The 142,738-nt window shown below is 40.1% G+C and overlaps 8 protein-coding genes across 20 annotated transcripts in view; 4 read left to right on the top strand and 4 right to left on the bottom strand.

The window, feature by feature from the left end:
- The first annotated feature begins 41,031 nt into the window (after nt 1-41,031).
- dll4 (delta-like 4 (Drosophila)) lies at nt 41,032-51,948 on the top strand. 2 transcript variants are annotated; one of them, XM_044105877.1, is made up of 11 exons: nt 41,032-41,515; nt 41,658-41,918; nt 42,432-42,489; nt 43,116-43,379; nt 46,245-46,305; nt 47,453-47,583; nt 47,781-47,950; nt 48,040-48,259; nt 48,728-49,457; nt 50,171-50,279; nt 50,713-51,948. In XM_044105877.1, exons 1-11 carry the CDS (start codon nt 41,462-41,464, stop codon nt 50,716-50,718), a joined length of 2,064 nt encoding a protein of 687 aa, XP_043961812.1. In that variant the 5' UTR covers nt 41,032-41,461; the 3' UTR covers nt 50,719-51,948. The 2 variants fall into 2 exon arrangements, with proteins under 2 accessions (XP_043961812.1, XP_043961813.1); XM_044105878.1 differs by having other exon boundaries at nt 41,033-41,562.
- Nucleotides 51,949-56,747: 4,799 nt separating this feature from the next.
- On the top strand, nt 56,748-58,557 carry chac1 (ChaC, cation transport regulator homolog 1 (E. coli)). The gene is made up of 3 exons (XM_044105876.1): nt 56,748-57,426; nt 57,663-57,698; nt 57,786-58,557. The coding sequence occupies exons 1-3, from the start codon at nt 57,256-57,258 to the stop codon at nt 58,167-58,169; spliced, it is 591 nt and encodes a 196-aa protein (XP_043961811.1). The 5' UTR covers nt 56,748-57,255; the 3' UTR covers nt 58,170-58,557.
- Nucleotides 58,558-59,924: 1,367 nt separating this feature from the next.
- ino80 (INO80 complex ATPase subunit) lies at nt 59,925-99,984 on the bottom strand. 5 transcript variants are annotated; one of them, XM_044105871.1, is made up of 37 exons: nt 99,837-99,984; nt 97,642-97,706; nt 97,357-97,545; nt 97,126-97,280; nt 96,955-97,025; nt 96,558-96,704; nt 96,357-96,474; nt 96,072-96,274; nt 95,900-95,953; nt 95,596-95,799; nt 95,190-95,394; nt 94,941-95,008; nt 94,629-94,850; nt 93,410-93,490; nt 92,870-92,965; nt 91,721-91,780; nt 90,645-90,787; nt 90,153-90,237; nt 89,955-90,072; nt 89,779-89,864; nt 87,833-88,000; nt 87,515-87,648; nt 86,892-86,959; nt 86,703-86,796; nt 86,364-86,565; nt 82,504-82,644; nt 81,768-81,993; nt 71,749-71,876; nt 68,426-68,520; nt 67,429-67,501; nt 67,179-67,337; nt 66,982-67,084; nt 66,806-66,894; nt 65,840-65,998; nt 65,247-65,418; nt 62,695-62,910; nt 59,925-61,368 (listed from the first exon to the last, which is right to left on the bottom strand). In XM_044105871.1, exons 3-37 carry the CDS (start codon nt 97,503-97,505, stop codon nt 61,154-61,156), a joined length of 4,707 nt encoding a protein of 1,568 aa, XP_043961806.1. In that variant the 5' UTR covers nt 97,506-97,545; nt 97,642-97,706; nt 99,837-99,984; the 3' UTR covers nt 59,925-61,153. The 5 variants fall into 5 exon arrangements, with proteins under 5 accessions (XP_043961806.1, XP_043961808.1, XP_043961809.1 ...); XM_044105873.1 differs by having other exon boundaries at nt 65,840-65,995; XM_044105874.1 differs by having other exon boundaries at nt 96,955-97,022.
- Nucleotides 99,985-100,977: 993 nt separating this feature from the next.
- vps18 (VPS18 core subunit of CORVET and HOPS complexes) lies at nt 100,978-107,276 on the bottom strand. Its single transcript, XM_044105869.1, has 9 exons — nt 106,884-107,276; nt 106,620-106,761; nt 106,369-106,460; nt 105,584-105,834; nt 105,125-105,478; nt 103,128-104,390; nt 102,372-102,581; nt 101,864-102,100; nt 100,978-101,739 (listed from the first exon to the last, which is right to left on the bottom strand). Exons 1-9 carry the CDS (start codon nt 106,984-106,986, stop codon nt 101,443-101,445), a joined length of 2,949 nt encoding a protein of 982 aa, XP_043961804.1. The 5' UTR covers nt 106,987-107,276; the 3' UTR covers nt 100,978-101,442.
- A 1,840-nt stretch (nt 107,277-109,116) lies between these two features.
- Nucleotides 109,117-112,406, top strand: rhov (ras homolog family member V). Its single transcript, XM_044105868.1, has 3 exons — nt 109,117-109,507; nt 109,624-109,682; nt 110,781-112,406. Exons 1-3 carry the CDS (start codon nt 109,303-109,305, stop codon nt 111,225-111,227), a joined length of 711 nt encoding a protein of 236 aa, XP_043961803.1. The 5' UTR covers nt 109,117-109,302; the 3' UTR covers nt 111,228-112,406.
- A 15,786-nt stretch (nt 112,407-128,192) lies between these two features.
- pigh (phosphatidylinositol glycan anchor biosynthesis, class H) lies at nt 128,193-130,317 on the bottom strand. Its single transcript, XM_044105867.1, has 4 exons — nt 129,844-130,317; nt 129,107-129,316; nt 128,933-129,016; nt 128,193-128,853 (listed from the first exon to the last, which is right to left on the bottom strand). Exons 1-4 carry the CDS (start codon nt 130,018-130,020, stop codon nt 128,779-128,781), a joined length of 546 nt encoding a protein of 181 aa, XP_043961802.1. The 5' UTR covers nt 130,021-130,317; the 3' UTR covers nt 128,193-128,778.
- Nucleotides 130,318-130,464: 147 nt separating this feature from the next.
- zfyve1 (zinc finger, FYVE domain containing 1) lies at nt 130,465-139,785 on the top strand. Of its 5 annotated transcripts, none has more exons than XM_044105860.1 (13): nt 130,465-130,564; nt 132,461-132,964; nt 133,531-133,774; nt 133,867-134,127; nt 134,711-134,925; nt 135,009-135,115; nt 135,390-135,498; nt 135,584-135,681; nt 135,805-135,922; nt 136,088-136,258; nt 136,372-136,552; nt 137,188-137,301; nt 138,303-139,785. In XM_044105860.1, the coding sequence occupies exons 2-13, from the start codon at nt 132,485-132,487 to the stop codon at nt 138,533-138,535; spliced, it is 2,331 nt and encodes a 776-aa protein (XP_043961795.1). In that variant the 5' UTR covers nt 130,465-130,564; nt 132,461-132,484; the 3' UTR covers nt 138,536-139,785. The 5 variants fall into 5 exon arrangements, with proteins under 5 accessions (XP_043961795.1, XP_043961796.1, XP_043961794.1 ...); XM_044105861.1 differs by lacking the exon at nt 130,465-130,564 and adding an exon at nt 131,064-131,362 and having other exon boundaries at nt 132,478-132,964; XM_044105859.1 differs by lacking the exon at nt 130,465-130,564 and adding an exon at nt 131,065-131,362.
- A 946-nt stretch (nt 139,786-140,731) lies between these two features.
- The window catches only part of wdr21 (WD repeat domain 21), a 4,817-nt gene continuing 2,810 nt past the window's right edge, over nt 140,732-142,738 (bottom strand). For all 4 annotated transcript variants that reach the window (XM_044105865.1, XM_044105866.1, XM_044105864.1 and 1 more), the window contains exons 7-13: nt 142,590-142,639; nt 142,356-142,435; nt 142,111-142,203; nt 141,596-141,693; nt 141,339-141,515; nt 141,094-141,208; nt 140,732-141,010 (exon numbers count right to left, since the gene is read on the bottom strand). In XM_044105865.1, coding sequence (XP_043961800.1) covers nt 140,784-141,010; nt 141,094-141,208; nt 141,339-141,515; nt 141,596-141,693; nt 142,111-142,203; nt 142,356-142,435; nt 142,590-142,639 — 840 coding nt within the window. In that variant the 3' untranslated portion in view covers nt 140,732-140,783. The remainder of the gene's footprint in view (nt 141,011-141,093; nt 141,209-141,338; nt 141,516-141,595; nt 141,694-142,110; nt 142,204-142,355; nt 142,436-142,589; nt 142,640-142,738) is intronic.

The raw sequence follows: 142,738 nt of genomic DNA, 5'->3' as shown, positions 1-142,738 counted from the left end.
ACTAAAGGATCTGCCTCCCCTGCTAATTTTAGAAAACTCTAGAAACAACCAGTAAACCTGCAGTGTGGGAGCAAAGTGCTCCACTCTTCACTTAGACAGAAAATCTGTAAAGACTAAAGACTTTTAATTCATGGGTAAATATTGGCAAGTCATAGAAGACAGAATGCCACATTCATGCCGTGGAAATATAATTTTTTTTTTTTACATCCTGAACCCTGTCATTTCGACAAGACCGTCAAAGTTTTGACAAACATTTTGACAGCGACTGAACACAGTCCCTCGTCATCCCCCAAGAAGAGGACACATCTGGCCCATCTGGCTCACTGCATCAGTTCACTGTGTCACAAATAGTTAGTTCCAAATGTTTCAAATATTTCCAGTGTTTGAGCCAGCATCTGCTTTTTATTTACCTTCTATAGAAAATCCCCAACAGTGAGAAACAAGGAACCAGATTATACTGGGCGAGCAGTTCTTAGAAACAGGTGTGTTTGCTAATCACAGCAGTTTTGGAAAATGCTTTTCATTTAACAGGTTTGCCTCAGTCGTGACCTACGGAAAACGCTCGAGAGCACGCTTTCGGTTTGCTGCTTCCATTCACTAATCATTAAACTTTGAAACAGCAATTTTTTTTCAGCATGCTGTTATTTAACCTTTAGATGGATCTCTAGGGAGACTCTTATTGTGTCTAGAAAGACAGATTTAGAGATTTTTTTATTTCTCTGCTTTACACATTAGCTCATAAGTGATTCTCACATAGAAGCCACAGATGGGAGGAGGAGTCGTTATGCAGACGCTTTGTGTGTGGTGGTGAAGATTCTCTCACCTTGGTGTGTTAAAAGCTTGGGTAAGGCAGTCAAACCTGTTTTGTGAATAATTAATCCAATAATCATTTGTAGGCATTCAAAGCATTAAACTTTGAGTCCAAGATGGTGAGATGATCATATAGTATAAAAAGAAACACATGCTGTGGCATTGTCATAAGTAGACGTCAAAATGCAAACATTGAACATGGTATTCACATTGGGATGACCTAAAGCCAACAAAGAGTTTTCTTTCTTTCTTTCTTTCAAAATTGCAACATTGTTGAGCTCCAGAAATCTGGCATCTTGCAGGTTGGATGCAGTAAAACGGTCATTAAAAATTCTTAACAGATCCTGCGAGAAGTTTGGACTCAAAAAGGTCAAATGGTTAGACAGAAAAATGTTATGTGTGTCCTGGCCATCTTTTATAGTTCCTCTGAGCTAGGCTCCTTTGAAAACATTGGGATGGATGTTAAAGTAAGCTTCCAAAATGGACATCAGTTCCAGACCTTGGACCGCATGGACATAATGATCCTACTAGCCCACTGGAAACCCTCACATCAAGCTTATTTAAAGGGATTGCATCTGCGATCTTGCATTTCAGTCACTACCAAAAGCTCATGACGTAGATGAAGGTAGGAATATCAATCAACCTCTAAATACCTTCTGACTCAGCTGTCTCTTCATCAGTACAGCGTTATCACTCCAGGCGCAGCACCAATTAGTCTTTCAATCTCCCGCTCCATATTTTTCCCTCATTCATAAACAAGATCCAGAGATATTTGAACTCCTCCACTTGGGCAGGACCTCTTCCCCGACCCAGAGAAGGCACTTTGCCCTTTTCCGGCTGGAGACCACAGTCTCAGTTTTGGAGGCACTGGTCTTCCTCCAGGCCGCTTCACACTCGGCTGTGAGCTGCTCCAGTGAAAGCTGGAGGTCACGATCAGATGAGGCTAATAGGAGAACATTATCTGCAAAATGCAGAGATTCATAAGGCCACCAAAGCGGAGTTCCTCAACACCGTGGCAGCGTCTTAAAATCGGTGACAAAGGGTTATCTTGGAGGAGACCAACTCTCACCGGAAACGAACCCAACTTACTCCTAGACATGTGGCAAATGTCGTCGGGTCCGGGAATCGAACCCGCGACGGCCGAGTCAAGGACTCAAGGCCTCCAAATGTGGGTCGCGCTACCCCCTATGCCACCGCAGCACACCCCATGATTGGTTTATTTATTCTTTTAGCACTTTGACCTTCAAGCTACCACCTCGTTGATTTCGAATAAAATTCAAATACTTGTAATGTTTTTTCCACTTTTAAGATTTTGTTCTGTAGAGAACCTCATTGAGCTAGCCAGAACTGATGTTTACAAAACATGTTTTGTTTTTTCCACAATTAGGTGTTTTTAAAACATGATTTTTCTAAAGATATGTCACCACAAATGACAATATAAAACAATGGAAACATTTCTGTATGACTGTCTCCTCATTAATGTTCATTTTCCATAATCATAAATGACAAATTATAAGACAAGACAAACAATAAATGCAAAACCAAATGCAGGAAGGAGAAGCATTTTATTCAAGGATGTCAGAAATGAGGAATTGTAAGATTACATTCCGAGCTCAAGCATGTTTAACAAAAATAAATACAACCACTGGTTTATCTCAAGTTTTTCTGCCTTATTCTATGACAGATTGACCTCTGGAGACTTTATACATGCAAAGCATTTCTGCCTTGCTCAGCTTGTTATTTAAGACAGCTTCAGAAGCCAGAATTGCAGCGTCTCTTTTCTGGCCAGGTTGCTCAACAAGCGATAAGAGCTGAACTGCGTGCTACTGCATCGTATTACAGCCGCGCAGGTCACTCAGGTCGGCCACAGGTAACACACTTTAGGCAACAAGAAAAAAAAAACCGGCAAGTCAGTGAACTTTGCTTAAAAGATTTTCAAAAAGAAGAAACATGTGCATGACTACTAAGCACATCAAAATATCCAAGACTTTAGGAAATCTCAGATGATAAGACATTGACCTTACACCTGCATTGTTACAGCATGGATCATTATTTCCACACATCACAGGTAGGCTTTCTAAGATCAAACACCTCTAAACATGTTGATGCATAAGCAAAAAGAGCTCCAGCCTGCTGAGCTTTCCATGTGTGAGTCCTTGTGTAAAGATTTTCAAGGAACCGGAACAGTGCTATATAAATTCCCCCATTACGGTCCGCATATGTCGACCTCTGCAGACATAAATGGCGTCCCTTCTGCCCATGTTTCACTCAACTAGAACAGATCTGCGCTAATGGCTAAAACAGAAAGGGAACTACCTAAATGAGTTAAAGTCGCTCAGACATTCTGCCACAGTGGCTTGTGAGGATATTGGAAGCATTGAACTTTTTCACATTGTAATGTTACAACCGTACAATGTGGGAATGCTTTTCTAATTTTTTGAAGTTTGCTTTAAATACATTGACATATGTGATAAGTTGCTTTAATATATATATATATGAGAAGGGGGAGGGGACACAAAAGCTGACAGTTTTTTGAAAGTAATACCATTTACATTTGGAATTTGCTGAAAAGGATGAAACCCAATCATAAGAGCTCCTACTGTTATTAATTGTCCGAGCAGCGCAGCTCTTTGACGGACCAGAACGTCTTCATGGTTTTAGGCAACCCGCTTGTGTTTTCACGTCCCGCACATGTGCACCGTGTCTTCTTTACGGCCTCGAGCTGTATTTACAATAAAATATTGGAAAAGTAAACTCCACTTTGACCTGTCATAACTGTCAACAGGCTTAGCCGTTCTGCCTCTGCCCGGCAGAGACTGGTGAACGGCTCAGATCTAAACACACACACGCACACACTGGAATGCACGCTCCAAAACAGGCCCACAATGTATGCACACACAGCGGTCTTAAAGGGCTCTCAAAGAGCACATTCTGTTTCCTTTTTTTTCTTCTCATTGTGCCCCAGTGTGTTTGTTCGAGGGGCATGGTGTCATGAAGATAAGAACAACAATTCACGAGGAACCACGAGTGGCTGAGAACAGTTTACGAGAGCGTTTCTGAAATGTGTATGCCATATTTCGATAAGAGGCATTGTATATTATTTTGATTGTTCTTGATAAACATGTGTCCATGCAGCGGTTTCAGCTCATGGCAGCTTACAAAGAGAAATACTGCAAGCCAAATTCTTTTTTTATTTTTTATTTTTTTTTTTGGGCTAATTAGCCACTGGAAGATTACAAGCTACTAAAGCTGCAGGTGTGCTGCAGAATGCAGTTTTGTTTTTCAATGCAGTTTTGTTGTTTAAATACAAAAAAACGTCAGTCCTTAAAGCTATGGATCTGAGCAGATAGGATTGTTGAACATTGGGTGGCAGTTCCCCCAAATTAAGTCCAACAAAAAATTGGACAGGGTTTAGTTGTTTTTTTTTGTTTTTTTTAGACGGACATGTCATGCTTTTAAATCATTCCTTCTCACATCTAAATCATTCAGTTATGGTCCATTTAAAATGGAACTGGAATGTTTTGGTCTGAATTCCTTGTTATTGTAATTCTACGGCCCCTCTTTTTATCCCGTTCCGTGTTGCGTTTGAGAGCAGCTCGTTTTGGTGCCATCTCTTTAAATGCCACAGAAAGTCTTTCTCCAGCCCCTGCTGAGCGCTCCACGCCACCCGGCTCTGTCATTTTTGTAGTTCGATAGTTGAGATACGATTATTTAGCGTAGCTAAAATTTTGTTCACAAATTGATTAAGAGATGCCAGTAGGATTTTAATGTGTGTTCATTCATTTTGCTGCCCTCAATGACACCACAATCAGAACTTCTTTTGGCAAATCCTTCTTGATACTGGCGGAGGTTACTGAAGCATTCATCCTTGAAGTGCTTCGTGAAAACAAAGAGAGTTTTTTCCTTCTGATGTGGGTAGGTTTCTAAGAAAAATTAGGCTAGCCTTGCACTTCAAAGAGATTCTGACCTCTGATCTTTGGGTTAATACACCTAACAACCAAACACTTTGAATTGTAGCTTCAGCATCCTTGAATTTGGACCACAAAATGGCTGTAAGAAATAAAAATGTCGGATTCACAATGTTTGTTAGCTAGAAGTCCATGACCTTGCTTAGTAACATTACAGCAAATACTGTGACGTAATAGTTCAAAAATAGTAATAGGGAATAGAGAAAATTAAACATAGTGAATATATGACACAAACATAAAATAAAAATGTAATGTTTCTGCAATCCTAAAGACTAACCACACAATAAATTGCATTCAAAAGCTAAAGAAGTGGGTTTTGCATGATATGTCCCCATTAAGTGGTAAAATGGGGCATTTTTATAGTTTGAAACTTTTTAATACATTTCAAATTTACATGCATATATTTACATACATGTTTATATCAGAATTATGTTTTGGAGGCTATTCCGAGAGTTTTTCTTCATTCTTTCTTGAGTCTTATAGAGAGAAATATGCACTTTGAGGGCTCCATCATTGTTGCTCTTTAGCCTGCTGTGTTTTTTCTCCCTTCCATTAAAACCCCAGATCCAGACGATCACCAGACGAGCTGTCATATTTCCAACCTCTGGAATGTCTGAAAGCCTCCTCCTGATTTCACACGTTGCAAAGAGCAACAGTGAAAAATAAAAAAATAAAAAAAGTGGCCAAAGCTTATTTATGACAACCTGGCTTCTGCTCAAACAAGCCATAAAAGTCCAGATTGATTAGAATTGTTTTTTTTAAGACATTTACATGAGTCTTAAAACAAACTGCAGGTGACCCCAAGATGCCATTCTTTGTTGCAATTCTCTTAACATTGAGCTTTGGAGATTTATTTTATTTTTTTACCTTTTTTTGCCATCCTCTTCACTGTGCGTGGTGGCAAGATAAATCTTGGTGACCCTCATGCTTCTCTACATCCGCAAAAATCCAAATATTCTGAATGTCATTTGCGATTATCAGAAAAGAATAGATGACGCCATGATTGATTTTAGCTCATTTTTCAGGTTTCTACTAATGCTTTTCTTGGCTGAGACCCGGAACAGAAAGAGATTGTGCTATTTTTATTATGACTCAGCAATATGAATGGTTGTTGACAAGTGATTCAAGACCAGAACTAGCAGTTCCATTCAGAGGCGTGTCACTCCAAGCATCCAGACATTCAAATTGGCCCCTGTCGAATCAGTTCTAAAACTGATTCGACAAGTCCTGGATCAAAACAATGCTTCCCACAATTTCTGTGAATTTTCATTTTCCTCATACAAAAAGCACCCTTCCAAAACCTTCCAAAAGTCCCTCAGGCTTTGTGCAGTTTGTTGGTCTTGGATGACTTTTTAAGATGACCGTGCCTGAAAACAAGATCATACATGCTTCAAGAGATAAGAACTGTAAGCAAGGGAGAAGGAAAGTACCTGACATTGGTCTATGATCAGGTAGATAGAGGGGATGTTGACAGGAGTTCTGCGAGGGACGCAGAGCAAGTCAGCGCAGGACAGAGGCTGTGATCTTGAAACTGTTGCAGACCTGAAGGAGAAAGAAAAATTACGTGTCGGGTTTTAAGCAAGGTAAAATCTGACCGTGTCTGTGCCTGAAAGTTGCAAATCCATATTACTTTTTGTGCATGTTAGATTTGTCACGTTTAAGTGTATGTAATTGGGTCTTTTTTACCATGAAAGAAAGACTGTATGGACTGGTACAGTGCTCTCTTTGACTACTGAGAGTAGCTTCAACACTACTCATCAAATGTTACGATGTGCAAAGCAAGGACCAAAGTTTATGAAGGACCACATCGTTTTTCTGGAAGTATTCTCCACACATGATTAACTGGAACAGCTCTGAAATATGTTACAGATCGATTAATCAAACTGTCATATAAAAACTGGAAGCAAAAATGCCAACATTAGCTCAGCACTTTATCAAGCTGCCAAACATAAGGTCATTGTATATGGTATCTATATTCTTTTGACCTTTAGAAACAAAATTCTGCTTGAACAAAGAATCTGATTGCTTCAGTCTGAATAAATGCCTACTTTAAGTGACCTGGATAAATAACTGAGACAGAAAAAGCGGACATGTGTCATTCCAAAACTTTACTTTTGTTTCTTTTTATATAATTTCTTGTTTTAATCTTTCTAACAAGGTTAAAATTCTCTTAGAACGTCTGAATTGGTTTTGCTTGATTCTGTGTAGAAATGTTATATTAAAAACACAAATCAGTTACTCTTTACCCTTGAATCATTTCAGACCGTTTTATATTATATTGCTGGGTAAATACTTACAAAAAGACTACATACTCCTCCAGCACAAATGGACTAATATTTCTCTATGCAGAAAAACAAACTCTCGCCAAGGCTGAAAAATGGACTCATTTCACTGTTTTGCTTTAACATCAGAGGATGTCATTCTGACACACTGACTAGTGCAATTGCTCTCACTACCAATTCCAATTAGAGGTTGTTAATTTCAGCGTGCACAAATTAGCTACGGGGTGGAGAATATCTGAAAATAGAGTCAGATGTTCATATTTTAAGGCCACTCAAAAGTAACTTCACACAGATAACAGAAAAAAAAAACTCATCCTATGTATTTGATTAAAATGCGTGTGTGTGTGTGTGTGTGTGTTAAGTTCACCGTTTTATAGCTAAAATGTTTAACTCTGCCGATTTGGGGGAAGAATTGCAAACATTATTTACGAACTACAATGCAAGGTGAACAAAATAATACAACATTAGTAAACATTTATAGCCAAAACCTGTTGATAACCCTCTCAAGTTGTTTTCTCAGTTGCCTTTTCTTTGATGTCCTTTGACACAATCCATTTCATTTATGACGGTAATTTGTCCCACAAATAATTCCAGTTCAGGATCCCAACTACTCCAAAAAGCTTCAGTTTCTCAAGATCTACAATTCCCAGAGCACTCAAGGAAACATGTGCATGTATGGTTCTAAGATCATGAAACAAGTGAATTATTTGTTTCTCACAGCTGGAAAATTTCAAGGTAATTGAGCCAATATATCAGCAAAAGAGGAAGGCTACAGCCAAAGACTTTGGGTGCTTAATTTGTTTCGTACGTAGATTTTTACGTTTGTTTATTGGTGTTGTGGGAGGCCTCTTTAAACCTTTAGAAACGTTAGCCGAGAAGAAACTTATTCCACATTTATTCTGACAAAAGTATCCAACATTTTTGTGTTTCTTATTGATCTTATGAAATCAGCTCTGGAGAGACACGAGGTAAATTTGATGTAATTGACGCCTGCTGCTTTCCCCCAGATGACCCATTTGCTGTGTGTGACTTTTTTGTGTAAAAAAATTAAAAAATAAATAAATAAAAAAAATAGGCCATGTGTTTCGCTGCAACAGGCAGGAGCTGCATTTCTCCCACAAAAATCACATTCTGGCTTGTGTCACATTTTTTGCCTTAAGGGGTAAAAACAAAACAAAACCTGGGAACCAAAGCCACTCGTGAGAAAAAAAAAGCAACGTATCTAACTTTTAAATCACTTTACCCAAATAATACAGCAAATAGGGTGATTTTCTTTTTACTAAATATTTGCAACAGACATGATATTTTTTATTTAGTTTTTGCTATTTCAATGATAAAGCATTTAGTTGTAGGGGTCACTAATTTGACTCCCAATCAGCTTGCATTTATGTTTTATTTATTCCTCCTCCTCTCCCCATATAATTAGCATACAGCATCACATTTGTCGAAATCCCACTTGAGTGTCCTGCCTTAAATTAGACCTTTCTCGCATAAGCTCTCTAAGCATCAGAAGACCACTTGAGGCTTGACGGAAAAGAGCGAGAGTTCATTCAAAGAAGGATCGCTGTAAAGTACAGGGCATTAACAAACAAACGCCATCAAACCAATGCCCTATTAAAAAGGAAATTGTGCAAAATTCCCCCTTTAAAGTCATTGGCTCATTAGCTTTTCTTCTGTTTTGGGGGTGGGGTGGGGATGCCTTAAGGAAAACGAGTGAGCTTTGAGGGTTACTTGTTTCAGTCAGCGAGGCGCAGGAGGTCAGAATGGGGATTGAGATGAAGGGGTTGAAACACTTGCTTAACAACATGGATGGATGGATGAATCCTCGTGTCTAAAGGCTCAGCATTTACGGGAAGGAAGCGACTTGCTTTAAAGGGAAACAGAAACACAGCATGTTCTTTGATGGTAATGGGAGATTTCTGTGAGCTTTTGTTGCAGGCCAGATGGTCGCGACAACACGAGCGTCTATCTAGACGCGATAAGGGTCTGCTCTGGGAAAACAAGGCCATATTCTTCTCTTTGTTATCTCCCAACAGAAGTTTTCCAGTCTTAACTGAGCTGTTGCCGTCCCAGAGGAATCAAAAGTGGTTTGGCGTTTTGTTCTACACAGACAACGTCTCTTCAGTGGCAGAATATAAGAACAAATTCAGGATGACATGTAGTTGCTGTCAGACGTTTACTCCGACCTGTTGAATGTCAGTTTTCTCTTCTCTACAATGTAGTGGCGAAAGTCCCAGCCTGTGTCATGTGACTTTCACTGTGGACTGCACTCAGATATCCCACCACAAATGTCCGCATGGAAGAAAGCTCTGCAGAGAGCAGCAGAACCACTAGTTGGTAGAAAATAATTATGTTCATAGAAAGGCTTTAATCTCATGAATTAGGGCAATGCCAGTTTCTGTAAGAGTTTCTCTTTTGACACGTTTTAATAATCCTTTTCTCAAAAGGATTATTTGAAACAACACTGACTTGTGTCTCAAGACTAATTAAGAAACAAGTCATATCAAAACAGAGACTAGGCATTGGAATATTAACCTACAGTCAAGTGAGACAAGTTAAGTTCAGATTGGAGATATGTTTTTCATGTAATCAGATTGAGGAATTTATGTTAGTAAACATCTATTAGTTAATGGGGGCAAAAAAATCTTACCTAGTACATCCCTACTTCAGTTTGAATTAGTTTAGAATTTGTTGAATTAATTTCCTTAATTACTTTATATATATATATATATATATATATATATATATATATATATATATATATATATATATATATATATATATATATATATATATATATATATATACCATGCCATAAGAAAATGTTTTCTTTGAATTCATGTTTGCACACCTTTCAAGACAATTGTTTTTGTAAGAAGTGTTCACCACTCTTAAGAAGAAACCAAGACTCTTATTAAACATTTAAGAAGTGAATTAACAGTCTGGGAAGTCAAGAATGCTAAATATAAACAGGGATGAGCAGATGGAATAAACAATCAAACAAATATTTTAAAAACAAATAACATAAGCAACAGCAGTTTGATTTTTATGTGTGAGACATGTTTTTTTTTTATTTGACTGGAAAAAAATTAAAGCTAATCTTGTAATAATTACTTGTCATTACTGGCATATAAATCCACTGTAAGCCTATAATAGTATATCCACAAAACAATACTCTATGAGCTTCTGGGAAATCCTTCTGGGGAAAAAGAAGACAATAATCAAAACGGCTCCCAGGCTTTGTGGGGAATATTGTGGAGAAAGCACGACTGATTACAGTAATTTTCATAATTGCTCGAATAATTCCCCTTTGAGTCAAAATAGATAAATCAGTATGTCAGGCAGATAAAGATATGTGTTGTTTCAATACCATCATGATTAAACAAATCCTGTGCAGGAAAATGTGTCACTTTCTTTGATAAAGTATATAATATTAAATAAGTGCTATCATATTCGGAAAACTACTGCAGGTTATGTCTTCTCTGCACTAATAAAGTGTTTAATTAATACTGGCTGAATCTTGTGGAATATCTACCACAACTTTTGTTCATAAATTATTGCAGAAGAAATGAGCGTTACACAGCCTTCTTTTCAATAAAAAACCTGGAAAAGCTTCAGATTTTATAAAACAGCCACAGCTGAGTTACTGCATAATGAGGCTAAGATTGTTTGTGTCACGAGAAAGTATGGTATAAATAAAACTAACTGAGTTGAACGTTAAAAGAAAATCATATAAGAACATAAAGGCACTTTGGATTATTTAAAAGGATGCCATGTCTCTCAAGTACAAATCCATCCGCCCCCTTTAGATATAATGGCAAATATTGGACTTACTATATTTTATTTATTACCTCCACAAATTAGTCTGACAGAGTCAAAGAGAAAGCAAGCCCTGCTACTAACTAAAGTAATTAACTCACCACTTTTAAAGCCTGTTTGATTACTACCACACATAAATGCGCTTTCGTTAACGTCCTTTGGGTCCATTCATTAAGCAGGTAGCAGCTGGGATGCCGTTAACTGAGTAATGTCAGACTTTGCACATGTTGGACTTGTCTCAAACTAGAAGGTCTCTCATTGTGGCTGGAGGAGAGAAAGAGGAGAAACCAGACCTTTTAACCATACATTATTGCTTTTTCATACTCCTTTATCTATGGATCTAGCCTTTACAGATTCTAAATGCAACAAAGAGGCACTGAAGACGATGTGGATACATTTTTTATGTACTCCACAATAACTTCTCCAAGATCCCAAGAGAGCTTTAAAATGAACTCACCAGACGGCGCTTTCTGGAAATGGATCCAATTTGAGATCCAGGAAACAATATTTTATAACAGGTCAATACCAAATGAGATCACTGAGAGGAAATACCATCACATCAGCTTCTGATTTTTATTTTAATGGATGTTGTTGGGTGAGAAAGAAAAGAAGGAGTAAGTGATGGTCTTTGCAGTTTTCTGTTTCTTTCCCCTCGCATCAATTGGAGCGCTAACTTCACCAACCCACCTGTTCCCTGCGTGGGATCTGAAATTACAATGAGTCGACTTTGAGGGGATAAAGGAAAAGCTCAAGACAGTTCAAATGCTCAGTGGCCAGAAGGTAGAAAAGAACACAATGCAAGCATGATACATGTTTGCTGTAAGCAGAAACTTATGTGAAGAACAGCGGGGGTTCGTTGACCAATTTGTTTGGGAATGATATGTTACTAGTAAATGCAATACAATCTTACATTGTCTCTGTTTGGTGGTCGACAAAAATATTCCCGACCGCACAAGTCCTGTTTCTGATGCATAGAGATCCATTCAGTAGTTTATTCAAAAGTTAATTTCAAGAACTTTACAACTAAGTGAAACATCTCTTTTTCTATTAAATATGATGAGTTTCTATTTACATTTACTGAAAATGTGATATTTAAATGTAGGATATTACAGCAGCTATTTTTAAAACCGTTTTTAAATGTGGTCTTAAAGAATATGTGTAAATATTGAAGAGACATTGCAAGATATCAGACAGTTAGATAAAGTTTAGGCAAACTTTGTCTTTCAAATGGTCAAGCACCCAAAGTAGACCATCAAATTAGTTACAAAGTGGCTTAAGGACAACAAGGCCAATGTTTTAGAGAATCACAAAGCCCTAATTCTCAATCTCATGCAAAATTTGTGGGCAGATTTGAAAAGGCACACTCATATTGTAACTTTAAATATATGTATTTTATTTTATTTCAAAGAAAAATTGTCTCTCAGTCTTCTACCATTTAGTATTTAAAGAGATAATTCAAGTAATCCCAGCTGTCCAAAACCAGGAAATGTCTAGTTTTATTACAGTCAGACAGTCAATAGAAACAATAAAGATACTTTTTATACGGTGTCTGTAAATATCTGGTTTCAACTGTGTTTACAAATTATCTTTTTTGTCATCAACTTTCATGATATGCATCGGCAGACAATGGTCCCTACTCTGACAAAACCGACAAAAATTTCCGACTCCTTTCAAAAAGTCTGAAGACATTCCTAAGTCAGATGAGATAATCACTCTTGCATGCTCTGGATCTTTCTAGGGATTTCCTTCCCCTCATCCGGAAGTCTGAAAAATTACCAGAAGATGACAAGTCTTCAAAACAGATCTAGATGTATTTAAAATGTTGCATTCATGCAAACAAGATTATTGTTAAAATCGATTGTCAAGTCTCCTGTCAGCCAGCTCATTAACAGTATGCAGCAACAGGGATGCTCTTTTACGCTCCATACAATCAGAATCTCTGTGACATCTCATTAAAAGAACTTTAAACTACAGAAACTGTATGCTGGAACAGGTTAGGGGTTTTGAAATAGTGTCCAATCTTTTCATACCTTGATATCAGTAAGTGACCAATCTAAAGGTTTGATAAAATAGATTACATGCCATATTTATCCATCCACTGTTTTAAACTTCTGAGATTAGGTCACAACGGCTTACATGTCCACCCTGGATGCTCTGACTCCCTCTCCACAGTATATCTCTCCAGCTCCATATAGTAGTTTCCAAAGCATTCCCCAGGCAAGGAAGTATACATTTAGCCTATCCAATGTCTTCTTGTCCAGTGTTAGGGCCTCCTCTGAGCAGAATCTATCAGAAACCCTTCCTGACTTGTTCTGTTCAGGATTGTTGGCAATTCTGTTCAAGTAATCCATAATAAGTCCAGTAATCTGTCCATCTTTGCACACTTCAGTATGATTCATTTTGAGTGTAATGGGTTGGTCGCCTTAAAATTGCAAAAATGAAAATGCTTCAAGAAAACAGTCTATCGACACGGACATCGATGAACAAAATAGAGTTTTATTTCAACCAACCTTCACATTGTTACACTCATCTGGAGGAATCGTACGCCAACTGTCCGCATTAATCTCTAATCTCAGCCTTTTTCATAACCTTGCAGATTGTACCTGTACAGTACCATTTTTAGCATTTCCCAACACATGGCTCTAATGTTGGGCATGGTCTTTTCTACGGGCACACACTTAACATATTTGGCACTCCACAGCCTGTGATGTCCACTATCTTTAGGCACGTTGAGGCAGTCTTTATCTTGCATTTTTGACCCTCTTGGGGTATGGCTTTGACTTAGGAATGCACTCCCAGTTCACCCTAAGGCCTCAAGATCTAAAGTGTTATCAGAAACTACACTCGTTTAATGTGTGCTAACATTTCCAACTGATGAGTGAAAATTGACGAGAAGCACCACTGTGCTGATTGTTTTCCGTATGTATACATAGAAAGTTGAGAATGCTACTTGGCTTCTGCTAAAACCATGCCTAACACGATGCAGACAAAGGCTCATTAACAATACATGTTGCTTATATGTTGCTCATAAATGGAGGGAAAAAATGTAGAAAGAAATGTTCTGTTCTAATCTGTGAACTTAAAATTTCACAAAATCACTTGCCTCATGTCTGTATATTACTAGACTGCAAGTCGGCTAATTCACTTTACATTTAGATGAATTGATTTTAGAGAGAGATTACACTCTACTTTTTTATGCAACAATTTGCTAATTGTAAGACTGAACATGATAAGAAGTGCCTACAAGCTGAGTCAAATGATAGACCTCGGGAGAAGTGTGTGCAAGACAACAAAGATCCAGCCAAGGAACAGGAGGAGTCTGTGCCGGCCAATACCGGCGGACCGCAGGGAGCAGCATCTGACGCAAACCAGGAAGCCACCTGATGTGAGAGGGGTCAGATAAATGCAGCACAACCAACGGTCACACGGGACAGGTGCTTCCTTAATGATACACGCCACACTCGTACACACATGCACATCACAAACAAGCACATGCACCGGCATGCTATAAAAGGCCTTTTGCTCATCTCCTCCCTAGGATGTGTCAGAGGCTTTCCCAGACATCCAGCCCACGCACATGCACACATGGATCCTCAGACAGCAGGGCCAGGGTGTAGGGTCGGGGGGGCGAATGGAGTAAGGTGGACGGAGGACAGGGCACGCACGCAGACAAGCCCGACAGCAGGCAGGAAACTCTAGAGAGCGGCCGCTGCTATTTTCTCCCCCATATCCAGTCTCAGTTTCCACTTTCGTCAGCACAGGTAAGACGTGAAATGTTTGCGGACGAAAACCCCCCAAAAGTAAACAGGAGCACAGTGAAAGAGTCAAATAAACCTTGAATAAAACTAAAAGGAAGCCAAGGACAAACATAAGAATGTCTGTGTTTTACGTACGAGAGGGATTAAGATGGGTCATCCTTCCGATCCCGTTTCCTTCTTCAGCAGTCTACAGGAAAGCATTTATCGAATACACAGTTTGGGAATTCTGCCAGAATGCCTTGTACCACCTCCATACAGTGACTGACATGCGATAAGGTGGTGAGGAAGAGGGGAGGAGGGGAGTTTGTGAAGTGTCCATACGTGCAGATTTAACGCCGAAGGAAAACAATGGGACTATCAAAGCTCTTAAGGGGTCCTGAGAAGGGGACCGCTGGGGTTAGCAGTGGAAATGGAGTGGGAAGGGGATAACCTGGTGCACATTGTGCGAATCTGGATTGCCTTCTAAAGAATCACTCCAAGACACACATTTGGAACTTATTAAAGCCCCAACCTTAGGAGGGCTGCAACCAAAGACGAGAAACTCCTCATTCCGATCTAAAACTGGGCCAGACGTCTTCCTGCCTTCTGCGAAGCTTTGTGAAAACCTGAAAGAAAAAAATTAATAAAATACCTGCAACAATTTACAGAGTCACAGGAAATAAAGGTTTCTGTAAATATGATAACAAAACTGCATCCTTTCTGTCAGTGTGTCATCCTATCCACTTTAATAGTAGCTGTCTGTGTACATAAATAGGACTCTATCATTTAGTACCGAGACGCGGTAATGCCTCAGAGACATGATTAAAGCCACCAACGGTTTTTCTCTTCAGGAACTATTTAAGTGAACTGGAGCAAAATGGGTTTGGTCACATTTGAAATTCCATGCTTAAAAAAGATAAAGGGCCTCACAAAACTACTCTTTTTCTGTTTATATTCGATCCTATTGCAACCACAAACTTTAATTTAGTTTTATGTGACAGACAACAAAAAATAGCGCACAATCAATAAGTGGAAACAAAATGAGAATAGTTTTCAAAAATGTTTACAAATGAATATAACAAATGAAAAAGCATGATTTGTGTCAAGTTCCCTTTAATTCTGTATCTATTAGTCAATTCTGCAACTACAACTACTTTTTAGGTATGTCTCAGTCAACATTTCCTTGACACCGACTCTCAATTTTAGATGAATGAAAATGCTTTCATCAAAACAATTTTATTGTATCCCTCTCTGCTTAAGATTATGTTGTTGTTGTTTTTTTCTTTGTCTTTAGTCTTTTCAAGAATCCAGTAGATTTTTTTTAAATAACTGCCCTGGTCTTAGTTCAATTTCCCTTCCAACTCTGATCAGCTTCCCTGACTCTGATGACAAAAAGCATCCCAACGTCATTATGCTGCCACCAACTTGTTTCACCACAGTGATAGTGTATTCACTATGTGTAGAGTCAGTTTTACTTTTCAGTCTCACATGTGGCAAAGCTTAAACAAGACTTTGTTTTGCTTTCTTTCAACCCTGCTGAACTTGTAGAGTACACAACTAACAATCTCCCACCTCATCTGCGGGTCTCTAAGGGCTAACATGGTCCAGTCGTTTTCTTTCCATTGTACAACTACAGGCTTCTTTGTGTTGGTCAAACACATGAAATCCTAAAATGTTACATAGGCATGACAAATAGTAGAAAGGTGAAAAGTGTCTGAATACTCTCTTTGTATGTTGTTTTATTATATGACCATCATCTATCTGGCCATTTTGCAGAGTCAGGGTGCCTATCGCCACTGGTCATTAGTCGAGAGGTAGGTAGGGTATATCCTGGACAGTTTGCCAGGTCAATACACACTCTCATCTACAAGCAATTTAGTGAAACCAAATAACCTGACAGAACCATGAGAGAACCCACACATGCACAAGGAGAACCTGCAGAAAGTCCATTGTTGGCATATGAACCTGGAACCTTTGCTCTCAAAGGTAACAGGTACTTAAGAGGCAGTGGGTTGCAAAAACGTATAATTACGAAAGAAGTAGCTATCAATTTATATGAGAATATTCTACAACAAAACAGGTTATGCTGCCCGCCAGCAGGCGGGCTCGCAGCTGGAGGGTCAAGCCTACTTGGCGCGATATAATGTCAGTCGGCTGTTTGTTTGAGCCACCGTCGGTGGGGCACAGTGGGATCTTTTTTTCCCCTTATGTTTTCTTTCAATGGCCCATAAACAGTCTGGATAAACCAGAGTAAAAAAATAAATAAATAAAGGCCCCTTCCTCCTCCTCTAATTTCTCTTACTCTCTCTGTGCGCTTACGCTGCTTGCCTGCCTTGCCAAACCCCGTACCCACAAACACCCTGGGATTGTTTTGAGCTGTCTGGTGGAGGAAGGAAAGCAGTGTGAGAAAGTGGCTGTTTTTTTGGAGCGGACAGGAATTGGCCTCATGGCGCACGGTTCCTCTCCGCGCAGCGGGAACAATGCCGTGGCGTCACACCCCTGCGCTGACCCTCGCTGTTTCACATGGAAAAATGTTCCCAGAATTCCGCTCTCAGGCTTGGAGGTATAAGGCCGACACCAGAGAGGGAGAGAGAAAAAGAGAGGGGGGGACGTCAAGGAAGGTAAGTGTGCAGGAAATCTTTGCTACCAGAAGCATTTGTAGCCATGGCGACATAAGCTGACTCCTGAATCTGATTTGTTGGATTGCGAGGAAGAAGGCGGGGCCAGAGATTCACGCATCTCCTCAGCCAGGCCCATCAGCAGCCAGATATTAGAGATGCACTCACTATGTCAGTTGAACAGAGTGAGTTTCACCGTCACGGTACTGACGTGACGATGCAACTTTCACACAAATATTTTCTTCCTTTTTGAAGTCGTCTGAGAGAGCTGCAAAAGGATGATTCAACAGACAACATTTAATTTTATTTTATTTTAACTGCTGATTTGAAGCAAATTAGAAATATTTGTAGGTCTTGCTCCATCTCTAATATTCCATCCACTTTGTGGTGTTTAAGGGTGTCAGGTTTTCAGCAGCGCGTCTTACTTATCACTCTCTTCATGTTAATTAACAGCCCGGTTCAGAGTGTCTGTGGTATTCCAGGGTCTTTCAGTCAATGTTTACACCCTGATGGTTTCTGGGTTGTTCTGTAACATTAGAAAAATTTGCAGAAACAATGGTGACAGTGGTGACAGTTTGGATCAGATGGTTGAAACGTGGACACTGTAGGGTCAATCAACAGGAAGGGGATCCTAAACAACTCCTTTCAATTTTTGATCTTTCTCCAATGTTAATATTGAGCACAAGTTAACTCTTAGCATACACTGTTTCTCAACTACGTTGATGTTTACAAAATCAATCATAGTTCTGTTATTTCTTGCTCACCCCCTTATAAAATGATCATACTCAAGGCCTTCTATGTTTCTGTTGAAAAGCAGAACGGCAGAAGAGGTCCCCGAGTTTTGTAGTTTTGCAAATTAAATTTGCTGCAAATGACAAAAAGCATTCACTGCTAGACAGAGCTGCAAGTTGTATTTATTTGGAAAAGCAAAATCAACAATATTCACTCATTAAAAAGGTGCACTCAAGTGTTCATTTAAAATATTTATTGGCCAATGTTGAGGCAAACCACATTCTTTTCAAAGTAAAATGATCTCTTTCCTTCCTGTACTGCACCTCAGGAGAGTTTAAATATCTGACAACATGTCCAGGGGGTATAGTTAAGGCTCTTTGTTTTAGAAATAATGGAAGCCTTTGCTTGCCTTAAAGGTATTGTTTCCTTATCTTTCTATGAGTCAGTTAAATATTTAATCTAATTGCAGGAAATCTGAGGTGGAGAAAATGTGCCTGAGGTTTCAATTTAATCTTCCAGTGAAAGTATTCAGACAACAATTAATTTAGGGCAGCCACACAACTATGTAATGGTGCAGTTTTATTGGCTTTCGCCTGTGAAAATGCATCCCATGCACAGCTTGGCTCACACACCTACAGTTTTATATGGCCATGTGAACCTGGAGTGTTTTCCATTCTGCATTGTGTATTACATTGTCACGGAAAAATATCAGTTGACAGAGTCAGCGCTTCTCAGGTCAGTTTATAGTGAATCAAAAAATATATCTGTGTGTTTATTTTCCAATAGAGAATGTGACCAAAACATTAGCCTCTACCAGTTTGGCGCCCTTCACCTCAAAGTCACGCTTCAGAGACAGACAACGAAACATGCTGATTGGGACAATATGGGTGATAGTGGTGGAACTGTCAGGTATTTTATGAAGGACTGGGTATTGTGGGTTGTTGATCGTTGAATCTCAACGTTTTAGTTTGACTGGGAGACAATTTAAAAGATCGGTTTTCCCGATCACTTTATGAAAATATAGCTAATGCTACTCACCACCTGAATTAAACTGTGCAATGAACTAATAAATTGAGATGAATGAGGAAGCTATGTTCTATAGAAATGAAGCATGGAATTTTATGGTTAATTAAACTTCATGCATAATGTCTAAAGCAGTCATACCAAAAGGTTGATTACATTAAAAATATAAATCCACAAAACAACCACAAGAAGTTATTCCAAAAATTCAACCTTACCTATATAAGACCTGCTTCTACACTGTAATGCATATTTGTTATCCAGGCAAAACTCACTCTGGAAATTCATTCAAAACTTCATTAAAAGTGTCAACTCAATGTGGAAAAGACCATAAAGGAGCATCATGCATTCTAAAGTCAACAACTCAGCAACAAATAAGCAACAAAAAGGCATATTTTTCTTCATATTTTTAAAATTAAACACATTCTGTAGTTTGGGTGCATGTGAAAACCCCTACTGGTCGACTACACAGCCATATTTAAATGATAGTCAAACAGGAAGTGTCTTGCCCAAGGAAACAACAACAGAGGCAGATGGAAAGGGGATTGAACCAACAACCCACTGATTGTGGGGTTGAGCTTCTACCACCACCTAAAGCAGGGGTCCCCAAGGTCAGTCCTCGGGGGCCGGCATCCTGCATGTTTTAGTTCTCTCTCTGGTGTCACCAACAACCTTTTCAGCATGTCAGTGTTCTTCTTAGGCCTTCTAACGAGCCATCATTTGATCTAGGTGCGTTAAATCAGGGAAAGAACTAAAACATGCAGGAGGCCGGCCCTCCAGGACCGACTTTGGGGACCCCTGACCTAAAGAATCAAATGCAAGAAGACGTCGGTTCCTCTGATTTTATAGATAACCTGAGGGTGGCTACAATGATAGCGTAGGCGATCTAGCAAAAACAAGTAGGAATATATTTTCCTAATAAATCTTTTCCTAAATTTGTCAGTTTGGGACAAAAAAGCCAGAATGTCATTGTAATGCCTTTTTATACATCTTAAACAAAAGTGCTAATAAATAAAGCTTAAATATAAGTATAATTGATATTTATATTTAAGCTTTAAATATAAAAGCTTAAATGGACAAATGATGCTGTCCATTTGTGATTAATATAGGGAATAAAACCTGCATACTTCTGCAGCTAATATACTTTTCCTTTCCTACATAGGAGTCTTTTCTTTAAAAAAATGTCTTACAGTTTACTCGAAAAGGTCAAAGGTTACAAGATGGCTTTACACTCTTCATAAAAATAGCTTACCTTGGACTACATATCCCCCGCGCAGACCTCTACCCCCCCCCCAAAAAAATAGTGATGTCCGTGATGATCTTGGGGCCAGGATGAGGGCGATAAACAGGAAGTGTTCCAGCAGCAAGCTGGATCCCATAATAATCCCGGCAAAAACATACACAAGCAATCACAAAACGCCGCAAGACGTGACAGAAAACAGACAAACCATCCCCAAATGCTACACAAACTTACAGCAGGCCTAAAAGCAAAGCAGAAGAGGAACATAAACACGCCGCGTTTTCATCAAGTGAGCATGAATGCATCGATCTACAAAATCAAAACAAAATCCAAACAACCCTGAAAAACAGAGAAACAGACATGCAGAAAAAACACGAGATTTGCGCAGCACCGGATAAGCAACAGCTAGTGTGGAAAAACAATGATAAAAGCATTGTAAAGCAAAACCACATATTTCATGTTCAACTTGAGGCTGTTGCTGAAATTGATATTTTCTTATCAAAGAAGTTGACGAGAAGTCACTTCATTAGAGTTAGCTAATGTGTCTCATTAGAGTTAGCTAATGTGTCTCATGCAAAGCAAAGCTTCCTCTTTCACCAATTGATCTCTGTCAAAATTCACTTTGCACCAACTGCTTTACCTTTGACCAGAGATGGCTGGTGTTTTAATGCATTAAAAATACAAAGAGAAAGGGGATATATATGCCCTTGAATAGGGCTTCTTATACAGTCAATTTTCACACATTATGTTATATCACAAACACAATCTTCAATCTAGTTTACTGGCTTTATTGTGAAAACTAACACAAAGAAAAACATCCATTTGAAGTGGACATGGACATGGTTATTGATTTTTGTTACAAAAATCTGAAAAGTGTTGGATACATTTGTATAAACACAGAATCAAAGACCAGTGCAACAACAGCCTTTATAAAATCACTAAATATGTAATAACATCTACATTTGTACAATTAAAACAGGGGAGTTCAAAGTGAGTCCTCAAGGGCTGGTGTTCCTGGTTCAACACACCTGAATCAAATGGACACTGGGAGTTGGTTTGTGAAAGTTTTTGAGGTTTGTTAGCAGTGTGCTGCTGTCGGGGTAAACCGTCTTTCTTCATGTTGTTGATTGTAGCCACCTGAGAAAAACCATCTCCAATCAATTTCATTTAAAGTTGATGGAATAATCTTGCAATCCCACAGCCTTAATCTAAAAAACATGGTTGCAGCTCACAGCCGCTGGCTGAGCTGTGCTTATGACACCATTTCACCAGAGCAGGCACTTGTCTGGAGCGCCCTCAGCGTTCCAGTGCAGCTGCTAACTCTGCTCCCTCCCGTCTTCGACTACCAACCACAGCAACAGAAGGAGGGCGAACTTGAAAGGCAACCTCAGAGACTGTACTTCACACCTATTCCTCTACCGCCTGACACACAATGACACTTGCACACACACACACTTGTCTGTCTCGCTGTTTTCACACACAAGCACACAGCTGCCTGGATGCTTAAGATAAGGAGTAGGAGCTGTGAGAAGAGGAGTGGGGAGGTACTGTAGGTGGTGTGGGTGTGCAGTTGCTGAGATGAAGTATGCATGTTTGTGTCGGCGTGTTTTGCTGTTATTTGTTGGAGGAGGGAGCTGCTCCACAGGACGTCCTGAGGATCCGGCTGAACGTCAGCATTTATAAGTCGCTGATCAGACCCGTCATCCATTAGAGCACACATTACATATCAACGACATTGGGTGGAACATGTACGGCGGCAGACGCTCTAAGAATTGTCATTGGGTCAAAAATCAGCCACCGCACTCTTACCAAGTCAAAGGGCCCAAAGATTCTGTGAGCAGCAGGAGTCCATTGATGGGACTGCCTTTTCATTTCCCTAACAACAGATAGATAGGAAAAAAAGCACGGTCTTCTCAGTACTGATTTTCCTCCTGGGTGTGTGCGTGTGTGTGTCGGCGTGTGTGTGAAGGAGGTCTCAGCAGAAGCCTTCCTAATGGGATGTGTTGCGTACAGGAGGGGGGAGCTGGAAAACAACAGTGCTAGGGAAGAACAGAGGGGGAAAACAAGGACTCCTCCCAGTTCGAGTATGGGATAAACATGGTCAACACACACATTAACACACACACGCACACACACATGGCTTGTTGCACCTCTTTCAGGCTGATGCAGTTCCTTTTGGACACCTTTGCCTGAAGGATGTTTTTTTGATGTCAGCTCCAGCCATGTCCTGTAAAGAAGCCAAGCCTCCTGCATGCATGAGTTTTGTATTGAGATTATGTTGATCGTCACATCAATCTTCGTGTATGTTCTCCTTTCATTTTGTTTACTGACCTAGTGTGCCCTGTGGTCTTCAGAGCAGTCAGCCAATGGAAAGACTGGGATAACGGCTGGCACATTGCCTAGCTGGAGCAGGTGCAACCAGAAAAGAAGATAAGGAGAACCTGCCCACAGATCTGGGGTTGAACCAAAAGAAATTATTTAGAGATTAAGGCTCTAGGTTTATTTATTTATTTATTTTTGATTGGGGGGGGGGGGCACAGCTGTTTAACACAAGACCCCTGTGGGTGTGGGTGGCTCTCTTTGTGTGGGATTAGAGTATGCGAGTCAGCACTAGTGCCAGGGCTCCTGTTCGACATCGTGGAAAATCCTCCTCTGTGGTTTCCTGTGGGTCTCCATTATCAGCCCTCGTGGATAAACCAGCTTTTCCCCCCTACTTCCTGGCTCACTTCCTCCCCTTCCACTCCACTTCCCCTCCCACACTCTTCTCAATCACATGAATCACTGCTGCCATGTAGAGGGCGACAGGCAAGGAGGAACTATACCGCTCTCCTAAATCACATTTAGTCACACTGTTCAGTACTTTTCACTCTGCAGTAAGCTCATTCTGTCTCTTTTGTACCGGTGCTGATTGGACACATGCATCAATGGGGACATGATCTTATTAAATCCTGACAGTCTGGGCGTGCTGTGGTGGCATAGGGAATAGCGCAACCCACATTTGGAGGCCTTGAGTCCCGGCCGACATTTGCCGCATGTCTTCCCCTCTCTCCTTCCCCCTTTACTGTCAGCCTACTTTCGAATAATGGACACTAGAGCCCACAAAAAGACCCCCTGGTGGGGAAAAAAAAAATGTCAAATGCAGGAACATCATGACTTTAAAAAAAAAAAAAACCCTGATAAGGCTTTACATAGTGTATGACTTAAGACAAACGTTGAGTCACTTCAAGATGAGGTCATCCATTCCCTTGGATGTAGCTAGTTCCAATTGACCTCTTTGGCAAGCTCATGTACACTACCTTCCAAAAATATTAACACCATGATTTTTTTAATTCTATGTTTTAATAAAAAAATTAATTTTCATGGGATTTTATTTAATAAACCAACACAAAATACTACATGATTGTGAAGCCATATGTAAAGGATATATTGAATTTTTGACTTTTGCTTAACAAATTGAGGAAAACTTCAAGATGTACAGTACAGACCAAAAGTTTGGACACACCTTCTAATTGAATTCAATTAGAAGGTGTGTCCAAACTTTTGGTCTGTGCTGTATCCAGTTCGGGTGCGAAGCTAACATGGCATTTAGCTAGAAAGATGTTTTAAAGATTTTGACTTTTCACATCCTGACTGTCCGACATTCTGGATGAGTGATTATGATGATAACGACAAACGCACACAAAATGTTTGATTAAGATAAGATAAGATAAAATAAGATTTATTTGTCATTGTCATCAACAGATTACAACGAGATTGAGACCGTGCTTGACTCGAGTTAAAGTGCAGGTTATATACACATACACAACACACAATATAAATATACATACATAAACAGATAAAGAAACATATTATAATTTTAAACCTCTTTGCTGTTTGGGATTTTGATATAAAGCAATAACAACAAGTAGATTGGAATTTTCAAATCTACTCATTGTATCTTAAGAGACAATGCTTCAGGGTTTTAATCCTTTTACCAGAGGCCAAATGACTCACGGCAACCTGTGCTGCTACTAAGGCAACATCAACAAACATGAAGACGATGAGGGCTGAAAGGTGACTTCTGGTAAGTGAACACATTTAACTAAATTACATAGTGAGGGAGTTTAGGATATTTTTCATAATTCCAGATGATTCAAGAGTTTCAAAGTTAAAAAAGAGCCAAGCCATTAAGGTGTGTGCTCAAAGATATCACTGTGAAACGAACAGGAAACGAGGAAATATTAAGGTTGGAGGGTTCAAATTTTCCTTAAGGTGCTGTCTTCTAAAACATGCTCATAATAAATATTTCTACAAGCTTCAGATAAATTCAATGCCCACTGAGAGGACTGATCCATGGCATGGATCCTCGCTCCTTCCAGGGAAGATTGGGCTGTTGTTCGCTACAGGACGTGACACAAAGCATGTGTGAGGGCCCTGATAGAGAGTCAGAGGCCGATGAGAAAAGGAAAGAAAATAAAGTGAGAGAGGAAAGGGAAGCACTTAGGTGTGCTCGATATCCCATCAGCACCCAATACCCATCTAGGGCATGGAAAAACACCATCCTTATCATGTATGGGCCTCATAACTCAGTTTGCTCGCGCACGCGAGAGCATTTTGGACCGTAAGCTGGAGAGCGGAGATCAAATGTGGACGGATGAAAGCCGGGAAACAATACCACGTTCCCCGTGTGTCTGAGAGCCAAATCTGTAGCGGCAACGTAAGGTGTTTTTTTGTTCTTGAAAACCATCTTCAGATGTTTGATGCAAGATCAAGAGCAGAGAGAGAGGGGCGGAAAGAGAGGGAGGTGGGGAGGAGAGAGACAAAACAAGCAGCAATTAAGGTAGTTTGTGAATCTGCTTGAAAGGCTGTGTGATCCATCCTTTAGGAAACATCTGCCATACTGATGTATGAGTCCAGGAAAGGACAAATTCCATCCATGTCTGTGAAACAAACGGTAGCAGTGATGAGCTGCACATTCATCCATTTCTAACTTGAAAGAGTTTCTGTGAAACTCTAGAGTCATAGTGTTGGAACCAGATATTTGAAAAACAGTGTACAAAAAAATTCCCGTCCAGGCACTTATTTAAGGTTACCGAATTTATTTCTGTTTGCTGGATTCCAGAATTCAACGTTGCTCTCCTTAAGCCACTTTGTAACCAAATAAGCAGAACATACCGGGTCATTTTCTACTTCGAAGACCCATTTGTGCCCAAACATTCCCGTCCTGACTGATGTCATGGCATGCTGCTTCAACATATCCACATAATGTTCTCTCCTTATGACAACATGACGCTGCCATCTCCATACTTCACAGTTTTTGTGGCAGTCTCAAGCCTTCCTTTTTTTATTATTATCATTGTTTTGGGTTTTTTTTCAAACACTTTAGATTTTGACCTATTGGACCACAGTATCTTCAAAAATTGACATCTTTTCCCACAAGTGCATTTGAAACCAGAAAGCTAACATTTTATGCTTTGTTTGAAAAGTAAAATTGACTCACACAAGGAAGCAGTGTGGCTTGAGGTGTTGTTTTAAAATACAGCCACAGTTGTGGCCATAAGTTAACTAATCAGAAGATTGCAAAGTCATGGCATCCTCATTTGGGTTTTCCTAATTTATTCAAACCAATAGTAGGCTTAGTGCATGTAAATATCATGATGTAGCTATTTAGCAAAAATATTAATTTTTTTCTAAGCGAAGCTGAAACAGAAGTTTAGTCTGTTTCCATATCAGACACTTTGAAAATGATATTCTCTCTTTATCTACCTTCTGTAAATACCAGGTTTCAACTGTATGTCTTTAAATTAAAATGTCATCACCAACACTCTACATGAGTGTGTTGGTGATCTGTGTTTTGCTACACTCCAAAATTTATTCCTGATAAACATGTACAGTCTAAACATCGGCAACGCCACCCCCATCGTTTTGCTTTCAGCTGGAATTTCCAGACAGCTGGCCGATGGAGGAAGAGGATAAGGATAAAAGTTAGGAATCAGAAAGCTATTGCCAGCAGGGAGAAGAAACAGTGTTCTTGTCTCAAAGTGTAACATTTGTCTCCTTTGAAGATGTAACTCGGAGTCCGTCAGGCTGTAGAAGAGCTAAGTGAATGTAAAAGCAAAACTGAGGGAACGCCACTGTGCTGTTTACAGATCACCGGCCTTTAGAAAAACGCTCCTCTTTGGAAGTTTCCATGTAGTTTTAAATCTGATAAATTTGCAAACACCCTACTGATATGACACAGTCAGACACAAAACCAAAGATTTCCCCTAAAATGAAGAAAATCTAAAACACGTCACCGTGTTTATCTTCCGCATTTATGACACATCTTGCAGCTCAAAACTAAAAAACGAGAAAAAACATTGAAATAAAACAACAGCATCTTGGGAAGGTGGTTGCACAACTAAGAGAGGAGCAGGCTACAGTGGGCCTTTGTTTTAATGTCAACACTGTAGCTGTTCATCTAGAGGACACACACACGCACACATCTTTTGTCTTTCTCTCTGACCTTTAACCATCTGCTGTAAATACAGTTAACTCAAACATAAAGCACTGCACATTTTAACCACATTAAACAAAATAAGAAAATAAATGATGGATGTAAAATCTGTAGTGAGACCATAGCCAACAAGGAAGAGCCTCTAAGTGCAGCACCAGGTCATGATGTGGGTCAAATGCAGAGGTGAGGTTATCGTGAGTTACTTCAAATAATGCCAGTGGTGAGAAATGGTTCGGCTGAACAACAAAACTATGCGGTTGCACGTGGCTTGGCTAATACTTGTTAACAAATAATAGGTGGCTTTCAAAATGTTTTACAAATAAAAACCTCCATCCATACATTTTCTTACACCCTTGTCCCTAATGGGGTCGGGAGGGTTGCTGGTGTCCATCATTCCAGACGAGAGGCGGGGTTCACCCTGGACAGGTCGCCAGTCTGTCACAGGAAACAGATCAAAACCTGGAAAAGTGAATTTATATTCACAGATACACTGTGAGATGTGAGATGCTGTGAGATGGATACTGGTTATCAGTTATATGCAGATAATATTCACCTATGATGCTTGTTCAAACATTCTGTGATCTTCAAGCTGTCTGATTACTTGTCCTTCACAAATTACCAGCTTTTTAAGTATTGCTCCAGAGGATCGGGCAACTAATGTGTCATGGGAATTTGCCTTCAAACTAAACTTTAGCAATTTGTGGGGTTTTTTCTACCAATCAATGTCTCTTGAAGGTCATTTAGAGCAACTTCACCATATCTTTTAACATTTGAGATAGTTTTCCAAACCAACATAAGATTAAAATGTACTATTTACATGCCTACATTTAACCATACACCCGAAAATAAGACACAATACAACCATTTCTTCCTGAGGATAAATAATAAGCAAACTAACCCCCCAGTCTGCAAATGTTTCAGTTTGAAGATGTGCTGAATTAAAACAAAAGTTCCTAAAACTAGACGTCATTTTAAGACATTGAAATTGTTGAGTATTCTGAAAAGCACTTCTCGTTTGTCCTGTTAGACTTCAGCTTTATCTCCCTGCAGCTCAAAGATAAATTCTGCTGTACTTTGCCCTCCGTTATGTACAGTGTGAGTCATGCACCACTATGTTTGGGCTGCGCAAAGAAGAAATAAATCACTCTTTGTTTATCTACTGTAAAATGTGGGACATAGAGAGAACAAGCTTGCATCGACGAGATTCAATAATCCCAGTTCGCGTATGGTTTTCGAACTGAATCGCCTGTTCCCTGCAGAATTCCTTCTTCTCTGAGTGTTTACAGGAACGCTCACCGATTAAATTCCAAGTGCACAAGGCAGCAGTCAAAATTCAACTTTGTAAACATTCTCAATGAGAATTTTGGAGTAAAGTACGGGAATTCAGCCCCATTTATCTGACATTTCTAAACTACATGAAGAGGTCAAGAGATAAAATGTCAATCTCCAGCTCCAAATTGTCAAGCAAAATGTTTTTCCATAATAAGCATCGAAGTAATATGATTGATCTCATGTCAATAAAAAGGCTCCATGTCCGCTGTGTTGTTTATGTCTCTCTACCTCTGCAGATGTATTAAATAATATAATTTTTCCGTGCAAACCTGGAATTTTCATGCATTTATCTTCTTCTCCACTGGAGTGGCGTTTCGCTAAATGTGGCTACAATCTTACGGGGAAGGATGCAGAGTAATTTGGCCTGCAGCAGGACATTCAGACAACATCGGCCAAAGGAAAGATCCATCTGTCTCTTTCTTGCTGAGAGGAGCGTGTTGGGTGTAGAGCACACACACACACACACACACCCTCACACCTCCCTTCACCAGCTGGATCTGAGAAAGCAGCACTTGGGGAACAGTTGACACGCTGATCTCTTTTAATGGTTACATCCTCCACACCCTGCACCCAAGACGCTCCGAAACACACGCTTTGATTAGTTCAAAATGTCTGACAGAAAAAGAAGGAAAAAAAAAATACATATTGCAACATGTGTGTTGCAAATCAGCTTCCTGATTTGTAACACACAGTCGCGGATGCGAACACACACGTGCACATACACTAAAACCACCCCCACCATGCAATCAGAGGCTCAGAATAGGAAGGAGGGAGAGGAAGCGGCTCTGCATTCACAGGCTGGGAACAAGGAGAAGGAAAAACAGCCGGAACCTGGAATTTATGGAGGAAAAAACAGCAGCCATCCAAAAATACCCTGCAACCATCTCCTCAGATAAACAGAAATATCATTACTCTCATCCTCCTGCTCAGGAGTTTTCCTCGCATACTTCCTTTATCTCATCCTCTGCTCCTCAGCTCAGCTTCTGGCGACTCAGCCTCACTTAAGGAGACATTTGTTGATGAAGGCTAGCGTCCGCCCACTGTCCAACCAAAAGGTTTACCTCTGGTTGGATAATTTAGTTTTAGACCACTGAGGTTAAATAAAGGAGATGAACAGGATACTCGGATGCCTTCTGCCAGGCTTGTCAGTAACTGGCAATCAAAAAGATCTGTATCTTTAAGGAAATTTAGATGAAGCAAGTTGCCAGATCAGTAGACAACATACTGACAGAGCCCTTCCTGTGGCCAGGAGGTGGGGGGTTCACTGACCCAGAGGTCATTTCCTTTGACCTCTTCTTTCCTAATTGATTCAATTTCCAACCCATTGGCCCTCTATTAGGATGTTCCAACAGAGCATCCTTCAAACATCCTTTGCTTTTGTCGCCACAAGAGACACATTTCACGCTGTCTCCTTTGAAAACCCTTCTTGTCCCCAGACTTTGTGCTGCTATCAACATGTGATACCCGTTAAATGAATTCTTCCCTCCTCGTAATTCTGCTCTCAGATGTGGCCACAACCTTTGGATGACTCAATTAACCTTCAAGGGATATGATGACGTCCGACGCCGAATTCAGGCAGCATGCTGAAGATGCGGGACTGCATCATGGAAAAACAAGGGAAAATGAGTGTAGCATGAGTCACCATCAGTTTACCTGAACTAAATGACAACATACAGAAACGTAAGCTGAAGTGTTTTTAGGAGACTTCTCACAGGTGCCTTTTGTTTGACATTTGACTAGATTACATAAAAAAATAGATTTGAACTTAATCTGAAAAAAACTACACAAGTGGAATATATTGGAATAAATTGGACTGATTTGAACCAAATTTGTGAAACTTTCAAATTTGTTGTGAATTCGATTTGAACTGAACTTAGAAATATTTAATTAAATAGAACTTGGTTAAATTTAGTCGACCTTGTGGTTTTCATGTGATCCAGGATGTTAGAGGATAGTTGCTTTCATAACTTATATCAATATCAGTGCTTTTAATAAGTACCACTCCCATAGTTTTCCAACAGAAATTCAATTTGTTTTCTCAAAAAGACAAAGAAACGAAAACAGCACAGTCCCACCAGTCACTGGCTGGTAGGAGAAAATTAATTATATGGGGGGGGGTTAACTCAGATGCTGAAATTTCCAAATTTAAAGTTGGCCAAAAATGCCTGAAATACAGAATTTTAAGTGCCTAAACCAGCATTTCTTCAACAACCCGAAACTCCAAATTCAATTTGGCTGCATTGCATATACAGTAATCTTATGGTTAAAACATGCTATTTGCTCAGATGATGGAAGAATCCCTTATTGTACATGTTTAAAGTGCAAAGTAGGCAAGTAACAACATTGCTTTTAGTTTGTACTTGTTAGCTTGGTCAATGAGTGTCTCAAATGGCAAATCTCAGGTTTATGTCCTTAGAATTGCAACATGGTCAAATTGAACTTAATCTCTGAGGCACTTTTCTGACTATCAAGGTAATTTTGATAAATAGTAAGCAAGAATATTTGTTTATGTTTATAAAACAAATGCCAAAGTCCCTAAACCAGTAAATGTACCTCTAAGTCTCACTAAAATCAGGTTGAGAACTGGACCGGCTCCTAGCTTTGTCTCCTGGAAATGGCTAATCTGGAACAATAAGTTCAGTCTTTATCAAGAAGCCACAAGAATTATCTGCTGCAGGTTTGTTTGTTTATTAGGATACCCATTAGGTGTTAGTTGTGTTACAAACTTCCAACAAAACATCACTTTCTAACCCCTCTAAGACCACATTTTTCACAATTATTGCCAAAAGTGAATGCGTATAATCAATAAACTACAAAATTTCCTCAACTACGACTCCAGACCCTCTTATGTAACCAAGCGACTGTAGCGTACGCGTGACCAGTATTTCACCAAACCTTGTGCCATGCCTCTGACAGGCTCCATGTGACCACTATTTTGCCTTGAGGTGATACCTCCCTTATTTCATGGCTATTTGTCTAACTGGGAATTTGTGTAAGACTAAGCATTTTATTTTGTCACAAACCATAACTCCTAAAAACATTATCTCTGCAGAGATCTATATTGTGACAACTGTTGATTCATTGAGTCATTATGGAAGTCCATGCTTCCAGTTTCATTTGTTCCAATTATTTTACATAGTTTGATATTTTTTCTAATCGTTCATAAAAAAGTTGCTACTTCAGCAACAGATCGCTTTACAGCCAACAACTGCTATTTGTTTATTCTTCCTTTCTCCTACACTGCTGGCGCTTGGCCTGAGGCGGTGAAATCACTTGCAGGGAATTCTTCATAAATTACCTTAATCTCATGTTTGCTTAGATATGCTAGCCCTACAAACATTGCTAAACGTGTGGATTAATTTTGTTTGGAATTTTGATCACAAAACTCAGTAAAACGAAAAGATCCCTGTAGAAGTTAACCTTCTCCAGTTTGCTGACGCTGCATTTCCTGTGACTCACACCATAGCTCTCTCGCTTTCACCAAGAGGTGTCTTCATCTGCAGAAGTCTCTGTTTATTGGTTCAAGTGTTTGACATTTTCCCAACGCAACGTCTTTCTCAAACAAGTCTGCCCTTAGCATGCTGCTTTAATCACAAACCTAGGTTTTAAGGTAAATACAAGCGTCAGACTGTCAGGCAGGCACTTCTCCTAAGCTGAGTTTGTGTTTACTGGATATGACATGTCGGATGTGTGTGTGCACACGTACAGGTTTGTAAGAATTTGTGTGTGTGCGTCGGCCGCACTCAGTGCGTTATTACAAAGAGCCAATAGGAGCGAAGGACCACACTCTAGCACATCCTGTTTGACTTGACCTCAGAGGATATTCTCCTTTCCCAAGCAAACAAACCACTGGTTTTTTGGATCGTACCAACGGCGGAGGGGAAGGGAGGGGACAGCAGCCAGGAGATGTCTCTGCTGGGGAATCAAAGGGTAGAACTGATGTTTGATGTTTTTGGAAAAATCGAAAGTAAAGCATCGAAAGACTTTAAAAGACACCAACTATAGACGGTCAATTCAGACCATCACAAAACAAAAAGAAGGCATGTTCTTAATGTTAAAATTAATAACGGAACATAAACTTTCTGCCCAGATTTTCAACAGATATGAACAGAAATGCTGAATTATTTTTTGTTCTTTTTTTTTTTTTTTTACTGTGCCCAGATAACAACCAAGATTCAGTTTCAATAAATTCAGCTTACTCAAATAGCGAAGTAAGCTCAGTTAAGTATTGAAACTAGTTTAGAAAATTTCTTTCTAAGGCAATCCAGCAGATTGCATTGAGTCATTGACTTGCCATATTTTGTGTTCACCTCAGGCATAGTACAAGCCATGTTTATAGCACGCAAGCAATTTGATTGACAGCAGACAACATTTGTTGATTTGCTCGTTTTTTACATAACTGTAAACTTCAAATGACATTTTTCTTAAATAGTGTAAGACTGGAGTGGCAGACTCGGCGTCTGCTATCAGGGAGCCGCAGTGTGGAGGAGCATAATTTGAAATTTAATCATGAGAAATGCCAGGAGCACATGTCTTAACTTTTGGAGCGGGATGATTGTAATTTAGTGGCACGTTTCTATGAAAAATTAAAAATAAAGAAGACAAACAGTTCAACTCTGGTCAGCGTTCTGTCGGAACTCCAAGTTTGGGTAGGTGCTGGGAAACCATAATAATAGTTTGGTGTGATGTGCATTTAATTTTTTGTTTGAAATATCTGGATTAATTTGAGTCGATTGAAACCACAATATCAAGGTTCTCCGTTGCTGAATGTCGCTGCAAACATTACCAGAGAGTTGTCCACAACAGCTGCCGCCTGCCCACAGTATTTAGGAAAAGACTGTGATGGAGACGCTCACAACTGGGTTAGATCTGAACTGCACATTAATCCGTTAGAGTGAGACCTGCTGATAGTCCGTCCAGCAGATCCTGGGTCTTCCAGTGGGTCTCCCAGTCAAGGGATGTGCCTTGAACACCTTGCCAGGGAGGCATCCAGATCCCCGAGCCACCTCAACTGGCTCCTCTCGACATTGAGAAGCAGCAACTTTACCCTGAGTCCCTTCTGGAAGACCAAGCCTCTTGCCCCATCTCTAAAGGAGAGCCCAGACATCCTATTGATTTCCTGTTCCATTTTTCTCTCACATGACTTGGGGCCAAATCTCTTCCCCAAGACACTGGGGAAGAGTGTCTTCAAGTGAGTTCAAAACTCACTTTATCCTGAATTTTGAACTGCTCCAGTGAAAACTGTAGATCACTGTCCGATGAAGCCAACAGGCCCGTGTCATCTCCAGCGAACAGAGACACGATCTTGAAGCCACCAAAACAGATTCCTTCAACACCTAAGCTGTGCTTAGGAATTCTGTCCATAAAGGTTATGAACTTTATGGTGTCAAAGGGCAACTCTCACCAGACATGAGCTCAACTCACTGCTGGCAATGCGGACCAGGCTCTGATACCGGTCATACAACGAGTCAGTATTTTTTTAAAACTTTTTTTTACATTGCCCCAGCTTACTTTTTTTTCTATTCAGAACTGAGATGTGAAAACTTATCCGAAACTTTTTAATGTGACAAAAATGTAAAAACAGAAGAAATCTGCCATCCAGAAAGTACGTTTCCGGTGCACTGTGGATGTTTCAATGATGAGCTGCCACAGGTAGCAGCTCCGCACCTCCTCTTCCACCAAACCTGTCAAAAACACCCCAGCCCACACCACCACCCATCCCCTCTGTATCTGATTAATCCACTGTTTGGTTAAGTCCCCCACTCCCCTGCATCTCCCCTGGTGTTTTCCTCAGCCGAAGGTGGGCCAGCCTGATGCCGGGAGCCTACTGGGATTAATGCTGCAGACTGACACTAATCTCACTGTGGTTGAGGCTTTGGAGAGGCAGCACATACACCCACTTCACTCTCCCCACCGAAATGCTCTCGCATTTGTGGCACCAATCCGCTGGGCTTTCAGCACCCGGGGAGGGATTTGCATGGTAGATTTTCCTGCTCATTGCTCATCTCATGGGCGATTTGATTGGATTTTTTAACAGCTGATACGTGATTCCCTGGAAATCTAAATTTAGGATACTCTATATCCAAATAAACACCCGTGAAGCATATTTGTGTCTAAAATTAAACATTTAAATTGAGTAGCTACTCAATTTCGGGTTAGTAGTATTATTAGATTGTGTGTATCTTGCTTGACTTATTAATGAATGCTGTCTATGCTGAATTATATACACTGCTTTTATCAATTTGAGGAGCTTCAGCTGTCACTATATTTAGCCTATACAGCCTGTGTTTCCATGGCTACAACAGTTCAAGAGCGTGAAAGACACCAAACCTATAAAAGTCTATTTTCGTGAGATTATGTTGGCATGTGTCAGAAGAATATCCACCTGCACCCCAGCATAAATTTCCACCTTCAGTGCTACCTGCATCTTGTTGAAATAAGCTTTCCAAAACACTATTTTTTTTCTTGCAAATAAAAAAAAAAAACATGGATTTGTTGTTCATTTTGAGACTTTTTTTTTCCATGACAATGCTGGTTTTGCATCCCTAAATATTGAATATTTAACTGGAAGGAGCCAAAATTTAGGAAGTGACACTTCTGGCTTTCACTCAAAGTGAGTTTTATGAATTCCCATTGGTTTTTACATCATAAAGCTGATGATCCAACATAATGTCCGTTCCCTCATCGTATAAAACTGGAAAAGCTGACCCTGACTCCCCCCTCTTCCCTGACTCCCATTTTCTCAGATCCCGATGTTCTCAGAATAAAGCCGCACTGCAAGGATGAAGACGACACCCCCTCTCTCTGTGTAGTTTGCAACACAGCTGAGCAACCCAGTTGGTTCATGTTGCCACTGTACATCTTCAAAAGGCCAGGTCAGTGCTGGTACTGCGCTGTTTGGAGTAAACATGAAAAACAGAGAAAAGAAAAGAAAGTTCCAAAACACAAGATGAGGGAGAATATTGTTAAAGTGGACAGATTAACTCAAAGGTGCATCATCATTTCTTCATGCTGGTGTGAAGTCATGAAGTATATAGGAAAGTAATGAACTTGAGAAACTTTGCCAGGTCATTTGAATTGAATACTCTTTGTGGAATATTCCACATTAAGTAGCTCAACCTGTATTATTTATGATTTGTATAAACAAAAATGTTTTCACAGACTCAGCAAAAGCATATTCATTATAATCTTTCCATTGTGTTCTGGTTTGCATCTTATGATAGTCAAATGTATTTCCACACCCAAAAGTGATAGATATAGAAAAACACACAGACATGCTGAAAGAAAATAAGAAAAAAGTCTTTAGCATAAAGACGTAGCAAAGATTTCTTTGCCAATTTTGCCAGTTTAAAGGAGGATTGCTGAAAGAGCAGTAGCTCTTGGAAACAACACATTGCATTTTGACAGTCTCACATTAGAACATTTTTCTGTCCATGTTAAGAAGCAATAAGTTTTTCTCTAACCTCTTCTTAGTTCTAGAGTGTGTAATTAAACCTTTTGTGTGTGTTGCTGAAATGTTTGTTACCTTGTGGGTGTGTCTTTTGGAAGCCATCTTGGAACCCTGCCACCTCAAACCCAGCTCTGTGATGAGAGCTGGAGTCTGATTGGTTGAAGCTTAAAGTTGTTAAAAGAACATAACGGCTTCTAAATTGTGTTTACATTGTATCTGTGAAAGTTAACTTTGTTTCCTCTCCCCACCCCCAATGTGGAAGGCTGAGGTGATTGGCCGGTGTAAATTGAGAAGGCGGGGATTATCCAGTATTTATGTGGACTTCTGGATGTAGCATTAGGACCTGTGTGAGGGCTGCCATTTTTTTTTTAATTTACTGTCCTGCACCAGACTTACTAAACCAGCTTTGTTTGCTGTTCATCCACATTTGACTGACCTCCCTTTCCACACCACACCTCTCAGCATAACAGTTTATTTTTTGTGAAGATGATGATTGAGTTAGAGATTTCACTGAGTGGTTCCAGATGACACATCAATGTCCATATGTGATAGTGTCTCTCCCTTTTACAGAGGTGTGAGAATCTTTTTGTCAGGAAAGTGTGCTTAAAGTCGTTTGTCAGGTAAAAGGATGACAGAGAAAAAATAAGCATCTTTTTTAAGATTTCCGATTTTATGGCTATGAAAACATAACATTTTCCCTTCTGTTTTTTTTTTTTCATTATTATTATTTTAAATTTTCAAAATGAAATGAGTTTCTTGAAAGAATGCCATAAAATTGAACTGCCAGACCTCTAGGAGTCAATTTCTTAACCTGTAATGGGGCCAAATGAGAAACCCAGAAAAACTCCACTTTAATATCTGACTTTCTCTGCCTTGTCTTTTTATGCGGGTCACTGGCCACTTCTTTAAAGGAGCTCTTTCAGGTGCAGCCATAGGAGGGATTCTAGCTCGAACTGAACCGGTGGCCTTCGTAGAGCAGGTCGTAAATCTGTCTCCCTCCTCCGGTCTTACTGCCGACGTCATTGTCAATCTGGTACAACATATTGGCCTCCTTTTGCCTCAATCAAGATTTATAACACGTTTTACAATAAAGTCCAGCTGGACTTCAAACATAAGCGACACATTGAGGAGGGCAAATATGGCCTGGGCCTCCTGATCAATATAACAGCTGGCCCTCTGACAGCTTAACAGAATAGATAAAAATATACACATATGGCACATAGGACTAACTCGCTTTGCTGTCATATAACCTGAGTTGTTACCGGTTTTGTTGCTTCTCTCTAACATGCATAGAATCATGTGAAACTGTCAATGCCTTAAATAAATTAATGCGTTATCCTACACCGTTTGAGCCGACTCTGGCCAGGCCTCTTCTCCGCTGACCTCTCAAAAAAGGGAGCGGTGAACATTTTATGACTTCTTTTCATCAAAAAAAAATAACTATTGAATTTGTGTTGCAAATTTGACTTTGCATTACAAAATAGGGAGAAATGCTAAGAAAAACATGGCCCTAAGTAAACACAGAAATGTTTTTGACAGCTGCTGAATTTCAACCAGACAACCAGAGTCCTGACGGGTTGAACAAAAATGTTGAAAATAAATTATATTTAGAACTAAAATATTTCAATTTTTCTCCTCTTGTTGATTCTACACACCCTGCACTGTCAGGCATGTAATTTTTTTCCCCTCATCTTGTTCTTATTACCTTACATTTAGCAGCTGTAGCCCACATTAAACATCAACTACGCTCATGCTGGCCTCAAAGCTTACCACCTGGATTGTTAAAAAAAACTTCACCTGAACTGTTTTTCTTTCATCTTTGGTGGTTCCTGGTGAATAAATATATCCCTTCAGACTGGTTCCCACTATTTTTATGACTGTTCTGTTTGACCCCACCTGTCCTTGTCATAATCCAAGTTCTGGCGATTGAAAGGCAGGTCTGTTTCTGAGTTCCTTATGTGGTTAGCAAAGACCCAGAATATTAAAAATCGGACTTGTGTAAAGCTTTTAGAAAGCTTCACACTAATAAAAAATGCACTTTTTTTTATATCAGTGAGAAAGCATGAGGGTGACATCATAGGGGGAACATTGCTTAATTTTTATTACAACATTCCTTACATTCCTCTCTCAACAATAGATATTCTGAAGTCCGATTTCTGGCAGATCAGCCTGTTTATACTTCATTGTCAGATCTTGGTTTAGTCACAAGAATTAGCAAGAATGGTGAGAACAGGAACTGTGGCTTTCTCTACAGCGGCTACACTAATCCACAAACAACTGGAAAGGAATCTGAGTGGGAACAATCTGAAGCCTGCGGGTGAACCTGCGGGTCCTCTTGTTGAAAGACAAAGAGACCTATTGGGATGGTGACTGCACAAGCTCGACCGCGAAACCCAAATTCAAGCTTTTTAGTCTCAGAAGCACACGCAGACATTGACGTACGAGCATGAACTTACATTTTGCCGGTGAGGAGAATTACTGTGCTGCTGGAAAGCAAGAGACCTTTAACGCAACATCGTAATAAATGCAAGATCCGAGCTTGCCTTTAGGAAAATGAAATAGTTTCAGGGTGAGCAGCTGGTAGCAGCTGGTTTGCTGCAGGCTCAAGTTGCTGCCTTGCATTGCATTAGAGTGTAAGGACACAATGCTTTTCCAACAAGGCGTGTTATAAATAAAACCACAGAAAGCTTTTGTTGACAGCAGTTTAAGCACAACTATTGCAGATGTCTGTACATGTAGACATCAAACAGCATGTGCTTAAATATTTTAAATGGTGCTGCTTTCGCTCTTAACCACTTCACCCTGAAGCTTTGGTTTCCAAACTGTGGTACAAGTACGACTGGTGGTACTTTGGCATCCTTTAGTGCCAACTGCAGCTGGCTAGCTACAGTTAGTTAACTAATAGTGATGGATTTTTCTGAATCAAAACCCAACATGCTCACTAAAGAAGGAGTAACATCTCTGGGTTTGAATTGGTCAGAAAAATACCACATTCATTTTAGAACATTTTTCCACATTAAATTTATTTTCACTTTAAATTTAACAACCCTCCGAAACACTACTAACAATCCCTAGGCCATTTGTCGATACCTCCGTTTGTGAGATGTGTACCCAGAGCAAGCAATATAATAAAACAAAAGCCATCTGACGTAGGCAATACTGCAATAAAGGTCAGTTTTATGAAAAGAAAAGGCCATAACTACCCTCTCCTCTTTATTCAGAGTGTGGAAGGTTTTTTTTTTGTTATCACCTCTGCTCGCCTGTTAAATACATCAACTATGGTTGTCACACTTCTTTATTGCCATTTCATGTTACCTCGACTGAAACAGATGGCTATAAAACGAGATAAGCGAGGCAATATCCACGATTAAAACCCATCACTGGCACCAACTAAAGAGGACCAACCTGGAATAAAACGTCAAAACAAAAAAAAAAAGCACAATGCACAAAAGTTCAAAGTGTGCATGGCAGCAACAGATTCCTCCTTTTGGACAAAAAAAAAACAACAAAAAAAAACAATCAGAAAGAACCATCAAGCATCTTATGTCAACAAGTAGCAGAAGGAGAAGTAGGGCTACATAGATATTAGAATACAGACCGCCAAGCCAATGCTATTGTGTCTCTGTGGACTCGCTGCAGACAACAGGTGTGTCAATATGACATTCATTCAGTCAGTCCATCATGTCTGCCTCCAATGAACACTGAACAAATATAGATGATCTCCATTTTCACTCTCAGTTTTGCACAGTTTATCGGTGGAAAATGACAGATAACAAGCAAATATGCTGAAATCAAGTGGAGCTCAGAGAGAAAATTATAAGAGAGACTATCCAAGTCTTGCGTTATTTTTTTATTTTTTAAATACAGAACGGAATATCATCTAAAATATGACGGGGTAGGATGTAGGGTTTTTTTGGGGATTTATTCTCATTTGTAAGTTCAAACAATGCTGTTTCAACATTGGCAACCATAAGCGTTTTTTATGACTATGTAAGGCTGACTACTTCTTATCACAGAAAAACAGAAGAATTGTTAATTAATTATTATTATTATTTATTATTCCATAAGTCTCATAGACTTAAAATGCACTCTGTTGATGCTTTAATATGAATACAATTTAAAATACTTTATTATTATTATTATTATTATTATTATTATTATTATTATTATTATTATTATTATTATTATTATTATTATTATTATTACTAACTACTCCTAAAAGTTGTTTGTTGTTTTTTTTCCAAAAAGTTAGTGAAGTAAATGTAACTGAGTAAATATGCATTAGCGTAACTTTTGAATTTTGGTTTCTCTGCTCCTTGTACATATGATGCGCTTGGACTCTTACCACCCACCAGATGGTACAAAAGAGAGAAATAGGCGATCGGATAACAAATACTTTAAATCGAAGTATAAAGACCAAGTAATGTGCCGTTGGAATGCTGAGAGAAAACGGAGAGAAAAAAACAAAAAACATTTGTATTTTAGAGAAATATAACAATCTTTTTGCGCTCGCATTTTCCGTAAAGCTTTTAAGCTTAGATTAGAACTAGACGTATCTCTTCTTTTGATAAAGTGGTTTATTCATCTCAATCCTGAGATCCTGGAGCTTGAAATAGTATGATTCTCCTAAAGGCCACAAGTAAGAGAACGAGAGAGAGAGAGAGAGAGAGAGACAGAGAGAGAGAGAGAGAGAAGAGGGGTAGAAAGAAAGGGAGGGACGGAGAGAGGGAGAGTGCTGATTTGCATACAGCTGAATAGTCCCGTCCCGCACAGAACACCCGCATGAGGGCGAGAGAGAGACACGCGCGACAACAATAGGAGGCACGCTGCTATTAACCGTAAAATGTATGGGTGGGCACGAAAGGACACACGCCAGGTACAAGATGAAACACGCCCACAGTAGCAGTAAAAAGCAGTGATTTAACGTAAGCGCCAACAATCGTGCGTAAAATCAAAGGATTGCCCATGTTTTCTTGAGCGCATTGATCACATTCTAAATCCAAACACACATTTCAGATCGCATCGGTTTGGCGTCTAAAAGCACATACAACTAACCAACTATACCACTGCAATTCAGTTGGTTTAACTTTGAAGTTAACTATTGGTTTACCGTTTAATCTTATTTCTGTTGCCATTGTCTGTGATCCATCCCCAGGGAGACTCCCATGTGCGCCCTGTCAGAGTGCTGTCTCCGGACGGACGCATGGTCCCCAAACCTGTAGTGAGGGGCTGATTAGGCGTGCAATTGAGTGGAACCAACTGCGAAAACAGTACACGAAGAAATACCCTAATTGAATTGATCCCTTCTACACTCAAAGTTTTGTCTCCTCTTAGATTGTCCCCTTGCGTAAAGCCTTGCAGTGCGCGCACTCGGTTGTAAAAAATCATTACCAAATGTTCCGGGTTCGTTAATAGTGGTGGGGCATCTCATTGCTATTGAGAATTAAATCTGGATAATTGTTGTTAGGGTGGAAAGGAAGGGGGTTGAATATGTGAACGGGGGCGGTGCCATGATGGGTGAGTGACAGTTTATGTAATGAGCCGCGCAGTGTACATCTATATATCCAGGAGGAGACGCTCTACGGTTCATTCACTACTAATAAGGCTGATGAACGTCCGTGGCGCACTGACGCACCGAGTTCAGCACCAAAACAAGCTTTGAGCCTTTACACGCACTCAGCGGAGGAACACACTGTGGAGTATACACAAGGAGAGGACGCCTGCTGACCGAAAAAGACGCGCGGCTGTGGATATTCTGGTCTTCCCTCGGCTTCTGGATAACTTTGAGATTTGGGAACCGTTCCTCTGGACCCTTTTGAAGCACGGCAACAAGGAGCTTTCGGAGGATTTATGTGTGTTTTTTAGATTGTTGCTTTTGCCAAAAACAACTAATTTTCTTGGGCTTAAATACTTGGGAGTAAGGAGGCTTTGCTGTTTCTGGCGGCTGGTGACACGGCTGCCCTGGAGAAACGAGAAGGATGGCAGCCTGGTTCACCTTTACCATCGCGTTCAGCACCACGTTAATATTACAGGTATGAAGGAGGATGAAGAATGAGGATCGAAAACAAGCGATGAGACGGTTGTTGTCGTTTTGTTTTCACGCTTTCTCAAATAACGTCTCACTTTCCCTCCCCTTATTTATTTATTTATTTTTTTTTTTTTACATTATTTTAGGTATTTGGCTCGGGAGTTTTTGAGGTAGATCTCCATGAATTTAAAAACCACAAAGGCTTGCTGGCGAACGGGAACGCGTGCATGCCCAGCTGCAGGACTTATTTCAAAATTTGCCTGAAGAACTACCAGGCTGTGGTGTCGCCAGGTGACTGCATCTTTGGGAGTAGGGAGACACCGGTGCTGGGGACGAACTCTTTCAGCGCCAAGGACAGCGGCACTTTACCCAGACCCATTCAAATCCCCTTCAAGTTCGGATGGCCGGTAAGGGCGTGGAAGGCGCGCAGCATAAATGCATCCACGTTATTTTGTGTCATAGCAGCGGCCCCTATTGTGCTGTTTTGTTGTTGTTGTTGTTGTTGTTGTTGTTGTTGTTGTTGTTGTTGTTGTTGTTGTTGTTGTTGTTGTTGTTGTTGTTGTTGTTGTTGTTGTTGTTGTTAACGGGGGGAGCAGCTGTGTGTTTTGGGAGCGCACCGGTTATTGGTCCGCTCGTCTAATCCATGTCATTAGGTAATGCTCTGGCGACGACCAGATTGCGCCGCTACGACGTCGCTCACTTTAAAATCTACAGGGGCCATACACCGTGCTGTATATGGTTCACTGTAACTCATAAATGTCTGCATACATCCCAGCTGTAATACATTTGAACGACGACACAGATTTCCCCCCCTGCACCCCCCCCCCCCCCCCTAAAAAAAAACAAAAAAATATTTGAATTGAAAGTTGTGAAATTATAAACTAAACAGTTTCACCGACTGTATGTGTTTTTCTCCTCAGGGGTCCTTTTCATTAATTATTGAGGCCTGGCATTCACCTTACGGAAATCTACCTGTAGGTGAGTGCAACATTTACTACCACAGGAGGGAGCTCTCCTTATAGCTTTTTTTTTCCTGTTTCCTATTCACAGATACAAATTAAAACATGGCTTTATTTGATTCCAAAGGGCTGATTAAACATTTACTTCTTAATCGTAATGTTAAATGTAAGTACTTTGAGACATTTTTCACGCCTCTGCGTCCCTTTATTATGAACTTCAGAGCACCTTTTTCATTCTTATACCCAATACAATTGAACTTCCTCTAGTTTTATTTTTGGCGTGGGAAAGAGCTGTGGGCTCTTGGTGAGAATACACAGCGCCTGCCAAAAGCCCCTGACTACATCTTCCTGTATTTTACACCTTACTCTGTTCTGCCCTTTGGAAGAGGGGACTGGGCCTGGGAATGTTTTTTTTTTCTGCTGACAGGAAAAAAAGAGGAAATTTTGACCTGAGTTTATCTTTCATCTCAGCTATATGGGATTTGATAAGGGATGCATTTCGGGTGCTTGGCAAGTTATTAAGACGAAACTGGATTACTCTTTGACCTAATCATCACAAGACAGCAGCACATTTAAAAAAAAAAATAAACATTTAACTGGTTTAATTTCTTTCTCTCTTTCTAATTGATCTTTCATCTTTTACAGATACCAACAATCCAGACTTTATGATTAGCTTTTTTGCCATCCAAAGACAGTTGGGCGTAGGAACCGACTGGTCCCAGGATACACAAACCGAGAAACAGACGGAGATTAGATATTCATATCGGTTCATCTGCAACGAGAGCTACTATGGGGAAAGTTGTTCCAAAAAGTGCACGCCCAGAGACGACCGGTTCGGTCATTACACCTGCGCCAGGGATGGTCAGCTGTCCTGTCTTCCCGGCTGGAAAGGGAAATACTGTGAAGAACGTAAGCCGAATCTTTTGGTTTCTCACCTGGCTGGCTTTCTTCTGGTTGCGATATAAACTGAAAGTCTTGGTCTGAACTTGACCGCTGGTATTTATTTAGCAATCTAAGATTATGAGCCACTAAACGCTCCCTGTGCAACCACAAGTAAGGAGCTTGACTTTCTTATTGAATTTATGCCAAGAAAAGAAGTCACAGATAAAGATGTCATCCCGACTGAGGTCCAAGGAGATCCTCAGCCAGAGATGTCCTAATAATACCTTTCTCTGTCAGGCGGTTTTGTTGTGTAATGCTCCTTGATGACCCATTTCTATCACATAATTCAGAAATGTAACTGGTTGTGGGATTGTAAACACAACAATGAGCTGGTTGGAACCTACTTGACCACATTGCAGACCCACACTCTGAAACGCTGTAAATGAGCCCACAGGAGAGCCCCTGATGTCATTTTAGTCCCAATATACCAAAGCACCCTTCCCCTGCCCCCTTTCACCAAAAACAAATTAATCAAAGAGTAGATTGGAAGGAGGCACCGTGAGAGTAATAGTTACCATGTGCTGGATATGTGACCACACGGGTGACAGCGGATCTGTCATCCATGTCACACTGGTGGTGAAAGAGAAACTGGCATGCGCTATTTTGACTGTGGCGCCAAATTCTAACCAGATGGGCTCACGTGTTGCAATTACGCACACACATCAATCGTGCGTGACTACAGAAAATATACATGGGAAAAGACAGATTGAGCATCTTTCAGACACCATAATTTCCCCTCCGCTCCCACACTCCCATGCATGGATGTGAGCAAGACTGTTCATTTGGGGTTAGTGTAACTTACACTTAGAGACTGCTGAGCCGGCACGATGCAAAAGCAAACTAAGCAGCTGTTTAGAGGACCCAAACCAACAGGGGGCACCAAAGAGAACTAGAATTGTCACATGTTTTACAATGTACTTTTTCTCTAAGTAGATTAGAAAATTGTTGTTGAACAGGTGAACATTTTGGAAGTAGGCCACATAAACTAGCCTAATTAAGGACAAACTACCTAATGGAGTGTCAATATTTTGACACAAAAGTATATTAATTATTTCTTTAAAAGTCCAAATGAAAATAAAGGCAGTCTGTTAGATAGCTACCATTTTCTACCACCACAGCAACTAAGGCACGATTAAAACTACATTTGTATTGAAATTTAAGTGCCATCAATCCATAAATCACATAAAGCAACACACATTTGATTACTGTGTGGCAGACAGTATTTTTTTTAGTTGTAAGCCATAATAATGCTTATGCAAGATGTGTAATGTATAAACATTCTAACATTGATGATAAAAACAGAGTCAGCCCAAGGCACAAGGGTGCTAAGGACCCTAAACCTAAATGTAGGGTCCTCTGGTCTGCAGGTGCCTCCTATGAGTGCCGGATTTGTAACATTAAGATAGAAATGTCAAAACTTAGAAATGAAGTTGCATTTAAAAGTAATGGACCTACTTTTAATGAGAGGTTAATGAATAGCAATTTTAAGTCATAAAAAAAAGTATAGAATTTGTAATTACTTTGGATTTAAAATACCTTAGAAATCACTAGTTGTAGCATTACAAAGAAATATTTGTGGTTGTAAGTAATTTTTAGTTTATCATTCAATAATTTTTACTCTATGCAACAAAGTTTGTTGTGAAACATAATGTTATGAAAATGAGCTTCCAAAGCAACTGAGTATATTTGAAAATAAGTAAATAACATTTACTACTAACTATGCATTTATTTAAAGAATATGAGTTTAAAAAGAAAAAAGAAACTGTTGATGTAAAATGTATTTTTTTAAATGCACAATACCCAAACAATCAAGCTTGAAAAGTGTAAAAGAAGTATTAGTGGTACTGTAAGAGCTTGTGGGTGTTAAAAAAGGTTTTCCGAAATAAAACATACAACATTGAGTGGCATCAGTGTACAACTATTAATTGAGCAGCGGTACTTGATAGCAATTGGTTCTGGGAGAGTTTTTAATACAAATTGAAACAGAAGCTAAACTTTTAATTTTTCTTACCTACCCTCAATACCCGTCTTATAATGCGATTAAAGAAATCATTCGCGAATTTGCTATTCGTGTAAAAGAAACTTTGAAGTGAACCCTCCATCAGTGAGCACACAATTTCCCCCTTCAGGGAACACTGTATTCGCGCGTGCCCGGTAACATAATCCGCAGGCGGGAAAGAAGGAGGAGGGGGCGCGCGAGCATCGATAGGAGGAGTCCGGGCGACAGCACGCGCCAAGGTTAATCGCGGCATTATTATCCGCCACGCGCCACCGATGTTTAGCCCCTTCCATTGTTGGGCGCGCGGCAGTAGCAGCTGCAAATATGGCTGCGGCGGACCACAAACAACAATAGTGACAGCTGTCTGCTATTGAGAGCAAGCATCTGTTCCGGACTTAAAGCGGGCCGCTTTACTGTCAGCCGCCTGATATGTTGTCCTGCGAATCAGTGTCATGCAAGACCGGTGCACTTAAAACAGGACAAACAAACTATCTGCCCAGCCCACCCGCCACAGACCCCCACACCATCCCATCTCTCTCTTTAAGGGGCAGCTGCAACTAGGGTGTGTCGGACAGGTTTAGATTAATGACCAAAGTTAAAACAGACTAAAGCCTCACGCACTTCAACATGGACACTCGGAGTGTGCTATTTCGAGAAATTGCCATCTCTTTAGCCTTCATGGTTGTTATTGTGAAGTATTAAAGGATTGCCTGACATCTTTTCAACCCAGCCCAGCAGTTATTTTTAAACAAGTGTATTTTTCTACAAAGTCAGTGCCTTAGCACTTATTTTTAAAAAGTGACTTATCTGTGTTTATTTTCTTTATACTGTAGCTATCTGTCTTGAGGGGTGCAGCGAGAGGAACGGGAACTGCTCCAAACCTGGGGAGTGTGTGTAAGTATCAAATATTATGAAGTGTTGAAATATGTGTTGGGACACAGGCTATGAGAACAGTGTTTGTTGCTTTCACATTTGCTTGTGCTTCTCGTCAAGCATCATAGCTTATTAATAAGAGAAACTGCACAGTACTCATCAGTATATTAATAATATCTTTACCAATATACTCATCAATGTCCTTAAAAAAACAAGATCTGAACTAAAGTAATGAAACAAAGATTGGAAAAGAGACCAGAGGATGAAAGGTACTAAAGCAAAAAATACAAAATCTAGAAGAATCTAAAACCAGTAAAAATATGTTGAGTAGAGCATAAAATAAAAATTTAGTCGCAGTCAGCATCATACTAGTTAGAAAGCCAAAGAAACTAAAAGTGTAGTTAACAGAAATTTCAGCAAAACAACCATAACTTCCAAATTTGCAATTTATCTTTAAAACCCTTAAAAGAAGAGTAGTAGAGAAGCTCTTGTAGTGTAATCCAATAAAAGAGGTTCAGATCTACCAAATTGTGTAAATGACACACTCCTCTCAGTAACTTCTCCTCTTCTCACATTCCCTTCCTGTCACTGCCCCATCCCATTCACTTGCTCAGCAGCAAGAATAATTTGCACACTCAACCCCATCCCTGGGAGAAATTCCTCCTCAAGTTTCTGCTGCTCTAGTTTTAGACATAAATTCATCATTTGCTGTGCAAAAACTGTCCCTAGCTGGGAATGAACACTTGAGATATAAAACAATATCTGGTTTGACAGAAGTTGCAGCACAACATACAAAAAAATAATATTGACTATGCATAACAATTGATCTAAAATTACAAGTTGCTTATTCATGATTTTACATCACTTCAGCAAAAGCCTACTGTGTAATTTGTCATTTTGCTGCAGTGAATTCAATCATCATGCAATATTAATGGGATTTAACTGTGATGGAACATCTGCTAATGTTGCAGAACTGCTCTCTGATTTCTTTAGGTTCTTGCCAGTAAATTCCTCACTAAACTACAACACATGGTTGTTTGCTCTTAATCAATCAAAGTCAATAGCTTGCGCGTTTAAAACAGTTGATGTTTTGTAGTTTTGTGTACAAAGAAACTCTGAAGTTACTCAGAAGAGAGTAATCCGGAAACATCTGTTGTCATTTCTTCAGATGCAGAGAAGGCTGGCAGGGCACGTTCTGCGATGAGTGCAGGAAGTACCCGGCCTGTAAGCATGGTACCTGCCAGCTGCCGTGGCAGTGCAACTGCCAGGAGGGCTGGGGAGGCCTATTATGTGACCAAGGTACGTACACACAACTTTTACCACTTGTTTCTTTTGAGAATAGATGCTCTCATATTGCTAACTTGAAAGCATTAGTAAATTAGGTTTCCCCTAAAGCGTATTCAGAGCTTTCCACACACACATCAAGAGTAGGTAGCTCTTTTCCCTCCCTTTGCCTCTCTGTAAACAAAACCTCTTCTCTGCCCTCCCCTCTTCAGATCTGAACTTCTGCACTCATCACCATCCCTGTTTGAACGGTGCCACCTGCATGAACACAGGCCAAGGGAGTTACACGTGCACTTGCTTGCCAGGATTCACAGGGGTTAACTGTGAGCTGGAGATGCAGGAATGCGACAGCAACCCCTGCAGGAATGGAGGCATATGCACCGTAAGTTGCTTGAATAAGGGATCATAATTGTCGATTGTTGCTTTTGTTATTTGAGGCCTACATTTTTTTTTCTTGTTGCATTTCTTAAGAATTTGGAGACCGGCTACAGGTGCACATGTCTCCAAGGTTTTGAGGGTTCCCACTGCGAGCACAACCTGCTGACATGTGCTGACTCCCCGTGCTTCCATGGCGGCAAATGCTGGGAGAAAGACAATGGCCGCAGCTACATGTGCGAGTGTCCTTCCAGCTACACCGGACTCAACTGTGAGAAGAGAGTGGACAAATGCACGTCGCTTCCCTGTGCTAATGGTATGGTCTTCCTCTGCTCTTTGGCCTCCCATACCCCCCTTTTCTGAACTTCCCCTCTCTACCCCTCTGTCTCCCCACCACCAAGCTTTAAAATTCCTGCTGGTGGAAGCAGTGTGGAACAACAGGAATTGTTGGGAACTTGGTGTCTATTGTCTTCCACATAAACATTCGGCAGCTCAGAGCAGCAGCTTGTAAATGTCACCACAGCTTGCTGCGGTTGTTGGTGGAAGGCAATAAATATCCAAACGCAGTTCAGTTTTGTGTCTTCTTGTAAACATGCAGCCCTCTAAGATATTGTTCTCTGTCGAGGACAACAATACACAGTATGGTGGTCACAATGGATTTGACAAAAATGTGTGAACCCAAGAGGGATTAAGTTCTTTGTGATTTTGAAATGCTTGCCACTGAAGTGTTTCTCACTATGAAATGTATGTACTTAGTCATCGTTGTCCATTTCATCCTTTTTAGGTGGTCTGTGTCTGCTCCAAGGTGGCATGCGCATGTGTAGCTGCCGCGCAGGGTTCACTGGACAGCGCTGCGAGATCAACATCAACGAATGTGCTGGAAACCCATGCCTTAATGGAGGAACCTGCCAAGACCGAATAAATGACTACGCCTGCATTTGCCCCGCGGGCTATGGTGGACGAAACTGTGACAGAATCCTGGACGAGTGTTTCGTACGGCCATGTCTCAACGGAGGCATTTGCACCACAGGCATTGGCCCAGGGAAGACTCCGGCAGCCTGCACCTGTCCTCCAGGCTACACCGGGCCTCGGTGTGAATCCTTCGCCACCTTCACCTCTCCAGTGACGGGCGACGATGGCTTCCAGTGGGTGGCAGTCTCTCTGGCAGTGGGTCTGGTTGCGCTGCTGGTTCTACTGTGCATGGTGGGATTTGCTTTGAGGCACATCCACAGGCAAGCGCAAGGTCAAGGAGCAGAAACGGAGACAATGAACAACCTTTCAAAGGTGCAAAGTGATAACTTGATTCCAGCATCGCAGCTGAAAAACACCAACCAAAAACTCAGACTGGAGGTGGACTGTGACTCAGAAAAATCAAACTTTATCCACAAAAACTATCATTTGGACTCTTACAACTCAAAAACAAAGGATTTTAAGGACGAAAAGTCACAAGAAGATAAAAGTCTTATTTATGACAAGAGTTTAGAAGATAAAATGCCTTTGAGCAGAATGTACAGGTAAGGGGAAACACTCTTTCAAAATAACACTTTTGGGATTTTTTAAGGGATGTTCTGTTAAAAGGTTCTAAGCATTTAACACTTTCAGTAGATAAATCTTGTGGCGTCCAGGAAGATAAAGCTAACGGCTAGTCCAGGATGGTCCAACACCAAAGCATGCTTATGTAACTCAAATAAGAAAAACATCTTAGCAATTTATGTAAATACTATTTTATGAATCTTTTAACTGTAAAAGTTCACTGCATTATCTTTTTTTCTTTTATATTACTCAGTTAATGTAAGTGAAAGCAACATATTGGACATTGGATTTGTTTCAATGCGTAGAAGTCTCCTTCAGTCTTGACCTTCTCTGACTAGCCATTAGCTTTAACCTCAGATTTAAAAAAAAAATAGCCAAGAAACACCTACATAGTTATCTACTGCAGAGAATAAACTTACTGTTTATAACCTTTTAATACAACCTCCCTTCAAAAAATCTGAAGAATACATATAAATCACACAAACTGCATCAATGATGTCCTGCTATGGTAGAAATGCTAAGAAGATTTCCCTCTTACTTAAGGCCTGGATTTTGTTTGTGTGAACACATCAGCTTGTTTTTTTTACTAGCTGGGAAGGAAAACTTTGCATTGTTCCGCACCTGCAGTTGCTAACACACAATTGTCCCTTGTGAGTATTTTTACGTTAATACAACTTTCGCTTTGTGTTTGAAGTGAAAAGCCAGAGTGTAGGATATCTACAATATGTTCCTCAAGAGACTCCATGTACCAGTCGGTATTTGTTATAGCGGAGGAGCGGAGGGAGTGCGTCATAGCAACTGAGGTAAGCATTTTCTTGGATTTTAAACGCATTACTTTGTCCTAAGTGCACTATCCCTCAATAATGATCAGGCTATTTATGGAAGAACTGTAGATTTTTGGAGTTAAGATTGGGAAACCCCATGTATATGCATTATTGGTTTCTGTAAATTAGACTGAATGTTCTTTATCTTGGCCACATGATTACCTAAAATCCTTCGCATAATGTTTTCTCACACATGTTTGGCTCTGCTTGGTCTCAAAGGTACTAAATTTTATTTTTGTGGCATTTGGTGAAATTCTTTTTATCTTTCCAAGTTAAATATAAAAGAGAATAACTTATGAACTATTACGACGCTTGGAAAATCTTTTGTTTTAATTGATTCATACAGTTCAGAACAACCAAATAGACATGGTTTTTACTCTAATTTCTTTTCGCCTCTTTGTTTCTCCCACAGGTATAAACTGCGAGGGGTCAGAGAAGTTTTGGACGCATAACTGAGACACAATCGAGACAGAATGTAATGTTCTGGATTGTTTACAAAATGCTGAGTGGAGTCCGGGGATTGTTTTAGATGCTCATTGCTGCTCTGAAACACTGAAGAACTGTTGAGGGCCGAGACGTTAGCCCTGTAAAGAAATCGAAACCCGGCAGAAGGAGGACAGGGCTGACCGACCTAATGTTGACCAAGTGTTTGTATGCAGAGCGTGTACAATGATGGACCTTCCCCAGTGGACGGAGGGCAAATAAGACTGACCAGATGTGGTTTGAAGATGGACAAAGCATCTGGGAAATGCTCGTTTAGAATCTCAGCCAAGGAAGAAAGAAAGGTGGATATTTGCCCCTCGTACATGACCTGGCCTTGTTTGATAATCATGATGACTTTGAAAGCCAACCAATCAGAAATAAAAGGTGCCTAAGATCTGACCCTCCAAATCACCCCAGCCCCTCATCCCCCATTGTTCTCTCCTCAATAATCACTCCTGGCAGCTTTGCCTGCTATGCAAGACTCTGGGTCGAAAGGAGTGAATTCACCCCCTGTCCAGGTCCAACGTCGGCAACGAGAGCTACGATTATGCGAAAATATCCCTCAGCTGTTCATCACGTCGAAAAAGAAAGGACTAGTTGGACTTGATCAGAGCAAGGGTGGAGATTGTATGCAGCCCTAATTCACTACAGAAGCCTTAAAAAGAGGGGGTTTCAATGCTAAATTTGTGCCCTTGTCTGTTCTTTGTTCATTTGCACTACCATAAAAAACCTAGAGTGGAAAACAAGAGAACACTTTTTAATCAACAGGGATTTCACGAGAAAAACCACAGGAGCCCAACAGTCAGCGCAGTGCCAGCAAAATCCCAGAGAAAGTGTGCATAGGAATGTATTTCTTATGCAGGCTAACTGAAAAGACAAAAATAACTGAGTCAAAAGGAGAAGCAAAAGACTGTCACACCACTGCCTGCCTATAATAAATTTCAAAAAAGTAGAAAAACCAATAATGTAATTTTTTAAAATGATTATTTTCAGAGTTTAATTTAAATATGACACTGATCTTTATATGTTTTATAATATTATTTTGTATATAATGCATATTTATAAGGACCAAACTTCTGAAGAATAAAACTGTTTGTCACTAAATGGAAAAAAAGAAAGTTATTTTTTGAGGTGCTTTCTAAATAATGACGTTGACAAGAAACGATGCCATGTGTTGTGTGCTTATTTATATCTGGTTTTAAAGATTTCGAGTTCCCTGCACTCGCATATTTTATAGCACCTTTTAAAGAAGTGAAACTCGGGGCCAAAATTAAAATGAGAGTCGAGATTAAAGGGTTTGTATACGATAAGAACGACATGCAAAAATAATTTAAATAGAGGAACCTACACGTTAAGCTGAAGAGTGTATTTACATTGACACCAAGGTTCCCAAAAGTTGCATCTGGCGCTTTATTTCCCCAGGACATGCTAACATTCAAAACTGATACATGTCACTATATGAGAAACCATGTATATAATAGTTTTTATTGAACAACAGACTCCAGCGACAACTAGACTATGGCGGACATGTTGATGTTGCAGCACCCAACGATTCTTTTAGAGTCAGTTCTCTTCAGAAGTGATGTTTCTGAAAAAACTATCCTTAACTGAAGTCCAGTTATCATATTTGTCTCGGCAGACATTACCAAGACATACTGTATCAAGTGTATTTTGGCTTCATAAATGCTGTTTTTTTTTGTGGTTTTTTAGATATCCTACTGTCTATAAGAAGAGGCTGGAATCAGTGGTGTCAGATGCAGCACTGAGGTCCAGCCCTAAAACAACGACTAGGTCACATAGAGACAAAAAGCTCCCTTGCTTGTAGCATCACCACCTCGAGTAATTCCTGGAAACACTTTTGGCTCCTACTCCACTCACCCACCCTTTCTCTCTCTGTATCTCTCTCTCTCTCTCTCTCTGGCCCCTAAATTGGCTTGAAATTCAAATCCGTTTCCAGGGAAACCACCCCCTCGAGCTGGAAATGGTGAAACAAAGCCAAGGCGTGGGGCAAAGGGGAACCTCAAGCCCCTCACCCCTCTCGTAATGCTCGTATAGCCAGCCAAACAGATGCCGTGTGGGGGGAGCTCGCAGAGTGAGTCTGCGGTGCCATAAAAACAGCAGCATATGCCATGCCTCTCACCTCGTGTGCATGACCCACACTGCGCACATACCTCCTCCCATAAAAAAATAAAATAATAATACTGAGGCTTTTGCAGGCTCCCCAACTGCCTGCTTCCCCCTCAGGGTTAGGAGCAATATTTCAATGCCCGGTACTATACCACCCACTCCAGTAAACAAAGCTGGGGGAGAGGCCCTGGCACGGGTCCCCCACGTCATCAGAGGGGAGGGCCAAACCAGATGGGAGCCAGTGAATCTGGGAGGAATCCACAATAAATAAAAAGGTATCTGCTTTAGAAAAGTTGTCAGAACAAACTCGTTAATCTAGACAGCTCCAACAGATTGTTGCTCAAAATGACCCCGTCTTGTCTTATTCTTCATCGCTCGTCCGGATTTTGAAAATGCCTTCTGCCTCCAATTAACAGAGATCCTTGTAAGAGTCAACACCCACTAATCAAGAGCAATCAACACTCAGCATAGAATTTGTTTTTGTGTTGTTTTTTTGCCCGCCTCGCACGCATCCTGTCAACACTTTGACCTGGGCATCCTCATCTCCCAGATTACAAAATTATGGCAAAAAAATAAAAGAAATAGAAAAAAAAAAGAAAGAAAAGTTTGGAAAAGGGAAATTCCTGCTCCGCTCAGGAAAAATATAGATGCCATCGCAATGATTAATGATCCAGTTAAAGCACCTCATACTTTGGTCTGCTACCTGACCCAACCTGATAGCTCTCAAGAGTTTCTTCCCATGGTCACCATCCTCACACCAATCAGCAGACGCACACACCCCCTGGTTTGCACTTGCTAGGGCTCTGCTCTTTGGCCTCTGGCTGTCCATAACACAGGCCGGCATTTTCATTGTGTTATAATCACAGCATCCTGTTTGTGACCCAGTGACATCAGTTCCTGTTTCCTCCTTGATTAAAAAATGCAGAACATGCCGGCGAGGGCCAGCGGTTTTTCTCACGCATCGCTCCCTTCGTTCTGCTCTGGATCACACAGATGACTCAAAGTCTCAGGAAGCAACCTGAAAATAATACAAAGACTTGCAAGCAAACACCCCCAACCAGTGTTTTTTTTAACACTGAGGAAATTAGTAATTTTTTCAGTCATTGCCACAGGACCTTTTCCCATTTCGAATGCAGTCGAGGAATCTGGAAGTTCCTCTGTGCTCCTTGCTTTGGTTTTCCTTTTCTTTAAAGAACTGTTGCTTCCACGCAGGAGCTACAGTTGCTTGTCACCATCTTTCAATGTCTATTTTAGCATTTGTAGTTCTTTAATATTTTAGAAATTCAATAGGGCAACATAATATATTTATTTGTTTTTCGGCAGCTTTGTGATGGTTACAGCTGCACATTCCAAATTAAGTTGTTTTTTTAAGTGGTTTTATTATTTTGTTTTGTTGTCTCTGATTGGTTTAACTTAAAATTGTGCTTTACTCATTTGCTTTTGCTGTTTTGTTTGCAACTGACTAGCGTTCACTCCTCTCCTCAGCTGCAGTTATCTCTTTAATTAACACTAGGTGTCAGTAAGAACCCCATGCGCAGGAAGGAAGTAGTCAGCAGAAGACCAAAACAAACTCCAACCCCTCTCACGCTCTGTCTATTCAAACAGCATTCCCCATTAAAAATCATTTCAATTACAAGAAAAGAGGCCTTTCTGTATAAGTCAGATAAACCCTGGAGAAGATCTGTTTTTGAAACCAGACATTTGCTTCCCTGTATATAAACACTCATCATTTTCCCCCTTCTGGAACCAAATCAGTCATTTTATTTAATTAAGACGACTATAATTACTTTTGTTAGCTAAATGTCAGAATAATCACCAAAAGGCTATTTAAAATTTGGCTTCAAATTAAGAAGTTTACATTTTACTGGGTGATTTGAAAATAATAGAATAAAAATAAAAACAGCCTTTATTGACCTACAGAGGAGAAATTCAGATGTGGATTTCCTTCCACAAGCTTATCAAATTAACTTGCTAGAATTTTGGCCCATCCTTCCTGGTTGTTACTCAGACAAGTTTGTAGACTGCTTTGCTCTCACATCATTTTAGCTCTGCGCGGAAATTATAATGGACGAAGCATCAGATCCCTCCAAAATAAAATCTTTTTTGTCCTTAACTGCTGTTGATGCCTCCACTGTGCTTTACAGGTGAAATGGTGTTTTCAGACTTGCAACTTTATCCGTTTTTGTCCCTCAAAATACAAAGGTGGACATTTCTGTCCAAACACTGTGATTTATCATACTTTGATATATTACATATACATACAGTAAAGTTCTATTTTTATTTAACGTTGGGTAGTTGAAAAAGGTTACGTGTCTTTTATCCAGTGGAGGTAAATACCTGGTTTGAGCTGCGTCTATCGATCAGTCTGTTTTGTTGATGTCACCCTGCGAGTGAAATTTTGTTTTTGTTCAGATATGACTGACCTGTCCTTGACCGATAAAGAGGTGTAAACAGCAAACTAAAAAAACACCAACTTTCCACAAAGCAGGAGCACTTCCTGGCTCTTTACGCAGCCCATTGCCCTTTCTTACAAGCCAATCTATTTGCCGATTGGCGCTTGTGAATATTTCACAGAGAAAACACCACCACTGTGGTGTCAGTGAAGTCACCTGCGCTGAGATATGGTGCACACGGAGATGAAAGAGCAAGGTGTGAGAGGCTGCAAGCTGGTTGTTCAACCTTTCCTGGACTGGATCCATGAGGAGATGATACCCTTGACTGGCCTCTTATTAAACAGATAATGCCACCTATTTATAGATAATCTATTTATTGAGCAGAGATGAGCTTGTACTGTTCGCTGTATTCAAGGTAGAGGGAGGTATCTTGGTATGTTTTGAACAAACCCTGCAGCTGTTCGGTCATCTCCTCATCCAGTATGTTCTCCATGGTGGCCACTGGTTGAAAAGAAGTCAGTTTTTCTTTTATCTAATTTTATTTTAGAAATATTTCTTATTCCAGATGGCCAAAGTAAATAATTACCCAACATTTTTGGATAAACAGAACCTGCTCATGTGTGTGTATAGAAAACTAAAACAAATTTCCTGTTTACTGCATTCTGACCCAGTGGATCGCCACACATATTCCATTGAGTATGTCATGGTGACCCTCCGCTGGACTGAACAAATACCTGAAATGTCACCAGATATTTATGTGCATAAACACTTCTCTCAACAGTTCTCTCCAAGTTCAAGAGGTGTGGTATGAAAGGAAGGTTGATCTTAATCCAACTCTTGGATACTTGAGCCGAACCGCATTACAGCCCCTATATGTTTCAGCCTAATGTAAACATCCAAATAAGGCTCTGATTAAACTCCCATCAACCTAATCGTAACCATTTGTACTTTCTTTAACTTTACTGAGAAGGAAAGTTTTTTGCATGTTTTAATTGAGAACTGTAACTAAATTAAATTCAGTTTGATCCTTCAAAGGTCAGTTCACTGAATTTACAGAAAAATCCGAGGCCTTAAAATAGTACATTCACACTATTAATAAAGTGAAAATATTTAAATATAAATAAAGATATGATGCAACGTCTTTTTGTGTTAATGGATTGCTTCAATCTGAAATGCTGAGCTAAATTGCATCAGCCAGAGCAAGTAAAAAGACTGACAACAAGACGGACCAATCAAAAACTGGGTACATTAGAGTGAAAGTTCAGTGACAAATCAGAGTGTAAAATGAATTTACGTCATAAATGGAATTTGAACTAATCATATGTCGAGTGTAGCTCTAAGTCCCGCCTTACTTCAGCGCACTGAAAATTGTTTGGCTAAAAAGGGCTGGAAAGAAAGACTGCATGTATATCATTGGTCGAAAGCATTAGTGAGGCTCCGCCTACATTTGACAGTACTCTATAAATTCTCGAACGTCACCTCGCCATCTTATCGAGGAAATGCGTCAGGCTTGATAAATATCTCCGCGGGGGGAAACACGGCAACCAGCGGTGTATTTAGAACGGTAACATCTCTAAAACCTCGATCTATACATTCATTTCTCTTAAGTTAACACCTTCACAGGCCGGCGCTGGCCAAACAATTTTGTCGTTTTTTTTCTCCCTCGCATCGAGCCACAAGGCCCAAGCGGCTGCCATGGATTTTTAAGGCATTATGCGGCAACTCTAATGCAATGGCGATGCACAGTGCAAGGCAAAACCAACCCCGAAACTCCATCTTCGCAACTGCCAAGCAGTTGGGCTCCAATACCGGACGCGGTATCCCTGCGAGCCAACCGGTACCTCTCCTACTGGACCGGAGGAAGCTAACGCTAACCACCAGCTAGTCACCTCACAGCTGATTTCTTTAAAAATCCCACCGATTCCATTTGAACGTCAACACTACCGATCAACATGAAACCTCAAGACATCATCGCAGGGAAGAGCAGCCTGTGGATCTTCGGGTACGGGTCGCTGGTATGGAAGCCGGACTTCAAGTACAAGAGGAGCGAGGTCGGTTACATTGAAGGCTACAAGAGGCGTTTCTGGCATGGAGACAACTTCCATCGCGGGAATGATGAGTCGGTGAGTTTGAAAGACAGATTTAGATGCTTGACATATTTGACGTCGTGACTGTGGTTTGTAAAGACTGGCTCGGGACCCCCATTGTGGTTCGTGAAGCGCTTAGTTGCGGTCATTAGCTATTATTCAGAAATTTTGAGTAAAATAGGCACTATAACTGCTATTGTCTTGAAGAATGATTTCAGTTTTAACATGAATTATTAACAATGATTGTAACCCATTTGTGTTCCTCTCCTCAGCCTGGAAGAGTGGTGACGTTGATCGAAGATGATGATGTAAGTGGAACTTCTTCTGAAGCTGACACCAAAGTTGACTTTCTCTCCATTTTTTAATTTAATTTATTTTTTCTGTTTCCCCCTCAGGCGACCACTTGGGGTGTGGCTTTCGAGGTGTCGGGCTCACAGCTGGAGGAGTCCCTCAAGTACCTCAACGTCCGAGAGACGGTCCGTGGCGGCTATGTCACCAAGATGGTGGATTTCTTCCCGCACGGAGAGGACCGGTCTCCTGTTCATGCGCTGGTGTACATCGCCACCACTGACAACCCCCTCTACCTGGGGCCGGCCAGTCCGGAGGAGATCGGTGCACAGATCGCTGTGTGCAAAGGGAAGACCGGCCACAACCTGGAGTACCTGCTCCGGCTGGCAGAGTTCATGAGGAGCAGCTGCCCTCACGTGGAGGATCACCACCTGTTTGCTATCGAGACGGCCGCTCTGACTGTGGTGTCTTATCTGTTGGCAGCTCAGTAGCTCGTACCCTTTATTTATTTATTTTTTTTCCGCCCCACTAACTTAGGATGCATAACTCTCGAAAGCTGTAATCCGTCATGTCAGTCCAGTTATTTTCTGTAGGTTCAGACATGCTAGTATTTGAATTTGAATGCCGCCAGAGTAACTAAAGGAAAGTCTGTCGGTAAATCACTAAACCATGTGCAATTGCTCAACCGTAAGCATTATGTGGTTTGGCTTAGAAGACCGTTTGTTTTTCCCCAGGTCTGAAGCCGTCCAGTTCATTAAGGTACCAGAAGATGTTTACTGTAAACAAAATTCACTAGATGGCTGTGGTGTCCTTGTGAAGTAACGTCCGTCCAGTTTTATGTCAAAATACCAATAAAAACCTGGAAAAGAAAAAAAAAAAGGCTCTTTATTGTGCAGGGTTGGATAAGCAGCATCTATTATACCAAAATGTTCATTTAACCCCACTGACCTGTGGTGTTCTGCTTTAGAAAGACAAGGTAAAGCCTGGAACACATCCTTTTAAATCACGGTCTAGAGTTGACTGGGTTGTGTATTGTGTGTGTGTGTGACCCCAGAAATACATGTAACAGGGTTGGACACTCCCAAACTGACCGGGGCAGCTTGTACTTTGGACACCATTCAAGTAGTCTCTTTAGGCACTCTGGTTTGTGGAAGTGGCCGGGAGTAAACCCAGACCTGGAAGTCCTGTGAGAGGGTTCTGAAGAGCTTGACTGAGTCTCGACATAAAATTATTGAAACCTGTAAATTGGATTAGGCAATCACATTGAAACTCCCCAAACTTTCCCTAATTTAATACTTTAAGCCTTGCAGATTTGGAGTGGGGGATCCACACCATGGTTTATACAACTTTGATTTGGGAGTCAAACTTGTATTAGATCTATTTTATGCATACAAAATGCACTTGGATATAGCAGTGTTCTCTATAGAAAATAAAATGTGAAAGTATTTGAGCAATAACTGAGTTTATCAAAGCATAAGTGAAAGCTTGGCCAAAATAGATTTGCAATAAATCATGGAACCACTCCTTCTGGAGCCACAAGTGGGTCTTTAGCCCTTCTACATACAATGACTCTCATTAACTGGCTAAAAATGATAAGTAAAGTTTATAAATACAGATATGTCGCTTTTAGCAGTTTTTCCCATTGAATAATTGCTGTAGATTTACCTGTAACGTTCATTCGGATCCATTTCTGTCAGTATTAGGCTGGAAATTATGTGCAAATATCAACACATAAGAAAATGGCTATATATCTTTCTGCAAAAGCTTGTCTTTATTTTGAAACATGGGAATAGAAATAAAATGGTTCTCTAAAAATAACAGAATTCCTGAAATAGATATGTATCAAAAACAAAAAAAAAAGAAAAAGAGAAAGATGTGTCCTAACAGGTCTGCCTTCAAAAATGACTTGGCTATAGTAGTTCTGTTAGGAGGAATGGGCCAAAACTTTGGCAAACTATTGCTATGTATTTGTGGATTGATAGCTGACATGTTTAAATTGTCAGCTTGAAGAAAGCAAGAAATAATTATCTCACATAATTCTGGCATTTAGCAAACAGGAATAATTTTGGCAACTCTTAACTACCGTAAAACAGGAAAAGTTTGATTCACTGTCTGAGGACATTTTATTTGTATATAATACTTAAACATCTGATATCAATAGTATATTTTTTCTTTTCTTTTTTTGTATTTCTTTGGACACAACATTGAGGGTTGAAAGATCAGAAGTGGTCACACAACAGAAAAGGTTCAAATCAAAGCACCTTTATTTTTCACCTCACACCTCCACGGAGTAAAACAGCTGATCCATTTCTTCACATGTACCCAATCTATAAAAATAAAACAGGCGAATGAGAGAAAAGAGCCACAGCGCTGCTCTCATCTCTGTGTACATCAAATATAGAACTTTAAGTTTTCATCACAATATAAACAGAAAAACAAAAACCCCAGAACGAATGTAGTGCTCAGGTCGGGACACTCAACGTGAACCTTTTGTTTTTAATTCTAAAACGCACGAGAAATCCACAAACAGGTCGTCACAGAAATGTCATGAAAAGTAAAAACAGCGACTGAATTTCACATTTTACAGTTGTACATGTGACTTCCATCACAATTAATATAAACTCCCCATTGTAAAAGAAAAAAAAAACAAAAAAAAAAAAACGTAATAACTTACAATAGCAAACAACCAAATAATCTGAATCAGTATTTTAATTTTTAGCAGCACGGCTGAGTCAACCAGCACACTTCCATTTGAAATATATATCTTTTAAATTTCTTTACACTATTCTTCTTTTGGACAAAAATATTATTTTCACGTTGATTTTGGGAATACTGGAAAAGCGTAGCTGAAAAGGTTTTCCGTAGCCATGTTAGTTTGTCTGCTTAAATCCTCTGTTAGAAAAATAACGGCTTTAGTAGAAAAGCTGTAGGTCTGCTTGGGGAGGGACGGCAGGGGGTGGGGGGTGGGGGTCGACGTTAGAAATTCGGATTCCTCCATAGCTTCGAGCTGAGCGTACATATCTACAGAACAATTAAATTACCTAGTGCACATCTATGATACTAGTTAACACCCAAAAAATGGAAGACGTGGCTCAGTGACAGAAGTTCATAAGTAAATTGTCAAAGAGAGAAAAAGAAAATTATTGAAGAACTCCCCCCGTTTTGCGGCTTCTGATTGGTCTCCACAAGCACTTGGAAGCGCTCTCGTTGTAACAGCGATAAAAACCGCCCGAGCCTCGGTTAACTAATATACATTGAAACAAAACTGGAACAAGGAAAAAAGACCAACCATCAGACTGATATGTATGTGTGCGTGTGTGTGTGTGTGTGTGTGTTCGGTTTCTGAGCCAAAAAAGGTAGAGCGTTGTCTTCCACAAAATGGGTTGTAAATACTGTACTCTCTTTATGAGCGTAGGAATAAAGCGTCAGTGGGATTCACAGTGAGCAGCAGGTCAGGAACCAGTCTGTGCCTTCATCATCGAGCCCCGGGGCCGCCAGGGCCCTTGCCCTTCCTGGCTGCGCCGTGGTTGCTATGGTGGTGGCCGTGGGCCAGCTGCGTGTGGGAGCTGTGGCCGGAGGGCGCTACTTTGGCGAGGGGAGAGGAGCTTCTGCTGGGGTTGAAGGCGGGGCCTGTGGCCAGTCGCGCCAGGGAGGGCTGCAGGGGGCTGGCGGCGGCGGCGGAGAGGCCGGCTGAACAGAGGGACAGAAAACACATTGTTACTCTGCTTGTTAAAAAAAAAAAAAAAACTAACTAGTTACAGCCTAGTAACAGTTTTAGGGCACAGTTTCCACTATTAACTCACAAAGCTGTTCTTTCACTATCCAGGGGAATGTTTTCTACGAGGCAAACCGAAAAGGTCACGGGATCTTCAATGTTTGTTTGTTAGCTCAATTAATGTGAAACGGCGAGTTTGCTTGTAAAAAAAAATAAAAAATCACAGCCCAAGAAGGAACCAATGAGATGCTTGGGGCAGCATGGTGGTCCAGTGGCACGGGCGTAAACACAAAAGGAGCGGCGTCGAAAGAAAAACAGTTTTTACAAGTAGCACTAAGACCGCAGGCGGCCAAAGATAACAGTTCCAGCAGCATCGGATTATTTTGCAACAACAGTGAAGATTGCCATAGAGCAGAGGTCTGCAACCTGCGGCTCCAGAGCCACATGTGGCTCTCTGGCCCCTCCAAACTGGCCCTTAGAAAACCAACGACATAATTAGAATTTTAAAGGAAATATAGGGATTTTAGCAGCTCTTCTGTATTTTCTTATGCAATAACGACAAAGAATATCTACAACAGAAAGCGACCAATGGAACAAAGCTTTCAAAATATTTTTTATATTCCAACCATGTGCTTTGTATTATAAAGTGGACGACCTATTTTCATTTTATATGGGAAGGATTCACTCAGCTGGAGTTGTTTTCTTTCTATGTAAAAGTTAAATGATTCATTTTGTTTAAAAATCTGATTTAGAAAAAAAAAAAAAAAGTTGAACTTTCTTAGCTTTCAAAATGAAACATTTTATTAAGTACATAATTGATCAAATCTATCTTGTTTCGCAGCTCTACACAAACGTTACTTCTTAGCAGTCGGGACAAAATTGCTCTATTGAAACCTTTCCACAGTAACAAACTTTACTGTCATTTACTAGTTGCGAAGTGGAAGGAAGATGATTGTTGGTTTTTATAGATGATCTTCATACAAAACTGGGAGAAATGTGGCATAATCAAAGTGCCTATAGATCCCAATTAAAATTATTTTTGTTGTCATGCAACACCACCTGGTCTGCAGAGTTTAGAGACCATTTTGATCCAGAATGCTTCATCATTTAACAAAGGAAAATCAGACAGATCTGGATTTAAAGTTTTAGAGTAAAACTGTGTAAAATACGCTTCAGGAACAGTTAAATTATGGATCAGTTTCAAAAGTTACACAAACAAACAAGCATCTGTTCGGTCAGTGGCACAGTTTTCAAATTAAGAACCGCATTTAATCTCAAAACGTGTTGCCGTACAGACCAACCTTTGGAAACATTGTATCCGTAAGCAGCATAAGCTGCTGCTGAGGCAGCTGCCGCCCCAGCCTTCGCCCCCGCCATGGCCGCCGCGCTCCCAGCTGTTGACTTCCGGCCTCGGCCCTTCCCTCCGGACTTGGGGGCTCCTCCAGATCCTTTGGGCCGCCCACGACTCCGACCGGACCGGCCTCTGCCTGGGCTGATCGAGTCGGAGGCTGAAACACCTAAAGACGCAGGGAGAGAGAGGAAAAAAAAGAGCTTCGTTTATCTTCCAATACTGGGTTCCAGCAAAGTTCTCCATTTCAAAATGCGTTTCCACGCTAGGATTTCCAGATATTGTGACACTGAAGTACGAAATGACCAAACGTGGAAGTGAACTTTTAACTTTGTCACAGGAGAAAGTGTCCTTTACAAAACCTGTAGGAGATCCTCACCTAATATGGATTTAATAAATACAAAAAGTAGGAATACTTTTAATTTCATCATTTTCAACCACAGGGTTAGTTTCAAACTAGAGGCCGAAAAAGCAGGAAAATGTTCCTTATTTATTTTTGAACACACATGCCTTTATCTAAAAGGTCTCTGACAGCAACTCAAATATTAATAGTTAATATTCCATTTGCAATGGGCTAAATATAAAGATGAATGACGCTATTTAGGTATCAATCCTATTTTTCTTTTCAGAAAACTAGATTTTTATCTTTTAGGTAAGAAAATAAAAGAGTAAAGTCTGGAAATTCGATCTTCTTTTCCTAATTTCTTTTTTCTTTTTTTATTCAAATTTTGACGACAGCATATGAAACCTCGGAAGAGTAATAAATTTAGCAACTTCATAGATGTGTAGTTTCTGAGAAAGGCCTGTCTTTACCATTTTACAATCAAATCACAAAGAAATCCCATACATAATGCATGAGAGCTGCTGCTTGACTTGGCTTCGACTCACTTTGCTAAACATACTGCGGTAATTTTATGGCATTAAAGAACTTTAAAACATTAATCATTTTATAATTGCCATAAATACAGACTCAAGCAAAAATATTACTCTCCATTTTCCATACTGCTTGCAAAATCGGATCCAGTGCTTGGCTCAGTGGCAAAGCGTCTACTCCAGGGTCAGCTTCTCCCACTGCCCACATCACACTGGTGGTCTAATTTATTTGAATGATTCGCTCCATTTGATTTGCCATACAGACTGTAATATCACCAGCAGCAAGGCATGCGTGAACATTTTCCTTTCTTTCACTGCATTCTTGCTCGAAAGTCACTCGTCTCTGTCGTTTCCCTTATATGTCCACGTTGGCCGGCGGATCCTCCATTCGTGACAGATCTCCCAGACCCTTCATTAAGCCATCATCGGCTCTCTGAAGGCATCAACTTCCCTCCAATAACATGAGGCCTGATCATCAGTGGGCATCAATTATCTTACAGACGGGAGTCTCTTAGCACGGCTAAAAGAAATCCAGTGTGGGTTTCAGCGACGCCCCGACGATGACAGCAAGTCCAAAGTGTGGATCTAGAGGCAGATCCATCATTTATTTCCCATTTAAATGAAGACAGTAAATCTCTATCAATCTCTATGAAAATAAAGAAGTAATAAAGGGCATAAGTAGAGCGTCAAAATGGAAAGTTTTTTTTTAAATGCCTTCCAAATGTTTTTTTTTTAGACCAACACAAACTACTGCAAACTTGTGACCACGGCCGGATTTACAGGGATCTGGGCCCCTGGGCAAGAGCCAGTTTTGGTGCCCTATCTAGCTTCTGCTAATGTAAATTATAGTACATCAACAGGTAGTCCTAAACATAAGCAGGTATGAGCTGATGCATGGTAGGTTTAATGCTTCCTCTGAGCAGAAGCTTCATGTTGTTACAACCAAAGGTGAACTGTTACTTTATAATTTTCAAACACTTCAGTATTGATTCTATTTATAAAAATACCTAAATATTAATATAATTCACTTGGTATGGAGTCATAAGTTTTATATGTAGAACCACACCTAATGCAATACTTGCATTTATAAATAAAAAAGATGTGTAAAGAACCCCCAGAGGTTCTGGCTTCTGGCCCTTTAAGTCCTTTCTAAATACTGGTGCAGGATGTGAATCAGACTGGAAATTATTTACAGTTAGTTTTCTTTTTTTCTCTCTCTCTTTTTTTTTTTTTTTTTTAAATCAGAAAAGTAAGTTATGACTTTTATATTCAGCCTCCTTTACTCCAATAACCGTTCGTATCCAGGGCAACCGGCAGCCTTCAGAAATCACCCTTTTCATAAGCACTCCACCAGATTGTGATTTAATCTCACGGTGAACGAACAGAATTACAAAGACCAGGAAAGACAGCAGAAGCTCTGTTGGGGGAGCAGTAATTATTACACAGAGGAAAGAAGTTCTCGACAAATGAGCACATGGTGGTGGCAGCATCATGCTGGAGGAATGCTTTTTTATTTTTAAGCCGTGATAAAAAAAAAAAAAAAATTTTTTCACAGATTCTTGTCCGACTAAAATCGGACTATTTCCAAACACTAAATTCGTACGGCAAGCATGCAGTATTTTGATTCCTCACCGTTCATGTTGTCAGAAACCGATCCGGTCACAGAGGCGGGGGAGTTGGTGGCGCGAGACTGCGGCGCCGAAGAGACGGGATCGTCCACGATGACCAGCATGTCGCTGCTGCTTTCGTCGGCGTCGGCGTCCGGCGGCAGAGAGCCGGGCTGCAGCTCGCTGCTCAGAGAGATCTGGCCACGCACAGAAGGACACACAGACACACACACAGGCTGGGGGTCAGAACCACGGCGGGGGGAGGGAGTGGATCAGGAACCGGGTCGGTAGTGCAAAAGGGTGATGAGGAGAAGGAAAGGAAAGAAAAGGAAAGGAAGCAAAGGGCACGCCAGGAGTGTTTAATAAAGAGAGCAAGAGTCGATTAAAACATGAGGGAGATATTGTAACAAATAAACAAATTAAAAAAAAAAGAAAGAAAGAGGTTTCAAAATGCAAATAAAATCTGAGGCATTATGTTGCACAGCAGGAGATAAAGCTAGTAAAAGGCAGCCAAGACTCTAAACTCTAGATGACGCACTTATTTAATCTATTTATCGCCTCGTCGTTGACCAAGAGTTCAACAAACCCTCCAAATCTCTGAGTCCCAAACCGCCTCACCTCGCTGAACGGACTGGGCATGGCCGAGTCCATCTCCACGCTGATGAACGAGTCGTCCCCGTCTGCAGACAGGTTGGAGTTGTCGGCCGAGGGTGCGTGGGAGATCACCAGGTTCATCTCCTTCTTCCTCTTGTTCTCCGACTCCTCGTTCTTCTTCTGCTAGAAAGAGGAGAGCAGAAGATGAATATGGTGGATTTGCCAGGATTCCTTTAGATTTTTGTTTTACTTTTGACTTTTCCAGACTCCTTGTTAAGGACTCTTCTAGACAGATATCAAAGTTTATCATGAATACACAATGGGTATTTGTATAGTCGTCGGGTTTTAAATACTGAAACGGCATAAAAACGCAGTAGAAGGAAGGATGGAGATGGGGAAGCGGCAGGGTTCACACACTTTTCCCACTGTGAAATTCAAGCACTTTTCAAGCATTTTCAAGGCAAGTATTCAAAATTGTACAGCAGGAAACAATGTAAATGAACTAAAGACAACAGTTTCAATTTCCTATTATGTAATATAATCTATCACTGTTAATAATGTCTCGTTATCGTATTCCACAAAGACAATGTACATTTGAAAGGTAAGAAAGCTTTATGTTTTGAAATGTCTCTCTCTCTCACACACCCTGTGCACCTGACTGATTTGAGAACAAAACACTAATTTAACAAAAGAAAATAATTTTAATAACTTTGTTGACAGATAAAATACCATATTACAGTTACGCAGGTCAAAACTGGGCGGTCTGAACATAGAGCACTTTCAAGAACAGAAACCTTTCCAAACCTTGAGAACACCAAATTGAAATTCAAGCATTTTGAAGGGTCACAAAACCTGAAGCAGGCGATTGGATGGCTGCGGCGTAAGGAGCCTGGAGAAATCAGTATTTTCCATTCGTTGTTTTCTTTCCACATAAATTCAGACCTTGAACATCTCCTTCTACGTTGTGTTGTTTTCTCGTTGTGCCGATACCTTCTCTGCGTACTTCTCCCTCTTCCTCTTCCTCTCCTTCACCTTGCTGCTCTCCTCCTGCTGCCTCTTTTCCTCCTGTCTTTGGCGCACTGCCGGAAGAGACACGTTGCGTTCATCTCCCCTCCTTCCCAACATCTCCCCCAGCGATACTTTTGCACTGAAAGGCGTGCGCTCACGTTTCTTCTCCAGCTCGTCGTCGTCCAGAAGCAGACTGACCACCTCTTTGGGCTTCAGCGTGTCCGGTTTGAAGTTGCCTCCGGAGATGACCACCCTTTGAATCTGAAAACATAAATTTCACCTGAGATTAGCTCATCTCCGTAGACACCGTGTGCAGTCAAATCTTATTCTAGCCTTTTGTAGGAACTTTAAGGACCTCGCTCTTCTCCTTGGCGCGTTGCAGGATCCTCTCTTCGATGGTGCCCTGACAGATGAGGCGGTAGACGGTCACCTGCTTGGTCTGACCCAGGCGGTGAGCCCGGTCCATGGCCTGCTGGTCCACCGTGGGGTTCCAGTCGCTGTCGTAGAAGATCACCTAAAGACAAGAACAAGAAAGTTTGCCTTTTGCACAATTACTCTAAATCAAATTGTCGAAGTGCCAGTGATCGCCGAAATGTGGAGCTCACCGTGTCCGCAGCGGTCAGGTTGATGCCAAGTCCTCCAGCCCTCGTACTGAGCAGGAACACAAAGATGTCCGTACTGTGGAGGGCAGAAAGCGAAAAGGTGAGGTTTTATTTACTGCAAAAAAAAAAAAAAAAATATTTTGATATTGCATCTACTTTCCCCACACGTTCGCTTTATTAGTTTCAAAATAAACAAAGAAAAAAGCTAATCAAATATCTTAGAAGTTGACCAGATAATGTTGAACCAGTTGTTGGTCAGCTTTCTGTGACAGCCAGTTGCTTAAAAATGACATCTTACTTTTGCTTGCAAAACTGCATTTGGGGAGTTATGTAACAAATCTGCCACCTCCCCCCCAAAAAAATCAAACAAAAATCAGAAGAGAAAGGTGAAAAATTTAAAGGTTTTTCACTTTTAGATAAGATCAGTTATAATCTGGTGATAATTTATTTGCCAATAAAATTGAGGTATTTTTCCCACTTCTTTCATTTCTTAAAATTATTTCTGACTGTAAAAAAAAAATAATTAAAATGCTTCACAAGAGTGTATTTGAACAATAAATCTACATTAAGAGTTTACATCCGTAAGTTTAGTAAAATAGTAGAAGAAATAAAATGATTAGAAAGAAATTGGAGCAAATAATAATAAAAAAAATCAGTAAAACAGAATCAAAGAAGTCTGTTTTGTTTATTTTCTCCACATAAATCATCGTCTTAATTTTCCTCTGGTCACCCCCACGCTCCCACTCCTTTCCAGTAACTCTCTGCCCTCCCAGTCTGAAAACCACCGTCCTGAATGCAAACAATGGAGTAACACAGGGGCCTGTGAGCCACGCACTAATGCAATCCAGAACACGTGGACGCCAAAACACAAGCTTATAATATCTGAACATTTGACAAAACTGTTTACTGATTGCTATGATATACAAAAAGGTCAAATTACACGGTGTTATTAGCAAGGAGAAACATTTGGTCTCAGCCAGACGAAAACCAAGCGACTCACCGGCTCTGGAAGTCGGCCACCATGTCTCTGCGTTCGGAAATCTTGGAGGACCCGTCAAGGCGAATGTAGGTGTGCTTTCGATAAACCATATACTCCTGGAAGAAAGTCAAACGACCAAAAATGTTAAAATGGAAGGATGGTGTCCAGTTTTCTGCTGATTTCAATATTTAGAACCACCAAACATAAGTGACCTCCGCGGCATGGAGGCCTCGCAGACAGAGGAGTGATTTGAAGGCAACAGTTTGTTAAAACAAAGTCGTCACGAACGATCCAGGAAAAATGACAGAGTACCGCTGATTAGACAAACAGCTGCGCTTGCTTCCACTTTTCAAACAGAATGAATTAAAACGGGTCAAATCCTGCAGCACACTTCTGAAAAAGCACAAAGTTGGGAAGTCGGTGGACCTTCAAGGATCGGATTTTGAAACCTACTGACGTTTCTCCTGCAGACTTGTTGAAATCCAAGTTGTTGTTGTTTTAACCTCCGCTGCAGAAACAATAATATATAAAGAAAAAAAACATCACAGCGACTGCAGATTGACCTTAGCAGGATCTCAAATATGTAATTCTACTTAAGTCTTCCTCTAAGGAACAGATAGACCCGGCAGTGCTATTGATTTCATTTTAAGAGTTGAGAAATATTCCTCTTTATCACAATAATCTGTCTGCGACGGCAACATTTATTGTCCAAAAAATATCTTAATCCCCCTTTCTTTTTGCGTTCATTTGCTAAACCCAGGGAGACACTAAGAAATGCAGACACTGATACACCGACACTATATCCTCCCAGAAGTCTGCTATGCTGTGTGTGAGGGTGTGAGGAGCAGGAGCACTGATGAGGTGACATGCTGATCCCTCTTTAAGTACCGCCATGAACTTGCGACCTCCTGGTTACAATGCCCCCCAAAGCAATGAAGCAGTCACAATCACTAAAACCAATCAGGGTTCACCTCATGCAATCATTAGTGATGATAGCAACGATTTGACACCATGTTTTCTGCGACCCTCTTACCCTTAACACACACACACACACACACACCAACCACCCCCTCCAGACCTCCGTTATGACACCCGGGCTCTCAGTCCCACCAGGGCTTGCCCTCCTTGGTCTGTCTGGCTCTGTTCCCAACAACCCCATCTGCTCTGAATGAACACTACATTAGGAACCATTAGCACATTCTGGTCTCCAAAAATGCTCCCAATCTTTCGGGATAAGGTTCTTATTTCTTCCAAGAACAAAGTCACCCAAGAATAACACGGAAATGATCGGGACGGAGGTTTCAGGACAGCATCTTGGCCGTTATTTCTTAGAGAGAGCAGAGAGACGGAGATCTTGACCTCTAACAGCTGTTAAGTGTCTTTAAACTTTAGGTTATTATTTATTTATTTTTTTTACAAAGCATAGATGACATAATATGTGGATAGTTTAACACAGGTGATATGATTTAAGGAATACATTTAGGTCATGCTCAATTTCTACGGTTTATTTTTTTCATTGAACCATCAAAAGCTCGTTAGGAAGTGAATTTAAATAATAATAATAATAATAATAATAATAATAATAAAAGAATCTTAGTACTGGATACAGAAAACAGGACTTGATGATTAGAATAATCATCACAGTTCCCGTTCTCTGCCTTTTATTTTATTTTGGATGTTTGCAGCCAGTTTAAAGATGATCTGGCAAAGAGAAGACGCTTTATTAGCACTAAATGATCTAAAACAAGAAAATTATAGTCTAAAACGAAGACTCTGAGTCTTTTTGTACAGCATATTTAAATATCTGATTTCAACTGTATATGCCAGATAAACCAAAGGCGAGAAGAGATGAAAGTGAAATTTAATTCCTGAAATTATTAATAAAATCTCCTCCTGATGTTGGCATCACTCAGTCATGTTCTTCTACCCCTGTTGTAAATAATGTTAGAGGTTTTTAACTGGCAACTTGTTTTCTAGGCAGCCAACTCAAAAAGAATATATAAAAAATTGAAGGTATTGTCTTGGCAGGTAATTCTCTCTGTCTTTCTCTCTGATCTTGGTTGTCCATCTCCCAACAAAATGACGCCACTCAATAAACCAGCAGCCAACAAGCCACAAACTCATAAAATCTAACCGAGATTAGCATCAGCCTCTCCTTTGCTGGAAAAAGGAGTTCTTATTTTGTGGAAATCAAAACCACCTGCAGGATTTCTTTTGCTTTTTTTTCTTTTACCAGTAAAACAGAAACACAATGCAGGATTGGGTGAATGAATGATTTCATTCCGGATACCTTTTGCCTCTTAGTGAACTAGATGCCGTCACACCCACCCTAGGCTCCCTTCCATTACATTGTGAGGTCCCTTGTCAACAGTCTTCAGTGATTCACGAGGCGCACAACCTGCGCTGGGAAAGCTGGCGAGAGGGATATTAAAAGAGAATGCATAGCCTGCTTTATCTCAGCCATCTTAAGTGCTTTTATCAGTCCTCCAGTCTTACGGTCTTAAAGGCGAGGTATTCCTGCCGTTTTCCAGACACGCGGGAAGACGGCCCTTAACCACCTGGGTCGAGTCCATCTGCCATCAAGTAATTTGGCTGTGGAAACAGCGCTGCGCTGTGTTCGAAAGGGGAAGGAATTCCCAGTGACATCATGCCAGAGATTTCAGGCTCCATAGTGATGTTTGCAACAAACATGGTGGCAACAATAGAGAACTGCATCGAGTTTGTTGATGTAGTATCACCATTAAGGCTGTGTGAAATTCATTTTGAACATGGATTTAACTATATAAACCTAACAGCTCCCGACCTCTGATCAGGTTAGCGCTGACCTAGAGGCGCTGGATTTGATCTAAAGATATTTTTTCCAGCTCTAGAGTCGAAAATACCAAGATTATAAAGGAACATATCTGTTTATTCATTTATTCAATGCAGATAAGAACAAAGAAAGTTCAGGCGCTCACTGCCATGTTGATAATTTTTCTGGTCCCCCAAGGGGGAGAAAATCAACTATCATTTTTTTCACTTCATCTTTCTCCCATCAAATCGTATTTCTTCCCCCTCCCACCCAAGGGTCTTTGCGTCTTCTAACTCTTCCCTCTTTCTTCACCACTTGTAGTTATCCCTCCCATTTGCCTGGTTCCCCTGCAGATGAGACCCTTATAATTAGCCCTGATCTGATAATTATCCATCTAACGAGGGACAGGCTGGCTTATTAGGGGTGCTGGAGCTCAACAACTAAGTAACAGAAGGCCTGTGATTCAACTCATCATTACATCATTACAATGTATATGTAAACAGATAGGTTGTGGACATGAGGAGTGTCTGCAGGTGTGTGTTTGTGTTCATACCTCCAGCAGGTCTATCATGCGGGTCATCTGGGAGTAGATGAGGACTCTGTGGCCCTGGGCCTTTAGTTGGTTTAAAAGGATGTCCAAAGTGTGGAGTTTGCCACTCTCTGTAATCAGGCTTTCTTTATCTAAAAAAATCAAAAATAGAGAAATAGATTAATTAACCCCAAACCATTCAAGAGATCAAGAAATACGGAAGTTGAATTGTTGGTAGTCTTTTCTTGAAAAACTAGCTGCATTTCTCTTTGTTTAACTACACTAGCAATTTCATGATTGCACCAATGTCTGCTTTTTAAACAGATAATGTTGTTATATATATACATACACTAACTAAGGGCTGCACATTTTCATGCTATCATCATCATTATATCTGTGTGGACAATCTTGATATTACAAATGACGAATATTTGTTCTTGTTACATCTGTCATTAATACAAACTTTGCATGCCCATGACGTATTTAGCCTTCTATGTCAGATGGAGTCTCAGTGGTCATAGACGTCCACACTCGACACAGGCCACTGTGACTAAGACGCTTAAAAAGATGAAGGGACCCCAGGGTTAAACCTTGTGGTACTCCACATGTGATGAAAAGTTCCAAGTGACACAAAGAAGTTCCTGTTCTTTAGGAAAGACTCAAAAGGTGTCTGTTTTGTGGAGAACAGATTGATGGTCTCACTCATTACAACTTACCTGAATTAATTCATCTTTAGCATTTAATATTAAATTAAGTAAACAAAGCAGTGGTGCTGTCAGCTGACAACACACTATTGCATTTTAAGAAAGAGACACAAACAGTGAACAACTAAGCCTCATGACTTGAGCTGACGGCACATCAGGTGTTCGCTTGACTCTGAACAACTGACCGGCGAGAGCAGACTGGGTAGCAATCTGACCCCGGCTCTGCTGCTGAAATGGTTCTCTGATGAGGAATTAACAACATGTGGCACAATGGCAGAATGAGGAAAAGGTCACGCTGCTATCGACCCAAAGACAGGCACACTTCGGTGTTTGACCCAGGGGTCGTGGCACCGGTAGATGACAAACTAAGGCTGACCTGGTTGGCCAGGGGTTACAAGAGGATCCCAATGGGGCAGTCGAGTTTGTCCATCTTGGGTTTAAACTGACAAAAGTCTCCAAAGCAATTATTTGCAGTTTAAACCTAAACTGCAAACAATTCTTAGGTGTTTTTTTCCCCCCCTCAAAGTAATATAATCTACTTTGCAGATCTGTGTTCTTACAAAAAAAAAAAAAAAAAAAGCTTGATATGAAATCATTTTTATTGTATTCTACATCACTTTCTCAATAATTTCTTATACTTTAATAAAAAAATGAACCTCTGGAGAGTTCAGTAACACTCGGATCCTTTTGACATTTACTCAACAGAATTCTATGCTAATCTGTACCCAGACTGAACTCTGCACTGTGACCCCGGTAGGATAATCCCCTAAAAAAAAAAGGTCACATCCTGCAGAAGTGTTAAAGAGGAACAAATGGAAAAGATGAATAGGCAAAATGCTCTGGGGAGGTTCTCAAAAGCTCAATGACATTTAGCAGCAAAGAGGTGTTAGCCTGGTAAATACTTCAAGTCCTGGTTAGATGAATTTAAATATCCTTGAAAACAGGATTAGTTAAAGTCATTCGCTCCCTCTGACAGATGGTTTTCAGATTTTCTACCTTTTTACAAAATGAAAAATGTGGGACAAATAACTTTTAAAAAAGGATAAGTAAGCAATGTTTCTTGTCAGTGATCCTTTCTCAAGAAAGACTTATAGTTTCTGTCACCTGATGAAGTGTAAGCCATTATTATATGAAGACATTAGGTTTTAAACTTGGCCTCCTGTTGTATCTATATTTGAAACTCTTATTCTGAAGTAAGACAGAAAGTAGTTCTTGAGTGGCTCTGTTAGATTGACAGAACATATTTTGTATTTCATCATATTTCATTTAATCTTAAATTTTGGTAAAATAAAGTTTAAATAAAAACTCCAAAAATGAAGACTACCCACAGGAGGGAAGTAACTGATAAGAGGTTATGCAAATGATACAGAAAAACAGGGGAAAATGGAAAAAAGGAGGGTAATAAATGATTTTTTTTTTTTTTTTTGCGCAAATAGAAGAGAGTACAGTAATCAAAATCCAAAGCAGATTTTTACAAAATACATGTTTTACACTTTTGCTGGCATGAATTCTCCACTGTGGCTTCAATTTGGTGCGTACTTGGAGGTCAGCATCAGACAAGGTCTCAGATAACCACCCTAAACCTGCCTTCGCTGCAGTAGGAGTCTGTGCAGCGGGGGAGTATTAGGGCGATTCTGTTTTCACAAAACCCTTCTTGGAATTAAGAGAGACAGTGATCTTAAAAAATGTGAGGCAGAGGAGACGGTGAGACGTGCAGCGGATTACACACGAGGAGAGAAAATGGTCTAGACAAAGTGAAAAGGGGGTATTAGCCCCACTGGTGGTGGTGATGTTGTGGTTTTGGATCAGACCGGGCCTCCTCACCACAGGTGCCAGTTGATCAATCACTGGTGCTGAGTCAAGGGCTCCCTAAAACCCGGTGCACACTAACATGCAAGCAGACAAAGTCGCCACTTGGCACAAATATAAATGCTCATATAAGGCAGTGGTCCTTAGCTCTTGAAACTCATCTGTTTCTGTTTAGCAGATTCAAGTGTCCAGACGCTAAAACTCTCAGTCTCAATCAACCACGGCAATAACATTAAGTTCAGATCTGTGTGTGTCCACCTATTAAATAATACCGGGCGGCATTCAATTTATAAAAGAAGTGGTTGGCAGAAGGGAAACAGATTGAATCCAACTGTGTTGACAGAGAGGGGGGTAGGGAAAACAACCCTAAAACCATTCAAACTTCTCTAAGCATAGAAAGAGGTGGTTGAGTTCAAAAACATTTACTGCTGCGCGCAATCTAAATATTGCTGCCGAACTCTACGCAGGGATGCCAAGAAAATGAATAATTACAATTTGGGAGGGCTTGAGTGGTCTGGGCGATTCTGCCATAACACTTATGGTTCACGTTATGAGCTACATGTGGTTGCAGAGAAATGCCTGACCGCTGCAAACTGCATGCAGTAATAATGCTTTTAAAATGAATTACTAGGGGCTCAGGGAAGCTTAAACTGAAAAGATCAATCCATGTGAAATGCATAACATTCGGTTTCTTTCACTTTTCAACCACAAGCTTTGATGTGTTTTATTGGGGTTTTATGATATTGGGCGATGTTAAGCAGAGCATAATTAGGAAGTGAAAGGAAAGGCGCGTGATGAATGGAACATGATGGCTCCTTGAAATGTTCTGAGTTTTGGTTTTACCCTCTAAACTTGGTCAGGAATACTTTGCAGCGTTACATCTGACTTTTCTTTTATGCTCCTTGAGTTTCACGATGGTGTGTATTCCCTAATGTTCGCACAACAGCTTGGTTTATACCGAGATTAACTAACACAAGGAGGTCTGAAATGATTCATCGGATTAATTGTGATTAATCGCGATTAATCAATTACTGAAATAATCGCCAACCAATTTGGTAATTGATTAATCGTTAATTGTAGTATAAAGATTCAAAAAAGACCTATTGCTGAAAGAACACAGTGAGAGGACATATTATAGCAAAACTTTACAAAAATGCACACATTTTGCATATAAGATATATAAAAAAAATATTTTATCCCTCAAGTGCCGCTTTTAGCTTCATCTGGTTCAAATTCAGCAAAACCTTTTGATAACCAGTTTTTCATCAGTTAATCCAAAACTTAAACACTGAGAGCTTTTCACGTTAATGTCATAAGTATTTTTTAGCTGCAGATATATCTTTTGCTACAAATATTCAAGTGTAAACTAATTTGAAATGCTATGTTGTTGCATGTCTTTCTTTTCTCATTTAAAAAGGTAATTAAATTATTTATTTATTTGCATTTTTTAATGTATTAATAATGTTGTATAGCAAAGGGCATAAATGGCAAATCTACAGAATGCAAAAATTTTTCAACCAAATAATCAATCATCACATTCATCGTCAGAATAACATATATATTAATTGATTAATCATCAGAATAATGTATAACTAAGCTAATTGTTTGCTGCAGTTTTACACAAAAGTGGAATCTATTTACTAATTTGGTGAATTTTGAGTGATGTCTTTTATTTATGATTATCAGAGTAGAGAGGCTAGAATACAAATTCACTACAATTTTTTTTTTTCTTTACTGATCATACAGTCTCATCAGTATGACGATGCTGAAGGTGAAATGAAACCCAATTTAATCCCCTGAATCCAAAACCCAAACCTGAAATCACTGAGACTTTTTAGCTAATTTGAACTGTAAATAGCAAAGAAAAAAACAACAACTAAAGAAATCAAGGATATTAGCCACACCCCACAACAAATGCAGTCACACCACTCTACCGTTGCTATGGGTACACATATCAAGCTACACCACCTGCCCTGTCCCGCTTTCAAAACACCCCCTAGACCCCCCATACCTCCGCCTCCCCTCATTCCGCTTCAGTCCAATCCAGCCTAACAGCGGTATTCATGCAGCCAGCCCTCCCCACCTCCTCCTGTCCTCAACGCCTGCTGGCAGATTAAGCTACACTCCCCCTTTCTGCCTCATCCACCCTCCAGCTCCTCCTCCTCCACCACTTCAGAAACCCCCCTCCCACCACTCCTGCCGCCCCTTCCCCACGGCTGCTGTCCCCCGACATTGTAATTCAATCCCTGCAGGGCCAAAGCCAGGGGCCTGACATGGTCCTGACCCAATTAGAAGCGTGCTGCCAGCTAATTAACCCGAGCCACAAGCTCCTGGTGCCTGATACTCCCAACCCAAGTATGGCGTTAATTTCATTAATATGCCACTACTACTGTCTTGTACCCCATCCCCTCTGCTGAAAAGCGGACCTTTCCTTGAGCGGCGAGGGGAGCGGGCCAGATGCGAGCGAAAGAGAGAACGACGAACAACAGCCTGGGTCCGGGGCGAGAGCTGGTAAAGGAAGATGGATGAAAGGTTATGTGAGAAAGAGAGACAGATGGGAGGCCAGGGAACAGGTCGAATTCGCGATCGAACAGGGCATCAACTTCTCACTGTATAATGTCACATTACACTGTGCAATCAATAAGTCAATGAGCAACACTTGTTCGCCACCCCCCGATAAAGGAAAGATTAGCTCGGAACAACTTTGCTGCTTCTGCACATACTGATAAAATCAAATCTAAACTTAATTTTTTCTTCCCAGAAGCAGCGTTGGGGAGAGATAAGAGCCAGATGCCAGTGGGAGGCTTTGGGGGCCAGGCGGCAGCGGTGGCGGGGTTACTGACAGAAAACAGGAGGGTATTTACCTTGGTGATGGTTTACAGACAGAAAACAGGAAGAAAAAAAAAAATCAGCCTCTAGAGAGAGGGAGTACAAAGTTAAAAGAACATGCATTTCCCATAAGCCCAAAAATATGCCCGGGTGACAGAGTGGGGTAGAGATTGAGCGATGAGCTGCAATGATGTGAACAAACACAAGCACACGAGCCGCCGTCTCTCCGCAAAAAAGGAAGATGGAGCTCTTCTTTCTGGTTTTCTGGGAGCAAAGGAAGAGACAGACAGTCACGCCACACCGCAGCGCCTCTGTCATTAGAGGTATATTATCACTGCTGGCCTGAGCTGGCAGTGAAACGCCACAAGAGCGCAGATCAGAGTCTCCACAGCAGAGTCACAGCAGAATCGTGTGGCTAATGTCTCCCCCTTCAGGCTGCTTTGGATTTCAAAAGTTTCTCAAGTTTTAGAGCTGGCGTTTTTTTGTCGCTGATTATTTCCCATAAATTAAAGTAGGAAACCTTGTCTTACGCACACTCGGCTGGCAAATTTGCTTCCCTATTTATGCTGAGAGTTTAAAAAAAATGAATAAATAAATGCCACAGACGGCTGGCGGTGCCAGTTTAATGCAGAGTCAGTCGGCGGTGTGGTGAGGCTGGCCGTCTGTGTTGTTTTGCGCCCGTCTATCAGAGGGCCGGGGAAGTTTCCTGCCATTTTGCCGGAGAGCCGGGTTTCTTTGAAGGGACAGGAAGGCAGGACTGCATTTCCCACAGTCTAATGTGAGCTTCATGGCCTAGAAGTGACAAGCCTCTCTCTCTCTCTCTTTCTTTCTTGAGGTCTGGCTGATACCGAGGCACCAAAGCTTCCTTAACAATCTGGTGGACTATTTAAAAAAAAAATAAAAAGGTTGTCTGCCGTGTCCTACATGCATGCTGACTTTCACAGCAGACAGATTGCAGTTCATATAATAAAGCTAAAAACAAACACGTAAGGAGTCAGATTTACAGTGGAAAGCCTGTTATTTTGTTAAGAGGCTGCTTCTAATTACTGTATGTGAAACACAGGCCACACAGATAGCAAGGCCAGCCGCACCACAATGTACTCTTACTGCATGCAAGTTTACAAGTATTTCACTTTAAATAGAGTTAATTTGACTGATACTGAATACGGTCTCCAGCAAAAGTATTTATACGACTTCAACCTTTTGCATTTTACCACCTTACATCGCTGTAATGAGCTGGAATTCTTTTGTTCTTTCAGAAAAAAAACTGCAAAAACCCCATAATGCTTCATTTTAAAGTGGAGAAAAAAGTTAAAAGAGTAAAAATGTGTCTCCTGAATGTGTCTACATTCAGGTATGTTCTCTAACAATCCTCTTAGGCTTTCACAGAACGGTTGCATTTACACTGAGATTAAAATTACACAAAGGTGGACTCTATATATTAATGCAGAAATTCTGAAAAGAAATGGTTGCACTGGATTTTTTTAGGTGTATTAGAGTAAAGGGGTAGATTTTAATTTGTAAAAAAAAAAAAAAAGTTAAAAAACATGCATCAATGTTTTTCTTTCAATTAATAACTAACCATAAAATCACAATAAAAATATGATTGCGTACTGTTGCAAAGCATGTTAATAAATGCTGATACTTGGAACATTTTCCAGCTCAACTTCAGAATACTAAGAATAATACTTGTTTTCTGAAAGGCCTTTACAGCATCTGTGTTCATCTGTTGTTTGTGGCTCTCTTCCTTTAGCCGCGTCATCAAGACTTCAAAAAGCAGCACAGTCTGTTTGAGATTAGACAGGAACTTGTTTAATTAGAAAAATAAAGCTTTTGTAATGACTTCACAGCATGTTTTGGTTCATTGTTCATCAGTTCTATGAAACCACAAGGTTGTTTTTTTTTTTTTTTTTGGCTGTTTTTTTTTTTCCTGTATTTTGCCTGATCTGAACCAGGAAGAAAGTCCATTCCTTCCAATTTGCCTGGCTCTGTCTGTCTTCTGCCCTGTCCCAGCTAGCACATTAATGGCCATGCAGTCGACTATTTCTAAGTTGATTTTTGATTGTGATGCATAATTGGAACAAAGTTCTTCAAATTTGAAGAACTTTGATATTCATTAATATAGAAAGTGCCCTGACTTTAAGGTGTTTGGCTTTTTCATTTTCATGCTGCATTTGATCAAAACACTTTTTAGTTGCAAGTCATAAACAAAGTGGGATTTGTTAATTGTGTGTGCTTAAAACACGACAACAATACAAATGTGTCAATTTTATGCATTCAGTCACTGAAGACAAAAGTCCACAAGGTTCTGCACAACTCTGGTGCCACTGGTGTAACAAAGTAAAAACGGTCAGAGATGCTAATAAATACAGTAGTTCACACTTGCACCCTTTGTTTTATATACAATTCAGCCATTTAGGATATTAAATTCTGGTTTGTTTGGAACCTCAGACTTTTCAAATCATAATATCAACTTTAAGAGGAGTTTGGGTTTTGCATTTTTTGACTCAAAGTCAAAATATTATGCTGACAAGAAATCTTCAGCCACTTGACTGTTTGAATAGTGCATGTTCATTAGGATCAGGATTGTGAAATTCACACCTATGAATTGAATTAGGCTGGCGCATATTAATCCTGCCTTGACGTCACTGTCTCTTCTTTAATTCTCTTTAATTAAGGAAGAATTGACAAACTGGGAGTTAAATTTACCCTGAATAGGATAGAAATTAGTCATGCTGTCAGTTTCATTCTCAGCTTCCAGTATCCAGCATGCTGAGGTGAGTCAGTTTTTATTGTTACAAACAATTTGTACTCCTAAGCTCACAATTATTCAAACCCCTGGCATATTTAGGTATAGAGTAAAACTTGAATTTTGCCAACATGTTCCACCTGACTGAAAGTAAAACTGTGGAGCAGCCCAGGCAGAATCGCAACTCGACTCTGATAAGAGGCAGCTAAAGATTTGTGTGATGCGGTTCCATCAAAGACTCCTTTTTTTCTTTGGAAGAACTGAACAGATGATTTGATCACTTGTAATGTTCCTCTTCACTCTTTGGTGCAAATAACCTTGTCTTTGCGGCCTAAAGACGACCCAACTTCCGTGTGACAGTTTCTCTAAACCAAACATTGTCCTCCATCCTGGCTCATCCACAGGACTAACTGTCAGGTCTTGGTCATCTTTACTTATGTCAAGGGAGTTGTTAGAAAAAGCGCTTCTTTTTAAATGAAACATCTTTCCGTCATGGAAATCCTGCTGCACAATAAGATCAAAAAACAAACAAAATCTGTGGCCCAAATCATTACAGCTTCAATTGTTTTTTCCTCCTCTGTGTCCTGATTCCTAATAGGTCCTCTGATTAGATTCCTCCATCGATATCAGTAGGCAGCCCTACTCACGCCATGGCGCTCAAACAAACAGTAATTCAGGTCTGCCATTTGTTCCTAAGGTGTGGGGCTTGGAGCGCAGAGGAGCGGGGAGGGTGGGAAACTTCAGCTGAGCTACTGTACATATCTGAGCCTTGATGTGGCAACAATGTGTTCAGCGCAGGACGGGTGCCGGCGCATTGGGTCACTTCCTTCCTACTGGGGCTGAGAAAGAAGTGGGAGACCAGACGGGCCGAGAGGCCACGGGCCAGATACTGATTCCAGAACAGAGCTTGGTGCTGTCTGCTCCTTTTTTCTTTTTTTTAAAATCCAGAAACAGAGGTGAGGCCGTCTTCGGTTTTCGTGTGCGAGGACAGCCAACGCCGACGAGCGTGGGAGAGTGTGCGCGGCGAGCTGGGAGAGACACCTCGGGCCCCCAGTGTGAGTGCTGCACAAGTCCCTGAATGGGCCCGATTGTACACAAATAACGCGCATACACACACACTCACTCGTTCATGGACGGACCATTTATTAGTGTTACCTAACTACGCACTTGAACAATGAGCAGTGGCTAAACTTCCTCGCTTTGTCTGCCTCCGTAGAACTTCACAAGAGCTTTCAGGCTGTTCTCACACAGACACACAAATAGTTGTTTTGTTTCTCACATTTACATACAAACACTCTTTACGAGCAGATGCATGCAGAGACGGAGGAAAAAGGCAGAATAAAATGCCTTATGATATTGCAGCTATATAATTTAGAAGACCTGTCAGCCATTTTAAAACCTGGCAAGTTGGACGTGTGCAGACATTCATCACAAAAGAGAGCAGTCATCAGAATCTAAGATAGACGCTTTATCATAGCGAGAGCGGGTAAGCCGCTGGGTCAGTGAGAACGGACATGTTGTCTGTAAAATAGCAATGGCCTCCGTTACCTCGAACATCCATCAGTCCTCTGAACCCTGGCAGGAAATAATCTGCCAGGGTCTGATCTGTTTTTTCCCATCTATATGCTTACATCATTTTCCATCCCACTAAAGTATGTCTATACTTTTTTAAGTTTATCCTAAAACCAGAAAAAAAAATGCTGGTTCCATAGAAACAATGACACATTATATGAATTTATTACACATTATATGAATCTCTAAGTTGACTTTCTTTCCATAAGTCATGTGACATTTGCGGCTCTGAGTTTTATTTGGCTGTCCCGAAAGCAAAAATGGGTCTTTGGCTTGTAAAAGGTTGCGGTGAATTAATTGGCACTATTCAACAAAATCACAAAGTAATCTGTTTCAAACTGCAGAACTAAAATCCGTATCCCAAAGCGACCAGTGCTTACCAGGTATCCGTATGAAGGACCATCCGTGGCGAGGCTGGAGGGCCATCAGCCCCCCGGGGCATTGTGGGTGGATGGCGTTAGCCCTCATGCGCCAATCTGAGGCGAGTTCAGGGGAGCCGTACAGAAAGCACTGCTTGTAGACCGTCCCCCCACCACAGCGCATCATCCGCCACTCGTATTCGGCACTCCGGTCGGCACAATACCGCTCCATGGGAACTGCCGTCACCTAGGCAACCAGAGATAATTTGAGTGATAGAGAAGAAAGAACGAGATTTGTTTTTTTTTCTTTTGCTTTTTAAAATAAAATTTAATCTTAATAAATTAGATTAGATGCATGCTCCTGTAACTATAATGTCATTACGGTTTTAATGAATCAGCAGGTTCTGATTGTGTGTGTGTGTCCATGTGTGTTTCTGTGTGTGGAGGGGGGGTTGGGAGGATGTCTAACAACTGAAGAACAACCTGTGTGAAGAGCTCTCTTTAGAGGCTCTGTTTGTTTTAAGTGCAGCTGGAGGGCCTGACGATCACCCCCAAACTCCAGCCACACACACACACACACACACGCACACACCCCCACACACACAAATACATTTAATAGATGAGACCTTCTCACTGTTAAAACCAACACAAAGCAGTGCTTCCCTCTTTTACCGCCACGACCACCCAAACGCAGTCAAACCAACAACGGCGGCCATCCACACAAATCGGTGCCGGCACATTTTCTTTGCGCACTGACCTTGGGCGTGGCGGCCAACAGGAACTTGGGTGGCAGCGTGGCTTCACAGGGTCGGAGCGTGGAGGTGGCAGAGTTTCTGTCGTGGATCCTCACGTCTGTGTGGCCCAAGATGCCGGGCCTGGAGGCTGTAAACACCAGATCCTGAAGGACACACACACAAAGTGTATAAATAATGAGAGGTGAGTAAATTGCCGAACCCCTAAAACTGCAATTAATCTCAAGTTGAACTGTGGAAAAATGGAGCAATAAAAAAGATATTAAAGATTTGTAAAACTAAGTACTAAGTTTAGGGGTCACTGAGTGCAGAGGGGCTCATGGTTTTTCTAACTTCTCTGCCTGCATAATTAAACTGAGCTGACTAAATTACTAAAACTTTTACATAAGACCCCTTAAGTCTTAAATTGCCATGCTAAATCTAAGATTACCAAAACTTAAATGTGTTAATTAAAATGTATGAGAGTGAAAATTGACTGTATAACAACTAAATATAACATTTGGGCAAGAAGACGTGAAACAAATTCATACAGCAATCCATTTTCAGAACAAATGTTGTACTTCATGATAACAAGTAATCTAAGAGTAATGCAGAGGTTCATTTTAGGGCAGTATGTAGGAGTGTTTACCATTGCTGTGTGGTCTCACTGAGACTACACACCTAATGGTCTGCCACTAGGTGAGACTGCCACCTAGTGGCAGACAGAAAAACAGCTTCACAGATAACATTTAACCAAATGTAGACACAGACACCCAATGCTGATGGTTTCTCTACATAAATGCAGTGAATAAGAAAATCAAACTACAGCCCCAAACTACAGTGTAGTTTATTAGGATTTCACACGCTAGGTCAAAACGAAGTTGTGCAAAATTTGCAAATTGTAAAGTCATTTGATGTTTTAATAAATGTTTTGTGAAAAAATGTGGCTTGAATTTGTCATTTATCAACACTTTTTAAAACCACATTTTAGTGCAAGTGTTTAGAGGTCAATGATTTCATAAGGAACAGTGGAGGTTAATAAAAACAAGTACATTAAAACAACCATGTAGATCTACTAGATTGAAATAAAGGGCAAATTTTCATCTGTAGTCCCCTTGCGGGCTGATGGTTAAAAAAAAAAAGAACAATTGAAACACACATGAATGAACACACATAAAATATAATGTACAAAAAATTACAAGAAATGGTTTTATAATGGTATAAATTAGAAATTTTAAAAAAGTTTGTCACACTCACAAAAACATCGGTTAATTCAAATATTTTAATTTAAAACATGAAAGCAACTGTTTAAATGATTTTCTAAAACTGCTGTAATTTGTTGCACAGAACTCCCATTATGGCAGTGGTTCCCAAAGGTTTTCTTCTGGGCCCCCTATGAATTACAATAAAATCCCCCCCAAAAAAGAAAAAAAAAAATCCACTGGGCACACACATCGTTAAACCAGACATAAACCTATACACATATTTTGTTTTCAAACTCCGCTGAAGTTAATTTCACACTTCAGGTTGCAACAAAACAAACTGCAAACCATCTTTACAGTAAAACACTTTTGTGTAACCCATTCATCCATACCGCTTCCTGCGCCCCCCCTGCAATGGCATTACGACCCCCCCTTGGGGGCGCGCCCCACACTTTGGGAACCACTGCATTCAGGGTGTCTTAAAACAAAATACGTGCTACTCCTTTTGGAAATTTACATTGACTAATTACGCACTATTTCATGTTGGTCTAATACATTTAAAACCCTGAAGTTTGTGTTTATGACATGAACTTTTGCTAGGCACCGTAAATGGAACATTCAGTGGTTACGTGCAGGAATATTCAGACCCTGTTCTTCCACAGGAGCGCCAGAAAAACTGATTATAAAACTGACCGCAATGTCAATCATTCAGCCAGACAACAACGATGAGCCAAGAAGAGAGCCGTGGGTCTCTGTGCCAGCGGCACCGAGCTTTACAAGAAAAAGGAGCAGCTGTAGGAAGCGGGCCAAAATCACAAAAGCGTTTCCTATGTTTCCTACGAATAAACGTAAGAGTCTGGGGGCTAGCATGGTCAAACAGCACATATACAGTCTAAACTCTCCTGGTATCCACAGGTTTCCAGGTTTTATTTTGGCTGCTCCAGGAGAGGAAGCTGAGATGTAATTCAGCTGTGATGAGACCGTCAGAGGAAGAGGAGGATGAAATAACCCCAGAAGTATTTTCCAACACATTAAAACACAAGTGACGAAGGTTGGTGATATGACACAAACCTGGCCACAAGCAACTGTTTACTGGCTAAAAGTTGACTGGACATGAACTGCTGAACTTCTCTTGAAGCTCCTAGCAAACAAATCAGATGCATTTTTGTCCCCTGGTGGTCTGTATATTTAAACTGGCAGAGGCGGCGATTCCCATAACAAAAAAAAATCCCCAAAAAACTATGAATAATTCACTGTCTCAATCCAGCCATGTACCTCACAGCTGCAGGGTCCTACAGGCATGAAACGGTTTGTGTGCGCCTGAGAAGAGCTGCCTTGTGCTGCGTCTATCCCCAAGGTAAAAACGCTGGCAAGCATTTCAAACTACTAAGCTGTTTTAAGGGAACAAAAAAGAACAATACAATGTCTTTTTTTTTCTCACTGAATGGTTGGTTCTCTCCCACAAACCACCAAAACAACCAATCATTGTTATGAGACTCATTTGCCTGTTGTTTGGCAGACAAGCTAATTTTCAGGTTTTTTTATGTGGGGAAAAATTAGACTTGTTTTAAGTTTATTTCTGTCGAGTATAAGACAGGGCATTTATTGTACTGTTTATTATTTATCATGATTAAATTCTTATGATAAGAATTTTGATTTATCGTTTCCAGGGACTCTGCAGCTTCCACCAACTCAAATTTATGACTTTTTAAGACCATCGTGACTAGAATTTAAGACCAATATCCCCACAATGTTCGGTCTTCATTCAGCCAATAAATTTGCACTTAGCCATGATAGAAGCAAAAGGCTGCCTAGCAAGCTACAGTATGATAGAGGTGAGTAACCGATAGCTTAAAATTTTGAATCTCAGAATCCAATAGACGTCTGAGTGCAACTCAAACTTTTGCATGACAGAAAAGTCCCACACAAAAAACCATTCACTGAATATAAGAAATTAAAAAGTCCTTTCATGATGAATTTAAGACCTGTGACTAACATATTAAAGGTCAACTTACTTTTAAGTTTTAAGGCTAAACTGTGGATTTTTGGGATTGCTGGTTTTACTATTTTCTCCGCTGCTGTTCGATTGAGTGTATCAATAAATTTGAAAATATGACTAAATACAGTTACTGTGTGACATTTAGTGATACAAATCAAATTTCTTTATGCCACTGACAGCCTAAAGAAGCCCATTACGAATATTTAAGGGCAGCATATGTGTGTATGGGGCTCTGATTTCTATGCAATGCAGTCACAACCATTCCGTAACTTTGAATGATCAGCAATCAACCAATACTTACATGTGAAGCCAAGCTTACCCACCGACCTTGTCTACATCTGCATAAGTCTGAAAATCTGGCACTGTCACATTTTGCTCTGCTGTGTTAGAGAGCTGACTGACAGACTCGCCCACATCTGTACTTGCACAGTTAATCGTTTTCACCTCACTGTACTCAACTTAGCAACTTTATATATAGCATTAAAAAAATCATCAAGTCTGGCTTTTTAAGGATCGGCGAAAGCAGATATCGGTACAACCTTCAATTTTTTCCCATTGGACATTGGATTCTTTATCTCCTTAAAATCAAATTTTAATTATGTTTTTTACTGTTTGATGAACTCTTCAACATTTCACAAGAAAATAGAAGGTGCCTGTGTGTGTCTCTGTTTTTTTTTTAACTGACCTGGAGGACGGGACTGGTTTGTGTGTTGGGGAAGGCGGTCGGACTGTTGAGCCACAGGATCAGATCCTTGTGAGAAAGACACACACTCTTGTGCTGTATCCTCCCTCTGTCGCACTCGTCTTGATGCTCCCCAATGTTGTCGAACAGCCGTTGATAGTAGAGCCGGTAAGCAGCTTTCAAGGACAGGAAAAGGCCTAACCACCTGAGAGACGGACACAACATCACAAAATCAATTTATAAAAATTGAACCCCAAAACAAAAGTAGGGTAAACAAAGCAGAATAATCGCTTCCATCATATTAAATTCCAAGCGAGTAAATGGATGACTTTGAACACTCACCTCACTAAGGTGCCTTGCAGCATCATATTGGACATTTCTGCTGGTGACACGTCAATAAAGCGCAAGAAGGAGAAGCAGCTTCCTTTTTCGTCATCTGAGACAGAACAGCCAAAACACAAAGTGGTGAAAATGACGTCGCGCACAGAATGGACTTGTTGCCACGTTTTACGTTTTCTGCTTGGTGCTCACCTTTCCTATGAAAAAGGGACTGCTGGATGTGATTTGGCGAGAAAGGAGATAACAGCACTTGTAGTAATCTGAGAAAGATGAGAAGAGATACAAGATCAGGTTAGAACACTAGGTGTGAGGAGCAACACAATCAGAATGCAAGGTATTAGAAACATATTGACATAGATATTAGATATTCAAGATTCAGTGGATTTGATTTGGATTTTATGTGACAGACCAACATAAAGGAGTGCATAATTATAAGTAAAGTCCAAGGAAGGCGATGCATGGTTTTAAACGTTTACAAATAAATACATTTGAAAAGTGTGGTGGGTGGAGGGTTATACTCACCATCTTTACTCTGATACCCTTAAAAAAAATACAATGCAACCAATCTCATTTAAAGGTGCCCTAGTCAGTAAATAAAGTTCATCTGGGTGAAATTTTAGCTCAGTATAACTATTACAACTATTACCAGCTGCAAAAAGACAAAATAGAATAATGGACATGAGATGTCCAGAACTAATTTTGAGGTTTTGTGACAAGACTTGAACATTCCTGTTCCCAGACAATCTGACTGAACCTGAGATATGCTATTTTTTATTTTTTATTTTTTTTGAAAGTTTGAGTGAAGAAGAGCATACTTGTTCTTGGCCCGGTTGTGTGTGTGGACGAGACCATGACGGTAGAGAAACTTGGAAATGACGTATGGCTTGACAGACATGTGGAAAGGGGAGCGGGTTTCCTGACGCTCAAACAGGTCAGGGTGGTTGCAAACCTGCATACAAATATACAATTAAAAGTGATTCTTTCTGAAAATAGAAGTTGTGGATACATTATTTTGTGGGCAACTAGAAAAATATACAGAAAAAAAAATCCACTTTGTACAGTCAAGTAGTTTCACTTAATTTGGTTTACTTTGGAGACTGAATAGAAAGACAAACAAAAGCAACAGCACATGCCTTCCTAAACTGCATGACCAGGTTCATGAGCGAGGAAGTGGTGCTGCTGGCCTGCTGGGCCGAACCCATGGAAGACTGGAGGAGATCCTCGATGGAGATCTTGTTTCTCAGAGCCTGGTAAAGCAGCCTCTGACGGGACGTCAGCTGGCAGTAGGTCAGGATCTCAATCTGCAGAGTGGGAGAAGACAAAGTTGCTTTGAACAACACATTCATTGGGCCACTTACGGTGTAACGGTGGTGGCAGAGGACCCGTTATAAGTGGCTATAGTCCTCGATGTGCGCATTTCCTGTCTGGTAACTGTCAATAAAGGCCATTACATTCAGCGGGACTCACAGTTTACCATGATATTAAAAGTATACATTCATATATTTTGCTCACTTTCTTTCCTAAAAAAGAAATTACAGAAAATATTTTCAAAAAGTGGCCTTTATTTTAATCAGAACGCCTGTGAATTGTAAGGCAGAGTAGGAGCCAAGCTAGAAGAATTTTTGTTCATTTATGAGAAGATAGTCATAATATTAACCAAAAACAGCCACAATGTTACCAGGCCAAAAAAAAAAAAAACATCTTAAAATTATAAGAAAATAAAAGTTATTTTAATGAGAACAAAGTTTCTGGTTTTAAGGCTCTAATCTGACCAGCTCAGTTTGTGTTTCTTCGAATTAGACACAGTTGTTTCAAAGTACTGCTACTAATAAAAATTTGATACTGATGTATTAAAAGTATTTCTATTAAGTATTATCTATAAAATTTTTACCAAAGTACAACTTCACAAGATGCTCATTTAAAATGCTTTAAATTTTTTTGTTACTTTATTTCCCCAATATCACAATGTTATTCTTGTACTATTTTTCTTGACTCTATGGTTGTACACATGTATCCACGTAATATTATTAGTTTACTCTCATACTTAAAAAAAAATAATTAGCCATCCCTAAATATTCTGTCATTGTGTTGAGCTGAATTCAGAGTTCAAATAAGTAGAAGCTGTAAAAAAAAATAACTGTGAAACAAGATGGCGGCCTGACATCATTCTGAACTATCCAGATTTTCCAAGAACCAAATCTTCAAAAACCAAAAATTCAATTCATAGATAAAATAGATTTATCACTCAACCGTACTCAGAGCTAATAAAAAAAGTCTTACTTTTTTTTATTTCCCTAAATTAAGCAATACCAAAAGAGTTACACCCCAAGTCAAATCTTCCAGGACTTTCATTTCAACATTTTCAACTAGTTTTATATAACAATACCATTTAGAAGAACCAAAGGAGAGGAGCAGTTTAAATTCCTGTTTGATTTATACACAAACTTGGGATTAAAATGGATCTGACATTTTAATCCCAAGCTGAAGGTGAGCAGATAATCAAATGCCAGAATGATCTCATTGTGGAGAAACATAATAGAAGGACAGAAAAAGCAAAAAAAATCAACAGAAAAACGAGAGATGACCAATAAGTGTGGAGAACGGAGAGAAGTACACTGGTAGGGCTGTTCGTGGGCGCCGAGATGAAGAAGTGAAAAAAGACAGATGTGGGGGAGTGATGAACTCTGCCATTCCTCTGCATACCAAAACTTAAGTGTGTGTAGCAGGAGGCCCTGAGTCCAGGATACATCAGGAGGATATGCCAATAAAAGCTTCACTCTCAGGCTTATTGCAACACTTTACGTGTCACTGAGGTGAGCAAAGAGGCAGAAAGAGTGGAGAGCAGGGATAATTCACACAATTAGAATATGAGGTTTCATACCATACAGTTTTAGATTGAACACATCTCAAAAATATATCAGTTTTCATTACATTTTTACAATAAAAATATGCCCAATCAATTAAAAACCCTCATTCCTTCTTGAAGGCAGTTCAGAACTGCAACTAATCCAAAAGATAGTTTGACCAAGAGGTTTGCTCAGACAAACAAACAAAAGTTTTTCAGGTTTTTTTTTTTTACCTTGTCTGAGAGTTCATTTTCCACGTCCTTCTTGATCCTGCGCAGCATGAACGGCTTGAGGATCATGTGCAATCTGGAAAGCTGATCTTAAAAGAGAAAGAAAAAAAAAAACATACAGCATATTACATGCAAAACTATAAATAGCAAACAGAGAGGTACATTTCTGTTGCACTCACTCTCATCGATGGCAGATTTGTTCTCAGCGTGGCTCTCGATGTCCTTGGAGAACCATTCGTTAAACTCTTCGTGGGAATCGAACAATGTGGGCATGATGAAGTGCAGTAGGGCCCACAGCTGAGAAATGGTAACGACATACAGCTGTCAACACTTCTGATAAGCACACATACATTTAAATGTATACACACACTACAAACCTCAGCCATAGTGTTCTGGATGGGTGTCCCAGTCAGCAGGAGTCTGTTCCGACACTGGAACTGCAGGAGGATTTTCCACCGAACGCTAACAAAAAAAAAACAAAGAAAAAAAAAAAGTTTGTCACTGATATTAACATACAATCCACCAGTTACAATATGTGTTTTTTAAAGTAAGCACATTTTGATCCGTCTCCAATAAAAACTTGTATGATGCATAGCTGTACAGCTGTGGAAGTCAGTGGGAACATTTTTCCAGACGTTTTTGTTGATTTTGAGCTTAAGAACAGTGACCCTGAAATCTATATCCTGCCTGATTTATGATGTGCCGACTTCACCTAATAGCTTTTAATGTCAAAAGATCGTTTCAGCTTGCAGAGATCAACATTTCTTCTTTGTTGTAACTCTGCAAAACTGAGTCTTAAAACAACCTAGGATAAATATTAACATAACTAGCACAAGTAGCAAAACAAACATATTAAAAATCTGCTTTACCTGGAGCTGCTTTTCAGAGCCTGGGCCTCGTCCAGAACCATGTACTGCCACTTGACCCTCTGGAAGTACTTTACATCTTGGACTACCAGCTGGTAGCTCGTGATCACCACATGAAAAGGTGCGTTTTGTGTATAAAGTGTTTTCTAAGTAAGAATTGGCAAAAGAGAGAGATGGTTACAGACTACAAGAGAAAGAAAAATGACAGAAGAGAAAATAATTGCTTAAAAGATTATGAGCAGTTATCGTTTCTGAATAGATATCTGTTTTAGTATCTCTGTTTAGCATAAATCCAGATTAGCTAGCCTTAGGCTAACAGCTAAACAGAGAAGAGACAAAGTCAACTTCTGCCATCTCAACAAAATCCTGTTAATGTATGGAACGCTATTTTAATAACCTATAAACAGTCATCATGTTTGCATTGAGCCATATTTTTACATAGAACCCAAAGATTATTTACACAGGAAAATGGAGGCTGGAGGCACTAAAAATCTTCCTGAGTGGCACAAGAACTGGGTTCAGAACATTTAAACCAGTTCCATTCAAAGTAACTACTTAAAAAAGTAAAGCAGTGTAAAGACTGATATAATAGTGTTCATGATTAGGCACCATATTATTTTTGCACTTGGGTTCTTGAAAGCCACAGAATGTTCTGGCCAGAAAAAAAATGTGTTCTGTGTAAAAGAAGAAACTTCTCTGATTTTGAATATTACGTAGGTTGTTACTCTGACAGGAAATGTTTCACCAGATTCCATTTAAAATAAGTGTTTAGAAAAGGACAGTTATTGGTGGCGGATCGCCTCCTACCTACATTTTCTGTATGAATTATTAATGGTCCCCATGTGAAAAAATAAAAAAAACAAACAAAAAAACTGCCAAAAGATTGAAGATTAATAAAATATTGTTCTCGTAAACTGCTATGAGCTTTTCCTTTTACATTTGAGTTGTTTTAAAAACGGTGGGAGTCTACTTTCGCCTCTTACTACCTCTAACCTTCAGACTTTAGGACCAAACAATCTGGATTTTAAGTGTTATTTATTTTACCAAAATAAATATATTCAGTATAATCTTATTTGTACCTGGCTCCAAAATTTCCGAATAACTTTGCGGTCGTGGGGGTTCCCCCAGTACGGCAGCACCTGTGGGACACAAATCAGCAACGTGACAAAACGCAAAAAGCTGCATCGGCTGTTATCGGCGAATAGGCGCTGATCAAAATAATCACAGAGTTAATCTACTTCCCCAGAAACTACCCTTCTCTAATCCCGTCACGTCTACGATGATCAGCGAGAGAAAAAACATAAACACCAGGGATGTTCACAGGGGAAACCTTCAGGCTACAGCACTCACCGTAAATCACAGGCTAACCTGCTGATGTAGAACATGATGTGAAAAGATGTAAATGTCGCTATAAAACTCAACACCAGCTGTCATTCCATTGTTTTCGGTCAAGTTTGCTCTCACAACTCAGGAAGCTTATCTTCACATTGTGTAATGGGGTCTTTTTGCACCCCATTAGCAAAACAAACTGGAACTGATTCGCTTCCAGAATTAATGATAAAGTAAGCTGAATGCTAAGGATAACAAAGACATGTGTGTGTGTGTGCGTGTGTGTGTGCGTGTGTGAGAGCCAACTTACAGCTTATATTAAGTGTCTTGCAAAGGTATTTAGATTAAATTACACACGTTTGGACTTCGTTTAGCTTTTAGGTAATGTCTGAAAACAAAGTCCCTCACTTGTTTGGGGTTAACAGAGAAAAAAAAGTGGTGAGAATAATTCGATTTTTTGAACATTTTAACATCCATGTTTCTTTTCTTTTCTAACTTCATGATTATGCACTGCTTGGTGTTGGTCTATCAAGTGAAATACAGCTAAGTTACATTCAGATTTGTGCTTGCAATGTGGGATAAATAGAAAAGAAAAGAGTTAAGGGTTATGAAAGCTTTGGCAAGTACATCCATCCAAGGGCCAGAGAGGCCAGCTATGGTATGTGAAAAGAATAGTTTTAAAAAAAATTCTTAAAAATTAAAAATAGCTTCCTATTGAGTGAAAAAACAAATGTTACAATACTGTCCCCTAATGGATGTTTGTAGTACAAAAAAAAAATCAACGAATTTAATATTTTTGACACAGAGGAACAGAAAATAAAGAGAAAGAGATTTCCAAGAGGAACGTTTTCTGCAGGTGTTTCCGTTGCTGCATTCAGTCGGCATTTACAGATTCCCACCTTGAATTTGGGCACAAAGCGGCTGAACTCCTGGTGCCAGTTGTTGAGCGTGGAGGCTGGAGAGATGATCAGGAACGGACCCCAGATGTTGTCTCTCTGCGGAGGAAAAGAGCAGACGTCATCAGCTGCTACACCAGGTGGTCTTTGCGTATGCGGTTGAAAGTGGGACCCGAAAAACAGGAAGTCCTACGAGCAACGCAGCGCGCGTCATTCCGTCATCGATCTAAACAAGCCGCACACCCTCTGATTGCCACTTCTTCCCTTCTTAAGAGGATAGAGACTAACGCTGGCAATTTCGCTTTTCACATTTGTGAAATCTGACATATTTACTAATGCAGTCAAATGTTCCAACACCTGCAAAGAATAAAAAGCAGAGTTGCAAACCAGGAACTCTTTAGAGGAAGCAGGTGCGCAAAGAGGCAGCCCGGTAGATGTTTCCACAAGTGAAAAACAATAGAGACGAGATAAAATTCCAACACGTTATAGAGGAGAGGTGTAAATGAGCCTGCCGCCCCTTTGACCCAGTTCTCTCTAACTCACCTCCGCTAGGTGGGCCAGCAGGGCGATACTTTGAACTGTCTTCCCAAGTCCCATTTCATCTGCCAAGATTCCATTTATCCCCTGTGGAAAAGAGAAGAAAACAAACGGAGAGCTAAATTACTCCATGTGGGCGTTTAATAACGTATTTTTATGGTTTGCCAAAAAGGATACAAAGCAAGGATTGCACAACTAAAACACTAAAAGGGTGTTTTGACGGACCCTGATCACACACTCTGTGCTGTTTCTTACTTCTCTCATCTAAACACTCGCTTGTTTTAGTAATACAGACAGAAAAGCTACCACTGTGCAAGAGTCTTTGTACCGCTTTAAGTTTTTCCGCATTTCTCATTTCGCAACCCTACGGACATTTCTTTCTTTACAGCAATACAATTGCGAAGTAAAAACAAAACAAAACTAAAAAAAAACATACTTTTTTTTTTTTTATTATTTGAAAAATGTGTTTTGGATTTTGATTGTTCTCAAACCCTGTCTGCGATGCCAGATCACTACACACTTAGCGCTTTTTCAACATTATAACATTATAATTGGGAACATGGGACTCATTTTCCCCTGAGGCGAGCTAAAATGCTGATTCAGCTCACCACACAACACATGTCCTTCTAACAATCCGAGATGAGGTTGTGCCCAGAAAACCTCTGCAGTGTTTTTGTTTATGGTTTCCATCTTGTGTAATCAGGTTTCACTTCACATCTCTGCTGCGGACTGTGTAGCTAGACTCAGTATCTGACGATTTTTGTTTTCCTTTTTTTCCACATTTCCCAAAACATTCTGCAATATTTCACAATACTGCTGCTGAAAGACCAAAGGTTTGTTTTCTTTACAATTCATCTTTGAGGTATACATTGTTCTTTTTTTTTTACAGGATAATTCATCATGTGAAGTGATACTGGTGAGAACAAACCCAGCCCATGCTTGGAAAACTCAGCCTTCAGAAGCTGCCCCTTGAATAATATAGATGAAACTTAATAAATATATATATATATATATATATATATATATATATATATATATATATATATATATATATATATATATATATATGAGGTCTGGTTACATTTTAGGCTAAGGCTAATGATGTGATTTGGAAACCAAAAAAAAACAACAACAACAAAAACAATGTTCCAAAACCTAACAAAAAAAATAAATAAAAACTTTCAGTTTTTCAGTCAAGTTTTTACTGAGAGACAGACAAACTTACCTGTTCATAGAGGTTGGCCAGCCAGTTCATGCCTTTGAGTTGATAACCCTTAAGTTTTCCATTGAAAATGGTGGGCTGAGGAATGTCCTCGCCTGCTTGGATGGAGGGGTTTGACAGACTGTAGCTCTCTCCAAACCCAGAGGCCAGTCCTGAGGACATGCTGCCCGCAACATGCAGAGAGGCACTGCGGCTGTCTTTGGCCTCTTCGTCAAACATCCTTGTCTATGTGAAGAGATGATATAGGGATATTTAAGAGTTCTTCTTTTTGTAGGGAATGACAGAATTTCCATAGATGGAGGAATATCAGCTTACTCTCTCTTGGTGAATCTGATAAGCTTCTCTAGCATTCCTCAAGGCCTGTGATTTGTAGTAGTCACTGTCTGTAAGCACATGAAGTCATTTGGTTTTGTATATTTAGAATCAAAAAGAATAGGAGGTTTTTATTGACCACATACGGTATTGCTGGAAATTCGGGATATTTTATTATTTATTTTTTTTATGCAATTGCCTTACGTTGTTTGTCTAATAAATCAAATAAATTGCTCAAACTGCTTATCATACCATAGTCCTCCTGTCCAACATTGACCATCACGCCTCCTCCCACATCAATTTGTCTCTGGGACGAATTATCTTCGAGCTTTCGCAAAATGTCTTCCTGCGTCGTGTCCCCTTCCGGTGCTCCCATGCTGGCTTTGCCGCTCATAAAATGAGCGTACAGCTCCGTCTGAGTGATCAGAAAGTTCAGCTTACGCTGCTGACGTTTAGCCTGCGGAGAGAGTAAACTTCTGTGCATCCAAGATTGTAAAAGAACATTTTTCATGTCAAAATTTAATCCCTTTGCTGAATAAACCTCATTCTCACTCCATTTCAGTCAGTAAATAGTTAAAACCAATTGAATGCCTTTTCCAGACTGTGTAGGAACCCCCGTTCTAATGTCTCCAAACACATCGACCCTGTAGTGACCTACCTCTCTCATCTCTTCATCGAGTTTCCGCTGCTCCAGAGCTTCCTTCTCAGCTCTCTTCCTGTGCTCTTTTTCCACTTTGTCATATTTCTTCCAGTAGAGCATCATCTCCTTGGTGAGGCGTCGTGCGCGGGGCAGCGTCTCTTTGCAGTTCTTCTGAGCCTGGATGGCGGCACGCCGGACCTCTCGCATGCACTGGTGGGCCAGCTGGACAAACACCAAGCAGCTGTTAACGCTTACAGCCGTAAAATACCTTCACAGCGTCTCTAAAAGTTTATTTTAAGCATGTAGTTGTGTGTTTGCTTACTTTTTTAGCGTTGGTGAGTACTACGTTTTTGGCAGAAGTCTTCTGCTTGAAAGACTGTATTAAAGACGAAGAAAAATAAAAGTTACTAAGGACAAAAAACAATCTTAAGGTGATATTTTGTCCATAATTGTAGAGCAAATGCGGGTTTGTCCCTTGGTTCTTACACACTAACCTTAGGAATCTCCTTTTTAGCGATGGTGAGCCACACTTTACGCCGCCGTGCATTCAGCTGTTCAACAGTGAGGTGTTTTTTCTTCACCATGGGCAGTGGAGCATCGTGGGAAAACTTTGCAAACACCTTGGTGATATACGGACACTCCTCGTCGAGAAATTCTTCGCCTCTTTTCTTTTTCTTCTTCACTTTCTTTAATTTTGCTAAACAAAACCAACAACAACAAAAAAAAAACGTGGAATATTTTATGCATTTTAGCGCTAACATCATCACGTCCTCCCTTACCTTTGATTTTCTTCTCATCTTTAATTTTCTTTTTCTTCGTGCCCAGGTGGCGCTGCTGCTCATAGAAAGGATCGTGACTTGACAGGATTCCTGTGCTGTAGTACTGATACTGATAGAGCTGCATGGAGACATGCACACAATTATTAGAAGGGGAACTCTTAAGTGTGCAGGACTCTTAGCAAGGATCCCGGTTGCTGGCACCTCTCGGTCGGAGTAGAACTTGCTCTGATGCTGTCGATTGTAACGGTGTAACCGAAGCATGTCGTGAAGCTCCTCCCGAGACAAACTGAAGTTAGCGTCGTCGGACTCTGCGTCAGAGTCTGTGGTGTCGTCACTCAGGAGGATGTTCTGCAGAAGACACAAGAAAGGAGGCTAAGACGGAATGCAAATGGTTCAAAATAAGCCAATAAAAAAAATGGAAGAAGCACTTCAAGTAGTAATTAACTATAAATACCAGATCGCTAAGCTATATCACCGTCAAGCCTTCACTAATAAACTATCAAATAGTTGTTAATTGACTGTTAATTATAGTATAATTAACTATAAATTAACTGGTTCTTTTATGCTTACATGCATAAGACAAAGCTGCTGTTATTACCTTGAGCCATTTTCTGTTCTTTTTCAACTTTGAAAAATTGTAGAGATTCGTTTTATCGGCCTTTTGGTCTGCTGGATTGAAATGAGAGAAAGAATATTAAATGTCATAAATAAACGTGATGCGGTGAGGTTTGGGCAGGAGAAAAACATGCGTCTCTGAACGTCCCCTTACCTTTACCTTGCAGTACTCCGTTAAGGGGTTTGCAGTCTGATAGAGCATCTTCTTGCTCGCATGGCTCACTCTTCACGGACAATGCTGCATGTTGGTTGGAGGCGTTCAGGGAAAGGCCCGTCCCCAAAGCGCCATCGCTGTCATCGCTATCGTCGCTACAATAATAACATAAAAATTTAGTGCATGTAAACCGCTGCAGTCCATCTCTGTGATACCCTCCCTTCTATTTACCTTATGTCTCTGTTAAAGATAGCAGCGGTTTGTCGCAGAAAACTGTCCAACTTCAGAGATCTTTCCAAGCGCTGCAGATAGAGAGGCTTGGCCAGGCCAGAGAGCCCCGGCGACCCGTCCTCCTGGAGGCCATCTTGCCCTGACGCCATGCAGTACTGACTCCTCCGCCCAGCAGGGCAGAACCCTTTACTGAAGAAATGCACACACTGAAAATGAGGCTGATTCCAGGACGCGCAATATTCTAGAAGCACATAATCCATGTATGAGGACACAGAGGATCTTTACCTTTTGGGTAAGAAATGGCATTCCTCTTGAGTCCAAGATGAATTACCTCACAAAGGTGAAAGAGTCTAGAAAAGAAGAAATCCAATCATTTTCTATTACATGTGATGCATGTATGCCTGTCATATTTCAAATTCTAAAAGTACGGAGACAGCTATTCACTTACATTCTAACAGTTTGTTAATTCTGCCACAACTGGCCCTTTGAGGCCCTTTATATATATATATATATATATTGCTAAGCTATATAGCGATATATATATATATCTATATATCGATAGATAGATAGACAGATAGACAGATAGACAGATAGATAGATAGATAGATAGATAGATAGATAGATAGATAGATAGATAGATAGATAGATAGATAGATAGATAGATAGATAGATAGATAGATAGATAGATAGATAGATAATCCTATTCTTTTTATTGTGTGAAATGCAATAACAGCACTCCTTTAGTGTATACTTGATCCTTAGCAAAGGATGCATCCAGGTAGCTGTAATACCTGGATGCATACTGTAATACCAGGTAATACTTCTAACATCAAAATGTGAAATGTGAAATCCTCAGCCCTTTCTGCTTCACCTAACATCAAGTGGATGGATAGCAGTAGGAGACTTTTTTTTTTATATACTGAATTTGAACCAAGTGAAGCTAAAACTAGGCCACTTGAGGAGTTCTGGGTAGAACATATTTACAAATATGTTGGGGTTTTTTTTGTTGTCTTTTTTCAGTTTGTACACTCTAGTTAATGAGTAATTGTTTGCTTAATTAGTTGTCCATTATTGAAATAATCAATTCATCTCAATTAATCCAATTGATTATGTTAGTCCTAGTTGCTAAATTATAGTAATTCATAGCTTTACATTTATGAACATATGCACTTCTAATATGGAAACTCCTGTATTTTTTATTATTTTATATAGTTTTATATTTGACAGACGAATTAGTAATTGGAGGAGACTTTAATATGTTTCTGGATACCTCAAGATATCTCGGTAATATGGGTGTAGCTCATGAGAATAGAATAGGAACCATGAATCCACGATATAAACTTTGTATCACTGGCTAATTCTGTTAAATTGATCATACTAAGATTATACCATCTGTAAAACTGCTCTGTTTTGTTTGAGGATCTGTAGATACAGACAAAGATTTAAAGTATTCTTTTAATTGAACTAAAAAAATGTCTAATGACTGGAGCAAATCATTTTGAGTCGCGCTGTACGGTAATAGTCCCAACTTCAGTCTAAGGTGAAAAAACACAATCTGTGGCAGTGGCAGGAAAGATTAGAGTGACAGACTTTAGTCACAAATTGAAAAAGCGGGTTCAGTGTTTGAATCCAGTGATGTCAATATAGCTTTTTACAATAACTGAGAAGGGCACAAATATATTTTTACATGCAATTGTAGTGTGGGTGCGTTTGTATGTGTGGATCAAAATAAGCAAGAATTTCCATTTGTAATTATTAATGCGAATTGGCATGCCTGGTTTGCTTGTTAAAAATTAAATTAAAACAAAGACAGGCTTTGTTGTTTTTAGAACACAGAAATTTGTTTTATCATTACTATTTGTTTGTCATATTTCGTTATAGAGAAGCAGATCCAGGCGAGTGATGATGGAGGGCTCCTCTTGCTAGCTAACCTTCGTACGGTTAGCATATAAGCTAACGACCGTTAGCTGGCTCCGATCAGTTATAGAAAGGGGTCAAGGTGCTGGTGCACACATGCGCTGACAGCTGTTTATTAAACCAGCCCTAATATTCAAGTCAACATTGATAGATTCCTTCAGTAGCCACCAAATGTAATGAGACAACTGTTCGTTGTAATATTTTTACCGTGGTTTATTATCAGAAATGCTAGCTGGCTAGCTTATCAGAAATGAAGGAGTTCTGACGAGGACATCGTCTTACGCCATAAATATGAAGTATTCAAACTGGTTCTGTCTCTTTAAGGCCACCACCTCCCAGCCTAAACAATGTATAAAGATATATCAGTTTAATAATAATTTGTTGGCTTGCTTGCTGTTACGACACCGAGGCCCACCTCCCGCGCCTCTCGTACCCTTGCTGCGGGTAATAGCGGAGGCTCGGCTGCCTGGTGAATGCACGATCCCCAGCTTTTAATTCTTTCTCCCTCCTGGCCATCTTCCCCATTGCTCCTTCGCCATAACAACCACTGCGGAGTCTCTCACCTCAGCCCCGTGTCCCCCCTCCGGTCCCTCTCGTCGCTGCTGCCGACTCTCGGTTCTGTGGCTCCAAAATGGCGGTTTGAGGCACCAAGCGAGTCTGTGAGCTTTGAGTCGGCAGCAGCAGCAGAGAGGCGGCCACTTTCTGTTACTGAGAGAGCAGAGACACGACGCCATGGCCAGGTTACAGCAAGGAGCAGGCGCTTTAATCAATACCAGATAGAGAGACGAGAGTCAACCGGTATTTTTGAGCCAACACCAGCAACCCAAAAATTTAGCAAGATTTCTTTACGGTTAAAAAATGTTATATTACTCTCACATATGACATTGTAAGTCGTATAAACATGCACAATACAAGCACGTCGATGAAGTTCCGATTTCGATTGATAGTGTCTGCTTTCTGCGAAGATTGCCGAACTACGTCTTTCGTCACCACAAGGGAACTCCGTTTTTGGTAAGATGAGGCAGCAGCAACGTTTAAGAATTTTTAGGGTAGAGTGAATAAATCGAATTTCGCTTTAAAATACAAAATACAATAAGAAAAATGCCCTCAATAATATTGCTTTAGTAAAATAAAGCAACGCGTCTTTCATTTATATAACTGTAATGTACAATATGCTTGTTCCCAGAAAACACAACAAATTTTACATTATTTGTTGTGAATATGGCTGACTGGACACATTAATCTTTAAATTTATCATACTCAATTCAAAAGATAAATTTTTATACAGATGGAATACTTTTGCTTGTTACAAATATGCAATAACTTTAATGTTGAAGAAAACAAGTTACTGATTTTCATTTAACCATTTTCCTTAAATGCAAGTACAACTTAAGAAAAGTGTTCACGTTTTAGTTACCTTAACAGTGCAATTTACTTTCAGATTTAAGTAACTTAAAATTTTACAAACCTGAGTTTAAAACCAAACACTTCTGGATCTTTGCCTTAATCTGCTGCTCATACTGTGCTTTCACATCTCCAGAAATTTCCCTCTTTAGCCACATTAATGTGCATTTAATTTTGTACCCTCAAAAGTACAAAAGTCTGAATATTTCATGTTTTAAACCAATTTTTTTAAACTTCAAAACTTGGGTTTTGATGTTGAAAAATCCTAAGTCTTGATAGTACATCAATTCAATCCCAAAATGGCTTTAATATGAAGTAACAGTTTATTTTCCACAGTTACTGAATAGTAAATTATTACAGACCAAGAAACAGAACAAACACAGATGCTGTTATGTGTTATGTTTTCAGTGCCAAGCAACCACCCGATGTAATGCTAAAAGTTGTTTTGTGTGGTGACAGCTGCAGTTATTGTCACATTTATGCAATGTACTGCACTGATGGCAAATGTTTGATATTACACCATCTTGCATCATCTTTCACAAAGTCAGTTCTTGACAATCGCTCATTAAATACTTATATACAAAGTGCAAAGTTTGTTCCATCAGATTGACACACTGACAACAAAATAAGAAGGATTCTGTAAATCAGAATAGGCACTACAAACAGGCAATCATGCAAATATCGTTTTCTACTGAGTTCCTTGGTCCTACGGGTTTCACAGACAAAAAAAAAGGCTTTTGCATCTTCGTTTTCAAAGAGACGCCTTCACAGCCAGCTGGATTTGTCCTGTTCAAATTTCTGTGGATCAATGAAAGGCTTGTCGATGGATTTGATCATCAGTTCGCCACAATACGCGCACTCAGATGCAACGATGTCATCGATGTCGGATATGATCTGCTCACGGCTCGTTACCCCGATGCCCTTTCCCAGACTGGCTGTGTCCCCTTCCTCCTTTTGAGCAGGACGATGGCGAGATTTAGTGGACTGTGTTGTAGCAGCCAGTTTCTTCTGGAGCTCTTCCAGGCGATTCTGCTTGAAGGCTGACAGGTGAGGGGTCACTTCCTATATGGTAGGAAAACAAAATATGCAAAGCAAATCACATCTCGGTTGCTAAATTAAGGTTACTGGTTAAAGTTAAAGATCTTTCTACAGCTGCAAAAACAGGAAGTTTAGACAGGCTTTTTACCTGAAACAGGCAGTCGTTATGGAACATGTGTCCACACAGAAACAAATAGAAGGGCCTGTTGAGTAACGGGAAGTCACATGCCGCACACTTTTCTTGGGAATCCACAACGCCGTACTTATTCCTCATTTCCTGGATGTCTTCCCTGATTCGTTTAGCACTCTCCGTGGCTTCCTCCATTTCCTGCTTCAGCTCCTCGATGTGTTTGTTGTACTCCTCCAGAGAGCTGCAGATTGCCTCCTGAAAAAAAGGATTGCATTTCTAAAACAAAAAAAATATATTCATCGTGATATTTTATAAAGATTGTGAGCAAAGTTCCTAAATATTCTCTGTTGTGTCATTTTGCATCAGCCACATCCCACAGAAGTTGATCATTTCTTCAAATCACACCTTACTTTCTTGTGCAAAGGCTGTCACACAGTATTGGTTACGCTGTCCAATAAGAAGTACGTCAATCCAATTAATTATGGCTAATAGAACAAAAGTAAAAATAATCATTGATGATGAAGACCTTAAAGTGGTCAATGGTGACAAAATCTGGAAAGAACGGCAAGATATCTTCGATCTTGAGCAGGTTGCAGCTGGACAGACAGTTCATGGCTTTCTTCACATCCTTCTCCTCCTGCACCACATGCCTGGCGATCTTCAACCAAAGCTTTTTCCTCATCTCCTCGTCGTCCTCTGGCAGGTCTGCGCAGGACTTGGCCAAGTCCACGTCAACCTACAGACAAGAGAAAACCTTTCTAAAACCACATTTAAAGCATGTGAAGAATTGGAACTTGCAGTACGAGCATCAAAGGGGACTTATTAAGCTTCCTTGAAGAGGTTCTGATAGGTCTATCGGCTGTACAAAACACATTTAATTTTTTTCACAAAATCATTCCTAAATAGTGTGATTTTAGTCTTGTGAGTTCCGCCTATTTTGAGTTCATTTAGGGCCTCTTGTCACTTTAATTCCAAATAAGCTGCTGCTGGCCACGCCCCCCAACTCAACAATTACACTTGCACATGAAAATGACTGCAAACAGATACGCAATTATACAACTGCACATCTTTGAAAAACAAACGTGGAGCCTCCTGCATGACCAACAAGAATGCAGCAAGTGCTTTCTTCATTGTAAGTCAACAACAAAATGCTCAAGTGTTTTTTTTTTAAGTGCTTGGGCTGTTATTAGAAGCAGTTGAGACCCAAATGAAGTGCAAGAAAGTGCAGCAAGGGAATTTTACATAATAGGCCCCCTTTAACAAACCAAGGAGCATCACTTACTTGTAAAGCCAGATCCACTGCCTCTTCGTGCAGTTCCATTATTCTATAAACCAGCACACAGGCCTGCAGAAAGCCGTGCTCCGCACACAACCTGAGAGCATACTTCAGGTCATAGTGGATCTCTGAGGGGTGAGTACCCGCCTGTCTTAGATATTGCAACAGAGAGTCTGGCTTGTACTTTGCATAAAGTGACAGCAAGTAGTTATGAATGGCTTCCTCAGTGACATTAAGCTCGTAAACACAGAACTCCATGTAGCGGATGGTCTCGTTGATCTGCTGGGCGCTGCCCATCTGGCTGTAGTTCATCAGAGCCGGGATGAGCTTCTTTGGGTCCAGCCTCTTGCCCATCTGGATCCACGCATTCACCACGTTCTTGGGAATGTGCTGCATGAGGACCGGCGAGAACTTGTAGAAGAGCTTTTCGTCGCAGTGCTTGGCGAGCACGTCCAGGGCCGCGCTGAAGTTGTCGTGCTGACAGTAGTGGGATATGACCCTCTCGTAGTCCTGCATGACGACCGAGAAGTAAACCATGTCGTCCACGTTGCCGTGGCTGGCCAGCAGGTCGTAAATGGTGCCGCGGTTGTTGAACAGGCAGTCCCTGTGCTTGGAGCTGCTCAGGAACTGGCGGAACTCGTCTCGGGTTTCCTGGAAGATGAGGCTGTTGTCGTCGCTCTCCAGCTGCCCGAGTCGGTTCAGGTAGAGCTCGGTCAGCCAGGTGACCAGCAAGGTGATCTGCGTTCTCTCGCTTTGTTTCAGATTGTTCAGTTTCTTCAGTAAGAACTCCTTCAATGCATCTTCTTGTTTTGCTTCGATGAATTTGAGCGCTATTTCTTCGAAGTAGTTCTGAGTGAGTGCGTAGCACTTGGCGCTTTCCAGATATCTCCTGTTCTGGAAGCAGTACTCGGCCTCCTTAGCTAGCACCATGTCCATGCACTCGGGCCGGTCGCGGCAGTACTCCTTGGCGAGGTCAAACTTGTTCATACTCATGTACATCTGCCAGACATCCCTAGACTCGCGCTGGATGTGATATCGGAAAACCGCCCGTTCCGTGTAGATCCACACCAACCCCCCAATCGGATCTTTGATCATTCTCTTAAGGGGACCAAATTTATCTGGGAACACATCCTCGTACACCACCTGTCCGTTCAAAGTGCAGATCGCCTTTATTCGGTCATGAAGCAGCAGCAGGAAGTGGAACTGTGTCAGCACAATGGATATGGGTTTGTTCTGGCTAATGTCAATATCCGATGTGTATTCCCATACCTGGATGGTGGTAAGAGAACAGATTAGCAGAAGGTTTGTTGCAGAGAAATGTGAGAATGACCAAAGTTAAGGCCCCCACATACTTCATCTGAAGCTGAACAGGCGACACACAGTCGCATGGATTCAGTACGTTCGTATTCGCACACACCGTTCAGACAACGAGGCGGACCAGTGTGGGGACACCCCTCGAACTTCTGTATACGTCATGGTTCCCCCTCTCTCCCTCTGCCCTCTATTTTGCTTTTACAAAACTACCACAGAGTTAGCGCCGCACATTTCTACCGACAGCCTCCTCCTGAATGGAAATTTTGACAATGTTACAATTTCCATCCACGAGTTACTAACCATTCACCAATCGTATTATTGTAGTAGTCATATAGTGAAGAATTTTACAAATGTACATAATTCCTCACAAGTTAAACGTTCCTTAAAATTATTCATGTCTCCTGCGGATACAAAAACCGGACAGGGAAAGTGAACGAGTTGAAAGAAAATACCAACTTTGCTGTCTGAATGCATAAAGCATAGCAGCAAACTTCTGATCAATCAGACAACAATTTGCACAAAGTTCTTCTGGAATAGTTCGACCAGGGCACGGCGTCGAGTTCGGCAGGCAGACAAAATGATTTTTTAAATCTTCGCCACTCGTCTACGTCAATGACAACCAATTTTGACTGCCATGTATGTGGGAGCCTTTAATCTTGAACAGGTAGAACCGTCTAGCAGATATTTACCTGGACGTCACTCAGCAGGGAATCGGGCCGGACGTAGTCCAGCTGGCCATAGAGAACGCCATTACCCATCATCCAGGCAAACGCTTTGGGGAAGTTCCTAAGTTTTGCTGTGTAGAAGGTAATCTCACTGTATCCCATGTTGGCTGGGAACTCCTGGAAACTGGGCAGCAGGTCTTGGTTCTGACTGAAGATGGTGCTGAGACCTTGCTGGTCCGACCCTTCGGCCACCTTACCCACAAACTGGAACAGGCGCTTGCGGGTGGTGGCAATGATGAAGTACTTGTTTTCTGGGCTTCGCTCTATCTCCAAGCAGCAGACTGGTGCTGGCCTGCCATCCTCTTCCAGGGAGTGGACCTGCCACAGCACAAAATTAAGTAAGCATTTAGTCACATGCAAGAGGAATAAAAATATAAACATTCGCAAAGAAAAACAAATGGGAAACTTCAATCCAACACTTACCTGTCTGAAGTACTGATCCGGGTTGGTATTGAACAGGCTGCCCTCGTTCGCAGAGATCTCCGCTTCAAAGATGATCCCTTGACTGGTGCCAACCAGGATGGGCCCAGTGCTGGTCTCGTTGCCCAGCAGCTTGTTCCAGCCCACGCTCTCAATGAGGTGGCCTCTCCAGCGGGACAGACTGCGTACCTTCTGGGTGTTCCTGTTGAGGTACAGACACTCGCTGGTATACAGGCTGATCAGCAGATGGGAGCCTGCGGACGGAAAATACAGAGGAGGATTTAGCTCTTGTTTTTATGCATCTCACAATCATACCACTGTCACATTATTTTGATAAATTATTGTGTGTGAAGGTTGTGCATTTGCGTTTCAAATAACAACAGGTATGAAAAACAAGAATAAAGTACAGAAAGGTGTAGTGACATAGTAACTTGCATTTTTTAGAGCTGCACAGCTACAACAACAAATATAATAAGCAAAAATCTTTGGTGAATGTCTTTTGTGAATCTTTGAAGTAATTGGGGCTAAACACAAATGCACTAATTCTGCTCATAAAAAGGTATGAATACCCCATATATCTTATAATATGAGGTCACAATTATGTACTTGTTTGTAGTGCATTATTGCATGAATTTGCAATTAAATATATAATGTGTGCTTTTAATTGGACAAAATGTTTTAAACAGTACAAGGGTTCAGAATACCTTTGCAGAAACATGTTGTTAAATCATTGTTTTGGACCACTTGCTTTATTTGATAATATATTCGTATGCATTTTAAAATTCTACCTGTCGGGTCCAGGAACAGTTTGTACACTTTGCTGTCATCTTTCCTTCCTAATTCGGTTTGATTGAGTTGATCTGGTTTTGCCAAGTCAATCCTGAACAGAACCGAAAACATTACCGTCAAAAGCATGACTCGGATGGCAAATAATTGACAAATATCAGCAGAATCCCTTGAATAATCCCAAGAACATGTAGCCTTTGTTTTAAAACAATTAAACAAAAACCTCACAGAACCCCACTAATTTTTATTTTACCTTAACAACGTGTCTTTTCCCAGACTCATGCAGAGCTGATTGTTGCAGACTGCCAAGTGATTTATCCTCTCAGGTGGAGTAAAGTCAATCCTCTGTTTGTTGAATATTGGCTTTTCTTCCTCCAGCCTGACATTCACAAAGCCTTGGGTAGAAGAAAAGAGCATCGTTTCAGCTTTGCGGGCCTTGGTTTGAACGTAGTTTTGCAAAGCAGTGCTCTTTAATGCACTGGTTCCTCTTTAGCCAAAGAGAGCATGGAAACCTTACCTGAATGTGTTAGCCCGATGTTAGCAGAGCTCAGGCGGCTGTGTTGCTGAGAACTGTGCCTGATGTTTTGAGAATCCTCGTACTCATCAAGAATCGAAGCCATAATAGAATGAGCAGAGGAACACTTATTCCAAATAAGTGACTAATTCAGATGGTCCACATTAGCTAGCTAGCTAGGTTTTATATCTTCAGCTAACCTATATTCTTTCTCAATTTGTATCTAAATCAAAAATAAATACGCACAGCAGGCTGTAAAATGTTTACGTAAACTACAACGTCATTGTGGAAAGTACGTTTAAATAATTCGTGCAAAAATAGCATCCAAAATAGCTTCCGACTACACAGCACAAGGCGAAACCTCAGTCAGGTGATCGGGGAATCATGTGATCATTGTGGGTGTAGTGCTGTCTTGAACCAACAGAGGGCGCACTGAGTTTAGATTAGAATAATGTGCATTGAGATATTAAAATACTAAGCTAGAAAAGCTGTTCTTTAAGTGCTACATAATGAAGCTATGTATATGATTTGTGTATAATATGCAGATATCTCTTTTTAGGTATCTGAATCTTACTGTAAGCCAAATAATGGCCAATTTAAGGACTTTCAGGGTGCTTTGCAAAAATGTTCACAACTTTTTTTCACATTTTGTCACATTACAATCAAAAACTTCAAGCATTGTGGAGGGTTTTCTGTGCTTAGTCAACACAACATGGAGTATAAATAAAATTGAAGTAGGTTGGAAAATCTTGCCCATGTAGCTTTCCAAAATAATTGAAATTCAGCCATTGTGAATTGAGAGCGTCTGCTTTAGGAGCAATACACAATTGTTACTAAAGTTTCCTAAATGGACTCAGGTTTGGACTTTAAATGGGCCACTCTAACTCATGCATATGCTTTGATCTGTCATTCTATTGTTCTTATGTGCATGTATGTTTAAAGTTGTTCTTTTGTGAAAAGGTGAATCTTCACCCTGAGTCTCAAGTTTTTTTGACACCTTGAAGAGACTTGTTCCTGGCCAGCATTAAGTATGTATCCATCAATTTCCCCACAAATTCTGATAACGTTCCACCCCCATCCACCCATACGCCACAGCATGATGCTGCCACCGCCATGTTTCACTGTTACCACCGTCTATTCAGAGTGATGTGTATTACTTTTTTGTCACAGGAAGCATCTTGAACATAGGGGTTAAAAGCTTCAGAGTCATCTAACCAGTCCAATTGTCTTCCGTATGTTTGCAGCACTTATGCCAAACAGGAAGCTGAACTTATTTTGGTTTTCTTTTGATACCGACTTTCTTCCTGTAATTCTCTTTTTTCACTATCACCAAAATTTCCTTTTATCTTCTCCTCAACTTTCCCCCCATAACCTGTCTGTGCTGTTTGTGCACTAATGATCTCTAACAACCCTGAGGTCTTCACTTGTCAGATGGAGAGTTGCTGCTAATCAGGTGACTTCTGGAAGCAACTGATTTTAATGGGTTTTATTTAGGGGTATTTGTGAAGTAAAAAAAATGCTTTAAAGATGACTACTTTTTTTTAAAGGATTATTGTTATTATTTTTTGTTTGTTTGTTTTGTTTTTATGTTATATATTCAAGTTGTCCCGCTAAAGTCTTGATTCATTTTGGGTTGTTTATTTGTGGGTCTTTTGTTGTCGTTTTGTTTCTCTTTTTGTTTAGTTTTGTTTGTTTTTCTGTATGTGTTGTGAATATATAATTTATATGTTATGATGCCTTTCTGAGGTTGGTTGTATATGCTTACATGAATAGTAATAATAACAACAACAACAACAACAACAACAACAACAACAACAACAATAGTACTACTACTACTACTACTACTACTACTACTACTACTAATAATAATAATAATAATAATAATAATAATAATAATAATAATAATAATAATAATAATAATAATAATAATAATAAACAAAAAAATAGGGTTATTAGACTTAAAGACCTTAAAAGAAGGTCTTTTATCAAATTTTAATTTGCAATGTACGACACAAAATCCCAATAATCCCTTTTTTTTTACGTAATAAAAAAAAGGGGGAAAGGTCTCCACAGAGGACATAAATTATAAATCACCATGTGCGATTTTAACGCTGACTTTGAAACGCAAGCTCGGCTAAACCTCTTTGTTTAGAGCTCTCTTGAAGCTCTCTATCTTCGTGGGAGTGTCTATGCAAATCGCAACCTGTGGGAGCAGAAGGTGGCATTAAGAAAGGCGCCTCCCACACTTGTTGCTGCGCATCACGCCGAAGGAGTCGCGACCCTTCAGTCACAGCAGTAATGCTCGGCGTGGACACACACAGGCGCTTTACTCTCTGCAGCGACACACTGATTTCAAACCATATCGAACAGGCAGGTGGGAGGCAAAAGAGTTGGCGTGCCGAACTTTAATGCTCACCTCGACATGCCACCCCAAATGGATTACTTTTACCACGAGTCCCGAGTCCCTTCAGCTTGCGGGCTTACCCGGGAGGACGAGCTGGACCCCGATGTGATCAGCTGCATGCTGGTCGGAGACGGAGCGGTGGGGAAGACCAGCATGATCATCAGCTACATCTCCAACGGATACCCGGCGGAGTATCAGCAGACAGGGTTTGATGTGTTTTCTGGTGAGTTTTTTGTTTGTTTGTTTGTTTTATTTTGTTTTGTTTTTTGGCGGTTTTAAAAATTTCCCACAGTTGATCAGTTGTTTGAACTTATTGATTATGTTGCTGCTCTTCATCAGGTCAGGTCCAAGTGGAAGGGTCTCCAGTAAAAATTCAACTTCTGGACACAGCTGGACAGGTAAGATTCTTATTTTACATGTGTTTTCAGCAGTACTTCATAGTGACTGATGTAGATTTTGTTAATGTTGTTTGAGACACTTAAAGTTACACTTTTAAAGAACCATTTGAAACATTGTCTTTTCGTGGTCTAACAAGCAGTCAGTCAAATGCATAAGTAAACTAAGAAGCTGCATAGGGCCTCCAAACCAATAGGGGACCCCAAAGAGCACCAGAGTTGTCACACAGGTTGGGTGTGTGAATGTAGGTACTTTTGTAAGGGTCAACCGTTTTAATGCGTTATCAATATATGGGAATCGTTTTAAAGAAGTTATTGTTATAAATGAAGATGCACCAGTCAGCCACAGATTGGAAATTGCCAGGTGGTTGGCAGGTCAAAATAGAATATTTATATTTCTTCCACTCATTAAATGCATCAAAAATAAGAACTTCAGCCACACATCAACCAACAACATTTATTTGAGTTTCATGAGAGCCAATTTTGAAGGAACATAATGCTTTGATACATAAACGGGACGTTCTTGTGATTCTTTTATTTTTAGTGGGATTCCAAACCCATATGTCTACAAAACAAAATCTACAGTACTTTTCCAAAAAAGTCTTTTTTTTTTATGTTACAATTCTTTAATCCGATTTTGCGAATGTGTTTTTTTTATTATCATGTCAGACCAAAGTTATTTGCCTTCTATGAAATTATCTGAATAATTTTTCAAAGCGAAGCTGGACAGCAAGATCCAATGGAAATGCATGCTCGGATATTTTTACATATGCACATGATATCCTAACAGCTAATGTCTATAAATATATGTGATTATTTGTCTGCTGACATTACTTTATAACTTCAAAGCATAATACTGGGTACTTTTTTACGTGTAAAAAGCACAAAAGGTATTTGAAACCTTATTTTTTCAAGGTGTGATGCATGAAAACCTTGACATCCTCTGTTGGAACCAGTTTGTGACTCAGTAGCAAGATTTCTCAATGAATTTGAATCTTGTTCGCTCACATCCAGTGAGTCAGTGCGTGCAGCTTCCCCGGTCGTGTCTAGAGATCTTGAGTGATACTAAAACAGTTCTGTGTCTCTTTGTGTGCCACGCAGGAAGAGTTTGACGAGTTCCGAGCTCTGTCCTACGCCCATGCCGACGTCTTCCTCCTGTGCTTCAGCATGGTCGATCCCGACTCGTTCCACAACATCACCAAGAAGTGGGTGCCGGACATCCGGGCCCACAACGCGTCCTCGCCCATCATCCTCGTCGGGACTCAGCTGGACCGGCTGCTGGACGTCAACGTCCTCATCAACCTGGACAAGTGCAAAGTCAAGCCGGTACTGAGCTCACGGGCCCGGAGCCTGGCGGACAAGATCCGGGCCACGGACTACATCGAGTGCTCGTCGCTGACGCAGAAGAACTTGAAGGAGGCGTTCGATGAGGCTATTTTTGCCGCCATTAAGAACAAAACGCGCAAGGGGAAGAAAAGGAGGTTTTCCGACAGGCGCACCAAAGCTTTCTCGAGGTGCAGCTGGAAGAAGTTCTTCTGCTTCATCTGAACTCTTTTCAAATTCAGTTCTTTGAAGACTCTTTATTTATTTAAGTCGTGTTCCTCGTTGTCTTTTTTTTATACATTGGATTTGTGGCATCGTTTATCAGTAAAGTTGGCTTGTCTTTTCCTTGATGTCTATATAAGTAAGTGGACAGTACTATAAACTAAACAAGCGGATACAGGGAGATTCCCAGCCTGTGATTGGTGTCACACTTACCAGACTGTTGCATATTCACATATTTGTTCCAAGTCAACAGGAGAAGCAGAATTTGCACATGCTGTTTTGTGTTTGTCCACCACTCGTGGTGCACGCGTCAGAGGGATAGTACATTGAGTTGAGGCTTTGTGAGGTGCAGCTGCAGAGGCCAGACCAGTATGTTAAAAAAAAAAAAAAGAAGCAAAACAGTGAATTTGCATGCTGTACTTTACTACTGGCTACAAACCGAAAGTGTCGGTTCTCTGTTTCCCTGCCAATGGGTGTTGCTTTCTCACTTTTCTTGCAGCAATGACTTATTTTTATGTGCCGGCTACAATTAGCCGCCGCATTCTTACCTGTTTGTGAAAGCTTCCCCGGCTGGTTTGGTCAGGCTTTTTTTAATTCTTCCAGGAAACCAGGTGACACACCTGCTGAGGCTGACATTTGTATTTTGATCTGATTTTTATGAATCACAACAAAAGCGTATATATCTTTTTCATTTAAAGGAATAGTAATGTCACTCCCTTTGTATTCTTTTGGCTAAGACAAGAACTGGTTCTTGTCTGAGGTGTAAAGTTTCAGCAGAGCAAACACCATTGGCTTTCTGTCTCTTCAATCTTCATCTGTAAAAGCAAAGCACTGCAGGAGTTTTTTTTTTTTTTTTTTTCCCCTTCAAAAATCACCCGTCATTGTTAATTAGCTCAATACACTCCTGATCTCTGACGCCTGATCTCAGTGAGCACAGGCAGAGTAAAGACTCGATAGCCTCAATCTGAAAGTCGCTTTTCAACTTTATGCCTTTCAAGACAAAACCTTTTGGAAAGTTTTGCACTCCAGTGTTATAATGTGAGAAACATATATGTATATATAAGTACAAGCTTTACTATGCTTCTTGTGGAAGTAAGTTTGATGTTTTTGTTTATTTTAAACAAATGTGGGTCCATGTTTATTGGCACCACATGTAGAAATGTATAAAGTGCCTTAAAATGACTTCATTTTGCTTTGCAGTTGCATAATATTACACAGAAAACTACACAGATCTCTTTTGCGAGGTTTCTCACCTCCCTTACATCCTCCTTAGTGCGCAAAGTTGCAAGATAGTCCAGCCTTGTTTGCCACAGTTCCAGATGTTTGCTTTTTAATAAATGACTGCGGATATGGGCAGGCACAGACATGGCGCTGTTTTTTTGTGGCCATTTCCTGATTTATGAAGGTCAACAGTGGTCTGTTCTCTTGTCTTTCCCATTTGGAAGGAGGGATAATAGAAATCGGCATTTAACGTTATATTTACCACCCAAGGAAACAGGAAGTCACGGATAACTTATTGGCAGTCGATTAACGTTCTGACCACATAAAAAAATATGAAGTAGAAGTATCACAACGCATCACATGTTTTGTGTGTGTGTGTGGTTTGTTTTCTGAGCTGCGGGCACACAAAATATAAAGATAAATGATATCAAGCTAATGGATGGATTTTTTTGTGTGTGTGTGTGTGTTTTTAGTGAGAAAATATGCAACTGCAATAAAATATTATTTCATCTTAAGGGCTTTTACGCAGCTTTACCAGAGAGTTTATATTTATGTGGGGCACTGGGTTTTAAAAGCTATCAAGCTTTAAAACTATGACTTGTTACATTTTTGGCATCACTGTCATCTCAAAACCATCCTGTTCCTTTCCTTTGTATCTCAGATTGACATGATGAAAACAATAAACAAAAGGGTTTTTACAGTAAACCTGTGTGTCATTGGTGTTGTAGATTAACAGTGCAGTTTGCAATTATTATCTCTGATGGCAATGACTGATTCAAAACATACTCACCCTCTTTTCTACAAGTTTTCAATTTAAGAAAACTATAAAGCTGACTGGTTTGTAGTTACCACACTAGGGATAAATCCCATTGTACTTCTTGGCCCTTAATCAAACATTTCTAAAGGTTAAAGTGAAGCAGCTGTGTTTGTGGCTTCAGGGCCCCTAAAACAGGCAATTTCTCAGAAGAGCATTTGAAAACAAAGTAACCAGGCTTGCAAATGTGCATTTTTAAGGCACAATCACCACTGTTATGTCTAATTTAACTGCTTCAGGGTTTGTTTTTTTTAAACAAAGTGTTGTTAATTTTCTTAAGGCATTAAAATAAGGTAAGGAAAAAAAATTGTTTACAAAAGAAAATTAAAGAAATTCCAGGATTTTTTTTTCTAAATCAGTTGTAAGTTTCTCTAAATGCAAAGTTATTTGTTAAATACATTAGTACAGTAGTGTTAGTCTTAAAGGGTTACTTGATGTCACAATATATGTATATTTTTTTTACCTGTACGATTCTTCTACAGTAGAAAAAGGATATTCCTGAGTTGCTTTTTTGTCTGTCTGCCATATTGGATTAAACAAAAATGGCCGGCACTTGACAACATACAATATGCTGTATGATGCCCTGGTGTCCACTTCAGTGGTCCATGTGCATTTATAACATAAAAATTATTATTATTATTATTATTGTTGTTTTTGTTGTTGTTGTTATTAAATTGTTATTAAAATTATTATAAGAACACACACAAAAAAAGGCTTCTATATGGCTGCCCACTACAGAGAGCGCTATGCATGAAAAGGTTGAATTTTTATGACATATTAAATTTAGTGCAACTGATTATTGTCAATCACTTTATATTTTCCTCTCAAAGTAAAATGTTTTACCTTCAAACCAACCAGTAGAAAGGGTAGTTTGATACAAATTAGTGTATATTGTCAAATTAAATTCAAATCTAACAAAAAAGGGGGGGAACTCCTAATATTAGCTAAAATATATACTGCCACAAAAACGGAGAAGTACCCCATGTTATTCCATATGTTTATATTTTTATTGGTCTTGAAGAAGTGTCCCATTTTTTATTCCCCAGAAACTTGGGGATTAGGAGGGCTGGTGGAAAGAGTAAATGTACTAAATGGGATTCAGCCTAATTGCCTTCTGAATTGTGTTTTGAATGTCTTGTTACAGTGGCGCAGTTGGTAGAGCTGTTGCCTTGCAGCAAGAAGGTCCTGGGTTCGATTCCTGGCCCGGGGTCTTTCTGCATGGAGTTTGCATGTTCTCCCTGTGCATGCGTGGGTTCTCTCCGGGTTCTCCGGCTTCCTTCCACAGTCCAAAAACATGACTGTCAGGTTAATTGGTCTCTCTAAATTCTCCCTAGGTGTGAGTGTGTGTGTGAATGGTTGTGTGTCCTGTATGTCTCTGTGTTGCCCTGCGACAGACTGGCGACCTGTCCAGGGTGAACCCCGCCTCTCGCCCGGAACGTAGCTGAAGATAGACACCATCAACCCTCCTGACCCCATTAGGGACAAGGGTGAACAGAAAATGGATGGTCATGAATGTCTTGTCACATGACCAGTAACTTCTGACTGGTTTTCAGGGCAATCCGCACGATGGGTTTTTGTGGCGATCTCTTACTAATTTTATTTGTCTGCATAAGTGATTTCAAAGGAATGACGACATTAGAGACTATCTCAAGGTTAAGTCATTTTCTGTCATTAAGAATAAACTTCTTCGGTGGTCTGTTGTTAGGAATATGAGGCTGAAAAGATTAAAGGGTCCATTATGGTGATTTAAAGACTGAGCTCTGCTGACGTAAAGTAGAAAAGACTGAGTTGAGAAGGGTCGTGAAATGGTTGGAGGACACGACAGCTGTGTGGTGAAGATGAGTCACAAGTGAGCTGGAGGACAAAAACACCCGCTCAGCCTGGTACACGGGCCGTATGTTTGCCATTAGTCAGTGTGCCCTCCATCATGTGCTCGTGTGTCAGGGCTCTGTCTGAACTTCTGCTCTTCTTGGTTTAACGCAGGACATCCAGTTTTTGACCCTGTCTGGAGAGGTCACACACGGGAGCTGATGTTTGGTCATCTGACACTGTCACAAGTTGGAGCAGTGAACTTTGAGTCGCCTCTCTCACGGATCAGATGCTGCTAAACAGCCATGACCTTTGGTTAAAATAGTGAATATATCATATTAATTGAGGCCTTTTATTCAAATGACGAAGTTTTACACATATGGATATAAATATATAAACATTAATATGAGTGTGTGATAAAGTTTGCTTTGGGTATCTGATCTGTTTGGCATAAATTGTTTTTTTTTTCAGAATATCAGACTGTTTTTTTTTTTAGCTCCTAAAAAAAGATTCTCCAGCACCCGAAAAGAGCTCTTAAATTACATCAGCAGGAGGGATGCTTGGCTGCACCGTTGCCAGGCAACTGTTAATGCCTCAGAAAACGTAATAAGGCATGTTTCTCTTACTTGTTTTGAAAATATTGGGGTAGGCTGTTGGGGTAGGCTTGAAGTGCAGATAATGTACTCATGCTGAGCAGAATCATTTATGTCAGGCATGGTGGATACTGGTTAGGGACAAAACTCAAATGATGAAGAAAAGCAAAAATAAATAAAACATCCATGGGTTTAAGAAAAACTGAGAAAAATCTGAAGTTCTCTCATTTTCATTCCTAATTTCAGGGCAGCTCTGATGATTCTTTGAGGTTTACGAGAAGACCTAGAAACACGAAGGCTTGACTGATGAATCGCTTGATAGAGTCAATCAGAAAAAAAACATGAATCAGCATTCATTTGTCTGATCTCATCTAATATACATTTGGAAAGTTGTTGTCACAGTGTTTCTGTGATTACTGGTCAAAGCATTTATTTGCATGAAGATGGTGTCAGACAGGAAACATAGCAATTAACAAGTTAGCGCGCCATAGCTTACTTAGCTAAACATATTTTCATTCTAACCACTCCTAAATATTGCCTTCTGCCTTACTGTTAACATTAAGTAAACGAGTCACAGATTTTGCAAGACATATATACAGGATAAAGGTGTTACAGCAAACTTGCTTTGCACCTCAAGATAAATTTTGGTGTTTTCTGTAAAAAGGAAAAGATTATGTTCAGGAGGGGTACTAATGGTCACTATCTTAGCTGGAGTTAATTCCTTCTTTGTTAGTATCAGCTTCAGTAAAGAGAGTAAAGTTCAGATTAAACTGTACTTGTTTTTTTACGACCTTTCGTCAAAATTGGGTGTTCATAAGAATGGTTATCTCCGCTTTGTGTATGTCATCATGCGAGGTGTAAGAATCAAGTTCATCATGTAAAATCAGCAAACATCATAGTGAGCGAGTAGCAATAAAAAATGAAATCCAGCCATTCCAGTCAGCCTCGGTCTATATGTGTGTGTGAGAACAGGTTGGAAGGCTTTTCATAGCTTTGATGTCCAATTAAATTATTTTTCAATTCTTCATCAGAAAAGACTCAACAGAATGCCTTACGAACACCTTTGACACGACGTGTGATGATAAGCAAAAGGTTCAGATGAATGTAAAGTACACTCACACATGATGCAAACACAGTCTCTTTCATTGTGCAGGCACAATACCCAGATTGAGCAATCATCATAGCTCATGTTGGACAGGTTTTATGTTCCCATGAGTTAAGTGAACTTATCTTCCTCCTCCCTGACTTCTCATGATTAGTCACCTTTTTTTTCCTCATCTTCTCACTGAAGATCTCCCAGGATCCCCTGCAATAAGCAATTGTGTCAGAAGTCGTCAACCAACTCTTCTTCTGGCACAGAGCCAGTATCACTCTAGGTTTCACTCTACTTTGAGACTGGCAAGGAGGCCTGGGAATCAGCAGGTGCACCAACAAGTCTGCCCGGCTCACGACAAATCTGATTGGCTGGTGGCTCGTCGGCCTTCTTAACTGGCAGTTAAACAGTTATGCTCTGAGGAGGATTTGGCACCGCTCACACTGTTGCTTCTAAATAGATGTAGGCTTTTGTTTTGGTAGGATTTCTTTTCTCATGGACTCTGGGCTTATGAAAGTCTGTGGTGGGTGTGAGTGTGAGAAAGAGAGTGAAATTTGTGGATTGGTTCAAAAAACCCAAAGCAACCGTGTTGGATAGTTCAGGATTTTTGAAGTGAGGCTCAGGTAAATCTGCGGCCGATTGCTTGTGGTGTCTCATTTTAGTATGAACAAAGATGAAGCTATTTGTTAGTCCAAGAGAGGACAACACAAAGTATCAGTTAGTTTTGTCCCTTCACAAAGTACCCTCACATAACCAAACATAATGCTCTAATAAATTTCTGAAGTTGAGATAATTTAGATGCCCTGATGCTTAAAAACCAGTGAGCTACACTTTTTATTTATTGTTAATGTGGAAGCTTCAAATCAGAAAACAACTTCAGATAGTTTAGTCAGCCATGGGTTGCAGTCAAATCTTGTCAAAGAGAGTAAATGTTGTAAAAATTGTGGTGAGTGCAGCTCCTCATTCACTGAATGTATAAACAAGAGAAGGAAAACTACTTTGGCAACCTGTAACTTTCTTTTTTAATTAATTTGAGTGCTACTTTTTCTTCTTCAGGGTAGTTACTCTGATCTGGTAGGCTTTGCATGTTTCATTCTGAGCTTGTTTCTCACAGGAAAAGTATTAGTAAACACCACTCCCAACCTCCATTTGTTATGCAATTAATAATGATTGATTTTTGTTTGCATAAACCGCTGATTATTTTATTATCTGGATTGCACTAAATGAAAACACCAAGAACAGTGTCTCATATAATATATTGAAATCTAATTTCTTAAAATCCACCCCCTTCTGAGAATGTAAAACTTTCTCAACTAATTTCTGTCTTCCTGTGTTAGGTTAAAATGAAATGCAACAAGATCCACTGTTTAACATCAGCCTGGCTCTGAACATATTGTGATTTCTGTCAAAACATAAAATGTCAGTTTCGGTGCTGAGCGAAGTCAATGAGAAATTACCCAGTTTCCAACTGGTTGTGCCTGGAGGCAGCAACGATTAAGCCTGTCCCACAGTCAACAACACAAATTCACTTCGATGGATCTCGTCTGCTGGCCTGATCATGCAGTTGTGTAATACACAGACAGATGTTTACACTATCCCCAACGCTTTCCAACAGCCGAAAGAGGCGCAGTCAAAAGCTCTGTTTTCTCATCAAGAGGCGAAAAGTAAAGTGAAATAAATATTGATCCAAAGTAGTTGGTTTGTTTATTTTCTTATTGTGTGTGGTTAGCTTTTAACTTTTTCCCTATTTTGGCATTACTGAGAGGGAGATGAGGACTTTTAGAGTGACCGTCAATGACCGCACATGATCAAAGGAGGGAACAGCAGCAGCTTTTGAGATAAGATGGACGAGGAGATGGTCAACATTTCAAACAAGCATCGTCTCCCGGCCCCTTTGTGCCTCTGACGATATCAGGATGCCCAACATGTTAACAGCCCACAACTCAGACGACTGAAGGTGTGAAAATCTAGTGACGAAATCATCTGTCCAGATGCAAAAAAGAGACAGGTCATCATGGAGATGCAGTCTGGAGCTAGCTTATTATTATTATTATTATTATTATTATTATTATTATTATTATTATTATTATTATTATTATTATTATTATTATTATTATTATTATTATTATTATTATTAGCGTAAGTTTATATTCGAAGCAAACAACAACTTTGTTTGCTGTTTGCATATTTCATATTTCATATTTCATTCAAACTGTTATTGACAGTTTGAATGAAATATGATCCAACTCTGGTGCATTAATTTAAACAGTACTTTGTCATATAATATCAAGCCTATAATAATGAGCTCAGTGAGCTATTTACCATGTTTCCTTGCAGTTGTGTGTCTGCAGCAGATTTCAGATGGACCCCTAAGGCCACTGGCAACAGAAAACAAACAGTGAAAGGAAAATCTGAGCGGTTTTGTGGAGGAAGTAACCCAGAAAATGATGAATGGTACATGCACGCAGTTAGCATTGCAACATGGATGTTGTTGGTTTCCAGAAAAATCAATACCACAAACTATTGCATGCATACGTGATAAGAATGGAAATAATTAAGCAAAAGTTGTGCATGAAGTTATTTCAGATGGTGGACAAATTTGCTCTGGAATGAGATTAGCTCTAGCTGGTCTGTCATTTTTATTCCAGAATAAAACATTCATCTTGCATTTCCCTAACTGAGAATGTTCCTGTTGTCTGCTGTTTGCTCTCTTCCGAGATCCAAAAGCCAAATTCGACCAATCAGGGCTCCACTGTCTCAAAATCCTAATTTAGAGTTTTCTTAAATTCCAAAATGTCTGCCTTATAAATACACAAGCTTTGGTGTATTTATTAGGAGTAAGAGATGATACTCCTCCTCCCCCATCCCTGTTGAAGTAAAAGCATCCTCAGCATAATGTGACCACTATATGTCCCACATGAGGATTGTGTGTTTTACTGTTATGTGCAGTGCCAGTTTGCGACACACCTATCGATCTGCATGTAGGCTACAAAATTCAGTTTTGGTCTCATCGGGTCTGTACATATTTGCTCTAATCCCTGTATAACGTGTGACAAACTGTAAAAAGGGAATTTTACAACTTCTCCATGGGCCTCTGCTTTGTTGACAAATACTCTGTTTAGATGGATAGCCATGACTCTGTAGATCTGTAGTTTCCAGATGATGACCTTAATGATGCACTGAGATATTCAAAATTACAGATATTGTTTTATAGCCTAACCCTGCTTTAAGCTTCTCACTTCATCTTTGCCATACCAGTTGTGTTGCTTGATTTCCATCTAATGCCTTTGCAGAAGAGCTGGACCTATACAGTTTCAATTGCATACATACAGTCTCAACTTAATAATTAGATGAATTTTCAAGTGCCGCTCCTACACTTAATAATTTTAGAGATATCCGATTAAAGAGAGCTTAATGGAAATAGACGCCACACTTTTAAGATTGTCATTAGTGAAAATCTTGGAAAACCTTGAATCATTTTCCTTTAGGTCATACACAACTTTCAGTTGGTTTGTCACATAAATAAAATACATTTAGTTTTCAGCTGTGACAAAATATGGAAACATTTGAGGCATGTTTTTGCAATATGTGAAAGATGTATAATGAAAGTACTTGATTATCAAAAGAATATATATGCAAATCACTTATGTGCATAGTAGCATAATCTGATCGAAATGTTCAATGGTGAGTTTCAGAAATGTTTATTAGCCTCAATCCAGCAGCGTTATGTGCCATTTAATTATGTTTTTGCAGATCCCGTTCTTGTTGAGCCATAATATATAATATATAAAGACATTGTATCTTGATTGCTTATATTTCTCATCCTATGTGTATACAGTTTTAATGCAGTTTTTTATTGATACAATTTTCTACATGTCATTAAAATATGCTATACTGCCTTGCATGACCTTTCTGTTTTACATGTGGAGACAAAATCACCCACAAACATCAAACATAAAGAAAAAAAAAATAATTCAGACTGAAGGAGCAAATCTTAATCTGCAGCTGCAGAAGTCAATTCAGTTAACACTGACAGTTGCAAATGTCATTTTGGGTCCTGAAAGTGTTTCAGTCGCAACATAATCACAACAGACACCGAAAATTTGAAGCTGATACTAGCAGCCAGTTGTCTTCTGTGATCTTTATCAAGTAAAAACACAACAGGAACCAACACTGCATAACAAGAAAATGATTTGTTGTTTCAATCATTTAAAAAAAAAAAAAAGGTAACAGTTAAATCATGTCTTGGAGGGAAAACTAAGCGCCATCTGCATCCAGGAAGTGAAGGATCCGATTGGATGAGACCCTGTGCTTTGGGTGTGCCTTCGTCTGGGAATCAAGGGGGTGAGGTGTTCTCACAGAGGTGTCGGGGGGGGGGGAAGAGGATGTTGTTGTGACATTCACACAGCACACATGGTGGCAGTAAAAAAGTGAGCGAATGATGCAAGTCAACACCCCCAGTCGGTTTTCCTTTTTTTCTGCATGCCTGTGCGAGCGCACGTGTGAGTACAGGCACCAATATGAATCAGAGATAACTGTGCATTGAGGATCATGTCAATGTATACATCTTCATTCGACTGGCAAGACAGGTGAAGATTTCCCCCGATGTGGCTATGATTGAGGAAGTAATGCATAATGCCTCACAATAGACTAGGCATATTACAATGAGGTTTCCCAGCACGCAGTGAACTGCGTCTGGACTTGTTCAGCAGAAAGTGACTGTTTGCTGTCCGAAACTCACAGAACAGTAAATCGGCTTACTCAGCCTGTTTGTGTCACCAGCGTTAAAAAAGGGTGTCTACAACACAACACAAGTTTATCCAGATGAAAGGAGCGACTTTGATAAGACTTGTCACTGAGGGGACAAATCTGTCTAAGGAGAGATTTATATCTCTCAGATCTCTCCACTAAAAATATATTTCACTAAATTTTCTAACTTTTGGATTAACTCAAGGATAAATGTTCACACTTTTTAAAAGTGGTAGTTTTCCTCAGAACAATTTGTGCAAGCAAGGAAGTGGAAATTTAAGAAGCAATCAATAACTATAATAATAAAAGAAGAGTAATGTAGGTGTCTAAACAACTAAAACCAGGGGATGCCAAATGTCTTTCGAAGAAACTACAAAGTAACAAAGTTTTAATTACGAACACCTCCACAGTTTATATAAACATTGAGTCATCCTTCACTTCTTTGTACTTTGCTGCTAATGTTCTCGTATTTCTTAACGTGCTCTTCAGTAATAGCAGAAAGAGAAAAAGAAAAGATTCAAAGGGCATTACTTGACTACAGTTTTTATAGGTACTTTGTCGTACTTACACTTGTTGCTGGTTGTAGGATGTCCAAATGTTTCTGCAGGATTTCTTTATTTTTTTGCTGATTGAAGCAGAGATCTGGGTGTTTTAAAGATTATAGCTAACATTCTTCAAGTTTACCTTCTAGTTGGTATCAAAACATGGTATCAAAGTACCACAATTTGAGAATGACGGTTCCAGTAAATATGTCTGGACGTCCACAGTAGAGCTCCCAGAATAGAAGTTAGTTTAATCTAATGTAAAATATAATCGGCTTTTTTAGGGTATATCCAGGATTTGGAGACAATGTTGTTTACATGCTGAGTAAACATGTCTCTTCTTGTGACAATCTTATAAGGGGTTTCCCTGCAGACGAGGATAAAAGACAGCCTGGAGGAGGGTCGTGTTAAGTGATTTTCCACAGACTGGTGTCTTCAATGCTGGATTAGTTGCATAAGATAGGAGGTCTTAATGCAGAAATCTTTGTTATGTTAATAACAAAGAAGATTTTGAATAATTTCTCTTTCACAGTAAATACAAGGCTGTGTTCAATTTACTTGAAAATACTTGTACTTCATTGGCTGCATTTCCCCCCTGAAATTGTAGAAATGAATGAAAGACCCAGTCACTTCCTTAATGCTCACAGGTATCTGCTCCCCCTCCCTCTACCTCCTTGGCGTCTCCTCAGCTGATGTCATGCTGTCTTAGCTCGTGGCTGCGATAGGGGTAGTTATGAAGAGGTGACATAGCATCGCTGTGATGCTAATCTCCACAGCAGCTGATTACAGAGCACGCATATTCTCCCTGACACATTTGTGCTAGCTGCTAATGCCAGACATGTGGAGAGGGGAGGCCTGTCATTACACAGGCAGAGCTGCTCCCAATAAGAGTCAGGATGATTCACTATTATGGCAGATGAAACTATTAAGTTTCATCACCAAGATTTCACAACTTGTTTGTGGTCTTCTTCAAAATGTATCACTGAAAATGTAAAATAAGAAAAGATGAACAACTTTAATTAACAAGTGGTCTCTAATTTATTTATTGGTCACGCTAGCTTCGACTGAATGGTCTTGGTCACAGACAGTATGGCACCTCAAAAAGTGAATGCGCTCACAGTCTGTCATCATCCGGCCGTCTGTGACTCATGTTGCACTTATTGTGTTTTTATAGAAACAATAAATGGAACGAGAATTCAACTTATAACCAGCCGGAGGTGAATACGAAACGTCCAGGCAGTTTTGAATGTGGTGGCTATAAGGCCTGCTTTAATACACAAACACAAAACCACATGCTAATACGAGGCTCATGACAATGGCTCTGGTCTTCCTCTTTTTTTTTTTTTTTCTGTGCAGGCAAACAGAAAGAAACGGATGTGCGTTTGGAGGTAGAGCTTTGTGCTTGTCAGCCGCCCTGACCGACCTGTAGAGCAGGCTTCTCGCTCTTATCTGCTCCCAGCCCGTCTGACAAGAAATTTGTCTCACTTACCTCACATCTGCCAGGTGACGCTTGCAAAGGTGTGGCCACAAAAGAACCATTTGTTTTCATTGTGGCTAAAAGAGAAAAGAAAAGTGGATTTGCATCTAAACTGGCTGGGAAGTTGGAGAGAGAGAGGAGCTTGGGATTAGGGATCTGTGGAACAATGGGGTGAACATGCTTGCAGAGTTAAGCAGAAAGTTTTACTGAACAGTAAAAGAAGAAGCAAAAGAGAAAATGGCCGAGGCTAATTAAGGGTAATAAATTCAGTTTTACTCAGAAGTGGCTTGGGACTTTCCTGTAGAGGGAAGAATCTGGTCCAAAATGTTAAGCAAGTATCGTGATCTCACACAGAAACAATGAGCGAAGTTCAGTCTTCAGTCAGTGTTTGAGAAATGGTTTTAATAAAATCAGCTGTGAGGTGCTGTGTGCCAGCACAAGGGTTAAAAATTTCTGAGGCAAAGATTTCAAAGATGAACTAAAGGCTTTTTTAAAAATGGAAAATCTCTCACACACCATAATGTATCTGCCTTTTTTAACCCACGCTATTAATTAATCTTGAGAAAACACAGAAAGCACATTAAAAGGAAGAAGAACCGGTTATCTAGTTCAGTGGCTGAGAATAGACCAAAAAAAGAGAAAACAATCAATTTCCAAAAATGTGCATGTGAGAGAGCATTTTTATGTTTTGGACCTACAAGGATTTACAGATTTCTTTATCTAAAAAGAAAAAAGAAAAAGAAAGAAAAAAGGTCTAACAACTACAATATTCAATATTTGGCTTAATACTGAGCACTGAAAATGAATGAATCAATATCGGTGGTATGCAATTTACTAGAAGTCTTCATTTATGACAGCAAATGTTCTTTAATATTTTGCCAGTGATCAAAACTTTTAGTATCATACCATGTTATCTGACCACCATCCACATTTTTATTTATTTATTTTTAACTTTCCTGCTGGAACAAGTATTTATTTGTTTATTTATTTTATGTTGAGCTGATCAGATTTATTTGATTAACACAAGGGCCACTTACAGGTAAGTAAGTGGCCCTTGTGTAGATGTAAGCAAGGGAAACATACATGTTCATCCTATCTCACTGTAGCGTCTAACAGCAACATGTTTTTAAAGATGACATTGCCTGAAAGGCAGGGAGGGACTTTAGGGACTCTTTTCAAGATTTAAATCTAAACTGACATCATGCGTCTCTTACCTGTCTGAACCAGATTAACTGAAACTTCTTTAAAAACAATAACACAAAGCGCTTCTCCCGTCTGCTCCCGAACTCAACATATTAAAGATGCAAAGAGATGAGGGCGTATACTAGCTGCCAAAAATTGGCACATCATATTTTCCACTGTATTTAGCTCAAAATTACAGTATATACAATGAAGCTGTTCAAAAATGAACATGCTAACATTAGGGGCCATTTGAGACCAAACAAAAAGAAAATGGCCATGGAAGAGTACATTTCTGGAAAAAAATAACTCATGTTCAGAGATTAATTTTACATATTTAGAAGGACAAAAAAAAATTTAATTTACTCAAGAAAAACTGTATTTTTTTATTAATTAAAAACATCAATTTCTGAGACAAGAAATTCTCAGAAATGTTTAAGTCGGACAATTGAAAGAAAACACTTCACTGTCTTCAAAAACAGAAGTTTATATTGGCAAATGTTACTATGCCTTTAAACAACTTGAGAAAAAACAGTCACGACTTTGTGAGCTTCTAATAGGTTCACAACTTTTGAGTTAAATGGGGGCACAGCCATTTTAAGTTAACACCGTAAACATCCCGCTTTCTTCTGTGACAATGTGCATAGTTGGTGAATCATCCTCAAGTCTGATTCTTGTAAAGACACTGGCTGACGTCAGTATCATTATTGAAAGTGAAATTCTGTAGCAACATAAGTTGAAAGATTGTTCAAAGAAGAAGCCATTACTTCAAAAGCCACATAAAGGACATTATAGTTATAATTTTTTAATACATCTATATTTGATGGTATGTCTTGTAGTCTGAACCTTGATTGCATTTTAAGGAAAAGTATAAAAACTAATCTTCAGCCAGGGTAACCAATACCAGCAAGTTGCTTAAAGTGGATTAAGGACAACAAAATCACTATTTAGTAGTGGCTGTCTCAATGACTTCATTTCAGTTGCTGAAAAGTTGTGTGTAAGCAGAGCAGCAAACAAATATGATCCAGTTACATCAGTTCTGGTAGAATGCATTTGTCAAAATTAGACCAAACTGTTGTGAGAAACCTTTAGAAGGCAATTAATAATAGTAATAAAAATTGTTTGACAGAATTTATACTATTTAAAATGGAAATATATAAAAATGCAGAGGAATTATGTAATAAAAGTAGACTAAGTTTAGAAAGGATTTTTGAAATGTCTTTATATAATTCTGGTATTTGGAAAAAAAATATTAATTTTGGTAATCTGGTAAAAGATTCAAGTCTAATTAAAAAAACAAAAAAAAAAAAAACAGTGGACATTTTAGACAGTGTTTGTAAATATAGTTTCAGCTGTAAATGGTCATTATGTAGCTGGAACTAACTAGCATGTTACCAAGACAAGATAAAAAAAAAAAATCTGACACTGCTAAAATTTATTGCTTTTATCTTATTAGTTTTCTATTCAAAAGTTTTATGTACAAAAGGTTTTTAAACTGTCTAACTTTTCTCAGTATTTATTAAGAACAAAACAAGCTATTTTCCTGATGTTTTGCAGGCAGAGGTTGCCAGGCTAACTGCTAGCAGCTAAATAGCTACTACCGCAGATGTACACATCGAGACGCTTTTCAAAAATACTAAAACCGTGTTGTTGTCAAGAACATAAAATAAAATGTAATGATGTAATATACAGCGTGACATATTTTAGAAATTTCCAGCACTGGAAGAACTGCTCAATAGACATGCCGCAGACACTGAGGTCATAAACAAAGCTTCCAGTTCTCTACATAGCAAGATCACAGACAGATATTCTGAATATTTTTTCCTTACAAGGCGTCTTCCATATCATTTGTTTTCAGTGACCTATCCTAGTGGTGTTGTCCCGAGGACAGTAGTCTAAATGCGATGAGCCGTGCCCATTGCATGTATGCAAACTCTCTACCTCTGACTGTGTTGTATTGTTTTCATGTCAGGGGAGCAGAGTGTGTGCACTGCAGGTGGTAAAGGGATCACTCCTATTCTCAGTGGGTCGCTGGTACCTCCACCTAAAATAAAGTCTTCACACCCAAAACACTGTAAACTATTTGTACTTTACATGCACTCTTTAGATATTGAAGAACAGTGAACATCTTACTAAAACACACAACTTTGGCAAATTCACGAGTCGGGAGAGGTTATTTTATGATTGTACCCCTACCGTAAGGTGATAGTAGATCACCGTTGAGTCTAAAGCAAGCCTTGTTGTGTTTTTGCTCTGCCTGATCTTTCAGCTTACTATGAGGGTAGCTGCTGCTTTACGAGGCCTATTCAGAGACCCCAAGGTGTCGCTGCTACTAATTCCCGGGCCTCCCCCTTCTTGTTGATTCCTAACTGTCTCACACCTCCAGGAGGGACTATTAGTATGTCAGATGGTCCCACTTCCCATCAGGGGAAAGCCTCACTCCATGAACATCACGTTTTACTGAACATGGCGTTCACATACAGACGCAATTAATTGTCGCAGATGGTTCCGAAATTTTAATCCAAAACAGAGCAAAGCATATCGATGTCTACCCTCCAAACCCCCCCTGGTGTGTGGGTGATGATCACACAGACACACCCAAAAAATCTCACTACTACAAAAGACAACATGACTGAGTAAAAGTGGAAACTGAGAAATCTTTCTTTGGCCTGGTTTGAAATGTAGGAAATCGTTAATTTAAGTAATTCTGAAAACTGGAAAACAAGTAAGAAAACTGAACAAAAACATATCTTAGATGACTGCTAAAACTGAGTCAGAAGTTGCAAAAGGTACTTCCTGTTAAATGGGAGTCTTTCTTTCCACTGTTGCACCATGCATGATCAGAATGAGGAATTGCAGCGAAGTCATTGACTTATCAAGTCCACCGACTCATTCAGGAGGAGGGATTGCTGCCATAAATTGGGTTCTTTGGATAAAATACTTTTTACCAATTGGAACAATTATCTGAACTCGAGTATATATATATATTACAAGGAGTAAATTGAAATAAAATAGTTTTAATCTGCGTACATGATTGGATTAAATTGACTATATATTTCTGTGTATTAATTTAATAGTTTTTCTAGGTTAAGATTACATTTTAGAGAATGGAAGTCATTTAAATATCTGTCCAATGGACACCATCATTAGCATAATGCATTATGAAACTACTGACAAAAAAATATATAATGCTTGTGCAGCAAGCATGGCTCTGAAAGTATCACTGCACCCACTGCAGCTGTAATCTGAGGTAAGAATAACTCAACAAACAAGTCCCGTTAACAAACAGAAAGGCAGACATGTGAAACGTGGCCAGCTAAGAGAACTGCTAGAGTAGATGTGCAATTCAACAAGGAAGTAAAATATTAAATATCTGAACCGCTAAGCCCAAAATTATTCATACTCCTATGAGCTTCAGCTTTAATCCTTTAATTTCACAAACACTTTTCTTCTGAATGCAAGTGATGTTAACATTTTAGAGAAGCCAGAGCCAGCAAAAGGGTATACTTTATTTTAAACATGGCATTTTAAAATAAAAATATAAATAGCTTGTAAACCTCTTAAACTCTTTACATCTAAACTAAAATAAGTTGCATTTACATTCAAAGCAAGTACTGGAAGATATTTCGAAACCTATTTGGCAATTTTATAAAGCATTGGTGCCCCCTACTGTCGAATGAAACTATTGCTCTAGAAAAAGAAGCACGCAAGTGAACAAATTTTTTTCTTAATTTATTAACTAACACAAATTGTGTACAATATATATATATACATATATATATATATTTATATATATATATATGTATATATATAACACTATATAAGTTAACATCTAGAAAGAGATGGAATGTTTTTCTTTGAAAGCAAGTATTAAACTACCTTTATAACAAAGTAACACATTTAAACTACTGCTTATGAATAAAGTAAATCTGTCTCATTCATTAAGGAAATAAATCCCGCAAATATTTAAGATATTTCGGGTAAAGAAAGTATTCTCTGCTCTCATCTGTTAAAAAGAAATTTAAAATAAATAAACAAGGCCCATGAACAATGTTATGATGCTATACAACTTATGGGTCATTGGCACTTGGACAGAATATCTTGACAGCTCTCGTAAACCTTCGCTAAGCAGTTGAGCCTCGGCTTGGAACTCTGAAAGATAAAGACGGGACAGTCATCACGACATGTTCCTGTTAGTTCTGCCAAATGTGATATCTGACTTCGAGTTCACCTGAAACAATGGGACAACACTTGAGACTACATTGGGTTCTGAAGGCTCCTTTAACAGCACACACAGGTAGTAGATGATCTGATTCTAAAATTAAAGCACAAATAACCATTTAAAAGAGTTCCTGTAGACATACAAAAGGTTATTTTTCCGGTTTTGCAGCAAGCACCCACTCACCAGGTAAACAGCTTCATTGATGACAATATCTTTGATCCTGCTCATCTCGATGAAAGTGGTGACCTCGCGACCTGACGCGTAGCTGGAGGACACTTGGATGCCCAGGGAGCCAATGACAAGGAGAGACTCGTGGTCCACCTTCACAAAGTGGATGTGAAGCATCATGCCAGTGAGGGTGATGAGAATAGCACTGGAGAGAACTGTGGTGTTCTGCAGGAGAGAGACAATGAGGTTCATGAAGGCAGTAAAGTAACAACAATACAACTTATTACAAGGACTTAGTTATATGTATATGCAGGGTTTACCCTGTGCATTATAAGCCTGGCGGGCTTATAATGCCTTGTGTCCCCACCAGGCTTAGCATTGCTTATTTACTTAGGATTTTTTTTAAACGTTTGCATTTTTTAAGACTTTATAGTTGGTGTTCAGATATTAATCTTCCTTTCTTTCAATAACACATAATATAAGTGGTATTTTCAAATTTTCTGTCAACTTTAAACATTTGTAAACTCAAAAACATGGCCGCTGGATGACTGACTGCCGACTTAGCAAGTTTTCTGGGGGAAACCAGGCATATGTGGTAATATTTATGACATTTTAAACTGTAAACCGATTAACTAAATATTTAGCACATCCTTGTGAAGTAAAGATCTCTCATTTGGTTTAGAATAAAAATAAAAAACCTTGTGATTGTGATCTAGTCAATATTAAGTGATAATTGAAACACACCGTCTTACCTCTGTGAAGAAGAACACAGCATAAGCTATGAGCCACACAGAACAAGTGTACACCATCACTTTACCGATGGACATCTTGGGGGAGCTAACAGTGAACTCCCTGCAAAAGCTGGAGTGAGTCTGACAATCCAGGGATATCGCTTTGCCGCTTATATTAGAGAATGCTTCGTCCTCCATTGCGGATGAAACTAATACAGAGTGACAGACGAAGAAAGGCGAGCAGGGAGTGATTTATCAGAGCTAAAGTTAGCAGCAAGCTAACGTCTGGTATACGCTTGGAGTCAAGGTTAACAGCACGCTATGCTAACAAAAGGTATTAAAACGTAACGACGAGGAAAACGCCCGTTGAAGGATAACGGTGGCTCCCATAAAAACATAAGAGGGTAAAAAAATAAAAATAAAACTCCGCAATTTAATGTATCAAATAACTATGTCAGAGATTGGTGAGGTGAGGAGATGTTGGTCCTCAAATCAATCTTAATTTTGAGCGCAATGTTTTGTACACCAGCGCGTCCAGAATTGCAGCTTTAACTATAGCAGTCCTTTAATGTGCTTTATCAAGGAACCACAATTTCATTATTAACAACATTAATTAGCACAATATAAATATACCTTCATCACATGATATTGACCATGGGTTTAGTAACAGGCGTTGACAGAAAAAGTAAACAGCATTGGCTTCGTTGCAAGTAAAAAGGATACGCTAGACGTCCGCCATAATGTGAGTGGCAAGTTCCCCTAAATTTTCTGAAACAAACAAATTTGTAGATGGAACGTATTGTGATAAATTGTTTTCATGTACAGTACTAAACGCTACTTTTAACATCAGTAATCAGGGACTACTATAACAAGAGACTGTCAATTTCTGGGTGTATCTGTTAAAAGTAAAGTAAATTGTTAATTTACTTTTAACAATTAGGATACATTACTGAAATTGTTGGAACACTGAATATACTTTAAATTGTGTGTAATTTCGTGTATTGATCACTCTGCTGCTGTTCTACTGTGAATTTCCCTACTCACGGACAGCTATTTTATTTTCACGCCCTGCCGCTGCGTTATTCTGTGTACGCCGATGTTTAATACAAACAAACCATACAGCAGCTGTGAGGCGCAAAGCATTTTGGGTAGTATAAAATGTTCAAACTGCATCGTCAGAAAGTTTTTAATTCGCTTTTTGCAACTGTTGGTAAAGTTTAATCAGGGGCTAAATTGTTTTGATTTTACGATAAATTAAAATTATGCTGATTGTTCCTTCGAAGTGAATTGGGTCATAACACACATAATAAACAAACTATATTTCCCGTGATGCACTGCTTTACGCTGACTCTTGACCCTTGTGTAAAAACAAGCCGATCAGCTGCAATAACATCTAACCAGTGGCTGCTGATACGACATAGCTTAGCTTTGCCGACGGGGCAGCTATATGTGGCAGTAGGCAGGATGGTTCTGGACGGCAGAAGGGTCCAGTTTTAGACCGAGTCCAGCCAGCGTCTTCAACCTGAGAACCGTCCAACGAGTGGGTGAGAACTGCTAGATGAATTGACTTAAATTAGGCTTGTTTGTCCCCTCAGAAGTGAGTTGTCTCTTTGTGTAGTAGCTGCTGTTAGCTTACTGCTGTTTATTATTGAGGACTCTGACTTGAAACTTAGCACCATCTGGTGAGCTGCCGCGTTTCTTAATGTTACCTAACAGATTTTTATGTCATCATGAAAAGTCATATTTAATAGGCTTGGAAAGTGTCTCCTACCACTGTTGTACTTGAGAGTGAGTTATGTTTATGAATAATAATAATAATAAGAATTTTAAAAAAATTACCTTGTTATTTTTAAGACTTTTTGAGAGATAAATATTAAATGGCACGTCATAGATTCCTCTAAATGTCCCCTAAATACAATTATTAGCTTTCCATTCAGATCAACAAAGAACATCGGTAAACATCAGCTTAGCTCCACCCATCTTCCCATCAACTCTTACCAAATTCCTGTTCCCATTAGAAAATAGTCTTATGCTACCATCACCATATTTCAGTGTTGTGTGCTCAGTTGAATTTGCATTATTTTTTTCTGCCACATATGGAGTTTGCCCCAAGAGCTTAATATTGGTGTCATTTGATTAGGACCCCTCTTCCACATGTTTGCTGTGTCTCCTACATGGCTTGTGATAAACTTGTAACAAAGATGTCTCATGATTTTTCTTCAAATATGGTTCTGCCATAAAGAGCAGATGTCTGTAATGCAGAACCAATAATGTCCTGTCAGCAGATTCTCCCACCTGAACTGTGGATCTCTGCAGATCTTCATGATCCTGCTTGTTAGCTACCGTTTGCTCCTCCAAAACATTTGTTTTTATATTGCATTAAACTTCTGGGTTAACACCTTCGACTACATTTGAAAGAAGTTGGTTACATTGCATTTGATTTGGTGTTATCAGAATTAAAGGGATGAAAACAAATGGAATCCACACTTTTCAGAGAGTCTAGTGGTTAAAAAAAAAAGGAAAACCATGTATAATTTCCTTTCACTTCAGTGATGTATGAATAATCTTTCTGGTTCTCTTTATAGGTCTGAGTCTTTTTTAAATATTAATAAGTACATTCATTTTCCTGTTTATTAAGGAGAATCAACCTTTCAGGTTTACCATGAGTGGCCAAAGTCCGGCGGTGGATAAAGGAATGAACACAGTCCTGGTCTGCCAGGAGAGCTACGCCTGTGGAGGGTCAGACGAGGCTGCGTTCGAATGCGATGAATGCGGCAGCTTGCAGTGCACCCGCTGTGAACTGGAGCTCCACCGCCAGGAGCGCATGAGGAATCACGACCGGGTTCGGATCACGCCGGGTCACGTTCCCTTCTGCGACGCCTGTAAAGGTGACAACAGCTGCGCCGGCAGACTCAGAGCGGTGGTGCGCTGCCAGGGCTGTAAGATCAACCTGTGTTTGGACTGCCAGAAACGCACTCATGGCGGAGTCAACAAGCGGAAGCACCCTCTGACGCCTTATCCCCCCGCCAAGGCTCCTCACGAGAGCAGCGTGACCGACGGGGAGTCAGAGATGGAGATCCTCAAGTTGAAGCTGGAGAAGGTGTGCAGCTTCCTGCTGGTTGATGAGAGGGAGGAAATGCAGGTAACAGCCATAAAAATAGATTATTTTCTTTCAACAGCAGCTCTTTATTTTTACATTATATAAGGGCTTCAATCATTTACTGATCATTTTCGTAATCGATTATTCTGATCGGATAGAAAAATTGGCACATTCTCGAGAATTTTTCTCTAATCACACTTTTCTTTAATCTTTAATTATATGAGATCATATAATTAAAAATTATATGATCTCACGCTAAAAGATGCAAATAAACAATTACATTCCCATTTTAAATGAGAAAATAAAAACATTTTATTGCCTATAATCCAATATCGAATTAGAATCCGGTAAAGCTAAAACTATGCCACTCAAGGAATCCAAAATGCATTACGAGGACTTAGGACTTAAATGCAAAAATATATATTATTTGTACAGTCTTGGCTTAATGACTACTTTCAGAAAGTTGCCTTTTCTTTTGAGTCTTTATACTCCAGTTATTGATTAGTCGATTACTAAATTTGTTGACAATTATTTTAATAATCAAGTCATCATGATTCATGGGGTCCTACATGATATAATAATTGACATGATCTAATGTGGATTCTCAGGTGAAGAATGAGGAGGACTTTGTCAGCAGACTTGGCTGCACCCCTGATGAGCTTCTCAAGGTGGTCTCCATCTTTGGCAACACCGGGGAGGGCAAATCTTACACCCTGAACCACACCTTCTTTCTTGGAAGAGAAGTGTTTAAGACTTCCCCCACACAAGAGTCTTGCACCGTGGGTGTTTGGGCAGCTTTGGACCCTATCCATAGAGTTGTAGTCATTGACACAGAGGGTTTGCTTGGGGCCGGTATGGGACAAATTATTTAATTGCCTAGTTATTTGCTTACCACCGCTGTCACCTGGCCTTTGCTTACCTTTTTTTTTTCCCCCACTCGTCAGGAGCTAACCAAGGTCAGCGAACGCGTCTTCTTCTGAAGGTCCTGGCTGTTTCTGACGTGGTTATCTACCGAACACATGCGGACCGTCTCCACGACGATCTCTTTAAGTTCCTCGGAGACGCGTCAGACGCCTACCTGAAACACTTTACAAAAGAGCTGAAGGCAACAACGGCCCGCTGCGGTCTGGACGTTCCGCTGTCGACGCTGGGTCCAGCGGTGATTATTTTCCATGAGACCGTCCACACCAAGCTTCTAGGATCAGGTATCTAGCCTGCCAGATTAGATTAGAATCAAATCATTTATTACATGTCTAAAATTAAGGCCTTGAAATATCTTACATTTATTTTAAAAAAGTAATTGGCCTTCAATATGTTGTTCAGAAGTCTTAAATTTCATCTTGGTAATACTATTTACAATATATTGTATCTCTTTTTTTAACGGGACTTTTCTGTCAGGAAAAAAATGAGTCACACACAAACATCTTCATTGTACTTGGAATTGAAAAAATGTTCTGACCTCCCAGTCAATAAAATCAGTTGCAACGCTTCCCCATGTCGGAGCAACTGGGAACAACTCTTGACTACCTCAAGTTACGACTTGCGTTTCAACATGGCTCCTCCTCGCATCAACAGCAGTGAGATGTGGTGGAAACATGTTTAATGAAATGGAATTTAAGACATATATCTTAAATTGTCTTAAATTCCATTCATAATGGCCTTAAAAGGTCTTACATTTGAGTTGGTGAAACCTGCAGTAACCCTGCATTAGTCCAACAGGACAGGACAGGAACTCCTCAATGTGACCCATTCTTCTGCCTCCTCTCTGTCCGTGTTCTCTACATTCAGACAAACCGTCTGAGTCGGCTGAGCGTCTGCTCCAGGAACGATTCAGGAAACTGGGGCTTTTCCCTGAGGCTTTCAGCTCCATCCAGTACCGCGGGACTCGCACCTACAACCCTCCCACAGACTTCAGCGGCTTGCTGCGCAGCCTGGAGCAGCAGTTGGATAACAACAACACCCGATCGCCGCGTTCTGCAAGCGTCATCTTCAAGGCTCTGCAGGTGTTGGTGCTTGTCTTAATCACGGCGCCTGCACATTTACGCCACTGTGCTTCCTGTAAAACTAACCCGTTTCTGTTGGTCAGGCCTTGAGTGAGCGTTTCTGTGGGGAGATCCCAGATGAACGAATGACCAGTAACTCCTTTTTCCCAGATGAGTATTTCACCTGCTCCAGCATCTGCCTCAGCTGTGGGTATGTATGTTTTTACAAGATCATTAATGACAAAAAAAACATATACATGCAATTTACTGCTAATGACGCCTCCCCATGTCGGAGGTCACTGCCAAGCGAGTGACCAATTAGTCCGTAGTAAACTACCTTAAATATTTGTAAATAATTTGGTGTCCAAGCATTTCTGGACTTACAGGATAAGAAAAAAATTATATCATCCTGCTGAAAAGTGAATCTCTGACTCAAACAGAATATGTTGTATTAAATATTAACATTGTGTTTTTCTTGTTTGCAGGTCAGGCTGCAAGAGAAGCATGAATCACTTAAAAGAGGGACTCGACCATGAAGCCAAACATCGTTGCCGCTACTCTGCGCAGTACGACAACCGCATCTACACTTGCAAGGCAAGTGCAAGCAGAGCAGAACGCCTCTGAGATTATGTTTGTTAAGGTTTGTTAAGGTTCTCAGTTTCTGTGTGGACTCGCTCAGGCCTGCTACGAGGGCGGGAAGGAAGTGATTGTGGTTCCCAAGACGACGGCCTCATCCGACTCACCGTGGTTTGGCCTGGCCATCTACGCCTGGTCAGGGTGAGTCTACACAAGCCTTCAGAAGATGCTTGGAAATGGCTCAATTTCTTTTGTATATTATCTAGATGCAAATGGAGCTTCCTTGTCTGTCCTTTCTGTGATGACACCAACACCTTTGTCCAGATATGTAATCGAGTGCCCGAACTGCGGAGTAATCTACAGAAGCAGACAGTACTGGTATGGAAACCAGGATCCGGTGGAAACAGTGGTGAGGACAGAGATCCAGCACATCTGGCCTGGGGTAAGCTCTAAGCTCAGCTAACTGAGGAGAAGCACGCTGGAAATGTGAATTAAATCAAGCTTTGTCAAAAAATGTTTGTTGAAATCAAAAGCTAATGCCTCTTTGGAAGCGGCCATTTCCATAATTATACATTTTTATACCTCTGTTTGTTTTCCCTTCGTTCAGTCTGACAGCTTTTTGAAAGACAACAACAACGCGGCCCAAAGGTTGTTGGATGGAGTCAAATACATTTCTCAGTCGGTCTCTGAACTCAGCGTCAAACCTGCCAAAGCGGTCACTTCCTGGTTGACCGACCAGATTGCTCCTGCCTACTGGAAACCTAATTCCCTTATCTTGGTGCGCAGCTATAAAATAATGCATGCTGACCATATGGTACAGACTTGCTTATATATGTCAGACTTGTCTTTTTGATATTTCTTTCTTTTTTTTTTTTTTTTTACCGGTTCAAGAATTGTCACAAATGTGGGGAGGAGTTTCAGCCTAATGACACCAAGCACCACTGCCGCGCCTGCGGAGAGGGTTTCTGTGACACCTGCTCTTCCAAAACCCGGCCGGTCCCGGAGAGGGGCTGGGGGCTCGCGCCGGTCCGGGTCTGCGATGCTTGTTTTCACAACCGAGGAATTCCAACGGGTAAAAAAAAAACAATAAAACTTTCAATTTGGGCTTTTAATTAAGTGCAACAAACAACCTTAATGGTCATAAAAAATGAGAAATGGGTGTAGAAGTTTGAATTTATTGCATATTCTTTCTCATCCATACTAATTTAGAAATATGGATACGGCCACATATAGATAATGCCGCCTGGCAGAATTGGTAGAGTATATTGAAGCTGCTTTTCTGGCTTGACCTGTCCAGGGTCAAAGTCTGAGATGAATGCACTGTATGTCTTAAAAACAGATGTCATGGTCTGACTCGTTGTTTTCTTTATCAGATGGTTGGTTGTTTGGCGCTACTCATTGACTGGATATCAGTCCCAAAAATCCAGGCTCCTGATATGAATTGAGCTACATACGTATACATTTGAGCCTGTAAATATAAAATTGGCCTTGTGTAAATAGTTGAAAATCCAAAATAAATTCCAACTTGTGCACTAAATAGTTTTACAGGGTCAATATTGGAATCGTGCCAACAATAATTGCATGTAAACTTGTGATCGGGACTGTCTATCTGTATCCAAAGGCAAAGAAAACCATCGTGCAAACATACACCCCAGTCCTTTTGTGCTCACTGTTATAGTGTGTCTGATTGGATGGTTTCTGTTTCAGAGTTACTGGATGCTGCCTTGGAGGAAGAGGGAGGCACCCTGATAGCAAGAAAGGTTGGCGAGGCAGTACAAAACACTTTGGGTGCTGTCGTTGGTGCCATTGATATACCTTTAGGTGAGCATTACGTTGTACAAAGATTTCAGACCAAAACGTGTATTTGATTAAAATATAGTAAATGTTTTAACTATATTTTTATTAGCATCTTATCTGGTGTCAGGGCGGCCTTCAAAAGTCTTAAATTCATGTATGTAAAATGAAGGCCTTAAAATTTCTTCTTTTTTTTTTTAAAGTAAGTTGGCCTTAAGTGTTATATTCAAAGGTCTTAAATTTTGCCTAGGTAGGGCTATTTATCCTACCTATTTTTTTTTAGGTATTTTCTTTTCCTCGTGGGACTTTTTTGTCAGGCAAAAGTTTAAGTCACACACAGGCGTCTTCATTGTATTTGATTGCTGTGTTCCAGTTGTACTCGGAGCTGGAAAATTTACTGACCTCTCAGTCAGTAAAATCAACTGAACGCCATCCTAAATCAGACTGGCCACTGCGAAACTGGGACCAACTCAGACTACCCCAAGTCACGACTTCTAAAGTGAAGTTCAATATGGCCGCTCCTCGCATCGCCAGTTCAGGGGAGGAGACATGTTTATTTCACAAGACATGTGTAAGAGTGTCTCTAAATTCAGTGTTACATGTAGCCCCTGTAACTTTAAACTGAACAAATTAAAAGTAGTGTTTGCTTATGGAAAGTAAAACATAAAATGATGTTTGTAAGAGCTGCTGCAAACAATGAGTATCGGCCCCACCATGATGAAATTCCAACTTCTTATCTGGTATGATGTTACATCGGGTCTGGCGTCACACGTAGCTCCAGGTTCCAACTTCCAGGGTAGATGGAGCGCAGCATACGACTCACTACTATCATGCCCCTGTTAGCTTGCTTGCTTTTTTAGCTACATTATGGGTAAGTCCAAATTTACCGCCATTTGGCAGGATGAAGTTCATACATTTTGTTTGAGCTGTAGGTCTTAAGTTTCATTCATAAGTCTTAAAATGTCTTAAATTTGGGTTGGTGAAGCCTGCAGAAATCCCATTACCCACTAAGGATTTCTTTCTTCCAGGTCTAGTAAAGGACGCTGCTCGCCCTGCCTACTGGGTCCCAGACCAGGACATCCAGTCCTGCTGCGAGTGCCAAAGAGAGTTCACGCCACGTCTGTCCATCCACCACTGCCGCGCCTGCGGCCAGGGAGTGTGTGACGACTGCTCTCAGGAGCGCCGCCCGGTGCCGTCCCGAGGCTGGGACCACCCGGTGCGCGTCTGCAACGGCTGTAGCCAGAAATCCGGGGAGCTCTAGCAGGACGGGAAGCTGGAACAGTTAAAGATGTAAGCCTTCCAGGAACACTGGAGGACAAAACCTCAGTAATGGGATGTTGCACCATTCTCGAGGCTGCAGGACAATGGGACTGTCAATTATGTTTTATTGCTGGTCTCACATCACTTCTGTCTGATCAGACTGACGTCAGTATGCCTAAAATTTACACTGTGAATACCAGTTAAAAATAGACGTGACTTGAATTTTGGGAAGAGGCCAAGTGATGCCTGCTTGAGGCTGAATTCAGGTTACTTTCGTTGTCTATCTGTAGATCTCCCTTTACTGTAGATTTAGGCTCCGTAGCCCTTTGACAATCTTTTTCAGTATGACATTCTCATACTTTTAGCACCTTTTGTGTAGTTCGCAGGAGTTGTATGGATGGTTTGGAGAGCAAAGTATGAACCATAGTTATTAATTGCCTGCAAGTCTGTTCCTCCAGGAGTATTGTTTGCTTCATGAAGAGAAATGATGAAAACTTTACTGTTTTAGCCCTGATTCACTGACCGGTTGTTCTGTTGCATCAAGATACATTTCAAAAAGTACAATAACCTAATAGTCAATATGCAAGTAATTGTTACCTTACCCTAACAGATAACTCTATGTATAAATAACAGTAATTACTACTTAATAATGGTAATTAACCAGTCATTGCTGGTGTACACTCAAGTGACCCAAAACAATGCAACAGCCTTAATTGTGCTGTCCGTTTCTATTGTTTAGGTTTTATAAGGACTATATAGAGCATATACAATGAGGTTTACTGTAACAAGGATATTTTTGAGGTAGATTCTGTTTTATGTTAAAGCAAAATTAAACCCACAGGTTAAAACTCAATAGTGTTTTTATTGGGTGACCGGTTCACAGAAACAATAGTACAAGTAAAGACCTGTTTGAGGCTGGCTCCTCAAACTGGGAGATATATTAGTAGCTTTTAGTGAGCAGTGTTTGCAGCTGGAATGATCCGGTGAATTTAACAACTTTGTGTTGGTCAGTTTTTTTTTTTTTTGTTCAGTTTTTCTTCTGCAGAATATCTGGGAATTATAAGACTTGACTGTACGGAAACGGGCTTGGTCCCGAAGCCTTCGGGTTAAAGAACAGACTTTTTGACCCCAAGTCGGATCTTATCACTGAATATAGATATCACATGGAACCGATCTTCGACTTGTGTTCATGTATTTCTCATTCAGGATGTATTAAACTGAAGAAACACTTTTATGTGTCATTTCTGTTAACTGTTGGGTATGTGTGTTTATGTTACATGTGAAAAAAATGTTTTCCGTCCTTTCACGAGCTGGATTATCCTCCTGAATAACATAAGACACATCAGCAGAAACATCTTTAGTAAATGCACTTGCTGAATGATGCAGCACTTTATTTTGGCACAAACACATTTACAAAAACAACGTTTCCCCCTGAGATTTTAAATGCCACCGAGATCATGTTGCTTGCCCAGGATTATGGTTTGAAGAACTTTTAAAAAAAAGACGATTCAGACGAGGCTGGAACGTAGTCTGCTTATTCATGCCACAGTTTTCGTTTGATAAATTATTTTAAAATATGGACAAACAAAGTGTAGCTCTTCAAAGTTCGTTACCCAGTTAGCTTGTCAAAATGACAACCTAGTCAAAGTCCAAAACTAAATCCAATTTGTGGCAAAACTTTAAAATTGATGCTCCCCGTCCAGTCTGACGGAGCCATTTTGCAAAACACTTGCAACAAAAAGTTGTTCTAAGTTATTAATGTAGGTTGAATAGGAATCCATGCCACACTTTTCAGATTTGCACTTGTAGAATTTTTTTAAACTAACCATCCTTCCTTAATTTTTCAAGTATACATCTTTCCTCAGTTTTATTTTTCATCCCAATAAAACTGAGGAACATCTGTGGTTGTAATGTAACAACATTATGGAAAAGTTTACTGTAAGCTCCTTTTTTTCAAGAGACATAAGAAAAATAAACAATGTTTAAGCTCTCTTAGCTCTGTTTCCTCCTAACACCAATCGATGATCCACTCAAACATCCACAGCACCAATTCTCCAGGTGTACACTGGATATTTTACGGTAAACTTGTAAAGTGCGTCACCCAAACCCAGCTGTGGTCGACAGTCGGGACGTTCTCTGGTTGCGTTCAACTTTCCGCTAAATCCAAAACTACATTCGGTCTCCTGGACAATATTACTACAACTTCAAGACATTTATTTAAGGGAACCATTTTTATGGCATTGTCTGAATTAAAGCGATGGCTCCCCTCCGTCCTGGTAGTCGGTGTTGTATGGGAAGTAGTACAGGTCATGCTTGACGGCCATGAGCAGTCCGGGGAGCCCCGTGCTGCCGCCCAAATTCGAGGAGAAGACGACACTCGGGATCATGTCGTTGGCCGCTGGATGGGGCGACGGGATGGTCCTCAACAGGTGACCGTCCTTCAGGCTCCACAGCCTTGTGTAGCAGTCTTGGCCCACTGTGTGAATGTGAATTGGAGAGTTACAGTTTTAGTTTGCTTTCTTGCTATTTAACAACTAGAAATATATTATCTTCTCCTACCTGCCAACAAAAGGCCTTCATGTTCATTGACATGAATGGGGAGGTAGGCGTGCTCGTTGTGATGCCCTTTGTACTCCAGCACAGGCTTCCTAACTCGCACATCCCACATCTTGATCTATAAGGAAATTCAAAAAGCTCTTTGGTTATTAACCAATATTTCACTTCTTCAAGAGAACAACAACAAACAAAAAGCGATCAGCTGAACTAAAATGCCAACGAGAGTTTAAGAAACAAACTGATCTGACCTGACCCAACATGTCTGCCGCCAGCAGATAGTTCTCGTCCTGCAGGACTCGCACGGAAGTGATGGCTGACTCGTGGTGGAAGCGACTGGCCTTCCAGCTGTGATCCCTGCGGCCACGCTGCCGGAGGTCTATGCTGAAAATCTCCCCCGATCGGCAGCCGTTGAACAGGACAGGAACCTGGAGACATGGAGGAAATCTAACTCCAGTGCCTCGGTCTGTTGTTCTTCTTACATGAGAGCAGAGGACAAAAATCTCACCCTGAGAGCAAAATGCTGTGCCAAGACGTCGGTGCCGACGCCGTACGTCTGCGTCCGTCCCGTCTCTGCATCCTTGACGATGACCCGACGAGTCAGGCCTGCAAACACAGCGGACATTGGCATTAATACAGCCACAGCGGCTCGCATGGGTACTCATATCCCGGATCGTCTTCACATTATGTTGAGTTACAAAAAACAAACTTTAGTGTATTTTATAAGGATTTCAACACAAACGAGAGTAAAATTGTCAAGTAAATAAATTCCAGTGCAAATTGACTAGTGCTATGACAAATGTGACACACTAGTCTGTCTCCTGCTTATTGCAAGCTGTGACATTTTTCCTGTACCCCAATCAATGGACTGTTTTGCATGTAGCTAAACCCGAACCATAAGCTGTAGATCCTTGGGATCTACCACGGTAACCAAGTGACATTGGTTCACCTTCCACATGCATACAGACGGCTGATCACGATATCAGATGTATTAAAAGGAAAAATAATGACTGCAGAACAAACCAGTGCTGAAGGTCTTATCAAACTGTGGGTTGAAGCACCAAGCGCAGGACCAAGCTGTAGATATCTTGAAGCTACACAGCATCCCTGGTTGATCTGGGGGAAAAAAAAGTCAGGAAAAAAATGAGAGATTACAGTCTGTGTTTACACTCGTGAGTTGAGGCTAAGCATGAGAAACCGCAACAAATGTTATCATCTGGTTAAAGATGTCAACATTACTGTCAGCGTTACAAACGGAGCCGACGAACCTGGGTTAGAGTTGCTGAAGAGCGACGCAGGGAGTAAACTAACACAGCCGGGGGTGTCAGCCGCTCCCACCAGACACAACCTAACGGTCACCCATCAGTGAAGGTACAATACAGTATGTGTTTAAAAAACTATTTCAAGCAATGTACTTGATGTTATGCCTTAATGTCAATTTTTTTTATTGTAAATGTACAATATTGACGACATAAAACCAGAAGTCTGAGGCGGAAGGATACAGAACATGAGAGTCGGGGTAGTTGACCGAGGCCCAGCAGATGGAGTTCACCTGAAAAACACACAACAGACTCCTTAATATAAGTACAACTGGTACATTTAAGAACAATATCCACGTCTAAACCATTGATAAATGTTTAAAGGCAGCAAA

Source organism: Gambusia affinis, linkage group LG22, assembly GCF_019740435.1.
Source record: "Gambusia affinis linkage group LG22, SWU_Gaff_1.0, whole genome shotgun sequence".
Lineage (NCBI taxonomy): Eukaryota > Metazoa > Chordata > Actinopteri > Cyprinodontiformes > Poeciliidae > Gambusia > Gambusia affinis.
The sequence above is the reverse complement of the archived record's forward strand: the minus strand, read 5'-3'. Positions and strand labels throughout refer to the sequence as shown.

Bases quoted from the DNA above. Each gene is read 5' to 3' on its own strand.
- dll4 (XM_044105877.1), top strand. From the start codon at position 41,462: ATGGCAGCCTGGTTCACCTTTACCATCGCGTTCAGCACCACGTTAATA. The intron at 43,380-46,244 runs GTAAGCCGAATC...TTTATACTGTAG, and splicing joins AGGGAAATACTGTGAAGAAC to CTATCTGTCTTGAGGGGTGC. The intron at 46,306-47,452 runs GTAAGTATCAAA...TCATTTCTTCAG, and splicing joins TCCAAACCTGGGGAGTGTGT to ATGCAGAGAAGGCTGGCAGG.
- chac1 (XM_044105876.1), top strand. From the start codon at position 57,256: ATGAAACCTCAAGACATCATCGCAGGGAAGAGCAGCCTGTGGATCTTC. The intron at 57,427-57,662 runs GTGAGTTTGAAA...TCCTCTCCTCAG, and splicing joins ATCGCGGGAATGATGAGTCG to CCTGGAAGAGTGGTGACGTT. The intron at 57,699-57,785 runs GTAAGTGGAACT...TTTCCCCCTCAG, and splicing joins CGTTGATCGAAGATGATGAT to GCGACCACTTGGGGTGTGGC.
- ino80 (XM_044105871.1), bottom strand. From the start codon at position 97,505: ATGGCGTCAGGGCAAGATGGCCTCCAGGAGGACGGGTCGCCGGGGCTC. The intron at 97,281-97,356 runs GTAAATAGAAGG...TTATTATTGTAG, and splicing joins ATCTTTAACAGAGACATAAG to CGACGATAGCGATGACAGCG. The intron at 88,001-89,778 runs GTAAAAAAAAAA...CCCACTCTGCAG, and splicing joins AAAATGAACTCTCAGACAAG to ATTGAGATCCTGACCTACTG.
- vps18 (XM_044105869.1), bottom strand. From the start codon at position 106,986: ATGGCTTCGATTCTTGATGAGTACGAGGATTCTCAAAACATCAGGCAC. The intron at 102,582-103,127 runs GTAAGTGATGCT...TCTTGTCTGTAG, and splicing joins CAGTGGATCTGGCTTTACAA to GTTGACGTGGACTTGGCCAA. The intron at 101,740-101,863 runs GTAAAAAGCCTG...CCTACCATATAG, and splicing joins ATAACGACTGCCTGTTTCAG to GAAGTGACCCCTCACCTGTC.
- rhov (XM_044105868.1), top strand. From the start codon at position 109,303: ATGCCACCCCAAATGGATTACTTTTACCACGAGTCCCGAGTCCCTTCA. The intron at 109,508-109,623 runs GTGAGTTTTTTG...GCTCTTCATCAG, and splicing joins AGGGTTTGATGTGTTTTCTG to GTCAGGTCCAAGTGGAAGGG. The intron at 109,683-110,780 runs GTAAGATTCTTA...TGTGCCACGCAG, and splicing joins TTCTGGACACAGCTGGACAG to GAAGAGTTTGACGAGTTCCG.
- pigh (XM_044105867.1), bottom strand. From the start codon at position 130,020: ATGGAGGACGAAGCATTCTCTAATATAAGCGGCAAAGCGATATCCCTG. The intron at 129,017-129,106 runs GTGAGTGGGTGC...CTTTAATTTTAG, and splicing joins TCAATGAAGCTGTTTACCTG to AATCAGATCATCTACTACCT. The intron at 128,854-128,932 runs GTGAACTCGAAG...TTTATCTTTCAG, and splicing joins GTGTTGTCCCATTGTTTCAG to AGTTCCAAGCCGAGGCTCAA.
- zfyve1 (XM_044105860.1), top strand. From the start codon at position 132,485: ATGAGTGGCCAAAGTCCGGCGGTGGATAAAGGAATGAACACAGTCCTG. The intron at 132,965-133,530 runs GTAACAGCCATA...GTGGATTCTCAG, and splicing joins ATGAGAGGGAGGAAATGCAG to GTGAAGAATGAGGAGGACTT. The intron at 135,116-135,389 runs GTATGTATGTTT...TCTTGTTTGCAG, and splicing joins AGCATCTGCCTCAGCTGTGG to GTCAGGCTGCAAGAGAAGCA.